Source organism: Lineus longissimus, chromosome 19 (genome assembly GCF_910592395.1).
Source record: "Lineus longissimus chromosome 19, tnLinLong1.2, whole genome shotgun sequence".
Lineage (NCBI taxonomy): Eukaryota > Metazoa > Nemertea > Pilidiophora > Heteronemertea > Lineidae > Lineus > Lineus longissimus.
Genome location: NC_088326.1, coordinates 3,499,678 through 3,643,856, shown reverse-complemented (window position 1 = coordinate 3,643,856; position 144,179 = coordinate 3,499,678). Strand labels below are relative to the sequence as shown.

Below are 144,179 nucleotides of genomic sequence, written 5' to 3'. Positions count from 1 at the left end.
CTTACATTAACCACATCCTGTACAATCAATCCCCCATCTTACCGAGAATCAGACTGACATTCCAACTTACATTAACCACATCCTGTACAATCAATCCCCCATCTTACCGAGAATCAGACTGACATTCCAACTTACATTAACCACATCCTGTACAATCAATCCCCCATCTTACCGAGAATCAGACTGACATTCCAACTTACATTAACCACATCCTGTACAATCAATCCCCCATCTTACCGAGAATCAAACTGACATTCCAACTTACATTAACCACATCCTGTACAATCAATCCCCCATCTTACCGAGAATCAGACTGACATTCCAACTTACATTAACCACATCCTGTACAATCAATCCCCCATCCTACCGAGAATCAGACTGACATTCCAACTTACATTAACCACATCCTGTACAATCAATCCCCTATCTTACCGAGAATCAAACTGACATTCCAACTTACATTAACCACATCCTGTACAATCAATCCCCCATCTTACCGAGAATCAGACTGACATTCCAACTCACCGAGCTGGTCTGTATCTCTGAGTCGACCTACCCAACCTGGAGAATCAATCCCCCAGCTTGCTGAGAATCAGAGTGGCATTCCATCTTGCCAAGATGGTCTGTCGTGGGAATGGAGAAAGTTTTTCAGTAAAAAAATCCTGTGTTGTTGGAGTCTTCCATCAAAGTAACGTCTGCCTACATGTGACCCGCAACTTGCGATTGTTTCTTACTCTTTCAGTGTGTGAGCGTGGCTTGTACCGATGTCCGGAGGGCAAGTGTATCATGACAGAATGGGTTTGTGACGGTGACTGGGATTGTATCAACGGCACAGATGAAAAGGGCTGCAGTAAGTATTGGCTTTTTAACGGAGCCTGGACTGTCAACAGCACAGATGAAAAGGGCTGCAGTAAGTATTGGCTTTTTAACGGAGCCTGGACTGTCAACAGCACAGATGAAAAGGGCTGCAGTAAGTATTGGCTTTTTAACGGAGCCTGGACTGTCAACAGCACAGATGAACACAGTCGTAATAATCTCAGAGATATAAACTTGACAGAGTTTCAGGCTGGAAAGTTTCACTATTTGAACATAAAAATTTGGCGAAAACGTGGTCACTGGGCAAATGAACCCAATTGGTGCCTAACCGAAGTGACACGTAAAATGCTATCATTTGTCAGAAAGCAGAAAAAACGTTTGATTACTTTTTGCATGATACTTGGAAATGTCTGTGTGCCGTTTATTTGTCTCATGCTTAACGTTACGTCACGTTATGTTTTACATTACGTTTTTAGGGCAGTGTAATGAAAGTGACTTCCAGTGTACAGACTATAGTTGTGTTCCAATGTTAGCGCGATGTGATGGTGTTCCACATTGTAATGACTCCTCAGACGAACACCATTGTGGTAAGTGTTTGGTCCATATTACCCCACCCACAGCCCAAATTACCCCACGCCCCGGTTCGGCATTCATGCCCCTATTCCGCACTCATGTGAAAGTTGTGTTCCCAATGTTCATAGCATGATGTGATGGTGTATCGCATCATATTGGTCCATATTACCCCATCCTAATGTGTTGGTGTATCACATCATATTGGTCCATATTACCCCACCCTAATGTGATGGTGTATCACATCATATTGGTCCATATTACCCCACTCTAATGTGATGGTGTATCACATCATATTGGTCCATATTACCCCACCCTGACATATTGCCCCACCTTTCCCTTGGGCCATGTAAGCTTATCCCTCAGATGAGTTCTAATGTTAGTGCAATGTGATTTTGTATCACATTGTGACGACTCCTCAGCTGAACACCATTGTGGTAAGCTTTGTCCATGTTACCCCGCTCTGCCCAAATTACCCCACCTCCCAGCTCCGCACTTATGAAGTAAAACTTTGTGTTCCAATGTTTATAGCAGTGGATTTTACCAATTTACCCTTAATTTTATAATATTTTTTGGCGTTTCAGTTCGTATCAACAATGTGACGTTTAATGTTGAGATGTTACACCAAGGCCAGTGGCTAGCGGTGTGTTCTGCTGGTATCAACTCATCTATAGCAGAGGATATCTGCACTAGCGTAGGAAGCGGGTAAGTAGCTCACAGTTTCCATCATTTACAGCGGAACCTCCCCAATAGTGGACACCTCTCTGTTATGGACAGTTTCTCTATTAGGATTTAGACTTTTTCTTTCTCCATCTTTTCAGGTATCTCCAGCAGCTTTCCTCAGTTACTCACACTTCTTCCAACTACCTCCAATACAATACAAGCCAGGGCGGCACCTCCCTACCAGGCTCGTTACAAAAAAGGTAAGCTCAGTTCTTAACAACTCTTCTCAGTCTATCAGATATCTTCCAATTATCTCCAATACTTACTAGACAAGCCAGGGCCGTAGGACCCTACCAGGCTTTAATACAAAAACAGGTAAGCTTTGTCCATGAAATATACCAGACAAGTTGGGATGGCACAACTCTAGTGAACTTGTAACTTGCCCCCCCCCCCCAGCCTGGGTATTGCTCATAGCAAAAGTGTGCTTTTAGTAGAGTTAATGTTTCCTGGGGAACTCTGTGTTACTAGCTGTATTTTTTCCTCTTTCAGCACAACATGTCCCGACAATAAAGTTGTAAGGGTAAAGTGTGCAGATTTAGGTGAGTTTTTTTCTCAAACTTCTTCAGAGATTTCACTGGACATTTGCAGTTTCGGGAGAATTTCCATTACAATTTGACAGCAGACATCAAAGATACGTGCTTCAGCTCTCTGCAGAACTTTGAATTTTCAAAATTGAGCAAAAAATATTTACCACTTTACGGACAAAGGAAATAATGGCTTAAGCTGAGATCTAACGGTCAACAAAAGCATGTTTAGGGTTGATGTTATAAATCGTCCCCCGCCCTTAAAACGGGGTTTTTAAATTTTAATAAATTGCGTAGTTCCACTTTCTTAGCTCAGATGGCAGCACCTGCCAGCTGGTGTCCTGTCATGTTTTGCGTGTTTTGCGATGTTGTCATTGTAGGACTTTGCAAGTGTCGCGAAATCTACCTACTGTTAACTCTATGGGTATACCCGGCCTTACGTGTTCAATAATTTTAAGAAATTGCATAGTTCCACTTTCTTAGCTCAGATAGCAGCCCCTGCCAGCTGGGGTCCTGGCATGTTTTGCATTGGCGTGATTTGTGATGTTGTCATTGTAGGACTTTGCAAGTGTCGCGAATTCTACCTACTGTTAACTTTGTGGGTATAACCGGCCTTACGTGTTCAATAATTTTAAGAAATTGCGTAGTTCCACTTTCTTAGCTCAGATGGCAGCCCCTGCCAGCTGGGGTCCTGGCATGTTTTGCATTGGCGTGATTTGTGATGTTGTCATTGTAGGACTTTGCAAGTGTCGCGAATTCTACCTACTGTTAACTTTGTGGGTATAACCGGCCTTACGTGTTCAATAATTTTAAGAAATTGCGTAGTTCCACTTTCTTAGCTCAGATGGCAGCACCTGCCAGCTGGGGGTCCTGTCATGTTCTGCATGTTTTGCATTGGCGTGTTTTGCGATGTTGTCATTGTAGGACTTTGCAAGTGTTGCGAAATCTACCTACTGTTAACTCTATGGGTATACCCGGCCTTAAGTGTTCAATAAAATTTCAATGTTCTCCATTCCAGTGTGCGGCACTCCAGCGTCCAGTATCTTGCGTCCATATGTGGTCCACGGCTACACGGCCCCGCAGGGCAAATGGCCCTGGCAGGTCTCGGTGCGAAAGCTGACCCAGCATATCTGTGGTGGAGTGGTGTTGACTGAGAGGCACATATTAACGGCGGCTCATTGTGTTGAGTAAGTAAGGACATCCTGGGACTGACAAGTGTTGCCTTAGTAGAGAGGTGTCCGGATTAGAGAGGTCAAATTGAATGGAAACAACCAATTTGGGACCAAAACTAGTGTCCTTAATAGAGAGGTTGTCCTGGATAGAGAGGTGTCTGCTAAGGGAGGTTCCACTGTACTTCTGCGTTTCCTTGAAGATTTGGCCGATCGGTCGGAATGCTCCTTGTTCCTCACACTAACCTGGGGGTATCGTAACCCCCTTCCCCACTGAGGGGGTCAGAATGTTTTGTTTAGGAAAAAATCCACACCAAACTATTCCTTTATGAAGTTAATACCTTTTTCAAATTAATCAGACAGTACTTGGCTGTTGAATCAATGTGAAAAATGTTTTATGGCGATGGGGGGGTCAAAAGTTAGAGATTTTGAAAAATTGGTGATTTTCATGTCAAGTTAGTTGTGGCCAACACACATTTGCTATTTCAGGGAGATGTACGATTCACCTCACATCTATGAAGTCGTGTTAGGAACGTCCAAACTCTACATGACGGAGAAAAACCGAGTGGTTGCCACCGTCCAGAAAATGTGGAAGCACCCAGAGTTCAGTAATTTCAAAGAGGGCCACGACGTCGCCGTTCTTATGTTAAAAAATCCGATCCAATTTTCCGACAAAATACGCCCAGTGTGCCTGCCGAGAAGTAGCAAGGATAAGTTCCCCGTGACGGCGCGATGTTATGTCACGGGCTGGGGATACACTGATTACTATCGTAAGTTGCGGTCGAGTTTCTTTGCTACTGGGTGTTGAAAAATAGTCTTGGTAGTTTTAAAGTTGAGTAACTGTTTAGTAACTAAATAGAGAGAGATGAAAAATATTTTTTCCCGATGACCAATTTCAACCAATTTTTTTTTGATCTCAGACTGAAATTTATACTAGACTTTGATGTTTTCACCCCAAATCTTGGTTCAGTACTCAGACTGAAATTGTCTTCCATGTCATCAAGAAAATTTTCAAAAATTGTTGATATTTTGAGAACATGTCCAAGTTGTCATTTCGTGATATTTGGAAGAATAAATGGTTAATCAGCATTGATATCGATATTTCGCTTTAGCATCAATCGATTATGTATCAATCATTATGTTCCAAAATTTTCAGCATTTTAGCGTCGCTCATGTTTGCCCTGAAAATCCCACATAGGTTTGGGATCTGAAGATTCGTAATCGACCTTATGAAAATAGTATAGTATGCAGACTTGTCAAAGTAAAACATTGTCCTTCCAGAGAAGAATGTCCCCGATGATTTACAAGAGGCCAAGATGCAACTGTGGAATACAACAAAATGTAATAGTACAGATTTCTACAATGGCACCCTCCCGTCCAGCGTCCTGTGTGCCGGCTATCTGTCAGGATATATCTCGATATGTCCCGTAAGTACTCACTAGTGCAGATATGCTGCTTAAAGGGGACTATAGGCTATAGACTATAGGCAGGAGCAGAGGTGCTAATTTGGCCATCTTCAGGTGACTATTATACACAGTATAGGGCACTGGGTCATGTCAGATTCAGCACTAAATATATTCCTCGTACAAGCGTGAATCATTTCGACCTACTGTGAGATGTGAGAGACCCCTATTGGCGACTTTGTGTAACATTTTCTTGCCTGCCTAGCTGCTGACTATATTTTCCCTTTAAAGGGGTAGGCTGGTGGTCAAGGAAAATAGAAATGCAGTTTTACACAATGCTGCAGAGAGAGGTTCTCATGGACTTAGTCGTCATTAGGGGAGTGTAATTCAACCTTTGGGAGGAATTTGGAGTGAGATTTGGACAGATGCTCAACCTCTCTTTTAAGTACAGCCGAACCTCTTATTAAGAACCCCCCCCTTGGCGTTGACCAGCTCTGTCCTTGATAGAGAGGTGTCCTGATAAGAGAGGTCAAATTGAATGGAAACAAGGTTTTACTATACAGTGGAACCTCCCTTAGCGGACACTAGTTTTGGTCCCAAATTGGTTGTTAACGACATTATTTGTCAGTTCGGATGGTGTCCTCAATAGGAAGGTTCTACTGTATCTGTTTTTTACTTCAGGGCGATAGCGGCGGTCCGTTGATGTGTCAAGATGAGCACGGCCGGTGGCGTGTGGTCGGTATCAGCAGCTTTATGTCGAGTGGATGTGACGTCCCATTCCGACCGTCTGTCTTCACCGATGTCCTACAAGAAATAGACTTCATACAAAATGTGACTTGTAAGTTTGAAACCAGTTGAATATATTTCTTCTCTAACATGTCTGTTTCAGCATGTCAGTTCCCTGAACCAGTAGCAAGTGCCTTTATGACAAGTGGCTCATCTCTAACATGTCTGTTTCAACGTGCCAGTTCCCTGTACCAATAAGAAGTGCCTTTATGACAAGTGGCTCATCTCTAACATGTCTGTTTCAGCGTGTCAGTTCTCTGTACCAATAAGAAGTGCCTTTATGACAACTGGCTCATCTCTAACATGTCTGTTTCAGCGTGTCAGTTCCCTGTACCAATAAGAAGTGCCTTTATGACAAGTCGCTCATCTCTAACATGTCTGTTTCAGCGTGTCAGTTCTCTGTACCAATAAGAAGTGCCTTTATGACAATTGGCTCATCTCTAACATGTCTGTTTCAGCGCGTCAGTTCTCTGTACCAATAAGAAGTGCCTTTATGACAAGTGGCTTATCTCTAACATGTCTGTTTCAGCGTGTCAGTTCCCTGTACCAATAAGAAGTGCCTTTATGACAACTGGCTCATCTCTAACATGTCTGTTTCAGCGTGTCAGTTTCCTGTACCAATAAGAAGAGCCTTTATGACAAGTGGCTCATCTCTAACATGTCTGTTTCAGCGTGCCAGTTTCCTGTACCAATAACAAGTGCCTTTATGACAAGTGGCTTATCTCTAACATGTCTGTTTCAGCGTGCCAGTTTCCTGTACCAGTAACAAGTGCCTTTATGACAAGTGGCTCATCTCTAACATGTCTGTTTCAGCGTGCCAGTTCCCTGTACCAATAAGAAGTGCCTTTATGACAAGTGGCTTATCTCTAACATGTCTGTTTCAGCATGTCAGTTCCCTGTACCAATAAGAAGTGCCTTTATGACAAGTGGCTCATCTCTAACATGTCTGTTTCAGCATGTCAGTTCCCTGTACCAATAAGAAGTGCCTTTATGACAACTGGCTCATCTCTAACATGTCTGTTTCAGCATGTCAGTTCCCTGTACCAGTAACAAGTGCCTTTATGACAAGTCGCTCATCTCTAACATGTCTGTTTCGGCGTGTCAGTTCCCTGTACCAATAAGAAGTGCCTTTATAACAAGTCGCTCATCTCTAACATGTCTGTTTCAGCGTGTCAGTTCCCTGTACCAATAAGAAGTGCCTTTATGACAAGTGGCTCATCTCTAACATGTCTGTTTCAGCATGTCAGTTCCCTGTACCAGTAAGAAGTGCCTTTATGACAAGTGGCTCATCTCTAACATGTCTGTTTCAGCGTGTCAGTTCCCTGTACCAGTAACAAGTGCCTTTATGACAAGTGGCTCATCTCTAACATGTCTGTTTCAGCGTGTCAGTTCTTTGTACCAATAAGAAGTGCCTTTATGACAACTGGCTCATCTCTAACATGTCTGTTTCAGCATGTCAGTTCCCTGTACCAATAAGAAGTGCCTTTATGACAACTGGCTCATCTCTAACATGTCTGTTTCAGCATGTCAGTTCCCTGTACCAGTAACAAGTGCCTTTATGACAAGTCGCTCATCTCTAACATGTCTGTTTCGGCGTGTCAGTTCCCTGTACCAATAAGAAGTGCCTTTATAACAAGTCGCTCATCTCTAACATGTCTGTTTCAGCGTGTCAGTTCCCTGTACCAATAAGAAGTGCCTTTATGACAAGTGGCTCATCTCTAACATGTCTGTTTCAGCATGTCAGTTCCCTGTACCAGTAAGAAGTGCCTTTATGACAAGTGGCTCATCTCTAACATGTCTGTTTCAGCGTGTCAGTTCCCTGTACCAGTAACAAGTGCCTTTATGACAAGTGGCTCATCTCTAACATGTCTGTTTCAGCGTGTCAGTTCTCTGTACCAATAAGAAGTGCCTTTATGACAACTGGCTCATCTCTAACATGTCTGTTTCAGCGTGTCAGTTCCCTGTACCAATAAGAAGTGCCTTTATGACAACTGGCTCATCTCTAACATGTCTGTTTCAGCATGTCAGTTCCCTGTACCAGTAACAAGTGCCTTTATGACAAGTGGCTCATCTCTAACATGTCTGTTTCAGCGTGTCAGTTCCCTGTACCAGTAACAAGTGCCTTTATGACAAGTCGCTCATCTCTAACATGTCTGTTTCAGCGTGTCAGTTCTCTGTACCAATAAGAAGTGCCTTTATGACAAGTCGCTCATCTCTAACATGTCTGTTTCAGCGTGTCAGTTCCCTGTACCAATAAGAAGTGCCTTTATGACAAGTGGCTCATCTCTAACATGTCTGTTTCAGCGTGTCAGTTCCCTGTACCAATAAGAAGTGCCTTTATAACAAGTGGCTCATCTCTAACATGTCTGTTTCAGCGTGTCAGTTCCCTGTACCAATAAGAAGTGCCTTTATGACAAGTGGCTCATCTCTAACATGTCTGTTTCAGCGTGTCAGTTCCCTGTACCAATAAGAAGTGCCTTTATGACAAGTGGCTCATCTCTAACATGTCTGTTTCAGCGTGTCAGTTCCCTGTACCAATAAGAAGTGCCTTTATGACAAGTGGCTCATCTCTAACATGTCTGTTTCAGCGTGTCAGTTCCCTGTACCAATAAGAAGTGCCTTTATGACAAGTCGCTCATCTCTAACATGTCTGTTTCGGCGTGTCAGTTCCCTGTACCAATAAGAAGTGCCTTTATAACAAGTCGCTCATCTCTAACATGTCTGTTTCAGCGTGTCAGTTCCCTGTACCAATAAGAAGTGCCTTTATCTATGACAAGTGGCTCATCTCTAACATGTCTGTTTCAGCGTGCCAGTTCCCTGTACCAATAAGAAGTGCCTTTATGACGAGTGGCTCATCTCTAACATGTCTGTTTCAGCATGTCAGTTCCCTGTTCCAGTAAAAAGTGCCTTTATGACAAGTGGCTCATCTCTAACATGTCTGTTTCAGCGTGTCAGTTCTCTGTACCAATAAGAAGTGCCTTTATGACAACTGGCTCATCTCTAACATGTCTGTTTCAGCGTGTCAGTTCCCTGTACCAATAAGAAGTGCCTTTATGACAAGTCGCTCATCTCTAACATGTCTGTTTCAGCGTGTCAGTTCTCTGTACCAATAAGAAGTGCCTTTATGACAATTGGCTCATCTCTAACATGTCTGTTTCAGCGCGTCAGTTCTCTGTACCAATAAGAAGTGCCTTTATGACAAGTGGCTTATCTCTAACATGTCTGTTTCAGCGTGTCAGTTCCCTGTACCAATAAGAAGTGCCTTTATGACAACTGGCTCATCTCTAACATGTCTGTTTCAGCGTGTCAGTTTCCTGTACCAATAAGAAGTGCCTTTATGACAAGTGGCTCATCTCTAACATGTCTGTTTCAGCGTGCCAGTTTCCTGTACCAATAACAAGTGCCTTTATGACAAGTGGCTTATCTCTAACATGTCTGTTTCAGCGTGCCAGTTTCCTGTACCAGTAACAAGTGCCTTTATGACAAGTGGCTCATCTCTAACATGTCTGTTTCAGCGTGCCAGTTCCCTGTACCAATAAGAAGTGCCTTTATGACAAGTGGCTTATCTCTAACATGTCTGTTTCAGCATGTCAGTTCCCTGTACCAATAAGAAGTGCCTTTATGACAAGTGGCTCATCTCTAACATGTCTGTTTCAGCATGTCAGTTCCCTGTACCAATAAGAAGTGCCTTTATGACAACTGGCTCATCTCTAACATGTCTGTTTCAGCATGTCAGTTCCCTGTACCAGTAACAAGTGCCTTTATGACAAGTGGCTCATCTCTAACATGTCTGTTTCAGCGTGTCAGTTCCCTGTACCAGTAACAAGTGCCTTTATGACAAGTCGCTCATCTCTAACATGTCTGTTTCAGCGTGTCAGTTCTCTGTACCAATAAGAAGTGCCTTTATGACAAGTCGCTCATCTCTAACATGTCTGTTTCAGCGTGTCAGTTCCCTGTACCAATAAGAAGTGCCTTTATGACAAGTGGCTCATCTCTAACATGTCTGTTTCAGCGTGTCAGTTCCCTGTACCAATAAGAAGTGCCTTTATAACAAGTGGCTCATCTCTAACATGTCTGTTTCAGCGTGTCAGTTCCCTGTACCAATAAGAAGTGCCTTTATGACAAGTGGCTCATCTCTAACATGTCTGTTTCAGCGTGTCAGTTCCCTGTACCAATAAGAAGTGCCTTTATGACAAGTGGCTCATCTCTAACATGTCTGTTTCAGCGTGTCAGTTCCCTGTACCAATAAGAAGTGCCTTTATGACAAGTGGCTCATCTCTAACATGTCTGTTTCAGCGTGTCAGTTCCCTGTACCAATAAGAAGTGCCTTTATGACAAGTCGCTCATCTCTAACATGTCTGTTTCGGCGTGTCAGTTCCCTGTACCAATAAGAAGTGCCTTTATAACAAGTCGCTCATCTCTAACATGTCTGTTTCAGCGTGTCAGTTCCCTGTACCAATAAGAAGTGCCTTTATGACAAGTGGCTCATCTCTAACATGTCTGTTTCAGCGTGCCAGTTCCCTGTACCAATAAGAAGTGCCTTTATGACAAGTGGCTCATCTCTAACATGTCTGTTTCAGCATGTCAGTTCCCTGTACCAGTAAGAAGTGCCTTTATGACAAGTGGCTCATCTCTAACATGTCTGTTTCAGCGTGTCAGTTCCCTGTACCAGTAACAAGTGCCTTTATGACAAGTGGCTCATCTCTAACATGTCTGTTTCAGCGTGTCAGTTCCCTGTACCAATAAGAAGTGCCTTTATGACAAGTGGCTCATCTCTAACATGTCTGTTTCAGCGTGCCAGTTCCGTTGTGCCAATAAGAAGTGCCTTTATGATGAATCCCTCATCTGTAACCGAGTTGACAACTGTGGTGATAACAGTGATGAAATAACGCTGTGTAGTAAGTACTATCAAATTAGGAGGATTTGCTTGACCCTTGTACAGTGCCTGCCCGTTGAGACAGCGTTGGATCCAGGCCTCTCAGTAATATACCGAATAGACACCGTTTTTAACGACGCAGAACCCTGATGTAGCGTTAGGAGTGATAAATGACTGATTATTTGATATGTCAGTCGTTAGCGATTATTGAGCTATAACTATGATCACTTTTCAGACTTTAACATCAACTGTACGTTTGAAGATGTGTTTATGTGTGGCTACACCGAGGACACACAAGGTACTCTGAACTGGACGCGACATTACAAGGACACACCTACAGTCGACACGGGGCCTGGGCAAGATCACACTGGAGCTAGTAAGTGTAGTAGTGAACCGTTGTGGCACTAGGTGGCATTCTAGGGTTGGCCTTAGATGCTCGGCAATTTGGTATCATAATCGCGCACCCCGCAAATGAGCAATTTTTGTCACCACAACCTGCGATCATGATCACCTGCGACAGAAATCTCTTGTGTGCGATGGTGGTCGCTGGTACCTGTGACAAGAACCAGCTATTGCTGTAACTAATTTTAAATGCAGTGATTACCAATTTTACCTGCAAACAAACAATCCTTTTGTCATGCATCATAGCGACAATTGTTACAGGTCACTGTGACAAAAATTGCTCGTCTTGTATATCAATTATCTTGTTTGGTCTTTCAGAATATTATATGTACTTGGAGGCCTCTACAGGGAAGCAAAGAGACTACGCCATCTTGTGGTCACCTTTGCACCAATCCAGCAAGAATTCATGCCTTCAGTTTTACTACCACATGCGGGGAGCGGACATCGGGAAATTCTCCGTTCTGCAGTTGGACAGGAGTAACCCTACTGCAGCGAAGACGATCTGGTCTGCTTCAGGCGACCAGGGCAACAAATGGCGGATGGGACAGGTGGACATTGAGCAGCAGAGGTTCAGAATCGGTTTCAGGGCAATTCGAGGAAATGGCGTGCTCGGAGACATCGCTATTGACGACATACGTTTGTTGGAAGGGAACTGTCCAGAGTTTAGTAAGTTTCCAGTTTGTCTAGTTGTTGATCAGCTGCTGAGCACTTTCTAATGGTACCATTCGTAAACCTATTGTCGTGACTATTTGCTGGAAAGCTCTTGCTGAGTACTCCTTAATGGTACCATTAGTTAACCTATTGTCGTGACCATTTGCTGGAAAGCTCTTGCTGAGCACTCCTTAATGGTACCATTAGTAAACCTATTGTCATGACCATTTGCCGGAAATCTCTTGCTGGGCACTCTTTAATGGTACCATTAGTAAACCTATTGTCATGACCATTTGCTGGAAAGCTCTTGCTGAGCACTCTTTAATGGTACCATTAGTAAACCTATTGTCGTGACCATTTGCTGGAAAGCTCTTGCTGAGCACTCCTTAATGGTACCATTAGTAAACCTATTGTCATGACCATTTGCCGGAAAGCTCTTGCTGGGCACTCTTTAATGGTACCATTAGTAAACCTATTGTCATGACCATTTGCTGGAAAGCTCTTGCTGAGCACTCTTTAATGGTACCATTAGTAAACCTATTGTCGTGACCATTCGCTGGAAAGTTCTTGCTGAGCACTCTTTAATGGTACCAGTAGTAAACCTATTGTCGTGACCATTTGCTGGAAAGCTCTTGCTGGGCACTCTTTAATGGTACCATTAGTAAACCTATTGTCGTGACCATTCGCTGGAAAGTTCTTGCTGAGCACTCTTTAATGGTACCAGTAGTAAACCTATTGTCGTGACCATTTGCTGGAAAGCTCTTGCTGAGCACTCCTTAATGGTATCATTAATAAACCTATTGTCGTGACCATTTGCTGGAAAGCTCTTGCTGAGCACTCCTTAATGGTACCTTTAGTTAACCTATTGTCGTGACCATTTGCTGGAAAGCTCTTGCTGAGCACTCCTTATTGGTACCATTAGTAAACCTATTTTCGTGACCATTTGCTGGAAAGCTCTAGGTGAGCACTCTCTGATGGTACCATTAAAAAACCTATTCTCATGACCATTCATTGGAAAGCTCTTACTTCTTAAGGGTACCATTTGTGTCATGACTGATTTTAAGTTATTTTGTACATAGTAAATTTCTCACACATTTTGCAGCATGTGCATCGGATGAGTACAAGTGCCGCGACCGGACCCAGTGCATCAACAAGAACCAGGAGTGTGACGTGATCATCCAGTGTTCAGATAACTCAGATGAAGACCATTGCAGTAAGTAGTCATCAGAGAGCTTTTGCAGAGAAAGGGTTAAAGGAATACTCCGTCTGTTAAAATATTTGAAATTTGAACTTGAATTTGAAAAGTTCCGATTGTGTAAATGCACACTGAATACAAAATGATGGTGTGTCTCTGGAAATGTACATTTCTGGACAGTTTTGTCTGTCTCGTCTCACTGGCTGACTTCATTTGTTTGTTTGTTGAGTAGAACCAACTTCCTTCAAAGCCTTCAAAGCCAGTGGAGCAACCGAGTTGTTAGGCCGTAAGTGCACCTGTCACATGTCAGTCCTCAAAAGTAGATTACACACCAATAGACCCCTGGCCCTGGGCTGGCGAGTGTGCGGGCACATCTCCTGGGGGCGGGGGGGGGGGGGGATTAGCCCAGGGGAGTGCTTCTCCAGGGAGGATCTCTCCCCATCCTACCACCCGCCCGCCTTGCTCCTACCTCTCTCATACTGAACGCTTTATCCTTCGACGTCTTGCTGACACCTGGTGTTGATTGGTGTCATTTCATTATTTCCGATGAGGAATTTGAAATATTATTGTGCAGGTACACAGAGTTTATCAATTTGAAAATGGTCAGTTGAATTGAAGTTTTTCATAGACGACTCTAATTCACTCTCAGAGTTGAAGTCACCCGAGTCGCCAACTGTGTGTCATTATGTGGCCTTATTTTCATGAATTTGCCTTTCCAGACTGGTCCGTGAGCTGTGATTTTGAAGAGTCGACCAAGTGTGGCTGGATCAACTATTATCCGCTGTTTCCTAACTATTTCTGGCGCTGGAATTCCGGGAGCACGCCCACCCCAAACACCGGACCGAAGTTCGATCACACGCTTAAGAATGCTAATGGTAGGTCTGATAATGATGCTACTCTTCTACAAATCCGAATTGAGTTGTCTATTATATATCCTCAGCAGATCGAGGATTGAGTGTTATTGTAAATAGTGGCCTGTGTTAAACTTTGCTCGTTTCACATTCAAAGATAGCCAGGCCGTTTGAATTGCATGGTTTTCACTCCCTTTAACTGTCTAAGAGGGTAGCACATGTCCCTTAATTAACGAAACAAATATTTTAAATATTTTTCCAAAAAAATCTTCAATTTTTTTCGGGGGGTAAATGACCACCCCTGAAGCATTTTCTGCACATCAAAATGCTCCTAAATCCAATAAATCAATGCCTGAACCCCAAACTGCCTCATTCTATTGGTGGAGTTAGCCATGTCAGCAGAGATGTACTCGATTTTGGCCACTGAAATTCCGAGTAACTTCTACAGCTTGCCATGACAAAATGTCCTCACATTGGGTTAAAAGAGAATAAAATTTGTACACAAAATAGGCTAATAATTACAAGATGTAATGCCCAGATTTAAGCAGCCGCTCCCAAGACTGGAAGAAGGTGGGTTTAGCTTAGTATTGGGCTAGCAACCCACCACTGGCGTCTGACTACGAAAAGACCATCGGGCCTACATCAAGTTGAAATATCTTATCATTTCAGGTCATTATATCTACCTGGATGCAAAAAGTGGCAGCAAAGGTCAATACAGCTTCTTCGTTTCGCATCCGTACAAGGCCCGATCTGCCTTCTGGTGCCTCGAGTTCTACTACCATATGCTCGGGCTGCCCGGCGAGGAACTATCGCAAGAAGTACAATTATACGTTCTCATCGACGGTCAGTGGAAGTTGCATTGGTCCGCAAAACAAAACACGGGCGACTCGTGGCGAATGATTCGTTTGGATTTGAAGGGGAATGGCACGTATCGTATCGGCTTTCAGGGCATAAAGAGGGAAAAACCCTTGAATAATATCAGCGACATCGCAATTGATGACATCAAGACGTACGAAGGGACGTGCCCAGCGTTTAGTAAGTTTTACAATTTGTCGTGCTTTGATTATTATTATTCTCTTCCTACTCCTTCTTCTTCCCCTTCCTCATACTCCTTCTACCTCCTCCTTCTACCTCCTCCCTCATACTCCTTCTACCTCCTCCTACTCCTTCTTCCCCTTCCTCCTACTCCTTCTACCTCCTCCTCCTTCTTCCCCTTCCTCATACTCCTTCTACATCCTCCTTCTTCCCCTTCCTCATACTCCTTCTACCTCCTCCTACTCCTTCTTCCCCTTCCTCATACTCCTTCTACCTCCTCCTTCTTTTCCTTCCACCTACTCCTTCTACCTCCTCCTACTCCTTCTTCCCCTTCCTCATACTCCTTCAACCTCCTCCTTCTTTTCCTTCCTCCTACTCCTTCTACCTCCTCCTACTCCTTCTTCCCCTTCCTCATACTCCTTCTACCTCCTCCTTCTTCCCCTTCCTCCTACTCCTTCTACCTCCTCCTACTCCTTCTTCCCCGTCCTCATACTCCTTCTACCTCCTCCTTCTTTTCCTTCCTCCTACTCCTTCTACCTCCTCCTACTCCTTCTTCCCCTTCCTCATACTCCTTCTACCTCCTTCTTTTCCTTCCTCCTACTCCTTCTACCTCCTCCTACTCTTTCTTCCCCTTCCTCCTACTCCGTCTACCTCCTCCTACTCCTTTTCCTTCCTCCTACTCCTTCTACCTCCTCCTACTCCTTCTTCCCCTTCCTCATACTCCTTCTACCTCCTCCTACTCCTTCTTTTCCTTCCTCCTACTCCTTCTACCTCCCCTTCCTCATACTCCCTCTACCTCCTCCTTCTTCCCTTTCCTCTTACTCCTTCTACCTCCTCCTACTCCTTCTTCTTCCCCTTCCTCATACTCCTTCTACCCCCTCCTACTCCTTCTACCTCCTCCTACTCCTTCTACATCCTCCTACTCCTTCCCCTTCTACCTACTCCTTCTACCTCCTCCTACTCCTTCTACCCCCTCCTACTCCTTCTACCTCCTCCTACTCTTTCTACCTCCTCCTACTCCTTCTTTCCCTTCCTCTACTAGGAACCCACCACTTCTTCTTCTCTTCCTCCTCCTTCCCCTTTTCACCGTTGGCTGTTGTTGCATGTGCATCGGGTTAGACTCCAGCAAGGCTGGTACGCTCCGTCTTAATTCAGAATTTAAAAGAATAAAATATGGCTAGGGACACAGTGGTCTTTCCTATTGACTGATTTTGAGAATCTATTGAAAAGTACATCTACGGCCATCTCTGATAGAGTTTTTCGTTGAGGTCCAAGAAGAGGGTGTTTGGAGAGAAAACCCAGGGGAGAAATTATTAAAATCATATTTTTTCCCATTCATTCCAGCGTGTCCCACAGGGCAAGTAAAATGCTCACAGAACCTAGAATGCATCGACAAGACTAAGATCTGTGACGGGTTCTCCGATTGTTGGGACAGTGAAGATGAGGTGAACTGCACCGCGTATTCCGCCATTGTTGATGATGCAGGGACGGGAAAACGTAGGTTGCGTATTTCTGTTTCAAAAATTGATTCTAGCTTCGATCGCGGAAATAGGGATTGTATGGAAAATTTAACTGCTGATTGCACAATAACTAATGCAGCTAATCAGGGCAAACAAACTGGGGGGGGGGAAAGTATTGATTTCGGCTACATGTGGTATAAGTTTGGTAAATATAAAATTTATATTTTGAGAGTTATCCAAGATCAAATGGATAAAGTCTTTTTGTGACACCCAGTACAAGACTTGAAAATTGCTTTTTATGAATTTTTTAAGCGGTCAACTTGGACTGTAACTTCGACCAGCAGACGATGTGCGCCTACACCCAACCTGGAGTGACACCTGGTGAGATGCAGTGGACACTATATCGGTTGACCACGCCAACGTTGTACACAGGGCCGTACTCCGACAACACAACCCCGAAAGGAATGGGTTACTATCTGTACCTGGAAGCATCATATAACACGAGAAAAGAGGCCAAGTTTCGGTCACCAGTTGTACGGATGTCGCAGCCACATTGCTTACGATTTCATTATCACATGTACGGAAAAGAGATGGGAACGCTCGGGGTAAGTTTTCTTAAAGGGGGACTATAGGCAGGAGGAGAGGGACTAGTTTGGCCATCTGAAGAAGTGTAAAACATTCGCAAAAAACTTTTCATCGTCGGATCTTTTGCAGGTGTACATCCTGGACCCAAGTGCTCCAAACATGCCGCTTGCAAACTGGTTTCTCCAAGGCAACCAGAAGAACAAATGGCGGTACGCGCAACTGACGATACCAGCGTCGGGGCCGAGTCGGCGACAGATTGTTTTCGATGGAACGATTGGGCGGAATCTTCATAGTGATATTGCTGTCGATGATATCCTGGTGCGCAAAGGGGCATGTCCACAATACAGTAAGTCAATTAGTCAATATAATTTCATGTGTAACCTTGGCCAAGAGGCTTCACTTGCCTTTCTTTTAATCAAAGGAGTAGAAATTGAAATTCGTAGTGCCCTGTGGATAGCGAATAGATAGCTAAGTATGCTTGAACTGATTTTGTGTTCTTACTACTGAGCAACCCTATAGTACCTAATAGTTAATTCAGTGCATGATGTCATATTGTCAAAGTTACCAAATAAACGCATGTTTTTTTCATAAATTTGCATATGAGCGCACACTTTGGCCGTTCTTAGATCATAAATTCAACAAATTACGGTCTTCACTGCCTTAAAACTCTCTTCTAAGTTTGATTCTTTTCACAGTTGCCATGGTAACCTGTTTGTTTTCTTTCAGAATGTCCTGACGGAGAATACACGTGTAAGAACAACTCCAAGTGTATCCCGCAGGCACAGGTCTGTGACTCGACCAATGACTGCTATGATTATGACGACGAAAAAACATGCAGTAAGTCTGGGCAGACGGATATCCGATGAAATCAGGAAAATTTGTAAACATGCCGTGCGCACGCACCCTAGTCAGTTCTTCTACTGACCACTAGGGGTAGCGGCCAGCAAGCTGTGGTATATGCGAGATTTGAAGCCGCCGCCATCTCTGTTTATGTTTTGCGTTCCCCTGTGGCTTGCAACTTGCGACCAGATTCGATATGATGGGTCACTTTTGTGTTTTCGTTGCAGTCTGCCGCAAGAATGAGTTCCAGTGCACCATGGGAATGTGCATCTTCGATTTTAAACGCTGCGATCAGAAGCAGGATTGTCCAGACAACAGCGATGAGAAAAACTGCAGTAAGTAGTACTTTTGATTCGATGTAAAAAAAATTTTAGGATCGAATTTTTTTTTGCTGAGCTAAATCGTTTTAGTTCCAGAATACCCATCTTACTGCTACTGAGTTAAAATACCCTTTGGGGCAGAAATTTTCTTTTTCTGAGAAAACGCTTAGAGATTTGACCGTTGATTTCAGTTTATTATTAGTCAACCAACCTTGTCTGATTTTAGCATAGGTGTAGCCTGGATTTCTATAGTAAGGAGGAATGACTATGACTAAGTGCCGAAACCCCACTATTATAATTTTCCCTCTTTATTATGCATTACTGGGGAACACCGAGAATCAGATTGCCTTTTTTCGTGAAGTGCTTCAATTACACCATTGTACAGTAGAACCTCCTTAAGTGGACACCTCTCTATAAGGGACACCCTATCTCTTAAGGACACTTGTTTTGGTCCTTTATTGGTTGTCTTCATTCATTCTGACCTCTCTTATCAGTATGCCTCCCTATTAAGGACAACATTTGTCAGCCCCGAGGGTGTCCTCAATAGAGAGGTTCTGCTCTAGTAACGCCGATGTCTCAGTCCCGTAGCCCTGTTTCAGTTTGCCGACACAATGAGTTCCAATGCAGGACGGGACGCTGCATCCCGCGCTATCAGCGCTGCGACAATAAAATCGACTGCCCCGATTACAGCGATGAGTTGTACTGCCGTAAGTCCGAGGCTACGTCGTCGATGAAAATTTCGGAACCTATTTTGTTGTTTTGTTTACGTGTTGTCTTTATTCCCTCGATTGTTGTTGTGTAATTTGTAATATCATACCTCAACTGTCATTCTCCGTGCGCATGACCGGAACTCTTTTTATTAATGATGTTGTTCCGACCCTGCCTGAATTGGCTGCCATTGCCTCCGAATGGCCCAAACCAGGCCATTTCTTTGTGATTAGACTTTTACTCCATAAGCCGAAACCTTCAAAAGTTGCCATATAGGGCAACGGTTGCCATATAGGGCAACTTTGTCTCTCGGCAACAATGCATAATTTGTCAAAATCACAAAATTAGCGTAAAAAATGTAAGTCGCAATGTCAACAATATATAAAGGTATTAAGTTGGTTGAGGTATGATTATTACATTATGAATTTTTGTATCTTTTTTGTTTATTTCCTGCACGTTTAGTTTTATTATTTGCATGTGTTTGTTTTTATTTCTCCAGCCTGCAAAGCGCGGGAAAGTCAATGTCACGACGGCAAGGAATGCGTCCTACGCGATTGGTTATGCGATCGCCAACCAGATTGTGCCGACGGATCCGATGAATGGAATTGTTGTACGTTTGTTTGTTGTTTATTCGAATTATGTTGTGTATTGTGTATTTTGCTTGCTTTTTGTGTTGTTGTGTTGTAAGAAGATGTAACACCTATGTCGTGTGTGTTATAGCCATTATCGTCATGGTGTTATTTCCGATGCAGTGTTTGCGATGATATGCATGATCCATAACAAAATGGTGATAATATTGTTTCGGCGCTATATGGTCAGTTTGTTTCACTTCGGCCCTTTACACATCACATAGGCCTTTATATAGATGACCCTTAAAGGCTGACGCCGTTCGTTAGAAATTTTGAATTTGTAATTGAATTGAAAAATGTCCAATTGCGAAAATACATACTAAATATGAATATCAACATTGCCGTTGTGTAGACTGATATACAAATACTATGAATACCAAGTTTAAACAAATTTGTATTCACAATAACTACAGCATTGTGTATTAGTGGATTTCTATTTAACTGGACCACAAGTAATTACAAACGGCGTACCCCTTTAACTGGCTAAGTAACGTCAACACAGTATGTCACCTGACATTAGTTGTCATAGTAATTGTGTGGTGTTTGCATAGTTCTCTTAAAGGCATTCTCCGTTAATTCGAAAGTTTGAAAATTTTATTTGAATTTGTAAATTTCTAATTGCGAAAATGTGTTTTGAATATAAATTTCAACAGTGCCGTTGTGCAGACTGATATGCAGATAGTTACATACCAAGTGTCAGCAAATTTGCTTGCATGATAACCTCAGTAAGAAAATTATATTTATAAATGATGTCCTATTTTCCAGCGACATGCACCAGTGACCAGTTTATCTGCAAAGACTACTCCTGTGTCTCGGCGACGGCACGTTGCAACGGGGCGCGTGAATGCCCGGATGGATCGGACGAACATGACTGTGGTGAGTGTCTTCTGTGCACCCTTCAAGGCCATGACGCTGCTCTCGAATTTCGTAAAGGGTTTCTATACGGCTGTCCTACCCTCAATTGCTGGCCAACCCGTTGTGCACTGGCGAAACCTCTTGAATATTGAGGGTACTACGCTACCTTGAGAGGGTACCACCCTACCTTGAGAGGGTACCGCCCTACCTTGAGTGGGTACCACCCTACATTGATAGGTTACCACCCTACCTTGAGTGGGTACCACCCTACCTTGAGAGGGTACCACCCTACCTTGAGAGGGTACCACCCTACCTTGAGTGGGTACCACCCTACCTAGAGAGAGTACCACCCTACCTTGAGAGGGTACCGCCCTACCTTGAGTGGGTACCACCCTACATTGATAGGTTACCACCCTACCTTGAGTGGGTACCACCCTACCTTGAGTGGGTACCACCCTACCTTGAGAGGGTACCACCCTACCTTGAGTGGGTACCACCCTACCTTGAGTGGGTACCACCCTACCTTGAGAGGGTACCACCCTACCTTGAGAGGGTACCACCCTACCTTGAGTGGGTACCTCCCTACATTGATAGGTTACCACCCTACCTTGATTGGGTACCACCCTACCTTGAGTGGATACCGCCCTACATTGATAGGTTACCACCCTACCTTGAGTGGGTACCACCCTACCTTGAGTGGGTACCACCCTACCTTGAGAGGGTACCACCCTACCTTGAGATGGTACCACCCTACCTTGAGTGGGTACCACCCTACCTTGAGAGGGTACCACCCTACCTTGAGTGGGTACCACCCTACCTTGAGAGGGTACCACCCTATCTTGAGAGGGTACCACCCTACCTTGAGAGGGTACCACCCTACCTTGAGAGGGTACCACCCTACCTTGAGAGGGTACCACCCTACCTTGAGTGGGTACCACCATACCTTGAGTGGGTACCACCCTACCTTGAGAGGGTACCACCCTACCTTGAGTGGGTACCACCCTACCTTGAGTGGATACCGCCCTACATTGATAGGTTACCACCATACCTAGAGTGGGTACCACCCTACCTTGAGTGGGTACCACCCTACATTGAGTGGGTACCACCCTACCTTGAGTGGGTACCATCCTACCTTGAGAGGGTACCACCCTACCTTGAGTGGGTACCACCCTACCTTGAGAAGATACCGCCCTACCTTGAGAAAACCCTTTGACTTACAAATATACGATTAAAAATTGGCTGTATACTGTAAAAATGGTGACGGATTTCATTTCATTGAGAGAGTAAAAATCCAGTGTATGAGGTGTCTACTGAATTGAAGCGAAAATACAAATGACAAATTTTTTTTAGAATATGCCAGCTAAGCAATTTCACCATGTCGATTTCTGTTACAGTAAAGATCAGTCAGAGTGACGAGATCGTGCGTGCGTACTACGGAGGACAATACCTGGCAATCTGCGCGGCTGATTGGAATCCTTCGCTTAACGATGAACTCTGCTGGATGCTAGGACAAAAGTAAGTTTGATTCCATCTTTTTTTACAATCATCATGCTCATGCGTTAGAGTGAGCAACTTTCCTCAAGAGCGTAGGTTTACTCCGGGGTCTCCGGTTTCCTCCTACTTCCATTAAAATTGCTCGATATGGCTTGTGGAGTTTATTGGGCTAATAATGCGCTGAAGTCTTTTCTTATCATTCTGGTCAAAGGTACTTCGTTGAACTCAGGAATGTGACCAGATCACATTTACCAAAAGATAGTGGTGTTGCACAACACTAGATTACCCTTTGAGTAGGCCTAACCAACGCTCTTTCACAGTGTCAACTAAAACCGGTCAACTATGACACCGGCCTTGCAGGGCTGCGTAACATTACTTTTTGTGACCCACCACGACAAAATGAGTCGCATGTCGCTCCGAGCTTGACAGGTTGAGACGGACTGGTTGTTGATTTCACTGTCGTCTGCCTTTTGTGAAATCTGAGAACATCAATTTCTTCCATTATTTCCTGGTGTGATTTTAGGCTCATCTTCTGTGCGACATGCGACTCATTTTGTCGTGGTGGGTCACATTTGTGATCACACTGTTACAGTTCAGTGACAAGAGGTCGGCCAAGTTCCTTCGGCCAGATCTATTTGATAAACACAATAGTGGAAGCTCAGCTCTCAAGTCAGTAGTTAGCAACTTTGTCCAAGAAGAATGATTGACTTTACCAGTTTCTGCACAACTTCCCTTAATCTTTAAAATTTGTTTTTCAGATCGAGTATAAGTTCGGGGAAAATAAAGATGGCCCTGGTGAAATATCTCTCTCTAAAGAACCCGTTGTCGTCCAATGGATTATTAGGCAGTATTATTTCAAAGTAAGTTGATTTTAGTGCAGTTGTGTCAATAGTGACAGGACTTGATTTGGATAATAAACCTTCCTTTATTTCAGACGAAAAATGTTGAACCATACTAATATCGTCCTTTTCTTTTCAGAAATACCTGTGATAACAAAGAAATATTGACCATATCTTGTATCAAGAAAGGTGAGAATGGTTTTATTTCAAAGATCAAAGGCCAAAATATATTGGGATATTCAAAATATCTCTTAAATTGGTACAATATCGTCCTGTTTTCTGTAGCATCTGAATTGTGGGGAAAAATACTGTTAACTGAAAAAATGTCACGATTTTCAATTTTCAACATTTTCAGAATGCGGCCAACCAAAAGATGTCCTCCTCACAACCTACATGACGAATGGCAAATCGACACCAGTGACGCGATGGCCATGGCAGGTCTCCATTAATGAAGATGGCAGCTTTCTCTGCGGCGGTACGCTGATTAATCATGAGGTAGTCTTGACTGCCGCGCATTGCTTTATTGACAAAGAAAGGTAGGATTTCAACAATTTCTATTTCATATCCGGTTGTCCAGTACAAATGTCCTACGGCACGGTATTCCAATTTTGACCGTTTCACTACCACACCCGGTGTTTACCGGGACCGTACAGTGCGTGCTTTTGACCAGCAGTAGTCCGTACCGTCAAATTATCCCCAAGTTCTATCATTTGCTAGAGTCCTGAGAAGTTTTGGGTTAGTTACACCTGAAAAAACGAGGTGGCAGCACTGTACTTGATTCATTGAAGACCTCATCCCTAAGATTGGGTAATGGTAGCTATTTTATAATGAAACTTTTCCTAAGTCATGCTGGGAACCAGGCTGCCCGGTGTATACCGGGTGAGGACCAGGGGGACTTTACATAGCCAAAACCCTCCTTTACACCACCAAAAAAGAGATAATTTGACTATTTCTTTAAGCTCAATTGGTAGGTTGCCTTGTGGTAAGTCTACAGTTTGAACCCAAATGAGCCATTGGTGATTTTCTTTCAAATTAATTCTCTAATTCTATTTTCAGGAATCCTGTCATTGTCTCGAAATATTCCGTGATCCTGGGCAGCAAATATTCCGCGCCTCGAGACGGTATCGAACCGCCCCAGGTGCGTCGTAACGCGCGCTACATTATCACGCATCACTCGTACGATACCTCGAGCCAGGCTAACGATATCGCGCTAATATTCCTGTCGGAACCGGTCGCTTATACCGACCACGTTAAGCCGGCGTGTTTACCCGAGGCAGGAGAGGAGTTCCCGACGTCTGCTTTGTGTTTCGTGACAGGATGGGGCAATATTGACCAGTCTGATGGTGAGAATTCGTTTTAATACGCCCTTTTATCTTATCACAAACCGATGTAAACAATGAACCCAATTTTCTCCTACATGCATTGCGAAAATCCTCACACAATTGTTCAACGCAATTGGGTGATATGAATAAAGACAAGCAAATGCTTTTACCCAAAACTCCATGTATATTTACACTAGGCTTTTCTGTACAAAATTGAAGTAAAAGCATTTGCTAGTCTTTATTCATATCACCCAATGTCACCTTCAGTTCATTGCCACCATTTTGCATCATCTTCGGAAACTTCCGAACATTTCCGAAAAGTCAGATGATAAAAAATTCAAGTCTGTAACAAAAAACTTTTGAAAAATCTCAATTGAAACTTTTCCCCTTCAGCATCTCCACCAGACCTCCAAGAAGCGAAAATGCAACTTTGGCCAAAAGACAAATGCAACTACGAGTCCTACTGGAATGGGCAAATCGGTAAGGACCAGATGTGTGCTGGTTACGTCAACGGACCCCATTCCATCTGTTCGGTAAGTGAATCCAGGGGATGGAGTCTGAATTCAGGGGAGGGGATCCAGTTATGTCATCTGCACGGGCCTCTAGAGCCTCAAAGCCTTGTGGTTAACACTGCTAGTTATGATCCTTTCTTGAAACTGACATGGCATTCAAGGAACTCAAATTCATGGCTATTTCACATTCTTTTTGAGTTGTTTTGCTTTGCACACCATAAAATCTTTGTGACTTTTCCTCCTAAAATCTATAAAAACCTACATTTATCTTTAATATCATTTAAAATTTTCAGATGAAAATATTTCGAGTTGTCTAGCTATGAGTCCCATAACAACCTTGTGACCTCTTCCCCTAACATTTGTAAAAATCCACATTCGATCGATATTAAAACATGTTCAAACTCCGTCATTCCAGGGTGATAGCGGTGGTCCGCTAGCCTGCTTAAACCAGTTTAAACACTGGACCATCGTGGGTATTTCTAGCTTCTTTGAGACGTCAGCGGGTTGTGCAACGGCCGGGCAGACGCCGAACGGCTTTCAACAAGTCTCGCTCAAGAAAGACTGGATTGAACAAAACTTGGGTAAGGGTGCTTGTTTGTGAGTGTATGCTCGTCATAAATTAATTCGACTTCGATTTTGAAGTGATTGGCCCTGTTGCTCAGTTATCATTAACAGTAGCATAGGTGTTAAAGGGACAATATAGGCAGCTGCTAGGCAGGCAAGATAAAGTTACACGAAGTCGCCAATAGGGGTCTCTCACAGTACGTCGAAATGATCACGCTTGTACGAGGAATATATTTAGTGTTGAATCTGACATGACCCAGGGCCCTTACTGTGTATATTAGTCACCTGAAAATGGCCAAATTAGCCCCTCTGCTCCTGCCTATAGTCCCCCTTTTAGGCCTTAGGCTACTATTGTGAATGAGGGCTCAAACAAATGCTAGCGTTATCCAAACTAAGCGTTATCTCCTTCAGTAAAATTCATCGCAATATCCGCGTAAGGACTTATTGCTATGGTTACTGCTAAGGTAACACTGATTGGGCAACCAGGCTGCGATTAGATGAATAATGCTGGCGTTCTTTACAAACACCCTGGGCCAGGAGCTACTGTGATGCCTCTGCGATGGTTAGAAGAATACTTTCTCACCTTCGAAGCTCAATCTATTTTCAGCGTCGCAATGCAAGTTCAACTGTTCCAATGGCCGCTGTCTCTACAACGCCGCGCTCAAATGTAACGGCAAGGACAACTGCGGAGACAACAGTGATGAAGGCGTCCATTGCACCGCCCCCGCCTCACGTGCAGGTATAAACACTGTCGGCTATATAGGTGGCGGGCTTGATACGCAATCTGCCGCGCTGAAAGGCAAGTCTAACAACCTAACGCTTACTGCACGCTTTGTAATTCTGTTTCACTTTACAGGGTGTACCGATTATGTTGCAGTCATTTACTCTTCTTCAACTCTGTGATCTCACTCTAACAGACATAACGCTTAACACTTTTGTAGCTGCAGTCGTTTCAGACCATACTAGAGAACCAGGCCTCATTAAACCTTGCTCTTGTCTCATGTTCCTTGCTTGATCCCCAGAGCTTTGTCTCCATTGATCACCCAATGTCTCCATTGTCTCTATTGATGACCAGTCTCTCAGTGTCCCAGAGTGGGCAGTTCAGAAGCACTGTTCAGGTCTGATCACGTGCGCTGCACTGGCACCTTACGGACTTGGCCATGGTCATCCTCTTGAGATGGGCTTTAAGTTTGCAATGGCCTGTCCTAAGATGTAAGATGGTGGTCATCTCCCCTCTGTCCCACTTTCATCCTGGCGCTGGATTCCACTTCTTTGGACCCGCAGGTGCAGTTTCAACTATGGATTGTATCTGGCAAGTCTAAGGACAGTTCTGGACAAGTCGTCTTTTGGAATAATTTCTAGATTCAGACGCTCTGAGAGTATGAACTCAGACTCGGTGTCCAAATAGCATCCCGCGAAGTTACTATTTATAGCTCACAAGGTCATTTGCATAAGATATTGATGACGTTTTAGTCACGTGACAGTCGGACATCGACACTTATTTCTACGCATTTGAGCTTATTTCAAAGTCAATTATCTTTGACCCTGCATTGTTTTTAGCATGAATGATACCATAGAGTCAGAGAGAGAAATATTCAGAACAATTATGTAGTATTTCCAACACTCGGACATGTGCCAGATTGAATCTAACTGCCCTAGTTAGAAAGCCTGAATCCATTACGAAACCGCATGTTTGTCCGACATTGCCTGTAATTCAGCGATGGGGAAATAGAGGGCAGCAGCTGCAGTGACGTCATCTTCGCGGAATGCTATTAAGAAAGCATTGACCGTGTGCGAATTCAGAATCCTACGCGTTTGTGCACCCGAGGTCAAAGAGTCATTTCAAATCATGTTCTGTTTGATTTTCAGTTTGTCAGTCGAACACGTTTGACTGCGGCAACGGGACGTGTATTCCGATGGATCAGTTCTGCGACGGTTTCCCGCAGTGCCAGGACGGCAGAGATGAACCTGTCAATTGCAGTAAGTTATTTGGCATTTCTAAGTTTTGTCAACGACATTTTTAAGGCGGGGGGGGGGTGGCTGGAAGCGATTTATAAAAGCATGAAGGTCAAGGTCATCTCAAATCCAGTTCATTTTCCAGTTGGAACTATTCCGCACTTTGACTCAGCTTTGACACCAACTCGAATGAATGGATTAAATACGTTGTTTTTATTTTCCAGATTGTACCAGTAGCCAGTTCTCCTGTAAAAATGGCCGCCAGTGTATTGCACAGAGCAGCGTCTGCAACCACCGCTTTGACTGCTGGGATAGATCAGACGAAACTGACTGCAGTAAGTTACTTGAGACCAGTATAGTACTATAAACCACCAAATTTTCAAGCTTCTTTTTTCAAGCCGCTTTTTCTTTCGATATTTTTTAAATTTTCAAATCTTTCCGTTCTCGACTTTTTTCAGAGTGTGAGGATAATGAGTTTAAGTGTGGAGACGGCCTCTGCATCCCTAAGAGCAGTTTGTGTGACGCCAAATTTGACTGCAATGACAACTCGGATGAACTCAATTGTAGTACGTATTTATTGCTTCGTCTAACCTGCTGCTGTCTCAAAATGAAACAGGTGATCTCGAGGACACGTGGTGGAGTGGCTCGGCCCACGTTTAACACTGGATAGTAACAGTATATCCATTCAGGACAAGCCTGTATTCGGATACGTTTCTTTATTCCATGACTCTGAAAGTCCGAATTTTGAATCATTCACGAAAAACACAAATCGGGTAGTGAAAACATGGGATCGGGAGGGTACCTCATGTTATTGATACATGTAGATCCATTCCAAAATGACGGCGTAGCATTTCAATCCCTGGCGTAATTTTTGAGAAATAAATCTTTCTGATATTTTGCAGTGCATTTTGCTGTACATTTATTTCTGCATGAGACGAAAATGAAGGAGTCTTAATTAAGACTCGGAGTAGGAATTCAGACTCGGAGTCAGAATTTGGCCTCATTTAGGGAGTCTTAATTCAGACTTGGAGTCAGAATAAAGACTCGTCCCGAACTGATATTGTGACAAAACACTCCGATTAAATCATGAAATCTGAGTTGAGGTCTTTGTGGTACCATATTTTGTCTTGTCAATTTCAGCGTGTAAATCGACCCAGTTCAAGTGTAACAACTCGATCTGCATTGCCTCGGAGGACAAATGTAACAGTATGGACGAGTGCGGCGACAACAGCGATGAAATTGGATGTCGTAAGTACTTTACCGGTACTCCAGTTTACGAAAAAACGGCGCTGTGATTTTTGGTGATTTTGCCCGAAAATGAAATATTTGAAGAAAATGTCATATTTGATCTAAAACTTCGAAATCAAAGTATTTAAAAATTCTTACTTTGCAAGAAAGTGACAGTTAGGCCATATAAGCAAAATCGACCCGGCACCGAAAAAGTGACCCGGACGCTGATGAGAATAAAGGTTTTTTTGTGGCCTTATGTTTAAGAACGAGCCATTTGAAGCAAAAAATCCCAGGATCATTTGCGTTCCTTATATTTGCAGCGATTGATATGTCATTTCACATTCCAGCCTGCCTTGATCGCCAGAAGAAATGTCCCGATGGCCGCTGTATTCAAGAGGAGTGGTTCTGCGACGGCTATAATGACTGTTCTGATGGATTCGATGAGAAGGGCTGTGGTAAGTGATCAGGCCTCTCAATTGCATGTTCCCCACGCCGGTAAACGTCGTATTGAAAGAGCAAAACGCCCAAATTAGACCCTTTAAAAATCCGCCCAAAATAGGCCCCTGCGCCAAAAATACGCTCAGCTGAACAGACACTGAACTGTACATATACAATAAAGTGTTTTAACCCTTAAAGCGCCAGAGGCGACGATCGTCGACATAAGGGGGAAAGCGCCAGAGGCGACGATCGTCGACAGCAGACATTTAGTTCCACCTGTCTGCTAAGAGATGGCAGTGAGTGTGCATGTACGCTCTTTGGTACTTCGACAGTGATGCTTAGCACAAAATGGCATCGAACAAATTTCAAGTTTCTATACAAGCTTTTGAGTATTTTATCAAAAACTTGAAGCCCCATTTTCGCGGGAATGACGTCATCAGGAGTAATTAGCGCTGCTACGACTAATTAGACGGATGCTTCGACCAGGAATCGGATGGAAACGATGTATTTAGACCCAGACTTCATATTAAAATACCAAGGGAGGTATAAAAAGCTGATGGAGGTATGTTCTGGCCATATTTTTGTTGATTATGGGTATTTGCACTAATTAACCCCTAATTAGTAAATTTTGGCGGGAAATGTCACAAAAATCGACGGGAATTACCATTTGTATAAAATCATCAGTACATTCCATGGTGTTTGTAACAAAAATAACGTTGTTATTAATCATTTTCAAAAATGCTCGGTTAATTCGGCGCTCAGGGGTAATATGATTTTGTTAATTCGGCGCTTTAAGGGTTAAAATGAAAAAATCATGCCAAAAGTTGAAAATAAAGCAGGATTTTTTATCATTCCCAACTTGATCGGCCGACGAACTTACTGTACACTGGCATGTTTACAATGGTTCCTGGTAGAGATTTCCTGGAAAACACATCATTGCGCAAGTCAAACATCATTCCATCACAGTTAGTCATGAATCCAAGAAGCCTGATATGCGTAAGACTAGCATGCCGACCTCGTCTCTAGTTTAAATGTTATGTGCATATGTACATGTTTGGCTCCCTATATTAGTAATTTGTGGACACGTTTTTTTTTTAAAAAGCGCCCAAAATAGGGTGAAAAAATACAGGGTGTATTGATCTCCATGCAATTGAAAGGCCTGGTGATGAATTGGACATTACTAGCAGTATGTTGAAGCAGCGTTCCAATGATGTCTCTAGAGGTGCGGTAACCAGATTTTCAGTGCGATTTTCAGTGCGTCTTATTTCGATTTCAGGAACGTGCAGTGCCGACCAGTTCCAATGTCGCGACTACAGTTGTCTTCCTTTGGAGTCCCGGTGTGATGGCGTTTCAGACTGTCTCGATCACTCAGACGAGGATGGCTGTTGTGAGTTCATCTTTTTATTCCAACCACTTAAGCTGGAATCATTGGAAGCATCTCTTTAATTTGAAATAGGAAAAATGTGTCATATTAGTCTTTTGTCTTTCTGAAATGTTTTTAGATTCGCTGAGATTAAATACACAGTGGACCTTCCCTTAGCGGACACCTCTCTATTAGGGACACTAGTGTTGGTCCCACCTCTTTATTCAGGACAGCACTTGCCAGTCCCGAGGGTGTCCTTGATAGAGAGGTTCTACTGTAATGTTATTGCCAGCATTAGGGACAAAGTTGTTTTGAACAACCGGCCCAGTCTCGAAATAAATAAACAAACAAACCTTTCTTTTGCAGTCCGTTTCTTCCCAGTAACAACTCAACGGTTTGGCATGGTCCAAAAGAACATGCAAGGACAGTGGAAGTTTGTGTGCGTGTTGAAATGGACGTCGGTCTACAGCGACTACATCTGCCAGGACCTTGGATTTGGGTATGTGTTGACGAGACTGGGCTGTTTCGACAGGCCTAGAAGAGCCTGAGGGGCCTCATAGCCTGCTGGCTACAACTGAATGGGGCCCTTGTTCGATCCCGGGGAGAACCCATGATTGTATTTCTGAATGGGCTGGGGTAGGTTTCAAGGAACTCAAATTCCTGGCTCTTTACTGCATGACGTATGAAATACTCGACGGTCTGTCAGATTAGACTAAAAGCTGTGGTCCCTTTTACCTGAGTGTCTATTCCAGGGCAAGTAAAAGATTCCAGAGAGGTTGACTGAAGCCCATATGGACATCATCTTGTAATTCGCCAAATAAAAAAAGTTTTCATTCCTGAAGTGGTTTTTAAACGGTGACGATTTGCCAATTCTGTCATTCATAATATCTCCCTTCACCATTAGCATATCAAGTGCGACGTCAAAGTCTACCCATAATGCAACAGAGGGTTACGTTCAAGTGAATGACACTGCCGCTGGCACCAAACTTACGCCGGGAACATTTGAGTCGAGCACCTGTCCTGCGAAGGACGTGGCTTGGACGAACTGCAAAGAAAAAGGTTTGTTTTCGTTTTGGCCACTTTATGCAGCTGTCAAGCAGTCATGGTAAACCCTGTACCCCCCCGCTGTCAATGTACGACCCAACAGAGCCTGACATCAGAAAGTAGCTCTTGTGTTAGACAGAATGACAGATTTTGCCAAAAATTTACAAACTTCTTATCATAGTTCTCAAAAGAACAATGCACCATCTCTCTCAGATAAATAGATTTGATACGTGTATCATTAATAAACAGGGGCATAGCTTGCTTTTTGGTGTTGGGTATCGGAGGGGGGCAAAAGGTTCTCAGGGTGGGGGTAATATGATACTTTTTGAAATTTTTCAATCAAAACAACATTTATCGGTGACTTCTTGGTGGGGGTATCTGCCCCTCTTCCCCCTGCTAGCCACGCCCTTAGTTTCGAATGTATACTTTTAAGTTTCTATTAATTATTGTGGTTATTTTCTTCTGAAAAGTTGTGCCATAGAAATGATTTGATTGATTTATTGACCACTTTTGATGAAAATGCCCTGGCAGACCAAAAGATAGGCTAATGGCAAACTCATTCTCTATCGTGACGTAACCTTGCGTCTTCGTCTTCCAGAATGCGGCAGCCGATCCGATGCCCTGGTCTTCCTGACAACGTACGTCATCGGTGGCCAGTTCGCCCAGGAGGGGGAGTGGCCCTGGATGGGTGCTGTTTATTATCTCGATCGCTTCCAATGTGGCGCTACGCTAATTAACGAGCAATGGCTAATTACTGCTGCGCATTGCTTTCATCCGTAAGTATACATCTACAATCCTTGTAAATGACGCACAGGGAGGTTGAGATTGGCCCCGGCTACCAAGAATAGGAATGAGGTGACTGCAGAGTCCGTCTTGGAAGTCGCGACGCGCATTGCCAGTTAAGAAATCTTTGCAACTTTGCAAGTACGAGAATTCAGTAAGTTGCAGAAAATATGTCAAACAGATATGTATACATCTGATAAAGTTAAAACCAAAATTTGTGACGAGTTTTCTAAATCTCATTTTACATTTCCAGGAACAAAAATTTGCTTCCGCACAAAGTGAACGTCACTCTTGGCACCATCAACTCTCAGGACCCTGGCCGCTATTCCAAGACGTTTGCTGTCCGGTCAATCATCTCGCATCCGAATTACCGCAACATGCCTGTACCTCTCCACGATATCGCGCTGATACGGTTGTCGACTCCACTCGCGCGGACGGATTACATTCGACCGGTGTGTCTTCCAAAGGACGGCCATGACTTTGGCGAGAAGTCTCATTGTTATGTGGCGGGATGGGGCATCGTCAACCAATATGGCAGTAAGTTTTAGAAAATATTTACAAAGTTTTCTTTTTGACAACAGTTTATGAATGGATTTTGATGTTTTTCTGATGAATTTCTTACAACAATCATCAGAAAGACGTTGAATCCTATAGACTAGGCTCGGAATCACAGGTCCAATGACCTCAATTGGTGCCTAACCGTAGTGGCACGCAAAAAATGCTCATCTCACCTCGGAGGAGGAACACTCCATGGAAATACTGATACTCCTCCACTAGAACACATGCTGGAGAAAAAGTGGACTGAACTTTAAGGTGGAGTCATTGTTTTTTAAAACAACGTTGTTCTCTCAAAATGTGATCATTTTTACACCCATGAACCCGTTACCTGACTTGTCTCTTATTCTGCCTCCAGAGAGCAGCACTGATCGCCTGCGCGAGGCCAAGATGAGGCTGTGGCAGCCGCAGAAATGCACCGAAGTGTTTACCTCCAACTTCAACAACAACACGATGGTCTGTGCCGGATACAACATGGGTTACATCACAGCTTGCTCAGTAAGTGATAAAAAAGTGTCGATGCTCTTTGGACTCGGAGAATAAACTTTGGATTGTCAGTGAAATATATTACGAATTCAGCCAGGGAGGTCCCCCAGATTGAACTCAACAACTTTCCCCTTCATAAATTGATGCCCAGGTGATGTCACTGCACTATTGGCTGTTGGTTGCTAAGTTTTAGGCAGAAGTTTACACAAATATTGTATCGGGATTGCTTTCTGTGTCGTATGAATTACCTCAGTGGGAATGTCAACTTGGTAGATGCTTGATTTATCACTTCATATAAACTCGGAAAATTTGTTATACAAATAGTGGATGTTTGGGAGTCCGATATGGAATTTTGATGGACGAAGAAATGTCATGGCGGACGAGGCTTTGCGAGTCCGCCATGACATTTCTTCGTCCAGCAAAATTCCATATTGGACGACCTTAAACATCCACTATTTGCTATATTATGCAACCAAATGTCTTGGCAAAGAAATCAATCCAAACGACCATCCAAGATCATTTGTAAACTTCATTTTGATTGGATTAAAACCTTTTAGGATCCGTTACGACATTTTTTTGGATCCGTTATTGCTTTTTGGATCCGATACGATGTGATGACTTGAAATCACATGATGTGAATCGAGTTACGCTATTGGCCAAGAACATTTGGTAGCATAATATTCTAACATGTCTGACCCTGTTTCTGTTCATCTTCAAATAAACTCGGAAAAGTCGTTCTAACATGTCTGAACCTGTTTCTGTTCATCTTCAAATAAACTCGGAAAAGTCGTTCTAACATGTCTAATCCTGTTTCCGTTTATTTTCAGGGCGACAGTGGCGGTCCACTGATGTGCCTGGACGCGAACCAGAACTGGATTCTAACCGGAACGCTGAGTTTCGGCATGGACTGCTCAACGCTTAAAAAAGGTCAAACGAAACCGGATGTTTACACGAAAATTGGATACTACTCGAGTTGGATACAGGAAGTTTTGGCGCAGTATCAGTAACTATGGTAATGATTATAGGTGTGGCGGGGATAGTAGTCCTAGGGCTGATAGTCCGTGTAACAATAGCCCGCATTGCTAAATGTTCTGGTTAGGGTTAGCGGTACAATAGATCATGCTGCTTAATTGGTCGAATACAATGCTACCGGACTATGACTCCAGGGGGACTATATCCGCTGTCACATAGGTTTAGGATAGGAATTCTCAGGTCAGTGCGGTTTGACGGTATAACAAACCGTAACGCAGTTGGGTGGTTTTCTTAATTGGAACCCAGTTTGGTGGTATTCTGAATGCAATTGGGTTTGTGGTTTATTGAACTGGTCATGCGGTCGCGGTAGGACGTCTGAAGTGGGCGGGAAACAGAAGTTGTTGGTCGCGTGATTTCCTAATGGATGCGTGTGCAAGGCTTGTGGTTGCGGAGTATTCGTATCGTGGAACGATTCGAAATGGAAGAGTGATGCTGTAGCTCTTATTTTGGGGGATTACAGTCATTCAAGAGGGATTGAACCGAGGGAAAAAACGGGATGCAAATTACGTGTTGGCTGTGATGCAAGAGCTGGACTCTACGACCGGCAGACGATGGCGTCTATATATATTATCATATTTCTGTGATGTTATGAATTTACGAGTTAAGTGTGAGTGGATGTACTTGAATAGAGCACCTTTAAAGGGATTCTATAAGCAGCAGCGAGGCAGGCAAGATAAAGTTACACAAAGTTGCCAATAGGGGTCTCTCCCATCTTACATTACGTGGAAATTATACACACTTGTACGAAGAATATATTTAGTTCTGAATCAAACATGACCCAGTGCATATCATTCACCTGAAGATGGCCACTTTGACCCCCTGCTTCTGCCTATAGTCCCCCTTTAAATAGACTATATTCCTCTGCAAGGGGGTAGCACTGGGCGGAATCGAGCAAATTGACACACATGACGTCGTGTACCCACACGTGGGATGTCTGATGTGAAAGTGACAAGCAATTCCGATTGTTTCATGACCCTGTGAGTTCATTTTTGACGTCATGCTCCATTGACCACTCAAAAAGTTTGATTTATTCTCATCGGTGTCACTTTCCTGAAACGTGGGTATGGGACATCATGTCTATTGACTTTGTCTGGTGCTGTACTCTTGACGTAGGAATACATTCTGTGTTAGTAGTACGGTTTGTATGATGCATCAGTGCACTGATCTAGTTTGGACTGTACATCAGTCAGTGCATTGGTGCCTTTTGGTGGTGCATGAATGCTATAGTTTGGCTCGTACATCAGTGCATTGGTGCACTGCATTTAGTGCACTCCAAACAATCAGTGCATTGGCTGTACAAGAATGCTATGGCCCGTACATCAGTGCATTGGTGCACTGCATTTAGTGCACTCCAAACAATCAGTGCATTGGTGGTGCTAGAATGCTAGTTTGGACTGTACATTAGTGCATTGGTGCACTACAGGCAATCAATGCTTTGGTGCACTTTTGGCAGTGCAAGAATGCACTAGTGCACTAGTCTTGTGATGATGCATTCATGCACTTAGGACGGAGCATTAACACTTTGATTGCCATGGGCAGAGTGCAAATAAATAAATGAACTTTGGGTAGGACATTGACCTACAAACAGGTTTTTAGGTCAGTGGGTGGAAACATGTTAGAGAGACACACGACCGTTCTAAAAATAAGCAAATCTATCTGTGAAGGTTACACTGCGGGTAAATTCATATTTCTAAGCGAATATCAAACTGTAAGTTCAATGTATAATTCGTTTTCTTGCTGAATCGTTCCAGGTTTACGTTAGTGGGCTTTGTCTTTGTGTACTGGACAATTCTAACCTGAACAAAATCATTTTATCGATTCACGGAATAATACTGAGGCATTGACGCAAAATGTTAGTGTATATATCAAGGCAAGATATTTTTAGACTTAGCGTGTTCTTTTTAGGTATAAGTGGCATCTTTGTGACTTATACTCAAAGTAAATGTTGAATGTTTCATAATCATGATTATATCTTGGACTTCCTGAAACAGTCTTCTGGGATTTTAAAATGTGGGTCTTTGCTGCGGTATTTGTCATCAGAAGTATTAGATGATGCCAGTTTTTCTTGTGAAATATAATTGTACAGTAGAAAAAACATAAATAGCATTGTATTATAACTGTAAATCAGTAAATTTGGAATGACAAACTACAGCTTAAGAGTAAGGAAATATTATGTCGGACTCTGTTTTGATAGTTGTAGGAGTGTCACATGTTTTTCTGTTGAATATCTCGGGGGTAGTACAGCTACCCCTATTGACAAGATACCAAGATTTATTATTTTTAATTTTCTTATTTTTATGTGCCAAATGTTACTGTTAAATGTATTTTATTGATCTCATGTTTGTCTTGTCTCTGTTCTGTTTCTTGAGGGGTTCGCAAACAAGCGATTTTTGTCTCTGCGACTTGGGATCAAGATCTCATGCAACAAAAATTGCGGTGGTATTTGCAGGTGAGACCTCTCGGCGACTTTGTCGAACTTCAGGTACCTAGCTCCTTCCTATAGTCCCCCTTTAAAAATGTGACGTCACTATATGTTTGTATCTATTTGTCAAATTGTTGTTTGTGTTGAAGAAATTGTAAGGTAGGGTGGTACAATTATTTCCCCAGGATGAAAATAGCCCTGACAGTGTTGAAAAGAGCTGCTTAGTACCTTTTAAGTGTACACTGAGTCTATAATTGTATATAGGGCCATAATTGTAACACCTTACCTTAACTGACAAACAAATTTTTGGGATGTTTTTGTTCGGGTACACCAGGGTTTTCGGTGAGGACCTGACCAAATGAAATTTGGTGGTAGCAAAAAAATAAGGAAATAGCACAGAAGTTGCGTTACAAGTGAGGTATGGGGAACATTTTGAAATTTGATGCTCTGAGATGCAATTTCAGGGCTATTCTGTCAAAGCAAAAGTGCTCCTGGAAACATATTTTCTTGTATTTACAAAATCATAAAATGTCGGGATGTTTGTGGGTATAGGTTTGGCTCTGTGGTTAATAAATCGCAAAAAATTTGTCTCGAATCCTACTCTTCTATAATCATCTTGTGATGTATTTATTGAAAAAAACTTTTGTAGGGTTTTCGACAGACGTTTTCAACCAGATTGTTAGCGACCACCCAGTATAAACATGGCATATTTATGATATCGTTAAATGTACATATCTCAGACTATATGTATATCAATGTACACATGTACATACACACTTATGTATATTGTAGTTGTTTATGTGGATTGTATATATGGCCAACTCTAATTTATCAAATGATTATCTATTAGAAAAAAATTAGTATAATTATGATATCTATAAAACTGTTGCAGGAATATTGATGTTCAGGTTAATTATGAAAAAACATTTTTCATTAAATTTGAAATGTGATTTTTAGCGACCCTGGTTCGTGAAACTTCTGACAAGGAGGGTAAGCATCATTATTTGCATGGACCTTTCTACCTGTAGCCCCTGTTGTGCAGAGTTATTTTTAGAATGGGAAACCCCTTTCAGTCTCCTCAATTAGGGGTTATCTCAAATGACGTGATGTTTGTTTACATGCTGGCAAGGGCGTTGCTATGGTTTCGACGGAAGCAAAGACTTACATATACTCCCCCTATTGGAAGCATCAGAAACCAACATGAAGTAGATCAGTCGGATAGTTTTATGCAGCAGTCAATGTGAACCCTGTACCCCCCTTCTCAAGGGAGCAACACTTTTTACTTAGTAAGAGTGACTATAAGTAACTTTCTGTTAGAAATGATGATGGGGTTAACAAGTAGGCTAAACTACCTCTCCTTATCGACAATAATTTGACAGTGTGGGGGGGGGATTGTTCACACATAATTCTGGACTAATTTGCCACTAAATTAGTGGCGACTCCTAAGTAGGGGGGGTACAGGATTTGCATTGACCATTGCATTATGTTCATAACATGACCGACATAAAAATCGCGATTGAATATCTTTCATTATAATTATCGCCTGAATCATGTAACTAGATGTAATACTCAGATGTTTCTACAGTACTGTGTCCACGTACCGCTAAGGTTGTAACTATCGTGTAATAAATACTCAATCAATATCTATAAAGGCATATCAGATAATATGTACAATGATGTAACACTATTTTGGTGTTTTGGTGTTACGAGTTTAGAGTAGATCGCCAGGACTGTTGACAATATAACACACGGATGTAATACTCGCGTGTTTTTTCAGTATCTTAATATAGTTATTTCAGAGTGGTCAATTTATTGGAGATTCCCAATACTTGAAAAATTAAGGTCATTGGGCCTTTATGTCTCTGCGCTGGATACGTGCAGCCGCTGAGGGAACTTACTTTTGATTCAGGGTGTGTTCTGTATGACATTGTAAATACAAGATGTAATATTCAGATGTTTCAGACGTTATATTATATTCGGATTCAATCTCCGTCACTGAGTTCTGAAGTCGCTTGTACCGACAATGATTGATGGCTGGTGTTGGCAGAGGTTGCTATAGCAACTGTAGTACTCCTGTGGCCGAGGTTGATTGTGATTCTCGAGACAAGTGAGCCGCAGTATGTTTGGGATGTAATCATTTCGAGAGGTAAAAACCTTTTGGGCGCTAAAATTGTGCAAAAGAAAGTTCTTTAAAATCTCTGATTTTGACTCGCGAGGGACCACTGATAAGGCCAAGTAACGGACTGTAGCAAAAGGATATGAAGCCGAAAAAGTCATAAATTTGGCCTCTCTCCAAACCTTCTCCCCTCCCAAAATGGTGCAGTTTGATGCAATGGAAACTACTTGTCATGCTAATAGCTTTAACTGCCCTTGGATAATTATTGAATGAAGCCGTTTTTTTGACAGCAGACAAAATGCCTCGCTGACCCTCGAACAATATTGTTAACTCTCTTTTCGCTTCAAAATACTTCTGCTTCAGTCTCTCAGGGAAGTCTGAAGAAATTGTGCATGTGTCTACATATTGTTGCCAATACATTTCACTTTCAAATGTCCTGAAATGTACACAGGCGTGTATCGGTTGATGGCCAGTCCCTAGATGAGGATATTCATAGTTTGTATCATTTTGACAAAAACTGACAGAAATTTTTTTAGAGTTTTACCTGCAGAGGGAGCTCCTTTTGTTGCAGATTGCAATGAATATCATCGCAGTGACAAAAATCGCTTGTCTGTTGAGAATTTAGGTGATGCACTGCAGCCGGTGAAGTATTGTGAGAACCTATGACACTTCGGATATCCGAGCTTGTTTGTTTTTTTGTCAGAAATGTTTTTGTGGAAATGATAAAAAATGGATGACTCCTGTTTTTCACTGCCAGTTTATTGTGTTTTATTCTCACTAAATGTAAATAGCGTGACACTCTCTATGTGCCAAAAACTGTCAAAGTCTGGAACTGACCATATGTACCAACATTACATGTTCTCCCTGTCCATAAGACACCTCGCTATAACGAACATTTTGCTTGGATCCTAAGGTGTTCGTTATAAAGGGGAACCTCTGTAGTCAGATGATATTCATATTGGGTGAAACTGATTTGTAGTTTTTGAGAAAATACTCCAAATCCTAGTAAAATACTACATGCACATTTTCTGGGGGTTGGTTTGGCTGGTCTTAACTCGGTGTAATTGTAAACTGTGGTCCCCATATCCAGAGTCCTGTACATTGTAATTATAAACAACTTGACAACTATAATACTTTGACTGGTATCATCTTCATAAGAACAGCAAACTTTTTAGCTTGTTGCGTAAAGAAGTTTTTGAGGGGAAGCTGCTTTGGAAAAATGTTGATCATCATCAAATTGCCATGGGTGCTCCTTCCTATTGGGGTCAATTTAAAATCTTGGTGCAAGCATAGGTAGTCGTGAAACTATTTAGTGGGGGGGGGGGCTCGGGGTAGCTCTTCCCCTGTTGACAATCCTGCAGAATATCCAAGAAAACTACATAGAAAAACGTTTTGTCAGCCAACGAGAAAGGTTTGAAGAATTGTTGACAGGGTCACTGCCTTCAAAACCAAATAGCAACTACGACACCCCTGTCAGAGAGGTTGTTCCAATGTTTGGCAGTTTTTGGTTAATGTATGTTAATATATACATAATTATAATGAGATTCTAACTTTATTATAATGTAAAATAAAATTAACGATGTATACAATCAGTGGTTCATTTGCTGTTTATGGGAAACAACTCTTGTACTTGTCTTGTCCTCATCTTGACGACAGGTACAACCGGTGTACAGGTACAATCTGGCCATAGATAGAGACAGCTCAAGTAGCCTCCTTGAAGTAGCTCATGTACCTGAGACAACATCAGGACCCTGCCTCTACCATTGGTAGAGCTTCTATCAGATTGTGCTCTTGAAGACAGGTACAACCTGGCCAAAGAGACAGCTCAAGTAGCCTACTTGAAGTAGCTCATGTACCTGGAACAACATCAGGACCCTGCCTCTGCCATTTGTAGAGCTTCTATCAGACTGTGCTCTTGAAGACAGGTACAACCTGGCCATGGAGACAGCTCAAGTAGCCCACTTGAAGTAGCTCATGTACCTGGGACAACATCAGGACCCTGCCTCTGTCTTTGGTAGAGCTTCTATCAGATTGTGCTCTTGAAGACAGGTACAACCCGGCCAAAGAGACAGCTCAAGTAGCCTACCTGCCATAACATATAATTGTAGCGTCTGTTTATTTTACCTTACTACACACAGGGTGTCTCAAAAAGAATCTATAAGCATTGAAAGCAAGTACCAGATATTCAGACATCGTCACAACCTATCATTGTAGGGTCTGTTTAACCTGCCTTGCTACACACAGTGTGTCTCAAGAAGGATCTATAAGCATTGAAAGCAAGGGCTGGACATTGAGACATCGTCACAACCTATCATTGTAGAGTCTGTTTAACCTGCCTTGCTACACACAGGGTGTCTCAAAAAGGATCTATAAGGCATTGAAAGCAAGGGCCGGACATTGAGACATCGTCACAACCTATCATTGTAGCGTCTGTTTAACCTGCCTTGCTACACACAGGGTGTCTCAGAAAGGAACTACATGTGTATAAAAGCCTTGCTAGCAAGGACCGGGCATTGAGACATTGTCACAACCTATCATTGTAGCGTCTGTTTAACCTGCCTTGCTACACACAGGGTGTCTCAAGAAGGATCTATAAGCATTGAAAGCAAGGGCTGGACATTGAGACATCGTCACAACCTATCATTGTAGCGTCTGTTTAATCTACCTTACCACACACAGGATGTCTCAAAAAGGCCCTATAAGCATTGAAAGCAAGGGCTGGACATTGAGACATCGTCACAACCTATCATTGTAGGGTCTGTTTAAATTGCCTTGCTACACACAGGGTGTCTCAAGAAGGATCTATAGGCATTGAAAGCAAGGGCCGGACATTGAGACATCGTCACAACCTATCATTGTAGAGTCTGTTTAACCTGCCTTGCTACACTCAGGGTGTCTCAAGAAGGATCTATAAGCATTGAAAGCAAGGTCCGGACATTGAGACATCGTCACAACCTATCATTGTAGAGTCTGTTTAACCTGCCTTGCTACACACAGGGTGTCTCAAGAAGGATCTATAAGCATTGAAAGCAAGGGCTGGACATTGAGACATCGTTACAACCTATCATTGTAGCGTCTGTTTAACTTGCCTTGCTACACACAGGGTGTCTCAAAAAGGAACTACGTGTATATTAACGACTTGTTAGCAATGGCCGGTGTAATGTTTTTGAGTGTTTCTGTTTTTGAGTGTTTCCCCTCATTGTTTGGGAACGCTCAAAAATAGATTGACGAGAGTTTTTCTGTGTATCCCCCCTATTGAAAAGTCATGGTCTCTCTAGCTGCCTATTGTTTGGAAACACTGAAACATGGGGAACAACCACAGATGTTACACCGGGCATTGAGACATCGTCAAAACCTATCATAGTAGCGTCTGTTTAACCTGCCTTGCTACACACAGGGTGTCTCAGAAAGGAACTACATGTATATAAAAGCCTTGTTAGCAAGGTCCGGACGCGAATGGTTTTTCCTGAACCTTTGGGGCACTATTGTGTACATTTGTACAGGAACTTTCAGCCCATCAGATTTCGACCAATACATAACGTCAGAAGTCTTAGAAACTTTAGAGCAGGTCATAGAGCGCTCGTCAGAAATGGCAGAATACGATGTTCGAGCCAAAGGTCGCGAGTTCGAATCCCGGTTGTGGACAACATTTTTATTTTTTATTTTTTATTCTTTATATTTATTTTTATAATGCGTTTCTTTTCTCTTGTTACTTAGATATTAGATATTTGAGTTATTTCTGCTGCCTGCAACATACCTACAGAAAGGACAATAACAATAGCCCATTTCCAAGATGTAAGGGATAGTCCTTCAGATATCATATTGAGTATGAATATACAATGAGACTTGTCTCATGTGAATGGTCTTCCTCCAGTATGAATATGTTTCTCCTCAATGAGACTTCTCTTTCGATATTGCCTCATGTGTATGGTCTTCCTCCAGTATATTTTGATACTTGAGTAACAAGCACAAAACAATACAAGCTTACTTCTAAGTTTCATCATGAAGCCCCGATGTCGACACAGTTTTATCGGATTCTGATTGGCTGAGAACCTGTGTACAAATGTGCACTGTACTGCCTGAAAGGTTCAGGAAAAAAAATTCGCGGTCCGGACATTGAGACATCGTCACAACCTATCATTGTAGCGTCTGTTTAACCTGCCTTGCTATACACAGGGTGTCTCAAGCAAGGGCTGGACATTGAGACATCGTCACAACCTATCATTGTAGCGTCTGTTTAACCTGCCTTGCTATACACAGGGTGTCTCAAGCAAGGGCTGGACATTGAGACATCGTCACAACCTATCATTGTTGCGTCTGTTTAACCTGCCTTGCTATACACAGGGTGTCTCAAGCAAGGGCCGGACATTGAGACATCGTCACAACCTATCATTGTAGGGTCTGTTTAAATTGCCTTGCTACACACAGGGTGTCTCAAGAAGGATCTATAAACATTGAAAGCAAGGGCTGGACATTGAGACATCGTCACAACCTATCATTGTAGAGTCTGTTTAACCTGCCTTGCTACAGACAGGGTGTCTCAAAAAGGATCTATAAGCATTGAAAGCAAGGGCTGGACATTGAGACATCGTCACAACCTATCATTGTAGCGTCTGTTTAACCTGCCTTGCTACACACAGGGTGTCTCAAAAAGGATCTATAAGCATTGAAAGCAAGGGCTGGACATTGAGACATCGTCACAACCTATTATTGTAGCGTCTGTTTAACTTGCCTTGCTTCACACAGGGTGTCTCAAAACGGATCTATAAGCATTGAAAGCAAGGGCTGGACATTGAGACATTGTCACAACCTATCATTGTAGCGTCTGTTTAACCTGCCTTGCTATACACAGGGTGTCTCAAGCAAGGGCCGGACATTGAGACATCGTCACAACCTATCATTGTAGGGTCTGTTTAAATTACCTTGCTACACACAGGGTGTCTCAAGAAGGATCTATAAGCATTGAAAGCAAGGGCTGGACATTGAGACATCGTCACAACCTATCATTGTAGCGTCTGTTTAACCTGCCTTGCTATACACAGGGTGTCTCAAGAAGGATCTATAAGCATTGAAAGCAAGGGCTGGACATTGAGACATTGTCACAACCTATCATTGTAGCGTCTGTTTAATCTACCTTGCTACACACAGGGTGTCTCAGATAGGAATTACATGCATATAAAAGCCTTGTTAGGAAGGTCCGGACATTGAGACATTGTCGCAACCTATTATTGTAGCATCTGTTTTATCTGCCTTAGCTTGCTACACACAGTGTGTCTCAGAAAGTATCTATAAGGCATTGTAAGCAAAGGCCTGACATTGAGACATCGCCACAACCGGTCTCTCTCACACCAGAGAGACAAACGTTTGCAGTGTTCCTGCTATATATACAGGATGTCACCGAAAAAGGATACATAGAGCCTAAAGGGTCCGGTTTTAAGATGTTGTCACATGCTATCTTTCACAACCTACATACAGCTCTTTTGATCTTGTTAGACATACTATCGCGATTTACCTTGCCCTATAAAGGATGTCACACAAAAATTCATTTAGCCCTTTGCTAATCAAGGGCTGGATATGAAGACATTGTCACAACCTATAAGTGTCCAACAAATGATGTCCTGAATGACATGGTTATAGCTCAATCTTCTTAATCCTCTCTTTCCTCTATATCCTCCATTTCCTCAAATGGAATAGTCTCAGATTGGTGAAGGTAGAGTATTTTGTACACTATGTAGTCAGAGTGTCCATTCAGGGAGAAGTTCAACTGGGCTTCAATTCTGGCCTAAACATAAAGGACGAGTACAGGCAGGAGTCAAATAGGCCAGGTTATATTTCAACAAGTGGCAAATAGGTGTTGCTATTACTATTACACAGTGCATCAGCACTGCACATACTGTCTTGCACATGCAACAAAGCCGACCTAGTTTCCTAAAATACACCGTTAAGCTGTGCATTTTTGTATTCTGCAGACCACCCAGGGATCCCAACCCCTTTAAAAGAAACTTAAAATTATCCTAAGGTTTCCACGCATCACAAAACACTTGTCCCAGTTGAAAAGGCAGAATAGGTCGAATAATACGACGGAGCGTTGACACCCTCTCGTCCTGCGCGAATTCGTTTGAAATATCGTCCGACGAAGGAACCGTCCTCGGTGTAACCCAAGATGTCCAAATCGTCCGGGTCATCCTCTGCATCAACATAGAATGAAACGGTCCTTACTTTGCGTCGACGGCCGGATCCGCTGAAAATTGAGGAGAGTCAGAAAGTGAGGAAGACAGAGATAGAGTTTGAAAGACCGAGGTGGAGACTGTGCGTCACATCACACAGGTATTTTCTGCTATGGGACGACACAGGCTGAGAAGTTCATCCGTACGTTTTTAAATACAGACTTTCTTTCTTTATTGGTCGCATCGAACGACCATCAGCACAATATTTAGCTTGTATAATTGAATATTCAGAACTTGTCTTAGATCGGTGAAACTAGAGTATTTTACAGTTTTTTAATAGACATGCTAAGGGATCAATACATGCAGAGGAGTGTTATACAGTTTAGAAGCTACATGTTATAGGAGTGAGGGAAGGACATTTCCAGTTTCAGACGTTGAAAAAGGTGTGACGGAACATTATTCACAGTTTATCGAAGCCAATACAGGAGTGAATCAGGAGCTGATACGTGTAGAAAAAGAGGACAACAGAATGAGTGAAAGACTGATGGAAGATAAATAACTTGTAAAATATTACCTGCGATTTACTTCTGGTGGGACTTGGATGATTAGGACAGGCTTGGTACAGAGTTTATCCATGCATGCATGTTCAGGAAATCGATTTCGCCTGTTCAGTAGATCGATTTCTCCTGTTCAGTAGATCGATTTCTCCTGTTCAGGAGTTCAATTTCTCCTGTTCAGTAGATCGATTTCTTCTGTTCAGGAGATCAATTTCTCCTGTTCAGTAGATCGATTTCTTCTGTTCACGAGCTAAAGGACAAATTTTGTAAAATTACAAAACCAAACTCATTTTTTAAAGCAGGCTTTTAATGTATGACTCATTTTACAAGTGGCAAATGACATATTGTGGTTCGATATAAAATATTATAAAATCCACAAGTTTTTCTGTAAAATTAGCTATATAAAAAAACAATGAACATCCTATTAGATAATTACAGACAAACAGAATTCCTAGCGGGCAATCGAACTCGGGTTTTTAAAGGAAGGCTCGAGAGTCTGGCTGGCACTAACATAGTTTCAGAGTCCCTTTATATATGGTGTAACAAGACACATGTCAACACTCTACCGTGCGAAGAAAATATTAAAATATTGTGTACATTTTCTGTTCTGTATCCGAGTAGCGCCCTCTTTACCCAGGTCGAAAGTCCAGATGAAGGATTCTTGTAAGACACTTAGTATGAATGGTAATATGACGGGGAGGGTTAACTGCCGCTTATTTCAATTTCCGCTAGAAATCTCTGAAAGTCTTAGAGACATGATAGATGCTGCAGGGTGAAGGTTCCACAGTAGTTCAAAAAGACCAAATAACTTCAAATTACAAATTTCAATTCAAAACTTTTGTGCCAATTATAATGCTTCTGGGTAGAAACCACAGTCTAATTACTAATCAAACATTGGAAATTGGTTTTATTTCTTCTTTCCAATAATTTTTCTCTCAAATTCTTTTTGCCATATGTTAATTTCAAAAAAAAATTTCTCAAATTCTTTAAAAATTTTTCTCAAATCCTTTTTGCCATATCTTAATTTTTACGTGTGAAAAGGCCTAGCACTGGTAAAAAAGGAACCATAAAGCTCTTTGTGAATGCTATAAACTTACAAACTTATGACCTTAATCGCCATGCAAACAAGCAATTTAAATCGCGATGACCTGCGACTATAATCGCTGCTCAGTATGACAAAATATCTCTCCTCTGTAAACGATGTATTAAACTATCTCAGCCTTTTACCTGGCGAAAATGTGCTCGCGAAATATAATTTGGATGTTTTTGAACCACAGACCCACACACACCTGAACCCTAAAGTAAGTCCTCATGATTGTAAATCTCAATTAAACTAACTAAAACGACAGAGCTGAAATAAACTGTGACACTTCGGCGAAAATGTTCCGGATGAAATCAGTAATTAGGAATTAATCAGGAACTGCATACGCAAAGGTTTTGTCATGAACACTGATGACACAGTTTTGCTGGGTTAAATGGAAATCTAACTACCACCCCTAAGTTATAGTAGACAATGGACTGGCCTAAGTTAATAAAATGCATGATTGGTCAAGTCCATTATGAAAAGGGGTGAGAGGGTGAATATCTGTGGCAGAATTTTTCATATAATTATTACAACGATTTAGCTTTGCTTTCTTACAGATCAAAACAACAAGTGCATGTTTAAAGCCGAGTATAGATAGCCAGCAGACGCACAGTGTAATACACATTTAGATTCCAGGTTAAATAAGTCGACTTTCCTTGTACATATTCACAGGACATTGCGATTTTAAGCACACAGATGAGTGCCAAATCAGGGTGAATCGAAAAAAAACAAGTCTATTGTGCACAACACATACAGTACCAGTAGACGGTATAGTGAAAATAGACCTTTGAAAAAGTTTTATGACAGAAATGCGGAATTGCGAGTATTTGGAATGAAAGATAGGCAGCGCTTTGCAAGACTCCCCATAACAAATGATCAAAATTCAGACTAGAATTGGTCGTCTCTGCAGCGCCACCCGAGAAAGATTCAGAAACTTGACAGAACACAAACAATACTCTGGAACAGACACTGTTACGAGGATTACGAGCTGTTATTTGCGAGGAATAGCCATCGTTTGTGAGGAATAGCCCTTATTTGTGAGGAATAGCCTTTATTTGTGAAGAATAGCCTTATTTATGAGGAATAGCCATCATTTGTGAGGAATAGCCCTTATTTGTTAGGAAAAGCTCTTATTTATTAGGAATAGCCATTATTTGTTAGGATAAGCCATTATTTGTGAGGAATAGCCATTATTTGTGAGGAATAGCCATTATTTGTGAGGAATAGCCATTATTTGTGAGGAATAGTCATTATTTGTGAGGAATAGCCTTATATATGAGGAATAGCCATATATATGAGGAGAATAGCCAATATTTGTGAGGAATAGCCATTACTTGTTAGGAATAGCCATTATTTGTTTATACGAATAGCCATTATTTGTAAGGAATAGCCATTATTCGTGAGGAATAGCCATCATTTGTGAGGAATAGCCCTTATTTTTGAGGAATAGCCATCATTTGTGAAGAATAGCCTTATTTGTGAGAAATATCCATTATTTGTGAGGAATAGTCTTCATTTGTGACGAATAGCCATTATTTGCGCGGAATAGCTTTTATCTGTGAGGGACTGACCTCACCTCAGGGCTGGCTTCATTTGTAAGAAATAGCCCTAATATGAAAGGGATTTACTTATAAGTGAGAGACAGGCTCAATGCCTGAAACAGCCAAGAGTTACGCCAGATGTGCGCTCCTTGCTTCGTACTACAGATAGGAAGGTTTCTGGGTTCTGCTGATGAGTAAATATAAAGCTCTTTGACAATGTTATCCATTACAAAACACTCTATCCGAACTTATTCACGTTTTATTCAGGCTATAACCAACACACATTCTGATTCGCTCGATACGAGGTTTCCGAAAATTCGAAACATTTTTCGCCAAAGTGCCACCAACACAAATAAACAGGTTACTTAGTTTTCCGCGTGAACAATTTCTCCGCTACAAGGAGGCATAAAATGAACATTGACCCAGGTGAGAAAAGAGGGTACTTATCAGGACCATCTTTTCCCGCCCGTTATTTTTCTGGCGCGTCCGGTTAACGCCTAGCGACGTGTACGGCGCCGACATCTTGTAATAAATATATCACATTATATACACGTAGGGCACTATTGTTAACCTGGACTTTTCATACAAAAATCGCTATGAGAATTAGACGTATATACTAAACAACTTGATTATACACATTGATAGAGCCCTTATGTACAAAGTGTGCAAAATACAGTCCAAGTCACATTTGACATCCCTTAAATCGCGTCAGTGGTGCGCCACGTAAGTAAACCTGCAACCTTTGTCAAACATATAGAGATAGGCCCTTCATTGGCGCACACAACTCGCGTGTAACTTATGTGTAGACGCTAAGCAGAAAGGATGTCAATTTTGACTTGGACTGTAGGCGGGAAAAGTCAAAACAGACATCAAGGTTGGCAGCAATATCTTGGAATATCATTATAGCACTCTATGCCAAACAGAGTATTATTCGAGTCAATTTCATCCAATTGTTCCCGCCCATCTACGAGAAATGCGACAAGCATGAATTCAGCTGAAATGTAGTTATGAAATGATGCAAATTCTTCGCCACATTTTCCCCGCGAGTAAAAAGTCGAAACAACCCACACAAAAAATGGGCAAAGTACCCGTTACTATGGTTACACATAATGTCTAAGCGAATGGTGCGTAGATATGAAATTTAACTTGCTGACGTCTATCAATGGCACTAAAAACTAACATGTTCCAACCCAAATTTGCCAAAATTTACACCGAATTTATATTCAAAGCTACATCAAGTACACATAGCTTATAATGGCAAATTTCGCTTGAATATCTATATATCTACTACGTTAGTCTAAATATTTTACGGTTAACACTATTGCCCCATAAAGTTTAGTAAGTCTAAAAATAGCGAAGTTGAAATCTGAGCGGTGTGCAGGCATGGGTTGGACAGGTTGAAAGACTAACACATATCGTTATCAACTTTGACTTTTGCCAGACGATTCCGTTTGTCTGTACCTAAACCGGTACTTTTGCGATTGCTTCTAATCCTGTGGAAACAGATGGATATCAATGTCTAAACTTGAAAGACCTTCATTGGTTGCCAGTGGCCTTGCGCATCGAGTATAAAATTATCAATCTGACACACAAGATCTTGCATGGAAGGGCACCCGTTTACCTAGAACAGCTTGTGAAACATCAGGATATTACTCGTCACACACGTTCTATGGATGTAAGTTCAAGAAACCTGGCCGTAAAAAGAACAAGAACAATCTTTGGTGATCGAAGTTTTTCAGTGTCCTCTGCGCGATTATGGAATAAACTTCCCAATGACATAAAGGCGATTGAGGATCAAGACACTTTTCGAATGCATTTGAAGACTTGGCTGTTCAATGGACATTATCGGTAAAAATCAGCTGTAAGCGCTTTAACAGCTGAAACGTTCTGGGAAGCGCTATATAAATGACACACTTATTTACTTATTATAAACCTGAATAAATCTGCGAATGAGGCTACATCTTCCTGTTTTTAGTCTTTGATGGGGGGTCAAAGAAAGGCCAGAAATTTCCTTCTTTCTGAGCTTAAACTGGAACCCAGGTCTCGAGAGTTCGCGCTTAAACCTACCGTATTTTGAGATGCTCTCTTATTTGATCTTGAGACTTCATGTATAGTACAAGTAAATCAACCCTTTCAAACCCATGCCTACACCAAGCAGATTAAATGCATAAAAATGTGATTATTTCGTCATAATTAAACTAATAAGCCTATGTATCTCCGCATTTACATTTGACAATGGTCATAAAGCGCCTTATACGAGGAAAGCGACATTGAAACTATATACAGTGCAGTGACATCTTGGTTTGTACACCTATTTAACACACGAACATGTAAAAAATATTCAAAGTATTGTCCTGTCAAGTTCATCAGAATAACTCTACATTACCGATTATAATGTAAATCATATTACATGATTATACATTACCGATGTAATGTAAAATACATTACTATAAAGAGTTCTGGCAATTCTAGTGCACTCTTAATTGAGATGAACTTTGAAATCTGGTCAAATGCAAATTTTGAAGTTTTTCATGTAAAATTTTGAGTCACCCTGATCAACTTGACATATATGCTCAAGTCAACGAAAATGAGGACAAATCCAGTATGTCTGGATTGAACTTGGCTTATAAGCGGAGTTTCCCACTTTCGGAGAACTGTCGACAAAAGCAAAAACTTGGTCTTGCTCACACGTATTCTATACAACAGCAGAGACACCTACAGGACACATCTTTAACTAGAGGAGCGGACATTGCTCCAGTTACGGTAACAACCAACAACTTCTACCAGCAGAAATTTCTTAGACAGCGACGCAAATCTTTAACCCCTTTGAAAACTACCCACACAAGACAAGCTTACGCGAAGTACCTCGTCTAAAATTGCTCACCTTTTTACTTAATTTCCCAAATTTTCAAAAAATAAATCTCGGAAATAACTTTTAACATGATTAATCATTGATCAGACAAGCAGTGGACCGTGTATAGATTGTACTAGGTGTTGAAAAAAAGTGTTTAAATGGGACATGTTTTGAGACACTTTGCATGGTAAAGCTCACGGAAAACAGAAAGTGAGCCATTAGCCAAGACACTGAGACAGCTAATTCACTAAGAATTCAAAATACAGTGTTTCCAAAAAAATCCCAAAAAGTGAAAATTCACATCAGTTCCATTATCTCAGTGCCTCTTAGCGCCACCTAGCTTTGCGTTAGTGAACTACATCATAATCTCATGAAGCTGGGGTCTACGATCTTTGCTGTGCCATACGCTAATTTTCAAAGTACCACCTGGTGGCATGTTATGCTACTAAAATATGTACACGAAATGACATGGGGGACTTTGTCCCCAAACTTTTAACCATTTTCCACAAACAGAACATGACGTTGGTCAGTTGGGTGTATTCTACGAAGACATGCATATGAAAGGGCGGAAGTGATATTTTCTCGCCTGATACAAGTTTTGATCTTATTTGTGCATAGATTTGACCAATTGTATGAAAGTGTTATTTCATAATTGATTTATTATTATTGACAAATATCAATAATCATAATCAAACATTTTTACTTAAAGTGCTCATTCACCTCAACCTAATGGGCAGTCGCCAAATTGTCTTAACATCATCTAGGAGTGAGGTTTTTCATATTTTCAATGCATGTTTCAGAAAATTCAATGCTTTTCTCTTAAATTATTTGAATCCGAATGATTGTCCAGAACTGACTAGTAAATTATGAGACGGGTCATCCTTTAACGACCGGGGCATCTTAAAGTACCAAAAGGCGCAAAACAACTAAACTCTTGGATTAAATTTTCTGCTTGTTGATCAAAGAAATTTTAGAACGCGTTTAACAAGACCCTTTGACCTTTCAAAATATAAACAAACACTCAAATAACAGGTTAGCTCGGATAGATAACGGTGATATATTTGCCCACCAGGTGCCACTAGCAGTCAGGTGACCATCCCTAACTAACAATCGCAAGTATAACCTAGCCTATCTGGTGTAAAATCTACAGCGCGTTCTTAGAGGCAGACGTCAGGCTAAACAACAACCAATGACGATCGCAGCATCATAGTCCCTTTAACACCATTCACAATCCCTCAGAATTAACAATGGTTACAACATAGTCCCTTTAACGCAGCATACATAGTCCCTTTAACAACAGCCTAGCACAAACCTGTTGAAACTTTTGACTTTGATTTCAGATTTTTTAAAACCAAAAGACTTCTTTCGAAATACAATCGAAATTTAAACTGACGAATATGGTGGTGGGGCTTCCTTCTTCTTCCTGTCAGTTCCATACTGGCCGATAAAAGATCCGTCCTCGTTAAATTTGCCGGTGTCGATGTCGCCATATTCCGCCATCGAGTCATTGTCATCATCACTGTCTATGGGTTTGATACTACTGTCCAACGATGCCCGGCTTCCACCAATTGGGTCCCTCTCTCTGGAAAAGATAGCGCAATTTGAATGCCAGGTGTATTGGGAGTGGAAGGGAGGTGTGGGGTGTTTGTTATGTCTATGTAGGCCAGCAACTCAGTCGGTCATACTCCCAGATTCAAACTGGCAATAGCCGAAAGTGTGGAATTGAATTCACCACTTCATAATGCTGTTTGCTTAAAATTTGATTGGCTGCTTGTGGTATATTAGAGTGGATGGGTATCCAATGCCAGCTGGATGGAGCCAAGTCCAAATTCAGACAGTATGGATATCCTTCCATCCAGATAGAAGTCTGTCCATGGAGATCAGTCTAAATTCAGACAGGATGGATATCCTTCCATCCAGATAGAAGTCTGTCCATGGAGATCAGTCTAAATTCAGACAGTATGGATATCCTTCCATCCAGATAGAAGTCTGTCCATGGAGATCAGTCTAAATTCAGACAGGATGGATATCCTTCCATCCAGATAGAAGTCTGTCCATGGAGATCAGTCTAAATTCAGACAGGATGGATATCCTTCCATCTGGATAGAAGTCTGTCCATGGAAATCAGTCCAAATTCAGACAGGATGGATATCCTTCCATCCAGATAGAAGTCTGTCCATGGAAATCAGTCCAAATTCAGACAGGATGGATATCCTTCCATCCAGATAGAAGTCTGTCCATGGAGATCAGTCCAAATTCAGACAGGATGGATATCCTTCCATCCAGATAGAAGTCTGTCCATGGAAATCAGTCCAAATTCAGACAGGATGGATATCCTTCCATCCAGATAGAAGTCTGTCCATGGAGATCAGTCTAAATTCAGACAGGATGGATATCCTTCCATCCAGATAGAAGTCTGTCCATGGAGATCAGTCCAAATTCAGACAGGATGGATATCCTTCCATCCAGATAGAAGTCTGTCCATGGAGATCAGTCCAAATTCAGACAGTATGGATATCCTTCCATCCAGATAGAAGTCTGTCCATGGAGATCAGTCCAAATTCAGACAGGATGGATATCCTTCCATCCAGATAGAAGTCTGTCCATGGAGATCAGTCTAAATTCAGACAGGATGGATATCCTTCCATCCAGATAGAAGTCTGTGCATGGAGATCAGTCTAAATTCAGACAGGATGGATATCCTTCCATTCAGATAGAAGTCTGTGCATGGAGATCAGTCTAAATTCAGACAGGATGGATATCCTTCCATCCAGATAGAAGTCTGTCCATGGAGATCAGTCTAAATTCAGACAGGATGGATATCCTTCCATCCAGATAGAAGTCTGTCCATGGAGATCAGTCTAAATTCAGACAGGATGGATATCCTTCCATCTGGATAGAAGTCTGTCCATGAAGATCAGTTCAAATTCAGATTTGATGGAAATCCATACATCTGGATGGAAATCAATTCAGAGTTACAAGACTCCATAAATCTCATTTAGTCAAAGCCACAATATCCATTGTTGATGCTCCGGCTTACAATTGCTGGGCTACACAGACATTATGCTAAAATAAGAACAAGTATTAAGAAAACATATTGACATGAAATAAACAATCAGCAATGTGTTAGTAATGATAACCAACTATTTAACTGCTATGTCAATCCATGTTAATCGTCAACTTGGTTAGTGAGAACAGGGTATAACAGGTTTCAATTCTGGAAGCAAATTGTTAAATGTAGCGACATGTTTAGTGGGCTGCATCCCTCACCCAAGCTTCTACTTTCTGTTAACTGAGACGGGTCAAAGTTCAGTCCTTTTCCAAACAGATGGAATCTTAGTTCTTTGTTTGGACAAAATCATGAGTACATCAGCCACCCCAGATAGAGAGATGAGATCTTCGTCTTGTAAACCGCGAAATGTTCGTGATGCATCATATTTTTGCAATTAAGGAGGCAAATGGTATACCTCTCTATTAAGGACACCCTCGGGACTGACAAGTGCTGTCCCTAATAGAGAGGTGTCCTGATTAGAGAGGTCAAATTGAATCGAAACAACCAATTTGGTACCAAAACTAGTGTCCTTAATAGAGAGGGTGTCCTTAATAGTGAGGTGTCCGCAAAGGGAGATCTACTGTAATTTAACTTTAGAAAATTTCTACTCTGATGCAACGACCATGACATTTCGGCACAAACTGCAGAATTTAGGCTACCACTTTTTACCACCAAAGAAAATAAGCACATAGGACAACTTTAAGGTTTGCGAACATTCCACAGTTTACGTTATCAGTCCAGATTAGACTGGTTCCTGACAAAGTGAAATCTGGAAAAAATCTAAGTTTATGCAATAGTCACTCTGTTTACCAAAAGGTGGCAGTAAGTAACAAAGGGCTGCCAACTTTTAGATCGGAAAAAACCTACAGAGAATGTTGGCTGAATCCCCGCCGAGCAGCAGGACATTGTGTAACAGGGACAATTCGTTTACGACAATTCAGGTTAACGTGTTTTTTTCTTTCAATTGACGTTGCTTTTTCAAATTTTCGGACCCACCCAGTGTCATTATCAACAAAATTCAAATCGCTGAAAACATGGCGAAAATTGTCATGATCTGGGAGTTTTTGAAGCCTTATGATATCAACAAAATAGCCCTGGTGGCACGATGGGAAACTAGCCTACATAAAACGACAGTTTGAAAGGCAAACTCTACAAAAATCATACAAAATGATAAGTTTCATTCCAAATTGAAGTTTGACACAACCAAAGCAAATATCGATCATGTCTACAAAAACAAGCCAGGAGAAGCAGAGCAGAGGTCACATGCGACAAGTTATCATCCCTAAGAAATAATGGAACGTCCTAGAATTGCACTGAATGAAACGTTGGAAGAGTCTAAGTGAGTATTTTGAGGGGTGTGATCTACAAGTACACGTGGTTCCGCTACTTTAGTGAAATAACAGGATATTCTTGCTACGTGGGGCAGGAGTACCGATTTTTACTTCTAGAGTGGCGGAAGAATAGAGAGGTTTAGAGAGATCAGAGGCTACCTACTCTCTTATCCCACCTCCAATGTTGTGCAAGGTTTTGCTCAATGATGCAAAAGTCATCATCATAAAAATTTGTAAAGGAAGAGTTGTGTTTTTGCTGTGGCGTTTTTTGTAGTGGTGGAAAATGTGTGCAATTCAAATACTATGTTTGACACTTGTTTATCACAGAGCAATTTCAGAAGATTGCTGACCATCTTAACTCCTTCGCTACGTTGCCCGGTATATACCGGGTTCGTACCCTACGGTACCCAGTATTTACCGGGTTCGTACGCTACAGTACCCAGTATTTACCGGGTTCATACGCTACGTTACCCAGTATTTACCAGGTTCATACGCTACCGTACCCGGTATTTACCGGGTTCGTACGCTACGGTACCCGGTATTTACCGGGTTCATACGCTATGGTACCCGGTTTTTACCGGGTCCGTACGCAACGATACCCAGCATTTACCGGGTGTGTACTCAAAGGGTTAATAGATTCGGTGGTCTCGAGTGCAGTTGTAATCGTAATGTCAGGATGTTTGGTGCATGTTTATAAATCGGTCTTGCGTGTTTTGTGATCGACATTTCGCTGACAGCATCGTTATAGCGAGGCGATGGGACTAGAACAGTTCCTACATGAGAGGGTGTCGGCCCTCGACAGGAGACGAGCCACAGGGTCTCACCGCTACAGGGCACTCCACTTTGAAGGGTCCGTGGCGCAGACTGATATAAACATTATAACGATCAATCAACGCAATCTGTCAATCAACTGTCATCATTTGCATATTGATAGGTACAACGCCACCAATGGAGAATCAGTAACCTTTCATCTGTCTTCTTTAAAAAAACCTCACCACGACAAAAAAAACACACCGGTAGAGTCAGTATTTCAAAACGAGAGAATATCCATACAACCTTTTTCCCTTTTCATGCGTCCCTTACTGAAATAATCATCCAGCCACATGAAAAACTGGCACCCTACTCTTTGACTGTAAAAGTTGAAAGTGCACGTCTGCAAGGATATGCACAGAGCAAAAAATAACAAAATATTTTCAATGTGAAAACGTCCTTAGAACTGCCCGTCTTCCATATTTCAGGAACCAGAGCCGACTGCTAGATGACCAAAATATCCGATCTTGGTTTGAGGCGGTCTTTTGGACAAAGAGTCAAGGTCACTGGTTCTCCACTTTGGCTATTCAAATATTCGTGTGCCTGATAAGAATCCTTCCCTAAAGTGCCCCGCAAACAGGCAATATTCGTCACCGCGACCTGTGAAAACTATCGCTGCGGCAAGCAATACAACAACTTATCTGCGGGTAAAGCCGGCAAGCGCTTGATTTGATAACGATTGTAGGTCATAGCAATCACAGATTCTTGTTGCAGGTACCAGCAATGACTCTTCTGACATTTGATCATGATTGTACGTTGCACGTTGCAGCAACGAAAATCGCTCATTTGCGGGGCGCTCAAATTCAAAATAATGCCTATCCTGTGATGCCTATGATATACGAACTATCCAAACCTATGGCCTAAACTAATTCTTCCCTATCATCGTCGCTGAAAAATCAGAGGCATTCGAATGAAAGTAGGATTATGCGTGCCAAATCCACCCCAAAAGACATTATGAATATGCAAATTACATTATGAATATGCAAATTACGTTATGAATATGCAAATTCATTTTCAAAACTAGGGACCTGTGTGCTCCTTGAAATCAAATGATAGTTGTGCAGTTGATACGAATCGATGCAAATTCGTCACTTTCAAACCTGGGTTGCTAAAAGAGACTGTCAGATGATATGATATGCAAAATGACATTATGAATATGCAAATTACATCATGAATGTGCAAATCATATGAACACAGGTCGAAGGTCAACTGAATACGATTATAACTGAATACACTATGTGATTTTATGAGATGTGTGAAGATTTACTACATTCGTTGTTACGAAGTGGCGCAAATTCCGGAGAGAAAAAACCAAGACCAAAATCATTTTCCTTTTTTTTCATTTCCCAAAGTTTTTTTTCTTAAGCCACCTCAAATTTAAACGAAGGTGCCCTATAAAATGAGGGAGGAAGAAAAACAAAGTTCCTCAGCAAAAGGTTTAATCAAAGGAAACTGCAAAGATCTTTCTGAATATTTTTGATAAAATTCAGTATCGGAAGACCATTTTTCTCTGATTTTCCACATTCTAGACTAATGGCCTAATTCAACTATAGCAGTTTAGTGTCATCATTTTGCTGCTTTCACAGGCCATTGAGGTCAGTTTGAATCATCAGGTCAATGACTTTCATTGGAATTAATCCATTGCCTGTGAAAATGCAGCTGTAGTTGAAACTGGTCTAACGTCTTCCCAAAACCAGTTTTCAGAAAGTGTCTGAGAATTTCAATCCAATTCATATTGACTGATTGATACACTATTTCGCAATATATTTTTTCATCTCTTTCACCAATGAACTTTGCACTACAAGAACGACAATTCAACACGTCACCACTGTCGGAATTTTACGGATTACAACTGCAGCGCCACCTAGTAACAAGAATGGGAATCATGCCGACAACGAATATTAAACGAATACATTAGACACTGCAGCGACAACCGAGATGGCCAGCTATAGATACCGCACGTTGTGGTCAGCTCCAATAAGCTTGCTGAAAAAAGACGCGGGGAAAAGCGGCAAAATATCAAAAAGTTTGCAAAAATTGCGAGAAATAATTTCGAGAGAATTTTACAGAATCGCTTCTTTCCTGAGACAAAATGGTATTAGATATTCATCAAAATCATAACGAACCAAAGCACTTTCACTTTTTTTTGTTCGAAATCAATATAAATATAGTACAAAAGAAAGACGACTAATGTTTCAATTTTTTTTTCACCATTTTTTTTTCAAAAGCTTTGTGATAATAAATGCTCAATCGGTCATTCCTTGAATCCAAAATGTTTCAATTTTTTTTTCACCATTTTTTTCTTCAAAAGCTTTGTGATAATAAATGCTCAATCGGTCATTCCTTGAATCCAAAATGTTTCAATTTTTTTTTCACCATTTTTTTTTTCACCATTTTTTTCTTCAAAAGCTTTGTGATAATAAATGCTCAATCGGTCATTCCTTGAATCCAAAATGTTTCAATTTTTTTTTCACCATTTTTTTCTTCAAAAGCTTTGTGATAATAAATGCTCAATTTTTTTTCACCATTTTTTTTTCAAAAGCTTTGTGATAATAATAAATGCTCAATCGGTCTTTCCATGAATCAAAAATAACCAGATTCATATAAAACTATTCAGAAAACAGTCAAATGAACTTTGAATAAACATCAGAGCTCAGAAATTAAACAAAACTAGCTCCTGTATTTTCAAACTGCTTGGATGACTGAAAGTATACACAAGTAATGGAATATGATAGGCAACTATAAAAATTTCAGCAGAAAATTTTTCAAACATGCTATGGCACAACCAAACTCTTCTTGAGATTCTTTCACTACATGCAAAAATCAGACCGGCCCATTTTGCAAGACGCAAAAACACATCAAAATAGTATTCACAAACAAATTCATGCCCAGTTATATTCAAATTTGATCAAATATTGACGGACAGAGTAGAAAAAGTCGCAAAAACAAGAAATTGGGTTGGACAGAAAATTAAATTTTGGCTCAAACATTCGAGAAAATGGCAAAAACAGTATCATGATCAAGTTTTTCAGCATGCTTATTGAAATCATCTAAAACGAGATCCATAACGGATGACCTCATTTTGAGAGCACAAAATGGACGACGAAATCGGCAAACGGACAGAAAGACGCAGAAATGTGCGGAAATGAGGACAACTCCGGTGCTGGAATCAGCAACCACCCCTACGAGGGTTTCCCACATCACCGAGTCCAGTGTAACAATGTCACCGAGTGCCTCTAGCCCCAAATCGAAGGCTGCATTTGGACAGGACCCCAGCTTGTATGGACAGTATTACTGGATACAGTGCGGTGTGTTACAAGTAACTGTGATTCAAGGGTCCTGTTTAGAGGCAGACCTCAATCTGGGCTGGACTCACTCGGCGAGTTTGTTAGCTTTGACTCGACGAGGTGGACAACCCTCAAAGAGATGGTTGACAATTCACGGGTGCATATGCTTCCAACCTTGTAGGCTTAAAAGTGCCAGGCTTCTCTTTGACAGATCAGAATGACATAAACAGTCTACCTAAACAGCTACTAGAAGCGTCTAGTAAGGTCCATTAAGTTTTATGGACACTGGTAATTTAGAAAACAACTCACTTTGCCAATCAAATGTCAGGAAATTAGTCAAATGGCCAGCTTATTTCGTTCATGACCAGAAAAGTTCATTTTGATGATCTTAAATCTTACTGGACGCTACTTGATGCTGTTTAGGCAGACCTCTTCTAAAGCCACTATAGAGTTTTTGCACACGGGTTGTCCGCCATTCACAGAGCATGAAAAGACTTCACTTATAGCAATTCGGGAAGAGAAACACAACAAAAAACGAAAAGCGGAAAAAATATCCAATGATATTTATAACCATGCTCATCCGTCCTGATTGTATTATTACCTCTGCGTAGGTTTTTTGTCACTAGAATATGGAAAAGAGTAAAATGAAAAAAAATGTCGAAATTTGCTACGAAACACGTAGACAGAGCCCCCTACGGGCACTTTAACGAACTATTACAAAGGACAGGACAGACAGAGGGACATATTTCATGTTGGGTCCCAACACCACGGCTGGATTAGTGAGGTCCATTCGATCGCCAACCATGTGGTAACATCATCGCAACACTTGCTCAGTCGCCATGTTACTCGCATCTTGATATTCAAAATAGCAGCCTTTATAAACATCACTTGCAATCCAACTGTGGCATTCGGTATAAACAACATCGAAAAATGTTGAGGCAAGAAACTAGGTAGAACTGGACACAATCTGACATCGAAGTGAGTGAGAGAATGAGTGATGACGAAGAAACCATGATTAGCATGGAAATGTTTATAATTCCGTAAAAGACTTCATTAATTAATCATTGTCTGTTTAGTATATTTCTTAGCGCCCCCTGACCCTAATGATACGCAAGCTGATTTATCTCTTGCTAGGACATTGCAAACATTTATTAGAAATTATGAGTTTGAATGCAAAGGCCGATAAGTCACATAACGGTACTGGACGCCATCTAGTGGGCCATACATTTGTCAATTTCTACTCCTACTCCACAAAGACACACCCTCCGTTCAGAAAACAAACTTCCTGACCAAACGACAATAGGGAGTTTAAGAGAGTTTATGAGAACCAGAACACGTTAACTTGAACGTCAGATGGGTTAAGGGTGAATTTGTTGATTAATATTCGAAAATTTTATTACGAACGGCCCGCTAAAGGGAAAGTATGAAAACATGTTCCAAGTCGTGAAAACCAGCCATGGCTCCAAATAGGACATCGTATATATCCTGCTGGTACTTTATCACCGATTCAAGTTCTTAACTTCATGGACAGATATGAGTTTTTTCTTAATCTGGACATTTTCACCAATCAACCTTTAAAGAATCTGTCCTCCTCTGTCACCAATTGGCCTTCAAGTCGTTTTGGCCCTCATTGTGAAGTCCCTTAACCTCCCTTCTGAATGATATACGCAATACAGCCACTGGTTCGATAAACTCCATTTTGCAAATCTGGACAAAAAACACACCGACTATAGCGAAAATGTTAGTGAAGTGATTACAAGCAGCAACGTGTTGTGTCGACAGCTTAGGCCACTGTGCAATAGGGGGCAGCACACTCAAAAAGTGGTTCGTTAGTAGTTTTCAATTATTTTATACCTTGACGTATATACCAACAGATTATATCATAAGGTAAACTGATACATTTATAGCCCCAGTACAATTATAGACTCCGTGTGCATTTATGTGTACTGACAACTGTTTTTTAAACTGTAGAGGCTATAATTGTAAATGAGCTGTAATTGTACCACATTACCTTATATTATACTCTGTACTTGACAAATAAGGGTCACATACCACAGTACTTGATCAATATGATTTGTCACTTTCACCCCAAAAATCCTTTTCAGGTGATATTTCCCCGAAACAAGTTTGTAAGACAAGGACTTCTAAATTGTGTGGTCAACTTTTTGTTTTGGTTTTTTCTGGATAACTGCATGAACAAGACATCAGAGAATATGTTTTTGATCTACAAAACTTGTCACTTTTACACAAGGAAATCTTTTCAGATGTTATTTCCCAAATAACAAGTCGATTGACCAAGAATGAGTCCCATACAGACTTCTAACTTGTTGTCAACATTTTGTTTTGTTTTCCCCCCCCCCCCCGAGTGATTCTAAGCAAATTGAAAGCACTACACAACTACGCCACTCCACTTACAGAGGTTGAGTAGGAGGTTTAGTAAACCAGAGGTTAATATGAAAAGCGCATTTCAGCCAGAAAATGAAGAAGATGTCAGGAAACTCTGCCCCAGGTGATGTCAGCAAGATACACTTCGGTGCCACATCTTCAGCACTGCCGCCTGGGCACATTTCAACTTTATGGCGGCTGCCCCCGAGACAGCCACACGACACAAATCACCAGAATGCATAGCCAATAGTAAACAAGAGCTGTAATATACACAACCAGGGTGGCGCAGCTCAGTAAGTTGGCGCGCTGGCCTGATGCTCAGCAAGTTGGAAAACGAATTCTTCGAGGTGATATCTGCCGAAAACAGCCTGATGCAACTTCAATGTTGGTTCCTTACAAGTTGTAACATCGGTTGTGTTCTATTGTTCAGAACCAATTCAGAACTTGTCAATTTCGTACGACGCCGGACCGAAATTCATGCCCAAATATAGCTTTTGTGACAGAGTGCCTCAGTTTAGTGCTATTTGTACAAGTTCGAACCATCCAATCTCAGGGTTTTTGTCGTTTTTTGCAAAGGGTACAAAGCGGTTTCTGGCTGAAACACTTTAAACTTCACTAACATAACGGTAACATGCCCTTCAAAAGGATGTTACCTACCTCGCGATTAGAAAGCCATCACTGAGGCAAGACGTTAAAGTTCGGCCGGCGGTGGTTCTAGCGGCGCCTTCTTTGCTGGCCGGAGCGTACTAACACGCATCGTGTAGGTCACTCTGTGGAGCAGCGGCATATAGGAAACGAAACAGTGTCGTTATCGTAACCACGGTAACACTTAGTTTATGGCGTTTGAGCGTAGTGAATTTCGAGTATTCGAGACAGTAGGGCGACGTCCATCAGGGAACAAGACTAACGAGACAGAATTCTCAGGTGCAACCAGATGGACAAGGGGTTTAGTACATGTAGATGAAGCCACTTTAACTTTACCATAACTTGGGTAAGTTTGGACCAGTTTGGACAAGTTTGGACCAGTTTGGACAAGTTTGGACAAGTTTGGACAAGTTTGGACAAGTTTTAGACATTGGACTCCTCAGGTAAAACAAACAGTGTGCATGAAATGACAGGTGATGAAACACACTAATAATAATCTGAGCACAAGCGAGATCCATGGTACACGGCATGTTTTGGACAAAGAGAATACTGAGGCGTCCAAGAATAATGTTGTGGTTAGATAAGCAAAGCCAAGTTCGAGCAGTTTCCCCCATAGGAATACTTGTGTCCCCTTTGGTTTTCACTTCACTGGTGAGCTTATTTTCTAATGTTAGTAGAAAACTTAAAAGATTGCAAAGTCGTACTGCCAGTGGCCTAAAACGTATTTCAAAGAGCTGACACTTAATACCCCAACGCAGCTCATAGATATTGTTGGCACCAACTTTGCAATGAAATTATTGGCTCTACATAGCTGCAGAACTTGGAAAACGATATCTCGGCTGATGTACTGCAAACAAGGGCAGAAGCAACGCAAGAGTTGGAACCAAATAAGCAAAATTGGCAATTTTGACACAAAACTGTGCACAAACTGACTTGGACATTTGAAAACAATTGAACCACAAAGGACTTGGGAGGGTAAACAACATGAACAAATATGTGATGGACCAATTGTGGGGATCTTTTCATGGTGATGTTACCACATGTTGAAGCAAAACAACATTTGATGGGAATAAACTGGCCGAGAGAAACTGAGTTTTTGCGATTTTGCCGTGGTGAGCGGCAGAGTTGGACGTTTTTTGAGAATCAATGTTGTGAAAAACTGACGGATTGGAGACAAGATATGAGTTTGTGCGCAACATAGATGGGGACTGGTTCTGTTGAAATGTACAAGGAATAGTTGTTACACGTACGTATTCATAATGTATGAAGTCTAAACGTCAGTGTAGAGCAAAACGTTCTGATGTAAGGTAGAATGGGGTAATTGTAGCCCCTGCCTATGATATCGATTGATATCCCCATGCATCAACAATGCAGGGGCCTGCAAATAAACCGGGGTTACAATTACCCCATTCCACCTTACTAAAATGGAATTTGTGAGGAATGGTTGCGACCAGAAGGTGAATGTTCATAACAAATGGAAGGAACTGCGTATGATTTCTATGATGCACGTTGTTAAAGCGACAATTAGAACCAACTTTGATTTTGATAAGACACAGGGTTCTTAAACATACTTGGCCAGGATGTTCAAGACAAGTTTCGTCGCTAACGTTCGCGCTAACTAAACTTAGCGTTATCAGCTTCAGACTAAACGCCGAGTTAAGTTGACGTCTGTGTTAGTGAGAAAAGTTGCTTTGAACAACCGGGCCGTGGTTACGAGGACAGGAACAACATGCATGGTACTATTCATCACAGGAACGAACGGAGGGCGTGGAGTAGGTTTAAAAGTCTAGCAGAACAACAGCGGAATTTGGTCGGCTTATCATCAACTTTTTTTTTGCGAACAAATCTTTTGGAGATTCATCAAAATCTTACACCAACTCAAACATTTCAGGACCTCGCTGAGCCATCTGCATGCTCCACCTCTTGCTCGTGAGGAGGTGATTTCAGATCATCAGAAAATGGCCTGAAGCCCAGGATGGTTTTGAACAAACCAATTTTTCTACTGTCAAGATCGGACAACAAATTGAAGTCAAAATGTAACATGCATATAAAATTCACTTCTTTCTATTGTTGGCAAGACTGGCACTTTGCCATCCCCAAAAGTCAGATGTCCTAGGCAAGGAGACGAGACCAAAAACCACTAAATAGTGAAAATCCATTAGTATGTCCAAAATTTGAATCGGTAGTCAAAACAAAATTGTAAAAATAAATAACTGAAGAATCAAGCAAGCCCACCTAGAGCAGAAATGAGGCTAAATAATCAATTTAATAACATGGAATTGAAATAAAGAGAAGGTTGATAAAAGTGGACAATAATGGCATAACCTCCCTATTATGGACACCTCTACATTACGGACACCAACGCCCAGTCCCATGGGTGTCCCCAATAGAGAGGTTGTACTGTATGCCTTAAAAATGGTTTGTGAACAATGGCACAATACATAATAGGACCTATGCGTTTTATTGGCAGTGTAATCATCGGATTTACAAATCCTTATAATTATTTCAATGCAGATTAAATACTGCACTCGATGTATGCAACAACAAGTGCTGATTATACACATTCTGGGCACCAGATTTGGAGAAATAACGCTACTTTTGGCCCAAAAATTGGAATTCTGAGAAAAAGTATGATTTCAAAACCAATTAAACGCACTGTTACAGTACAACATGGCTTAGGAAGTTTGGATGACACAAACAACTTTGGCACTTTGCCAGAAACTGAAAAAGAACTTTTGATTAATACATGTTGAAGCCGGGTAGGATCGAGGATTGGACGCCAAAAATGCAGTCCACTTTCACCGAGAATGGCAAAATGAGTAAACACTGAGCAGAAACGATTTTTTTTAACCTTTACACCCCCACTTATATTTATGGACTGGTCTAATGCACAAACTGGATGAGTCTAAACAGGGAACGTGGGGGTGAAAAGGTGAAATGTTTGCTTCAAAGTTACAGGGGGAACGAAAAAAATTAGTTTCGGTATGATCGACAAAATCACCTCACCCACTGTTGGTCTTCTGCTGTCCAAGTTACACAAACTCTCGGAATCCTACACCGAAGAAACAGCGTTCAAATGACATAAATTGCTTCATAAGGAGTTTATTTTGAAGGAATTTGATTGGTTGACTCATTTTGCCATAATTGGGCGCAAACTTGGTCGCGGACAAGATCGAAATAGGGAAAATCTGCGCATCTTTTCCCCTATGGTTAAACCACTCCTAGACATTTCATGCAACCGCTAATAATGTTGAAGACCCTAAACGTGGGGAAAACATTGACGAGATGTTTGGGGGGAAAAAATCTCCTTGGAACAATCTACGCTCCATCTCATGCGAAAATACCTAAGACGGAAATCAAAACACCTCGAATGTACTCCTTTGCGGGGAAGTCTTATATGAAATAATACACCGATGCCAAAAACTACCAGAGGGACGGCTTCGATTAACATGCAAAATCGACGCCGGTCCGTTGGGGGAGGTTTACACGGAGTGCGATTGTGACCGCACAGTGCCTTGTCACTTCACAACGCATTGCTCATACAAAGATCGCATGCGTTGTGAACTAAGCAAAATCGCATCGAATTGCACTCGGTGAAATCCTACCCTCAGCGAGGTATTTGTTTAAATTATTCTAACATAAAGCTTTTTTACCTCGTGGAGTAGATATAAACGCTTGCCCACATACAGGACTTGATCATGCAATCTGATTCCACAACATTGCCTTGCCGAATTTGTGAAAGTTTAAGTGATGGTCGCATAAAGTCAGAAAAAATCAGATGTGATGAATTTCGTTCTTAAAAATGTGTACAAAGTACAAAAGCATACTGAGTTATTGCATCTAAAAAGCTGCGTGTTTTTTTTTGTTCCAAACCCACAATGGATATTTTTTTCAATCACCAAGTCCAGCTTATCTTTAAAAGTAGTCTTAATCATATAGGCAGTCAGCGTTGTTATGAGCTAGGACCAAGTGATTACAATTTGAAATTAGGACTTTTCTAAGACTGATTGTTTCAAATATACACGCCAACATGCAACTGTGGTGCAGTGGTTGGGACTCTCGACTAGCAGTCAAGAAGTCTGTAGGCCGGTCTCTTTGTCTTACTTGCCTCTCTACACCGAGGTGTATAAACGGGTACCAGTCAGAAATGCTCAGATTGTAGCGCTGGTTTAGCAGCTCATCTGAGGCCTACAGAAAGGTTTCAGGACAGGACTGGTTTCAAATTAAAGTGTAAAGTTGACTGATAACCTATAACATCGTTGAAATCAGACTATTAACCCTAAACCCTCAGATTTAACTTTTTTAACCTCAATCTTGGAGTCAAAACTATGGTTTAAAAAGTGAGAACTACATGAGTTGCAAAAACGTTTCACCGCTACCAAATTCACCCTACAGCGTGGTGTGCTGAGCAATTTTACGGACAGTCGTGATATTTGAGGATATTTCCGTCATGCAGAATTTGAAACTAACATGATATTGATACCTTATTTATTTGACAGGTTGTAAAATTCAATTCAACACAGAGTCAAATTGGAAATTTTAGGTGGTCAACCAAGCCCTGAATGCGGCCAACTGTCTGGTGGTCAGCAGGGTAATGCACTGGAGCAGGCTATGCTGAATACAGTGGGTAAGTAGGCCATGTTGGCATTCTGAGCTTGATTGAGGTATTCTTTGTACAACATAGCAAAGTAGTTATGATTAGATATTTTTCTACGGACAAATAATTTTTGAGAAAATGTGGGAAGAATAATTCGTCTGCTCATGTCCTCGGGCAATTCAAAGGTTGCAGAAATAAGATATCACTTTAAAAATGCCAAATTCTGCCAACACGGAAATTCCCGTCCTAACACACAGACTGCGCCGTGACAAGAGTACGGCTATATCCGTCCAACTCTTCCAAAGCAGACCACAGAAAGCATGAATACCTTAACAAAGCTTGAACATCATCAGCGCTGAAGAAACGGAAAATGAAATCATGAAATGTCGAAAAATGGCCAAGAAACCTAGCGCAAAGTCTAGGCCTATCTCCTGAAAAGAGTTTCTCGATTTCTTTGCAATTTAACACTCTATTTCCACAGACAATGGATTTTAGCCAATGACTGAACAGTTTCAGAGTTGTTGGCTAAACAAAAATACAATCCCTGTGATAAGCGTGTAAATTGCAGTGTTAAACTCTTAATGTGGAGATGGGCCCTTAAAATGCAAAACATTGGACGCAAAAAAGGTTACACTTATTCGTTCTCTTTCGTTTCTCAGAATTTGTAACTGAAGTAACATTATGCATGTCTTGCACCCCCCTCCCCCTCTCCCAGACGAATATCACAATGCCGCAGCAAAAGTGTTGAGGCATTGCAGAATCGTTGGAGAAGACACAGATGCCGTTGCAATCGACAAGGGTGATCACTTGCCCACTGTGTGTGTCTTCAACTGTCGTGATCTGATTTCATACATTCTCCTTAACACTCTCACGGCCGAACCAGCTATCTCCAATGGAACTTTTTATCTGGGGATCTGAACAGCGGCGCTGGTCTGTCCGCAAAGGTAAAGACCCTGAGTTAAGGGGACGTCGTACTCTTGACAAGGGGGTTAACAAGACCTGCATTGACAGTTGCATAAGCAACCCACCAATAAAATCCACAAAGTCAGACAAATCCACAACTCCATTAAAATTTTGAAAACTTTAAGAAACTCATTGAATCAACGAAGACAAAACAATTATTTTGGTCAGTATTAGTGTGAACAAAAATACATTCAGGGTTACGCAATTTTAGACAAAACATATAGGTGGCGACACTTACGGTCTCTGGTAGTCATGGAAACCACTGTCCTGTAGATCCTTCTCGGGATCGTTACCCATTTTACGTTCGACTTCGTCAACTGGAAAATAATTCGGGTTACATTATGATCTCATTGTAGAAGGATTTCACTCGGATTGGCAATCTATGTCTGAATACAGCATGATGGAGCAGCTCTCCCCGACCCCCGGCCCGATCCAACTACTCTGTCCCTTTTTCTTTTCTCCCCCACCTCATCAAATCTCCCCTCTACCTTCTCCCTCCCCCTACCCATCTATCCCCCTCTACTATGGTACGACACTCCCCTGTTCCTCTTGATAGGTAGAAGGATGATGATGGTGACTGTGACAGCTATCAACCCTCCCTTCCACCCCTTCTCACCTCTCCCTCTTCCCCTTCCACCTTTCCCATCCCCTACCCATCTATCCCCCTCCACTACTTCGTATGACCTTCCCTTGTTCCTTGATACAGCAGAGGCGGAGCAGAAGGACGATAACGGACACCATGACAGCCATCCATCCTCCCTTCTACCCCTTCTCACCTCCCCCTCTTCCCCCTCCACCTTTCCCATCCCCTACCCATCTATCCCCCTGCACTGACTGGGTATGACCTTCCCTTGTTCCTTGATACAGCAGAGGCAGAGCAGAAGGACGATAACGGCCACCATGACAGCCATCCACCCTCCCTTCCACCCCTTCTCACCTCTCCCTCTTCCCCCTCCACGTTTCCCACCCCCTACCCATCTATCCCCCTCCACTACTTCGTATGACCTTCCCTTGTTCCTTGATACAGCAGAGGCGGAGCAGAAGGACGATAACGGACACCATGACAGCCATCCATCCTCCCTTCTACCCCTTCTCACCTCCCCCTCTTCCCCCTCCACCTTTCCCATCCCCTACCCATCTATCCCCCTGCACTGACTGGGTATGACCTTCCCTTGTTCCTTGATACAGCAGAGGCGGAGCAGAAGGACGATAACGGACACCATGACAGCCATCCATCCTCCCTTCCACCCCTTCTCACCTCTACCTCTTCCCCCTCTACCTCTCCCACCCCCTACCCATCTATCCCCCTCTACTATGGTGTGACTCTCCCCTGTTCCTCTTGATAGGTAGAAGGATGATTATGGTGACTGTGAGAGCTATCCACCCTCCCTTCCACCCCTTCTCACCTCTCCCTCTTCCCCCTCCACGTTTCCCACCCCCTACCCATCTATCCCCCTCAACTAACTGCGTATGACCTTCCCTTGTTCCTTGATACAGCAGAGGCGGAGCAGAAGGACGATAACGGACACCATGACAGCCATCCATCCTCCCTTCCACCCCTTCTCACCTCTACCTCTACCCCCTCCACCTTTCCCATCCCCTACCCATCTATCCCCCTCCACTACTGCGTATGACCTTCCCTTGTTCCTTGATACAGCAGAGGCAGAGCAGAAGGACGATAACGGCCACCATGACAGCCATCCACCCTCCCTTCCACCCCTTCTCACCTCTCCCTCTTCCCCCTCCACGTTTCCCACCCCCTACCCATCTATCCCCCTCCACTACTTCGTATGACCTTCCCTTGTTCCTTGATACAGCAGAGGCGGAGCAGAAGGACGATAACGGACACCATGACAGCCATCCATCCTCCCTTCTACCCCTTCTCACCTCCCCCTCTTCCCCCTCCACCTTTCCCATCCCCTACCCATCTATCCCCCTGCACTGACTGGGTATGACCTTCCCTTGTTCCTTGATACAGCAGAGGCGGAGCAGAAGGACGATAACGGACACCATGACAGCCATCCATCCTCCCTTCCACCCCTTCTCACCTCTACCTCTTCCCCCTCTACCTCTCCCACCCCCTACCCATCTATCCCCCTCTACTATGGTGTGACTCTCCCCTGTTCCTCTTGATAGGTAGAAGGATGATTATGGTGACTGTGAGAGCTATCCACCCTCCCTTCCACCCTTTCTCACCTCTCCCTCTTCCCCCTCCACGTTCCACCCCCTACCCATCTATCCCCCTCAACTAACTGCGTATGACCTTCCCTTGTTCCTTGATACAGCAGAGGCGGAGCAGAAGGACGATAACGGACACCATGACAGCCATCCATCCTCCCTTCCACCCCTTCTCACCTCTACCTCTACCCCCTCCACCTTTCCCATCCCCTACCCATCTATCCCCCTCCACTACTGCGTATGACCTTCCCTTGTTCCTTGATACAGCAGAGGCAGAGCAGAAGGACGATAACGGCCACCATGACAGCCATCCACCCTCCCTTCCACCCCTTCTCACCTCTCCCTCTTCCCCCTCCACGTTTCCCACCCCCTACCCATCTATCCCCCTCCACTACTGGGTATGACCTTCCCTTGTTCCTTGATACAGCAGAGGCAGAGCAGAAGGACGATAACGGACACCATGACAGCCATCCATCCTCCCTTCCACCCCTTCTCACCTCTCCCTCTTCCCCCTCCACCTTTCCCACCCCCTACCCATCTATCCCCCTCCACTACTGGGTATGACCTTCCCTTGTTCCTTGATACAGCAGAGGCGGAGCAGAAGGACGATAACGGCCATCATGACAGCCATCCACCCTCCCTTCCACCCCTTCTCACCTCTCCCTCTTCCCCCTCTACCACTCCCACCCCCTACCCATCTATCCCCCTCCACTAACTGGGTATGACCTTCCCTTGTTCCTTGATACAGCAGAGGCGGAGCAGAAGGACGATAACGGCCATCATGACAGCCATCCACCCTCCCTTCCACCCCTTCTCACCTCTCCCTCTTCCCCCTCTACCACTCCCACCCCCTACCCATCTATCCCCCTCCACTAACTGGGTATGACCTTCCCTTGTTCCTTGATACAGCAGAGGCGGAGCAGAAGGACGATTACAGCCATCATGACAGCCATCTACCCTCCCTTCCTCACCTCTCCCTCTTCCCCATCTACCTTCCCCATCCCCTACCCATCTATCCTCCTCTACTAACTGGGCACGACTCTCCTTATACCTCTTGATACACCAGCAGAGGAGAAGTAGGATGATAATGGCCACCACAACATCTACCCACCCTCCCATCTGCCCCTTCCCGACCCTCCTCTACCCCTCTACCCTCCCCTACATTCTCCCTCCCTCTCCTTGTCTATCCCCTCTACTTACCTGGGTACGATTCTCCCCGGTTCCTCTTGATACAGCAGCAGATCAGAATGATGATGATTAAGATCAGAAGGATGACAATGATAATGGCAATCCACCACAAACTGATCGCAGCAGTCGTGACAGGAGCAACGACACCACCTGGTAGGACAAACAAAAACTGTGCGTTAGTTCACTTTCACAAGTATCAACACGTCATGCATTTCCCCTCCTGAAACTAATGACACAACGGCATCGCAAAAAAAATCAAAGCTTGACAGTCACTTGTGGATATCACCACAAAATGTTTGTGATGAGACGTTAATGTCTAAGAAGTTCCACAACTTGCGCTGTATCGCAAAGATGACAACAGTTGGCACTTTGATTGCAAAAGCATGCGACGCAATAGTCAACTTTGATGCTAAATTTGGTGGTTTCAGAGGCCATCCTGGCCGAGAGCTCTACTGGTGTATAGTGATGCAGGCATGTCGTCTGCTACCCACCAACTTGAACTAAGTCGTATAGATGGCGCTGCGGTGGCGGCGAAGACAGAGGTTTTGCCAGATGCACGTGGCTGCACAATACTAGCAAAAAGGCCATGGTATGGAACGGTTCAAACGGCCTGGTAGTCAAGAGGTTAAAAGAATCGATCGACTGCTGTTAATACATGACAAGCTGGTCACCGTGGTGCTCAACTGTAGTAGCATACAAATCTTACCTGCGTCAGCTGTCACATTGCACGCGACCTGAACCATCTGTGCTGGAGCCTGGGTCGTCGCCTGGCACATGTACTCGCCAGTGATGTCACCGACGCGCTCGAATTCACTCGCGATGATCTTTAGAGAGTTGTCTTCTTGGTAGATGAGGACATCGACGATTGGGTTGAGTTTGATACCGTCACGGAACCACGTGATCTTCGGGGGTTTACTGGCGTCACTCTTCGTGACACATTTTAGGACGATCTGGTCGTTCATGCTCTTGATGGTGTAGTCATCAGGGCCGGAGACCATTGCAAGGGGTACTGAAAATGTTTGGAAGGTGATTAAAGAAAGAAGTTAAAACAAATGGCAAATGGGACTGCAAAGGGTACTGAAAAGGTTCGAAAAGCAATTAGAGAATGGTAATTAAAACAAAGGGCAAATGGAAGGGGACAAAGGAGCAGGATAGTTTTCGCCTCACCGTAGCAGAAATAAGGATAGGGGAGGAAGGACCGGGAAAGTTTTGGCATCCTCTTGGCAGAAGTAAGGATAAGGGAGGAAGAAGCGGGCAAGTTTTGGCATCATCTTGGCAGAAGTAAGGATGGGGGAGGAAGGACCGGGGAGGTTTTGGCATCATCTTGGCAGAAGTAAGGATAGGGGAGGAAGGACCTGGAAGGTTTCGGCATCATCTTGGCAGAAGTAAGGATAGGGGATGGCAGGTCGGGAAAGTTTTGGCATCACCTTGATAGCAGAAGTACTTGGTGACAGTTTTGGTAACCTCATTAATCGACTACTTACAGACAACGTTGATATAACCAGATGAAAACCTTGTGCCTATTTCTGTTTTGCCGTCCATGTTTGTTGCTTGGCACGTCACCACCTGGAGATCGGAATGCGAGTTATCGTTTCCTTTCTGGAGGTTACTCATCTTGAATCGGTTGCCGGAGACTGTCCTTCTTGGTTCCGATTTGTCTGAAATAAACAATCAATTTCTCAAATGCTTTCCTTGGGAGTATTTGGATCCACCCACTATAGCACCAATGTATTGTAAAACGCTCTGCGACAAGTCAGAGAATTTCGTCAGAGAATTCCTGGCTTCAGTTCTGAGTTCTGTCCATTCGACATATTTCAAACTTAATGGACGTTTCAGTACCCTGAGCTACTGCTCAGCACCCAAATACTGTACAATTCAAAAGCCACCAAATCCACTTCAGGTCTTTTTGCGCAAATGAAACTTTCCTGCCATGATTCCAAGGTTCTTTGCTTCAAAAGTGACATCTTATTACTGAAAAGTTTCATAGGATTTTGCAAGTTTGTGATGAAACGCGTCGGTATTCAGATACCGGTACCGTCTGCCTCATTTTACCATACAGGTAGTTATCGAAATCATTTTCGAAATAGCCTTCACCAGCTTTTGCATTTGAACGTTTCGAATAACATAACTGTAGTTGACTGACAGATCTGTGCCAACTGACGCTATCTTTTCAAACACCCGACAGCCAAAATGGCAATCATACCTCCATCAGGGACTTCTATGTTGTTGACTCTCCACTTGATTGTGGCATCTGGTTTAGCAACGACATCACAGATGAATTCCACATCGCCACCCTCGGTCACATTCGTGTTCTTCACCATATTGGGTCCTTCCACAAACTTGGGTTTCACTGGAATGAAGAACGAATGTCTTAGGGCATTGTCGTTTCTTTCACCAGTCTTCTCCATTCACTCACGACAGAGATTTGTACTTGACGGCAATTCACTCGTCATGAACTCGATTTCGGGGTGTAAGCTTCCGGTGTCCAGTCACATGTTTTTCTGTAGGACGGGCAACCTCGATATAAATAAGCTTTTTTCACAGGCTTTCAAATTAACTTACTCAGCACTTCCACATCATAGTTCTGCTCAGTGGTGCCCTCACTGTTAGTGCCTTTGCAGGTATAAATGCCATTGTACATGTTGTTATGCTTGACATGTTCCATCAACATTCTCGTGTTGCCGTTCGACTGAACACTCACGGGCAGACCGCCAGCTTTGGACCAAGTAATGGAGGGGGTGGGACTGGAAAAGAGAATGACATCATTAACACAAGGAATGAATGGAACAGACTTTCCTTTTCTTTTCAGTGTGCAGTGATACCTCAAAGTTTTAGTTCCGTGGTTGTGACAGATAGGGGCATAAAGTAAGGGGCTGTAGCAAAATTTAAGTGAACCGCTTTTCCAAGTTTCCCTACTCAAAGTGCTTTGGGATACCACATAATTACACCGGTCTCCACAGAGATCAATCTGGGGTTTTAAAGAGCAGCTACGAAGCGGTCGTGCCACAGGAGAACCAAGAAGCGACTTGGCCGGGAGACCAACCCCGGATCTCTCAATCATGGGGCCGGCACTCCACCACTGGGATATCGCAGTCCCATACTTACTATCCCTTGAAGATACAGTACAAGTTTAGCAGTTCGCCTTCAACGACCTTGACCTTGTTCGTACCCAAATCGGCGTTCGTATAGCTGATCTCCGGTGCCGTCTTGGGTGCATTTGGTCCTGAAAACGATTCAGTGGAAGTGACAGCAAAGCTGGGCAAAGAACTGAGAAAGCTCGTCAAGAAATCACGAAAATGAACAATCGAATATTTTTGTTATGATTATACGTAGAGTGATTGTGATATATTATATACAGTCCAAGTCACAAATGACATCCATCCTGACGCCTAACATACGCAGGAGTTGCACACCGACTTGCGCGTCATTGTCACCAGTGACGTACTTTTCTGTCTATGTTTCATGCGCGACTGACGCGCTGGGTAGTGCAAATGACGCGATTCACAGGATGTCAATTGTGATTCACACTGTACAAAATCTTAAGTTGTTTAAAATTGTAGTCTTTTTGCACAAATTACATCGATACTCGAAAAAAACTCTGATATAGCATCAGGGGGAATTAGATTACTTCACCCCTGATTGGGAAAAACGATTCGATGCATTGTCGCACTGATGTTTTAATCGAAATATTCTTCTTGCAATGTGAACCATATTGTGAACAAAGTTTTGCGGGTGTTTTTATCCGAGAATCGCGAAGAATCTAAATTCGTGGAAATCAAGACAAGTTGCTAAAAGGAAGGGAAAAAAGAAATCTCATATCACTGAGGATAAGTTGTTTGATAGTTGATATTCTACATTATAAAGGTCAACCAAATATTTTGGCGTTAAAAAAGTGCTATGTGACAGTTTATGAACATTTTTTTGTTTCCAATTTCAGGGGATCACGCCTTTCTTTTAAAGAAAATACTGACCTACCAACCAAAAGTGTAAAGGGGAATGCCCTGGTAAAGTGTTCTGAGACCCAGACTGGTCACCATGATGTTGAGAACTCAACACTTCGAAGTTTAGGAGAGGTTACACCCGATTCCACGGAATGAAGGTCAAACGATGTAAACAACATTCTTAATTCATGCCATAACACATAAAACATGGTTTGCCTGTTGTTATTTGCTTTACGCTGAAAAGGCTCCCATACATTTCGTCAATCTAGAAGTAGCCTCTACAGGGCTTTTAGGTTAAACTGAAAAAATGTCCCGAGAGGTTAATTTGATCTAACTAATGGTTGATAGGTCAAGTAGGAGTGGACATGCCAGAGGACGGGAGTTCTAAAGTTCTGCCCTAGAGCAACACAGGCCAAGATTCTGTTGAACTTTGTCTAAGTTAATGCCCATGATGCACAGGATGCTGGTGACGAAAATGTACTTCGTCAGATCAAAGATGGAAATGATGGGACGCAGTTTCTCATCACTGACACAGAGTGGGATTCATAATGCACAGAAAGGCTTAACCAGATGTCTGGAGAGGGGCCATCCAAAATCTTATATTTTGGCAAACGTATGAATTTTATTAGGAAATTTAGCACAAGGCGCAATTTATGATTGGGTTAGGCTCGACGATATCACCAGGCAAGGGAATGAAATTTCAGATCAGCACTCAGGTACCGAAGTGAACAATTAACGCAAAGCGTATGACACGATGCTGCCATGATTTGAATGAAGGCGGCCGACTGTGGATATCTATGACGTTAGAATTTGACGAGGGATGATTTTGAAGACATGCTTGCGAAGTGACAAGCCAAACGTTTCAAATAAACTGATGTGAAACCAGTTCTTGCAGGTTCATTTGGACTTAGCGGAACCTGTACCTGTATGCTTATTGAAATGGGCTGTTTTGAATGCCCCTGGAAAAACTTAAACCTGAAGTGAAACGCTAAACAGATGGGGTGTTTTTAGTGGCCCAAAAAAACCTTAAAGTTTACATCCCATGAATAGCATAGCCATTTAGCACGAATTTTATCGAACAAGCTAAATTAGACCATTAACCAAGATCCCATGTGGCGTCAAACATGCTGTAGTATTTGTTATATATTTCATTTACAGCCCTGGTTACATCCATGTTCCTTTGTCTGTCGCAGGACCGCTTTAATGCCTGTCTGGATTGACGGCAAAAGCCGATGGTCATTCAATTATAACGGTCAGTTTTAACATCTGTAGCGCAAAACGCTGTATCAAAACGAATATTACGTGTTCATGCATGAATGTGTTTGTAGGTGAATGTGCATGTGTTAAATCTGATCACAGCTTGGCGTGTTTATGCGAGTGTCATTCTAAATTTTCTATGGCTTACAAGACAGTGGCCAATAAGCTAAAATTCTAGTGACAAATATATATACGCTTTAACATGAATGCATTTCGTCTCCAAGCGTGAAAAAAATCTTACACATATAGATATTCAAATGAATGAAAAAATGTCTTACTTACAATTGTTGTGAAAACTTTGGGAGAAGTATTTTAGGCAAAAAATACCATTGAAAGAAAAGCTTTTGGGACTTTTGAAATTTTCATTAACTAAACTTTCAAGCTTTCTATATTCAAAGTACAGGTAGAGTGCAAAGGGCACGACACTATAGGGCAACGTATGATGATAGTGCATAGGGGGCGCTACGACAGGTGCTCGAGTTATTGCGCACAGCTAAAACTGCAAAATACATGCACACTATGATAGAAAATACATATGAAGTGCAGAATGAAAAAAATTGTGAGAGGGACACCAAATGGTGAAAAAATTGGAAGAATGCCCAAATCTGCTACTGTTTTGTTAATGTTTCAGCAATAATGGTTCAAAAGACCAGGTCAGCCAAAGAACTAGCCCAAATCATCTCGTAACTGATGTCAATTTCGTTTTTGAACCATCAATATCACTTTTCGAACTTGGTGAAGATATGATTTTAGAGTCATTACCTCCCAGGGACGATGGGGCCACCGGCAACCACATTTCAGATCAAGTTCTGACCCCAGGACCCAAACAATTCAACTCTTACACAGCCTCGGAGCTGTCTTGGATTCATCGTGTCCTGAAGCACATGAGTAATCAATAACCAACAGCACTCCAGCACCAACAAACCACACTTGAAGTCAAGTTGGCAACCTGCTGTTCTTTTTGTAACCAATATTGCCAAAACACAAACCGACTCTGGCCACGTTTTCTGTTCAGCTGACTCAGTGGAGAAGAGCTGAATGAGAATAGATAGAAACAGTTCACACAAGAAAAGTTCAATGTAGTTTTATAGCTCCTAGGTCTCACACAACACTGCACTTGCAACACTGGTCTTGCACGTGAAACACTGGTGTTGCCTTTGGTACTACAACATCCATCTGCCAGTGTTACGCAGCAATATTCCTACTGTAACACTAGAGTTACCCTCCAACATTCGTAGCGCAACACTAGAGTTACCCTCCAATATTCGTACTGCAACACAAGAGTTACCCTGCAACTTTTGTACTGCAACACTAGAGTTACCCTCAAACGTTCGTGGTGCAACACTAGAGTTACCCTCCAATGTTCGTACTGCAACACTAGAGTTACCCTGCAACTTTTGGACTGCATTATTGTACTGCAACACTAGTGTTATCCGGCAACACTTGTACTGCAATGCTAGTATTAACCAGCAACATTTGTATTACAACATTAGTGTTGCAAGCTTTGTACTGCAATGCTAGTGTTACCCTGCAATATTTTTACTACAACACCAGTGTTCTTGCTGCAACACCAGTGCTTACTCTGCCAGATTCATACTACAATACAAGTGTTACCCTGCAACATTTGTACTGCAACACTAGTGCCACATTCAGTCAACACGGCGCTCACACAGACATAGCTTTGTTTGAAAGTCATATAAAACGTATTTCAGGTAGTGAAAATATGTTTAAAAAGCCCCTAAAAAAAGCATTTGGCCACAACCAAATTCGCATTAAAAAAAATTTCCGATACAAAATAAATTAGAAAATTTCATATCCCAATATCATTTGATAAGAAATATGAAATTAACCCTACTGTCCGACACCAAGTTCCATTCCTAGTATATACCACCACCATACCCATAGCAAAATTTGACATTGCCAATTTAAGCCCCATCACCGTATGCAGCTAAACCCCAGCCACCTAAGCTTCAGCAGGCAACTATATCAGGTACTTGGAATGATTTATGAATGGGAGAGATTACCGGATTTCTACTCAGACCCAATCACAACTAAAACCCTATTTACTGCCTCCTTAACACCTGAACAGATCAGGCTCTTTATTGCTTCCTTATCCACAGAATACATCCCTTTTCTTACACCCAAAAATTCACAGGTTCAACAAAACTCAATTTCCCTTTGGTTAAACTAAACCATCATGACTCACATGGTTCGAAACAACCCCCCCCCCCACAGTACAGATCATTCAAATGCGTATAGATTCTCCCACAATTGGTAATCAACTCAACCAAATTCTTTACTGCTTTCATGAAAGGTTGTGAAAACTGCCAGAGGTATTACCTAAAAGCAGGTAGCACACATTGGCAAACATCTGCAACATCAAGTCGCAGAGGTCTATGAAAGCCTATACCAAACAGAAAACGAATGTTTTGATTTGTTTCTTCAGTGGCATTGTGTTCCCCTAGTTCACAAATGCCACAAAAAGATTTTCTATCAAGAAAGGATTTGAAGACCTCTGCTTCACTATCTCGCAGACATATACCTCTGCGTGTTCCAAGCTTTGAGACCGACCAATTTTAATTTTTACAGATTACCAACTGCCACCGGCCTGATTTAAGGAAGGTATGGGAGGCATTCAAATTTATGCACGTTACCATTCCAATCGAATCTTACGATTCTCATTCGAGTGCAGCTGTGGAGAAAATCTGTATCAATATCTTGCTGAAAGTCAACATCATCCATCCCAGTAAAGAAAGAGAAGTCAGTGAGTGGGGGGTGGGCAGAGTTCGCACAAATATCACATCCATATTTTCTTTTTCTGGTTCTTATCTTTTTTTTCCCGGCGGACCACATTATCTGAGAACGTAGGGCCCTTTTGTACAGGCTCAATGACATCAGTTAATCCTTATTTGTCTCTTGGGAGATATTTTCATAAGTTCGACTTTCAAATTTTTTTTCCAAAAAGCTTTCATTCGTGGGAGAAAAATCGAACCTGCGGATTATTTTTTATTTTCCGAGGGTCCAATAGGTTACAGTCGAACACGAGGATGTGACATTTGTAAGAGCCCCGAGGAACATAACGTGTTAGTGGGGACAGTTTCGACCAGATCCACCGCACAATCAACCACACACACTCCAGCATTTGACTCGGATTAAAATATCTGAAAGGTTTCTACACCAAATCATGTGGTAACTTTTCGCCAGCAGCCGAAATCTCCCTCAACAAGCAAGGGCAACCGTAGGCATTGGAACTTCAAAATGAAACCAGTTTGGAATGATCACTAAACCATCAAGCATCCCTTGTTGTTGGCAACCAAAAGCACTTCTCCCAGCATACGCAACAATTCATGCGTTGACATAATTGTTCCATATGGCACCAAAAATCACGAATCAAATGCCAGACCAACTCGTACCACGCACAAGGGTCCTACATAGGATCAGGTCAAGAGACTGCATTCAGACTTTTATTGATGCCCCTTGTCATCATTTCAGGCCAAATCAAATCAGAGTAAACACATTTACCCCAATTTAAGGCTGAACTGTCCCCTATTCAGGTAACCATAGCGACTGAAAGAAGCGTAACTGAAGTGATCTTGTATCAAAGTGTATAGGTGTCATAAAGGTGAAGAGTCCCTTTTCTCCCAAAGGTCCCTTTTACAAAGTCCCAAGCAATCTTCGAGTGTGTAGGTGAGAGTCTGAAAGTTGAACTGTCCCTTATTCCCCAAAGGTCCCGTCTACAAAGTACAAAGCATCTCATATCTCAAGCACTTCAAATGTATAGGATCTCTTGGTGTATGGAGGTAACATCCACATTTTAAACAACAAGCAAATGGTAACAAATTTTACGTTTAAACACCCCCACAGAATCGCAAGCTTTCTCTTTCGATGGAATTTGGTACAACCTCAAAATAACCTACATGTAGATTTGGCAATCAAAGCCAGTTAATACATCAAGTAACCTTTCCGTATACATGGTCTTTCATACAACATACTTCGACCAATTTCATAACCTAATTCATATCTATTAAATTCCATTTAACTCGACCCAATTACCTGAATCCGAACAATCGAGATAAACCATATTTTCCCACCAAATTCTACAACAGTTTTATGACAATTTTATCAAGCATTTTATTGGCTTATCAACAAGAGGGCTCTATTGATAGATTTTCTCAAATAACGTTAGCCCAAAGGGCAATGACGGTTTGCCAGGAACCACATGGCAGTGCTTGGACGTGTGCCACAACATCCCCAAGTGCCTCAAATACTTTCCGGATTTGCTTATCTTCTCGAAATTTACAGAGACAAATGCTTTGGTGCCCTCCCTATTGCCTTTATGCCCTCTCTCAATCTTCGTCAAACTTTTACCATGATACCTTGTCAGTCTCCTCCCCCCCAACTCCTGATTGTGAGAAGGGACCCAAAAGTCTGAATGCAGCCAAGGAAATAGTCAGGTGTCGAAAGTAGGGGATGTAGTCGATCAATTTCCTCATAGGGGGCATGACTTACGTGCTTGAACATTTATCCTTGCTGGCGACCCCACTTTCATGAAATTAAGAGCAGCGTTCCACGAGTGGCACATGTAGTACCACCCTGCCGCACTGTCTTCTGCCACCACGTGAGCAAAAAGCAAGTTCCCTATACAAATTTGAATGCACGGATAGGTATTATAGACATGAGCAACATATGGTACATTACGGGTGATGACGTAAAAGCATGGTACGATACTGAGTCTTATCCCGAGACGCGCAACAAATCCGCAAAATTCTGATTCGACATTTTTACAGAAGAGGGAGTACCTGATAGAACACGACATCCCGACACTGCCATTCAGAATATTTTGCCCAATCGGGCTTCACATTCCGATTTTGTGGTCCTTAACTTGAGATTTCAAAATTCGTAGTCAGAATCATATTTCACTTGCAGATGTGTTGACACATCTGTGGGATAAGACATATGGCTGTGAGAACCAAAGCAAAGCTAAAAAGCAAGGCGACATGCTTTAAGCTGCAGTTGCATCAAGAAATAGGGGGAGCCACCATCACTGTCAAGTGAAGCAGACGATCGAGTTTGAAATTCAGACTTTGTTTTTGAACTGTTGTTTTTCAATGTATTGTTCTTGGGTTCCATAGTGTGCTCTGAAAACGAGTGAGTTTCGTCATTGCGATTTGCAACAATAATCGATAAAAAAGATCGCTTGTCTGCATGTAAAACAGATGTTAGAAAGGTCTGAGATTGATTGCAGGTTATAGCGATCTCAAATTCTTGTCAGCAGTACTTTCGATGACCCCGGCAAATGAGTTTTTGTCTTCATGATCGTAGGTTGCTGCCGAAAAAAGTGCACGATTGCGGAGCGCTTCAAAGACAAGTGGTAGAATCAATGATAATGCTGCCACTAGGGGAGCTACAGTGCATCCTTGTGCGCGTGCATCCCAGAAATCTATAAAAAAACAAACGGCTCAAGTTCGAAATTTTCAATTAAATTTCCAAACACATGACCAATCTCACCATTTTTCATCTTCTTCAACTCGATCAATGCTGACAGCGCCCCCTATCATAAAGCAAACAAAGCGACCAAGCACTACTTTCACAAAACCTATAGCTTCGTCGACATCCATTACTCACTTGGCTGAACGTTTATTTTGTTCGGGCTACCCAACTTTTTATAATTCAAGTTGCTGTTCCACGCCTCGCATAAGTAGAACCACCCATCCTGATGGTCGGTTTCAGTGACGTATGCGAACTTTAGATTACCTAACGAAACCGTTTCAAGAAAACAATTAAGACAGGTACAAACATAGATAGAGTGTGCTCAGGGAACCAACCCTTGTGGTAAAGTGACTGAATCGTAGCCCCCCCAAATGATAATTTTTGAAATGTTCAAACATGTACAGATGGGGGCTTAGAAAGCCACCCTGTCTAACCCCATATCAAAATTACTTAACTCTATAGCCCTTAGAAATGTGCCTACCAAAAGGGGCAGATATGGGTAAAGGGCTTCATCCAGACATTTCCAAATGTTGATGACTATTCTAGATTTATTCTTTAAAGTTGTGGGAACCCTGTCTATCGGGGGTCAGAAATTGGCACAGAGAGTAACCCACGTATAAAACGACCGTCAAGGATCAAAGTAGGGGCAGACTAGGGCTCAGAAAGTCACCCTGTGGGACACCAAAATGACCAAAGTGTTGCCAACTTCAATCTGAATTCAGTGGCGTGGCTCGGTTGTATCCCAGTGACAGTTGCAACAGTGAAGCTTCCAATAAGCAAATTTATCAAATTGTTTGTGTAATAAATATTTTTAACTTCAACATGTTTAACAAGAGAGGCACAATTTGTGATTCGACATTGACTTTATTTCATTTGGGTTAGCCAAGACAAAAAATATTCACTCTGACTCTGTCGACAGAGTTAGATTTTTGGATTATAGCGGTATTTCATCATTTAGCAATAACTTTGATACCAAAGTAGATCCTCTCTTTTACGACAACCTTGGGACTGACAAACGCTGTCCTTGATAGGGAGGTGTCTTTACTGCATAGGTCACAACGAACAGAGGTGTACACTATTAAAGGGACGTTCCTCTGCTATTGCTGTGGCTTCCATCTCATCCAAGTTTCATACAGCAATTGAAAACTACATAAAGAAGGCAACAAACTGAACAAGAACATTTTGAAACGGAAACGAAATTAAACCAGAAAATCTCGAAACAAACTTCAAAACTAACTGGAAAAAGAAATCACGATTATAGATATGTACAATATTGTAATTGGGTCAAATCAAGGGGATTGGGGGAAGTTTCTTTAAATTGGTGTTTCAGTTCCGACAAACATGTTGATATCAAGGCTCACCCTCAGAAAAGGCAATAAAGGCAATGCCGATTGGGTAAGGCTCAAGGCTCACCCTCAGAAAAGGCAATAAAGGCAATACCATATAGTTGCCATCCAATATTTCAAGACAGGACGGAATTACCAAGTACGACATGCACAGTGTTTCGAAAAGAACTGTCACCAAAACATATTTTGCTGCAATGTTTTGTAGCTATGCTAGACTGGACAAACATGCAGGAAAAAAATTGAAAATAGGTTTTCTGGCCTAAAAGTCTGTTGGCACAGTTGTTGCTTAGACAGTTGTCATGCTGTATTATGATACATTTTACAGGAGGGGGGGTTAAATTGAAGGAACAGCCAAGATATGAAAGTAACAGAGAAGTCGTCAAGAAGGTGACAGGTTTAAGATTCAACAGCGTGTAGACCTTAGTGACGATTTTTGTTCCGTTTTTATGTTTAAAGCAATTTTTAGATAAAATCTGGTAATAAAGGACAGTTTGAATCAAGAAGGAAAGAGAAAATGAGTGAATGAGAAACAGGGTTTCAAATAGAAAGCTTGGACAACTTCTTTGGTCTAGTAGTAGTTTAAGTATCATTATTTTAAAGTATTTATTTTGGAACAATTTCAAAGTTATGCCACATGTTTTTCCAAACAACCATGTTTCCAAATTGGTTGCGCCAGTTCACACATTTTCGACGGCACATACAAAAATTATCGGCATGCTTAATACTAGACTACTGCACTCACTATGCCATCTGGTGGCAAAATCATGAAACGATTAGCGAGCACACTCGTCGCAGCCACGCGAATTCTCGCCGATAGCCAGGAGAATTATGGGAAGCTCTGTATCATGCAGGCTAAAATGTACGAAAACCTTTGAGAGAAATTTTTTTCAGCTCGAATTTTCATTTCGAACACAAAATAGGTATCGTTATTCATTTGCAAAAGGTTTTTACATGAAATAAAGATAAATTTGACTATGTACATCAAAAGACAATTATTGATTTGTTAGTAAGGGAATGGCCAATTTGAAACTTTAAGAAGCTGACGTAAATTGCTGTTTAATTCAGTTAGTTATTATCATAGTGTAGGATAAGGGTACCAAATGGCTTGGCAGTGACGTCGATAGGACAGTCGTTTTGGACGTCAATCCACACCCTTACCCCTGATAACGTCACTAGGAGTGTGGATGATGTCACGGCAGACGTCACCACACGATGACAAAGTGTCGCACATTGATCTATGACACAAATTTGACATCCAAAACAGCATTTATGTTACAACATCATCTGCGAGGCCTCTTCAGAAGGTATGACTAAGTATCGTAACGTAATTTCTCTAACATTTAAGTTACAGTTTAATCCAGAAAGCGTTTGAGAAGTGCAGCCAACAATGGTGCCAAATCATCGAATTCAGCATAGCCGAAATTTTAGATCTAATTGAGTTCTACTCGTAAAGAAAACAAGAAAAGAGATTTTCCAAAAAAACGTTTTACATCTAACGACAGATTTTCCAACAAGTACTAAAATCATGATACTATCAGGTATGAACTTAAATTTTGACGTGAAAAGGACGCCTAATATCAATTTTCTGGCGAAAGTGGTTCTTTTTTAGAGGTGAGACAGAGACAGACTGGAGAGAGTGAAAATATAATGGTTTTATTCTGAGAAGTTTGTCGACCAACCATCATTAAAAGCGGAAGGGGTTAAGGAAAGGTTCCTGAAACTAATGCTAGATAAGGTACGAAATTGATGCATTCAAATTAATCCCGAGACTGCTAAGCCAGTCAGTTTTATACGATTACACCCCCCCCCTTACCCCCAGTTATCAGGCATTCAAATTCAAGTTCAATTTTTAATTTTTTTAACAAATGGAGCAGGCTGGATCAATGTACATGTTCCTCAGGCCTGCTGAAGCCCAACACATGAAAATTTCACCAATCTTCTGAAAATGCCCTCAATTTATCACTTTTCAGATGAGGGCCACTCGGGGTGGAGCGGCCAAAATTTGCCACGTTATGGGGTCAGGCTCTGTTGATTGTGATGTCGTGGCCGTCATGATGTCGCAAACAACACAGGCTGCCCTATAAGTCAGCCATTTTCTTGCCCCACAACAGAGCTCCACCACTTAAGAGACGCTGATCAGAAAAGAGGCGAATTCCCCCACAAGTGTTAACGACTCACCGTCTTTATCGACAGAAACACGCGAATCAAGATTGACCCGTTTCTGCTGCGGATTAGTTGGCTCTAACGTGTCCTGTGTGACCCAGGTCCAGACCGGATCTGGCACGCTGAAAACCATGCCTGCCGCGGTACGGCAGGGTAGAGTCAGGGCGGCACCCTCGACAACTGTCATCGGCGTCACATCTTGGATTTCTTGGAAATTTCCCAGGACTGAAAAAGACGCAAAGCGCACAATTTAAAAACTTCTCAGGACTGATCATTTTCAAATCACCAATTTTCAATCAGAGAGTAACTCATCAACATACTTACCATTTATAAACTCAACCAATACAGTAGAGCCTCTCTATCAAGGATACCCTTGGCTCTGACAAATGGTGTCCTTAATAGAGAGGGGTCCTGATTACAGAGGTGACATTGAATAGAAATGACCAATACCATCTAAGGGAGGCTCCATAATGCCTCCAGTTCTGTATCAATTCCCACAACCAGTAACACAAAGTAAGTAATATGAATAATAAGCACTCCAAAAACTTACATGCATATTTCAGATAAACATAATTGGACGCAACTGTTCCATAGCCACTGCTTGCCTTGCACTGGTATTTGCCAACCTGTTTGCGTCCGAAACCATCGAACACTAGGACACCATTCTCGTTCCTATCGGCGAGCAATGTTCCATCCAATTTTATCCACTCCACACTGAAAATAGAGGGCGTTCCAGAATAAAACATATTAAGCAGTGAATCATTTCAGAAAGGCGTACATGTAGTGGCAGCGAGATAAAATTTGACAGGGGAGGAGCACTTGTTTGACATTCGTATCTAAGTACAGTAGAACCTCTCTATTAAGGACACCCTCGGGACCGACGTGTGCTGTCCTTAATAGAGAGGTGTCCTGTTTAGAGAGGTAAAATTTAATGGAAACAACTAATTTGGGACCAAAACTAGTGTCCTTAATAGAGAGGCTGTCCTTTATAGAGAGGGTGTCCTTAATAGAGAGGTTGTCCTTTATAGAGAGGTTGTCCTTGATAGAGAGGCTGTCCTTTATAGAGGTGTCCGCTAAGGGAGGTTTCACTGTACATACTTTCGTCTAGGCATGCCTGTACAGACACATTTCAACGAAAACTCACTATATCCTCTAATGATCACAAAATCTGGTTCAGTCACAGTTGCGTATTGCGGAATGACATGCAAGAGGAGGAGCATGAATATGATCTTGAAGACACTTACCGTGGACTCGGCACACCCGTGCCGACACATTTCAATGAAAATGTGGTATCTCCCTTAATGATGACCTCTGGTTCGTTCATCACTATATGAGGAGGCAGCAACACTGAAATAACAAGCCAAACGGAAGCGATGAATTTCTGAAATCTTTTGTGTGATCCTAAACCAAAGACGTTGAAAGGTTTCTAAACGTAAACCTAGAAAAAAATTGGTGAAATAACAAGACGAATCAAAGTTTACACAACAAGGGAAAAAAATTATCAATGGAGAAGCTATTTTTGTTTCCAAAAAGGGTTTACTTTTTTGCCTAAAAAAACCGCGTAAAAATATGGTTTACGGTCACTTTAAGTTGTGGCAGCTTTTAAATTTCTACTCCTGCATTGTTAGGGAAATTGCACTTGCCGCAAAACTTCTTGCGTGGACACCAAATTTTAGAAGGGAAAGTTGTAATGAAAGAACTTGCATCTGAGGCAAAGTTTCATAATGTCCAATTTCGTTGGAAAATGCTAGAAAATATTTTGAAAACAAAAACTCAAATAAACTAAACTAAAGTTACCAAATATATATTCAATGAATCTACCCAAACCACCTGTGCGAAGTTAAAAATCAAAGTATTTGGTTTAATCTAAAAGGAATATATGAATTTCATATGTAAATTTGAAGGAGATGATGGGCGGGGATATTTCTATTTCTTCTTGTAACGCATTTGCAGGTTTTTAAAAACTCTTTATCAAAGGAAAAGAAAGAGGAAGGAAGATTTATCTTGAGAGTTCACCGAAACTGATAACGGGAAGACCGATCTTGTGGTCTTATAAGAAGTGATCCCGGAAGCTTGTCGTTCCGTTACATGACTAGGGCGAATGAGGTCGTCGGATAATTATGAAATATTTTCATCCTGAATTCTGCAATTAAATTCCATTTCTAACACAGTAAAAACACAGGAACAGATACTGTCAATTTTAATTTCAATATATTTTTTAACTTTAACTTCTAGTAATTCCATTCTTAACAGAACTGGTCGACTTTAAAAAAAAAATCTACCACTTTGAAAATAAACCGGGACAGACAAAACGACGCAAACTCCATTTCAGGAGTGTTTTTTCTGAGACAATTGACAGGACAGGTTCCCCATTTTGTGTCACTCAGACTGGGGTTGTGACGACACGAAAATGAACTCCCCATAGTTACCTTAATAACAGGGAGCAAAAATGTACAAAATCTATTTACTAATCTAAGGATAGACATTCAGCCCTTGAAATTCACTCAGATTCGGGTGCTACAACACTACTTTATACCAATTTGTAAAGTTTCTCATCACCTGACAAAAATGGAGGTGATCCACCGGCTTTCCAGAGACATTCTTGTAGCGCGTTGCTCCTGCAACCTTCCCCCAAAACATCTACACTCCCCATAGAAAAGGTAACTGGGATCCCGCTGGGAATCCCAGCAGGACATGACTGGGATCCCAGTCTTGTCCCGATGGGAATTATGGTCGGGACTTTGCTGGGATATGACCCGGGACCCCAAGTGGGATACCACTGATGAACCGGCTTTGCAGGTGGGATCCCACTGATATCCAGTTGGGATCCATGGTCAGGATTTCTTGGGATCCCGGTGGGATATTAACCGGGATCCCAATGATATCCCAGTGGGAACTATGGTCGGGATTTTGATGGGCTATGACAGGATCCCAAGTGGGAGCTGGTGGGTCCCATGAAGTCCTTCATTCCCGACATGTTCCCACACGCATACCAGAATGTGTCAAGAGCCGCTGATGGATCACCAATACTCTGCACGACATGCAGTCCAAATCACAAATAACAAACCTTAAATCGCGTCATTGGTGCGTCAGTGACACGCTAGCAAGCGCGTAGGTAGAGCGTCATATACGCTTATTAAAACAACTGTTTTAATTTTAGTTAATAAAAGATCAAACATGCTACTAAGAAAATCTTTTAAATGTTAGGAAAAGAAGTTTAATTTTCAATTTTACTAGTTTAAGCCTGATTTAGCTTTGATTTTAGTTCAGCCATTTTCGGTTCAGAGAGTAAAAGGTCAACATCTTTATTAAGCCTGGATTCGAATTGATGACAGTGACCTTGACCTTGGTCGTGACCATGACCTCAGTCAATAACTTATGTCCTTGACCCCTGTCAATTAATAATGACCTTGAAATTTCAGCAAGATAAAACAAAGATTGATAGTCCCCTGTTATCCGTGCAATACAACATATAATGTGCTCTGAAGTTATTTTTCAGGAGAACCGCATTCAACCAGACGTGACACAAGAGCATGACCTTGAACAGTGGGGTCAAAGGCAACACAATACAACCTTGACCCCATCCAACCGTGCACTCCAGGTTTAAGGTCACAAAATATGACCTTCACCTTGGTCATGATGAAGAACATAAACGTTGGAATATTATAATTATAATATTATGTCAAAAAAAATTTGTGAAGACATAAAAACTAACATGTGCATCATTTATGCAAAATGATATGAAAATTCATGTTATGTTAAATGCAGTCTGTTTAATGCATCTTCATTTAGAGTTGAGCCAACATCCAGGAAGAAATTCGACTCCAATCTTAAAATTTGTCATAATTTCTCTCACGAATACAAATTTTGAAACGGGTTGGCTCAAATCCAGGAGAACAAAGGTCAAGAAAGTTCCTTCCCGAGAAAGAAAATGTAGCATTCAAGATCATTATCATCAACTCCTCTACATTGAGAATGAGACTGATTTTTGTTCGGGGAGGGGAGGGAGGGGGGCCACAGCAGTTAAAGTAATCTAAGGGACTTTACTGCCAAAAGGTGGCAGTATAGTTAATGGTCCAACGCAATACAGAACCTTTCGAGGATGAAATTGACATGGGATTTGAAATCCCCTTTTGCGTTTTGGTCTTCATGGGTGGATCGGACGGGGAGGGATGAATCTTTTGAAAGCTACACTCTCCTCTCATTCGCAACTTTCTTGGGTGACATGTTGATGGGACGGTACACGGCAAGCAACTTACCAGAATCAAAGAATAGCAGCAAATCCTCAAATTTCCCGCCTTTTTCTTTGATTCTGACACTGTAAACACCAAAATTTTACGGCGGTCTTATTTTCGTGGATTTGAGAAGAAATAATCTTTGAAGGAGGAGATATTTTTCATATGAAAAATCGATCGAAATTTGAAAAAAATGCAAACATTTTTTTTAAAGTTATAATTTTTTTTCAGCAAATCGCAAAAATGGAAAACAGCGCCAAATTTTGCCAGTTATACAGTAACATGTCAGTAACACAAAACTCTACGAATAAACAGGAAAACATAAATCGATAACGAAATTGCGTTTTTTACAAACTTACCAGCACTGACGCCGCCTATAGGAAAAACATTCAAACGGATGATAGGTTAAGCAGAGGCAACTACGGGGTCGCAAGACAACCACATGAACAGCAAGAAAAAACGATAGACAAATTGCCGAAAAAAACTGCAAAGTGGTTGTTGATGAATTTGTGGCAGTCATATAGTCGATAATTTCACGCTGCGTGAATTGTTTGAAGCTTGGTCACCTTTAGGCTCAAAGTCGACCAAAACATTTTCATTTCCTCGATCCCCATGAATTTCTATAATATAGTCAAATTAGCCTTTTCAGTCAAGATCCCAAACCAAGGAAATATTTGCAAGCACTTTATAGACATACCGTTCTGCAATGTGCGGGAAAACATTGCTTCTTTTCGAGTTCCGAGATTTCTCAAACACTTCCAAGTTCTTAGTGCCAAATCCAGGTGGCGCACTGTGTGTCGTCTCACCAGCTAAGACACAAATAGTTCCTTTGCAGACATTTTCAGCTTGGCTTATCCTCTGAATGGGTTAATTGTAACAATTTTGGCGTTATCTACGGGTTGAGTTGCAAATATTTCCAAGTTTTTCAAATCTAACGTTAGCAATAATTCATCAACAACCATTTTGAAAGCTTGAAGCAGATTGTCAGCTACAGTGCAATGAACACCATATCACTACTCGTAACATTTATAGCAAAACGAAGATTCAAATCATCTATGAGACCATCTTTGAGAACATCTATAGGATCATCTATGGGATACCGGGATCAACTGTTAGAAAAACTATTTACTCTCACAACAGTAAACCCAAACGATGATTTGGTCAGAGCATTTTGACTTTTGCTAGAGTTCCGTCTTATTTGACCGAAAACCTGCATGAAATTCATTCATTATTAGTTCCAGCATCAAAACGACTTCCTCATCATCAAATTTTCATGCAAGCCTGAAAATGAGAACTCGGTTTTATCAAATAGCGTTTTCAGGCAACTAATACGACAGAGGACAGATCATAGTAGTAGAACTGTCACACTGGTTTGCCTAACATGACTGATGATAAATTCGAGAAGGAGAGTTGCAAAAGCACAGAAAAGTTTTACTGAGGAGGAACATTAGATCAACGAACTACCAAACGACAGATTTGTTTTTGGTACAAAGCTCTCCCCCCTAAAAAAGCAGACTCGGGCATCCAAAAGTAAGAGCCAACAGGAAAGGACAAGTCTTTTTCCCAATGAGAATGGTGCCTGATTTTGGCTAGATCTGTCCAATGGGATAGGCAAATAAGGTATTCTGAAATTCGCTGGGTGGATTGAGCAGGAAACTTAAAGATTTGGTTGGGGCACCGTTGTGTTGTCAACAAAGTCACAAGCGGAAAAACCCTGGAAGTATCATCTGCATAAACTCAGAATCTAATTAATCAAAATATCAGAATCCCAGTGCCTATCAATTTGTCCGGCAATGAAATTACATCGCTATGGCAACGTACTTTCAATGTAATGAAATCGCAGATTGATCGAATTTTTATGGTCTTACATACATAATTAGTCTGGTACGGTGCAGAATGTATGTGGCATTGGTGCTTTGAGCAAATATCATGATCATGGCTGCAAGAACTGCAAAAGTGTCTGTGATAAACTCACATTAGGGTGTTTGGCCTACTTATTTTCAGTAAGTCCAGTAAGCCCTGTTGGATTATACCAGTGGAGTACACAGTTATCATACATTCCGATCATACCATGCCTGATATTTTTTCATGATAAGTCAGCCGGGGACAGCTGTCACTAGGAAAACATACTGAATCGTGAATGCCAACTATGCTTTGCATCATGCATCTCGGTCCTTTTCCATATTATTTTAATTCATGAATGAGTATCTATTTTGAATTGAAATAATGGAAAACAATGCCAAGGGCTCAGGAAAATGAGCCAATGGATTCACTAGCACTTGGGTGTCAGCCATAACATCTAGTTTTCAAGGTCGACAAGAAATTTTTGATTTAGGATGCAGGCTCGTAGTGAGTATTTTGGTCTTGGAAGGGCAGAGGTGACACTGGGGGACACTAACTGCTCCCCCACCCTGCCAATGGCCTTGACAGGAATGGCAAAACTTCCAAGACACGCCCCAATGCGCACTGAAGCCCTAACACATAAACTATCATATTGATACATGTACAGTAGAACCCCATTATTAAGGACACCCTCAGGACTGAGAACTGATGTCCTTGATGAAGAGTTGTCCACATAGATTGACATCTGATTGAATGGAAACAACCACTTTGTGACCAAAACCAGTGTCCTCATTAGCAAGGGTGTCCTTTATAGAGAGGTGTCTGTTAAGGCAGGTTCTACTGTACATAACATTGTGAAAAGCAGAACAACAATTTCAAGCACAATGCCCATTTCCTTCAAACATGGGATTGGAAACCTGCAGACCACAGACGCAATGGCTGCAAATTCTTTGTTTCAGGCAATAAGGCCTCCGTAAATAACTACCAATCACTGCCTACTACCAAGAAGGTCTCTGGCATTGCAATGCTTGTAGTACAACTACAACATCGTGAAAATACAAAACAAAGATTTCGAGCAAATGTGCCCATTAAAAGCTTCGAATCACTGAAGCAAGGGTCACGCTGATGCAAAACTTGGAAGCGATGAATGGATATTGGGTGTCCTAAAAATACGTTTCATATTTTTAGTGCAGGCCCAACATACGACTATGAAAAGCTGTAAGCATGATGATTCTGCAATGGGAATAATATTCAGGAGGAAGTGAAATGTATATCGGGGGTGGATGTGATGACCTAATTACAATAATATATTCATCAACACTAAATATTGTACAAAATTGGTGAGAAAAAAATACAAAAATGACCATGTTACTGCTAACATCTCATGATAATATGGTAATAAAGTACATGTGAGTGACACAGCAACCTACTTTGGTGAAAATTACCAATCGAGAATGGGTTACGGACTATTATAATGAACAGGGTGTTGGGTCACATCGCCAACCTGGGTTGATGAAGCTTTCTGGGTCCGCTGAAGCGAAATGATGGGGAAGCATAGAACTACAAATGATTTTCTTACACAGTACAAGTCGAGAAAATCATCGCGGTTCAAAATCAAATATCAGCAAAAATCGGCCTTGGGTTACCTAAGCTTTTGATTGGTACATCTATTACATCCAGAAATGTGAAAAATTCACGATGAAGTTTTAACCTGGGACCAAGCGATCGTCTGCCTTGGTACGCGACATCTTTTTTTGCAGCGGGAGTATTGTCTGACAATGGAATGGCAGTGAATGTATTTCTACAACATGCATTCAGCCACTATAGGGGCTGTTCCATCAATTAAATTCTGTCCAACAACCTATGTTCCCTTCAGAGTGGGAGTGGGTTTTTAAAACGGAACAGCAGGCACATACATGCTACACTTGTTGCATGTCCACAGGCTGTTCAATGTAACAAACACCACCCCTTGGAAAACCCGATTCAAAAGCTATAAAAGTCTCATCAATCTGAAAATGAAATCAAGGCAGATGGAAACTGGATCCCAGGTTCAAACCATTTATACTTAATCTATAAATAGATAACCTACCATCCTCTTTTGTTAATAAGTTCATGAAATTGAAATTCGACAGTGTGTCAATTGAAATGGTGAAAATAGATATCTCGAATCACCAATTTCTAAAATAAATCTGCAAAAAAATTATTTATCTATGGACTGCCTTCGGAAGATGAGTCAATTCATATCCTAATAAATTTTTTTGTCTGTTCAAATACAACACATTTTTGGACGACTACAGCCCAACCAAATCTATGTTAAATCAATACTTTCAGAAATAGGTATCTTGTGGCTCAGACATCTCATTTCATGCCGAGACAGGCAATGATAGTTCCCAAGTACATGCAAATATGGTAAAATCAAAGCGAAAATCAACAATACATTTTTTGTGGTCCAATATTGTCAGTGCTTTTAGAGACCACGGTGACAGTACCACAGCAGACTAACTTTCAAATAAAACAGATATGCTTTGCTTAACCAACAGAACACTTTGTTGAATGAGTTCAAATGGGCGATGGATGCCGCAATGCATTGTGATCACAGCACACAACATGTAGGCGACAGAAAGTTTGTCAATATTTACATGGATGATCAGTAAATATCCCAGACAAATCAAACATGGTACGTCCAATTTAGACGTGATTTCATATTCTATGTTCTTGAAACAAAACTATGTACTTTTCTCCTTTTTTTGTACACTACAATAAGGTCTGCTTTGGGTGGAAAACAATTCTTTTTTGTCCAATGCGAACAGACTTGGAATGTGATGCACACAAAATCAGATGTTTCTTTTAACATTCAAGGGTAGGTGTTGTATTGATCGAACAGCATCTTTATGAAGATTGAATATGATGGATGCTTGTTTGACAGCTGTTCCATCAACCAATACAACCCCCACTGCAGCTGCAAGGGCAACAGCTCGTATGCTTCTCTCTCGCATAAACTGCAGACAACCAGCTCATTTATCATGTTTATCACCAGTTCCCATGTGGATGCAGTTCTTTCATGATGGATCGGAACAGAAGTTTACCGATAACTTACTCAATGGCAGTGCAATTTCCTGTTTGAAACCAGACAAACAGCCAGAAAAGCATTTTCATTATTCATATAAAAACATCTGATATCGCACTAAAAATGAATGTTTTTCATCGAGTTGTTGCTAGAAGTTAATTCTAGCAAATAAAACCCACACTCCCATGACACATCTCTTGTGTCCAAGTAAATATTCGTAGACGAGTTGAACCACACTAATCAATTTCCTTTTTTAACATGCACTCTCTATGACTATTAGACATATAATCGAGAAGACAAATAATGACGATTCAGAGTCATAATCATTCCCCAATGTTGAGAAATATGAAACAGTTCAATACTTGCAATATGAGACATATTGACTCAGTCAAACTCACAGACATTGCATTGGGACACTGCGGATAATCTAATGTAATTTCGTCGTCTCCGGCAATCTACCCCAAGTCAATATTTGACTGGACATGACGACCATTTATGGCCCACACAGATATTTGCAGAGATTACACTGCAGATCCTCCATGCTATACAGTTGACTCGCAGGGTAATCTATCAAAATTATGCATGGACACTGCCAACTACGTTATCCGTACACACGACATGTAGGCTCTGTCCTTGCTCGGCATGACTCCATATATCCCTGGCCTCGTACAATCAGGATATTTAGTCAATTTTGACTTCCTACTGCTTGGAAAGCCACCAACTACAGATACAGATGTAGAGTAAATGTACATGTTCTGTCTTCTTTGCATTTTGCTGGTTTAACTTTTACACTGTTCGTCCTCAAGAATGTGGCAGAGTGACGTAAATCTGCCTCTTTTCCCCCCAAGCTTCTCTTGGAGAGATGTGGAGTCCAGCCAGGCCTCTCCCCAGTTGGTAATCAGAGGACATCCTCCAGTACGTGTTACAGCGTCTGTTCGGAGAAACCCTGGAGGTACCCTGCTCAGCCAAATGTCTACGAATTACCATACGTGGCAAGACATCCGTGTCAAGTGCTCTCAGAATAATTCAAGGACCTTGTACATCTCAGACCAAATTACCAAAAAGAATTCCCCCCAACTTCCTTTGTTCAAATAGAGCCGTCTGCCCGGGGTATCAGTATTCAATATTTCAGAAAGTGTTCTGAGGGTGCCGGCATTATTGAAAGAAACTACGTACACACCATTCCAGAAGTGTAAGGTGACACTTTCATGGTGTAGTTTTTCATGTTTTCACTATTTGCATTGGTAGAGGTATGCAACTTTGAGGTCTAAGGTGACAGCCCCATTGAATACAACATGTCAAAAGAGCGTCAGGTGACCCGTACTCTTTTTCTGCATAGAAAATTGATATCATTTCGATTATTCTGACTTGGAGAGCCGCAGGGGAGAGACTAGAATGTTCCCACCCCGAGGACACCTAACTGATGACAGCAAGCAGCACATGCTGTACACTGAAGAGGATGATCTTTGAGAACAAATACTTCCACCACAAGGTTTCTCGCTTCTCTTCAAAAGGTTTTCCCGAGGCAACATAGAGTGCGCGAAAAAGAAAACCGTGTCCTTTTTAGCGAGATTCTCATTTTGCGCCATTGTGTTCGTAAGCTGATTATAGCCTTAAAGGTTAATGAGGATAATCCATTGTGACGTGTCGATCCGTTTCTCACCTCAGCGGGACAAGACACCCCGGAGCGACTTCCATCGATTCTGTGCAATACTCAGACAAGGATTATGAAAATAGCTCGCCAATATGCACTGAGCAGACAAAGGCGAGAATATTTCACTCCTATGTTTAGAAACTGATGGGCATAGAGGTTTTTTATTTTGTAGTCTAGAATAAAACTGCATCTGAAACTACTCTGTTCGGTGTCCAAAGTTTCTAAAGTTACCAACTTCGCCAGAATCTGACAAAGTGTGCCCAAGAACTAGCTGTTGAGAAAAAATTCAAGATTTCCCAGCCATGTAAGGATTTTTTGGGTGCCGTGCCATCTTTTCTTGAAATTGAGTCTAGTTGAGGTTAACTGTTCATATTTGCAACACAATGACTTTTTCAAATGACCTTTTGCTTCTGTTGCCAGAGCCACAATAAGGTAGCATCACAGATGGGATATTGTCACCGTCTAGCAGCCTGTCGCCTTCTCATGGCCATCTTAATGGCATACTTCCAAGTTTACAATGTCCCACAGCCGAAAATGAACGACTCTTCACTCCACAGTGGCGGTAGAGTACTGGAACGACTGAACACACCCACGTTTCGTATTTTGCAAGCAAATCAATTTTACCGCAAATTCTACTCAGGTGAGGCAGTGCCATAGAGCTCACCTCCTAGGGACACGCCAATATCGATTTTAGCTCCCGTCTGTTGCAGACAATGGCACGACATTCCCAGGCCAGAGGACTGCGTATGTGTATAACACAGTCTAGATAGAGCTACTGCACTGACAATATACGTCTAATGACAGTTGAGTTTTCACTTTCAGTAATTCTGACAGCAAATTCTTGCACATGATGTTTCCAATTTTCTTGATTTTCTTATTCAAATAATCAATCAAGGGTTTGATGAATCTTTTGCTCACACTTTTTCGAAGCAGATTGCGTGGTCTTTTTATGAAATTACAAATGTACCACTACCATTTTAACCCTTGACCGTTCAAGATAACAAATATATGAAATAAGAATTGATATTAGGCAAAAGTTGGCAAAGTTAGTTCAAACATCAGGGTCGTAGCTGGCTTTTTTATCATGGTGGGGGCAAAGTACCTCTTTTGGCCTTTACGAGTCAAACATTGGCTGAAAATGAAGAAACACATTTTCGGTGACTCTTCGGGAGACTTTGTCCCACCATGCAATCACTTCACCTCTATAGCTACGGCCCTGAACATGCATAACATTGTGAATCTGAAAATTTGGCAATTTACAAAAGCCACCAATTATTGTTTACACGTTTCAGATTCACTGTTAGTGTTGACTATACAGGTTTTAAAAGTCTAATTTATAAATGAGCCAAAATGCTGTTTTGATTGTCCTATTGGAAGGGGATTTAAGCAAGGAATGTTTTTAATATAAGATAGTAAAAGCGGACAGACCTTTTGCTGTGCCTGTGTAAAGTCAAGAATGGAAAGATTACTGGAGATTTCAATGTTCAGAGCACGGCCACGGGTCACACAGGCGACCAAGTCGAGATCGCCTGTGTGTGCCCTGTGACGTCAGACAACATATTAGTAATCAGAATGTTGTACGTATAATCACATTTTTAGGAAGTCGTCAAGCCATGGCGTAAATATGCCCCGACGTGGTGATAATATATTGTCTGATGTCACTCGAATGACGACAGGAATAAAGTGATGTGGAAGCAAGAAATGACTCGGTACCACCCCTAACTTGAACAACATTCAAAATTCGATGTTAAACATCCGTCGTGTTTAAGTTAGGGTGGGAAGCCGTCAGACAGATGAGTTGACAAAGAGGACGGCCATATTTATCAAAATATTCTCAGTCTCGCATGATCAAATTTTGCACACTTCAGTTTCAGATCAAGTCAAGCCTTAAGAAGACCATGCCAGAAATTAGAAGCGTGCTCTTTCGATTCACGGAGGACAGTTTTGATAAAATGGCCACCCCTACCTCACTTGGACTAAAAACTGTGTACACCCTGCATACACAATGTATGTAATTGTAAATGTACACAGATTTTGGTCCTAGTGTGGTGAAATATACAATGCGATCCTGCACGAAATGAGACTCGATTAAGCATAGATTTCATGTCGGATGACATCCACCAGAATGTGTACATTCCTACAGACAGAATGTGGATACATTCACGAAGTTTTAAACTTATAAGGGTCCAGGGTGATACGGAATATCTTCTGCGATTTAATTGTAAAGTGGGGCAATTATATAGCCAGAGTACAATTATAGTCCTGACAGTATTGAAAAGAGTTATAGAAGTATACATCAATGTACACTGAGGCTATAATTGCACTGGAGTTATAATTGTACCATATTACCTTACCATTTTTATACCATTCTGTAAATTATTTTTTATAACTTTTTCGATGCGTTTTCGATGATCACCCTCAGTCCTTATAAGGTAAAACCTACCCCGTCTTCTAATTTACATACCAGGGTAAATCATTACAACGCCATTAACCTGTCGTTCAGAGGTTGTCTGGGCAAAAGCTGAAAAATACGCTATTTATTCAAAACTGCGCAAAAAATGATAAAAATGTTTAGACATCGGTAAAAAAGTGAGGTTACCTTCAGAATTGAGAAAAAGATACAACACCCAACCTCCAACCCAAGAATGGTATAAAAGTTAGAGAGAAAAAATTCAAAAATTCACTAAATAGGATTTTTGAATCATAAGCATACTATGATGAATATAAATTGCAAAGAGTTTCCATGGTAATGTTGTAACGCCACCTTTTAATGTCAATACATACCTCGGTCCGAGACGACAAGAGCCAGCGTCACGCTAAAAAATATTCCAGATAAAAGTCCCATATTGGCAGTCTACAGATCTGAAAGTAGAGAGAAGAGGCAAAATATGAGATTTTCGTATTACTATTAGATTAGAATTTATAAACAGAAATGTCAGGTTTAAAAAGTTATACAACTTATAGCTAGCACCCAACACAATGTCGCACAATTCAGGCCGGAATTATCATCATCATGATCACGGTCATATAACTTCTTGGATTTAGGCCCTACTAGACCAACTCGAATTACATGACATTTTATGTCAAGTGGGCCTCTAAACTTTCCTGATGAGCTTGACACATCATGTCAAGTTGGACAAGGTGAACTGGTCAAGGGTCTTACTATTTCTTCAACTTTCTTAATCTCTATGAAAGCACCCCTCCTCTCCATTTTACACAGCATACTGACCAGATGGTGTAAAATGTAAGTAAATCCTATAAGTCTCCTCCTTTCAAAGGTTGAAGGATGGATCTGCGCACAATACTAGTAGATTGGCATGCTTGAAGGTACTTCATTTCTTCCAAATGTCTTTGAAAGCACATTTCGGATGATTTATTCAGAAAAGGTATATAGGAGGGATATATCCGAAATGTGCTTTCAAAGACCTATAGGCCTAAACGCGTTTTTTTCTGTTTATCTGTTCCTTTTATTTCGAGCACTGCTAATGCCGCAAGTACCACGGCGCGAGATAAAACAAGATTGCAAGAAACGTTGTCCCTTAGATTCGTAAGTCAGGCAAAAAGAAGCTGGGTGCTGTTTGTCTAGTGTGATGGCAAAAAGGGTGCTTATTGTCCAGTCGATCTCGAACCTGGGTACCATTTGTCGGCACCCAGGACGACATCCACCCTTTCAGCGACAGTTACTGTGAAGGCAAAACTTCCCCCAGGAATGGATAGGCTTCTTGGGACTAATAATCTTTGTTGACTGGTGTGCGCTGGCCGATGTACGCTTGTACAACAGTCAAGAAGTCTATTTTCAAAGGCCAATCTGTAAACCCATGAAAATAGTCAATGTACTGGCACTATGCATGCAGACTTCAGCTGTCCACCAAACCTACTGCTGTCTCAATACATAATAAAGCAACGAGCTGTTTCAGTGCGTCTGCTTAACATACCAGCCAGACAACAAAATAGAAGTGGGTTCCTATTGGCAGCCTCGCAAATCCAATCAAATTGATCAATACACAGGGTCCTCTAAACCTCTGATATCCTATTCTCAGAGCAAACGCAGGCCATGGAACAACCTCTAAAACAATGTGTGGCATTGTGTAGACGCTATTTAGCCTCCCTTGGTGCATCGGATGTATAAACAAATGTACATGCGAGGGCCTTTTGTACAGGCACTTAACCGGCTAAATAGCGCCTATACCCAGTATTTACCGATAGAGCATGACAACTTACCGATGACAATCTGTTCAAAACGAATATAAATAATCCAAGATAAAATGAAATCAAAACTACACAAAATATCCAAATTTCAACTGAAGACACTTAAATTAAAACGAAAACCACCAAAAAGCCTCCGGTATTCACAATGGCTGATAACCTTCTGCCTATCAGTGACCCAGCATTGATCGACATTTCCCACTACAATGTTTACATAACACTATGATTCACTGACCACATTAAGACACAGCCAAATCCTGGTCGCCAAATATAGGCAACGGTTTTGATTGTTCAACCCCACTCCTGTGGCTTTCCAGGTGGGGGCGGTCGTGATGTCATCAGTTTGTGTGTACCCAGTAGTTAATTTTCTAATCCACTTTCGAGTAGTTTGGCCAACAGCGTGAATGCCATACAATATTGTTATTAGAACAGTGCATGTCTGTTATTATACAGTGTATACATGTATGGAGAGTAGCTTAACCCTTGCAAACCACCCCGAAAAGCCTGCAACAAAATTTATCACTGCAAGTTCAGGAATGATTCGTCGGAATCCAGCCATGGCAAGGGGTAGCACAGCCATCAGATTTAACCATTTTGAAGGACTTCAGACTACCCTTGAAATTGGCAATCTTTTCATTTTGAAGGAATTCCTATTGCTTCATGATTTCAACTTTTGGCCTAAGTGGTGGAGCCTTCGGTCGACCCTTAAAACACACTCAGACATGTAGCATATCAGGATGTACAGTGCAGAACAGACAAATGGGCCTAGTATGCTCTGCATGTAGGCCTATCACTGGATCATAATACATCATCGCCTACTCACACCACACCGAGTGACTCCTTGGAGAATATTTCCTGACCCGACTTCCCTTTCCGCTTCTTCAGATCATCGCTCACTCTAACAGTCAAGGAAAATCGAATGGTGCCAGGGGCAATGCACTTTGAACTTCCTGGAGGATATCATAAGTAAGAGGCTATGCAGAAACTATGAATCAGGATTGGAGTAAATATTGTGGTCAAACATCATCATTGCTTCATGACGGCAGCTCATGGCCAAGTGATGGGGGGGGGGGGCTTCTGACCCCAACACACACGAATGACATCGAGTGCTCTCCAATCAGTTCCGAACTTCCCACAAACCCCCTGAAGGTAATCTGATATCAATCATATATGATTTTGGGATTTTTACCCCCAGAATTGGCTTGCCTGCCACATTTACAAGAACATTTACCGTACACAACATTGCACTTCCTAATTAACAACCACGCTAATCACATGTAACCTCCCGTCAGGTTTACTGCTGAAGTACCCCTAAAATCGCTCGCCAGTACAATGTACATGCAATAAGGCGATCTAATCGTTTTTTCTCGCCAGAACACTTGACAACATACACCATGAATAACACACTTTATCAAGGGTAAACCATTTTCCAATGAAATTGCCACTTAGCGATGCTCTCTGTATGCGAAATTACTCTGTGCGCGGAAAGTATTTGTAAACTGTACAAGAGGCAGTAATTTTCTGCGAGACTTGTTGGCAGCGGGAATTATTCATAATGTATCCGCTGTGTGCAATGATAGCTCATCAGAAAGGATCATAGCCAAGCTTCTGCAGCATCAACTGACGAAGGAATAGGGGCAGAACTTTCCTTCATGTGTGAACATGACGCTTGTCCATCCCAGGCAAACCTGGTTCCCATTAACATAAATTTATACTCCTGGGTGGTGAGAAGCACCATTAGGTGTCTTGCCCAAGGACTTGGAGATGAAACGGCGATATTTCCCAGAGTCAAACCAACAACATCCTAATTCTGAGCGCAGTATACACGTTTCTAGAAATGGGGCGCTGAGTGTCCGAAATAGTGATGTCATAAGGGGAAACTAGGCCTTATGGTGGAGGGACAAAGGAGATAGTCATGGTTGACCAACACACTTGAATGCCTTTGATGACGGACAAGGGGGAAAAAGTTAGTTCCAATGCAAGCCACCAACTTCAGGAAACATTTATACTAACCACTATGCAGCTGAGAAAGATTGATAAGCCCAAATGTGCATGGACCCCTCTTACGAACTCAACAGTTCCACAAACACTGAAAACAGTTGAAATTCAATTTGTATCTAAGACTGATGATAGTCAGATGAGACAAGATGTTGCTGAGTCAGTTCAACAAATATACCACTGTTTATTTGAATAGACAATAGAGCTACATTAGTTGAAATTCGATTTGTATTGAACTGGAAGGAAGCTATGTATTTGTACGGAAAACTGTAATCTGTGCAATGTTTATATAAACTAAACGGTTGCTCGTGGGAGATAAAATACCTCAGTTCAACTCCTCAAATGAAATCAGCAACCAACATGTAGCCATTGTTTTATCTAGTCCAGTGCGTGTAGACCATACACTTCCCATACACATCCACCAACAGTTAGTCATCGTTGGTTACTGGCATACTGGTGTGGGAGGCAAAATTGGATGATTGCCCACTTCCGATCGCAGAACGAGACATCACAGTACCACAGAACTCGTAACTCTATGTCTCGAGCTCTCGTTTATCATGTATTCATACACGGCAATGGGCTGTTACCGTGAAAGAGGTGATCTGAGAGCGAGAAAAGCTTGGCTTAGAGGAGCCTACATGAAGTTCTGACTGTCACCAGTAATACTGTTCACCACATAGGGACCACCATTTTGGCTGGAACCTGAACTTAAAATCCTCAAGCAATTGGAACTCCAACAAAATAGAGTGAATGTTGATTTTATTTCTAAAGGTGGGAGTCTGTTCTCTTGAAAACAAAGAACGGATTCCAACCTTCCAGTAACCAGCCTAAAGCCTACAGCCTAAAGCTGGTTACAACCAGTGAAATTGACATCCACGCTGTTCTGAAAGAGTTCTAAATGCTTCAGGATTTCAAGTTCGGGCCAAATTAGTGGTGCCTCTGCTCAACCCTTGACAGCACCCTACGTCTTATACAATCTATAGCCTCTGTACTCTGACTGCCATCCATCTCACTCATGATTGCAATCCCACACTCATGATTGCACAAACCCGCAAGATTTCGGAAACAACATGGCTTCCTAACATATCAGGTCCTCTGACTAACAACATCAAACGAAACGATTTCCCCTTAAACGAAACATGATCCAACTCGATGGAGGGAGTTTATTTCGACAGGCCGATTCATCAAATAAAACGTCCTTGACAATACACAGCGTTTTATGAGTCACATTCCATCATGAAATTGCGACATCGCACGAGATTGTGATCTCAAAAGCTCTCATTGGAGGGGTGGACGGTGAGGGTCAGGTTAGGACTGTTCCCTCGGGCCCACACTTGTTCGTGGCTGGACGGGCCCTATCCATTGATGTAAATTTGTGATATCATGCACAAGTTTGAGTGTACGCTACTTGATTATCAGTAATTATGCCTGCAATCTCGACGAGCATTGAGGAGAGCCAGAGAGCCCTTTGAATAGACTAAGCGATTCAACTGTGGTCTTGAAAGGCAGGGATTGAAATCAAGGCTTTCCAACGACATATTTGTAAGCAGCCAGTAGGGCAGAGTTCTTCACAGGGTTTTCTCAAGGCTGGGTGGTACCCTTGATATTCAAGAAGCTCCTAGCCAGTGAGAAACAGAAGGTAGGGTGGCCAGCAATTTCGTCTGGCCCAGTTTACTAAATTCTAGAGCAAGGTGGGTTTTCTCTTCCAAGGCAGGGTGGGATGCCCTGACAAATGGTCTTGTGGTGAACGCTGGTTGGGATGCCTAGGTGATCCAGGGGGAACCAGAAAAGCGATAGGCCGTGAGGTCCAAGCAGCTCAACATATGCACATGAATGAATAAAAGGACAGGCTCCCATGAAGTCCCTGACACAGATACTCACTAATATCTATTGTCATAGTCTCCCAGTCAATTACATGTACTCGAAGTTAGCCAATCCGAGATTGCATGATTATCATGATAATATGAACACATCAATTCGTCACATCTCGGTCCATTCTAATGTTATAATGATATTATATTGCCAGATAATAACATGGGAATTCACTTTTGAACCATCATCAATTTCCATTTTCAGCCAATTTTGTACTTCACTCGGGCTCTCATAATAAGTACATAGAGCACATATTGAAATGTATAAGGATGTACATTATGTACATACAGCAGATTCAGGTGGTGAGTCCAAGACTGGATGAGCTTTTTCACATGCCACTACAGTGAGGCACCAATTGGGTTTATTGGCCTGGTGACTCCGTCTTCTGCCAGGCCATGTTGACCAAAAGCTGACTTGACCTCCTGACCAGGTCATCACATGGTCAGATTGAATGATGTTCTTAAGTTTGAACAATGACTTCTGCAAACAAGGAATGTTCCCCATAAAGCGTTGAGTATTAAAAATGGGTCTCCGTGCACATTTGTACACTGCCAGTGCACTGACTATATCATGTACATGTCACAGCAGGTCAGTGTTTTATGTCCATTATTTCTTATCAAGCCGATAAAACCTGGTCAATCAACATAAATCACCGACAGCCCACACTGGATCGATAACAGAGCCGGTCTCAGGCGGGGGAGTCCAATCAGAATTCTACATGTACATGTAAAACATTGCACAACATGTAATTCATATGACATGTAGGGCCTATTCGATAGGACTTTGTTTTAAAACTAAATTTCAATATCCTATTCCTACTTTCGGAAATTCATGAAATTATTGACGAATTATCTGAAAATATTTTTAAGATGACTAATGTGGCGTGTTTTTTTCAGGAAATTGATCCAGAAATTATCAGATTATGAGTCTCTGTACAGTTGTACATGCAATGAGTCACTGAACCCAACTGTCTAAAATGAAAGCTCAATACGCCAGATTGTGAAACCTGGTCTCAGTTCATTGTGGGAACGAGCTACAGCTGAGTCTGCACTTAGTTATCAGATTTCAGTGGAGAATGAAAAAATTACGATAAATCAACGGATTCTACCATAATACATTTAGTAGTGGTAACCCATGGAAACAAGGAAACCTCTCAATGTGATATGAGCAAATGGGCTGTGGAGATAGAGGGGACTGTAGTGACAGTTCATAGAACAGAATCAAGACTTGGACATGGCGTGAAAACATTGTACAGATCATGTTAGCATTTTTGGCACAGTTCAAAGTTACACAAAGTCGCCAATAGGGGTCTCTCACATCTCACAGTACGTCGAAATGATTCACGCTTGTACGAGGAATGTATTTAGTGCTGAATCTGACATGATCTAGGGCCCTTACTGTGTACATATTAGTTACCTCAAAATAGCCAAATTAGCCCCTCTGTTCCAGGCTATAGTCCCCCTTTAATAATGTATCCATACTCCATATAAGTGAACTAGGGCGTCGGATATTTTTTGCAGCATTATTGATTCATTAGTGAGCTGCAGCAACTACCTATGACCCAGGCTTAGTCACCCATGTTCAAGGTGACCAGATGGACTTCTCTGAAAGGATGCAGTCCCCAGTGAGAAGCATTCATCATCTCACATGGACTAGCTGGAATACACCTCACAGAATATTGACAGTACAGTGGAACCTCCCTTAGCGGACACCTCTCTCTTAAGGACACCCTCTCTGTTATGGACACTGCATTTGGTACCATCCCCAGTAGTCATTTCCATTGCAATTGACCTCTATAATCAGGATACCTCTAATAAACAACACGTAAGAACAGCATATTCCCCATGGTGTCCTTAAAAGAGAGGTTCTGGTACTGTAACCCAGTAGACGTACTATTTAAAGCATCCTTATCAAGTCCTCATCCCTACCTGAGGAGACAATGCATGCTAAAACCTTGAGCAAATAAACCCAACCAGGTTATGAGTTTAGGTCAAGTGAAACGGAATTCAAAGGAATTTGAAATTTGAATTTGAAATTTGTTTGCATAGCATAAAAGTTGTTCAACGGGAAATATATAAAATTTCATGTCAAATCACCAATCCAATGAAAAAACGAGACATTTCACAGACTATTCACAATACCTGGGGTGTTTGTCATTGGACTAAAAAACAACAGTTTTACAACTCTTTTCACAGAATGTAAAAAGTGGGCTGGGGTGAGTCATGGAGGTGATCACACTCTCAAACAAAAGAGCTGTTCATTTTGAAGACTAAGCTGACCAAAGGTTCTGAACACGGACTGATCTGGAGTACATACTCTAGCTTCACCAATCTAAGACCGGTTGATAAACTACTAGGAAATCAAATGGAACATGTTGTCTGTATTGTACGCGCCAGTAACCGATCCAAAGGTTGACCGCGCTCAACGTTACTTAACTTCCACTCTGGGGCCAACGCATCAACCACTGGGCCATAAAGGAATTCCCTCATGGCCGGCGGGTTAAGCCGTGCCATATACCTGGTCCTGGGGGTACTATACAATGTCATGACCACCAGACAACTTGTGAGACCAACTAATTGTCTATACAAAATAAACATGTTGAATGGCATTGCATGACCATGTGCCTAATATCATTATAACCGGTCTTGGATTTGTGAATCTCGAGTATATGTTGGCTGAACTTATTCTCAGAAAGAGCCAAAGGCAGGATGGATGGCCAGTTTGCTCGGAACTCACAAATGGAGTGTCGAAACGAGACATTGTTTTCGCACATCTAAGGCCACAAATGGAATGACCGGGAACATATTGGCGGCAAATATTCTCAGAAATAGTCAGGCTGGCTGGTCCATTTGCCTTTATAAATCAAATCTTATCTTTGCCACTTCTGACAGGCTCTCAATTCAGGAATGTTCAACGGGCTAGGCTGGCATGGTACATTAGTATACACCTTTTGCCTGTACATGTAGTAGTACAGAAGTCTACCTGAGCAAATTACTGCAGAATGAGTTACTCAGTTAGTGAGAAACCCATGCCCCGAACATGGGTTGAAATGAAAGAGACAAGTACTTATATTAATATCAATCCAGGAGGACGGTGCATGCTGGACGTTTTGACATCATAATGCGTAGCGCTGTCTTGGATTCCAACGACAACGTCGTACACAAAGTTACGTCATAAATGTCATGCAGGCCTAGGCCTATGGCTATGGGCTTTTAAGCCTGGTGTGCCAGAAATTTGGGGATTCAATTCGACAGCCACAATCATGACACTGTGTCAGTGTCAAAGAACGATGAAATTATCATATATAAATGAATGATTTAATGATTGCATACCGATGGGGTAAAAAGCAGATCAACACGATCTGATTCCATCAGTGATCTAATATCAGCAGGATCATGATTTATGTGCGAGTAGTACATTTTTTAGTGTGTACAAATGCATTCGCGTACAAAAATACGAAAACAATACAAGCACAATGCATTTGCCTGCAGAATGTACACACGTTTGAAAGACGATTACAATAAAACACGCGCATACAAAATATCAAAATCACTCGCCCATGAAAGGACACGTTATCTACGCTCTAAATCATCAATAAATACCCACCAAAATGTAAGCTTTCCAATAAAATCGAGTCCAAAAGAAGCCAGTACGCGCCAGCTTTAGAAAATTTTACATTAGCATCCGGGCACCTGCTACACGTAAATCGATGACGTTTTACGTGGGCGTTGTCGGGGTTGAGATAAAAACCGGAATGAATGTAAAACGCTGATTATTTTGAGATTAGAGCGATGAAAAAGCGCTCAGGATTGAGTTATCGTGTTTATCTTATAAAAAGAAAGGAAAACGCTTGCTTAAGTATTTCCTGCCATGACACATCTGAGGAAAACCTCCTGCACGAGTCCACTGAATGACAAAATGCGTTTATGTTTTTACAGTCAATATTTAGATGACCTTTTTAGAGTGGCAGAAAGTTGTTTCCGATTAGCCAACGGTTGCTAATTGGCACCATGGCAGGAAAATTAGCTCAGTTGCTACTCTTTATGTTTTAACTGTGAAGTCATAAAAGAAAGATGCAATAACCTTCATTTTTTCATTACATATATAGCAGCTGAAAATATTTACTGAAGGACCGCCTACCACCGGCCATGTGGGGGTCGTGGGTATCTGATTTTGGCGCAAACATGTAATCTGAGCCCCAGATCACCACAGGCATTTTGACTCCGACAGAAAATACGTTGAAGACAGGGTACACATAAAAAAGCTCATAAACTCTAAGCTTAAGATGATTGTAAATCAAAGGAAAGGCCTGGTCTTGTTAGATGCTGCAAAGTCGAACAGTAGCCGCCTCGGCCGCTTTTAGTGTCCATAGAGTCGTTGCTGTGTGTCTTTACGGAGTTGAACAAGACCGTGTCAAAGTTAGGAGAATGACAAGAGACGACTATTGACCTCCTTGCTGCGACCCCCAGGCTATGCGGATATACCCCTGTTAAGCAGAACACCTTCTCTATTAAGGACACTGATTTTAGTGTAGAAGTGGTCATTCTATTTCAATCTGACAGGCTCTTTAATCAGGACACCTCTCTATTAAGGACCTCATTTGACAGTCCCAAGGGTGTCCTGAATAATGAGGTTCTACTCTGTGGAGGGAAATATCGATCTAATCTTGAGGACACTACACTCCGGACAGAGTGGTTTCGGCCTCATCCTCCCCTGATGTCCCCTCACAGGAAGAAGGGAAATTGGGCCGCATCAGGAAGTCTAAAAGTCCAGAATATCTGGTCCTCGGTCGCGGTGGTTGTGACCGAGACAGGACGGCATCGCTTCGTACACTCCTAAAGCATTGGTGTTGACATACAAACGCAAGTCTTTCTTCAGTCACGTCCGCATCTCATAAATCTCTTTCAACCATGCGTATGAGTGTTACGCTCCGGACGCAGTGGACCGGCCCGGTACCTCCTAACGAGATCCAATTAGGATGACGCAATGGACTGCCATGGGAGTCTAAGTAGTGTACGCATCATTACCTTCACAAGCTTTATGTTTCTAGACTCCCGGGGCAGTCCATTTCGTAATCATGATCGTCTCTTCTTCTGGCGACCGGACGACGCCGATCCACTGTGTCCGGAGTGTATATTTTTCTTTCAAAAAAACTTTGAAATTTCACCAATTCTTTTTGGCGCCACATATGCAGGAGTCTTCCAGGTGGTTGTCTTTGTCCGAAGGAATAAAATAAACATCAGTTGTAGGATCGTAATCGAAGGTCTATGTCTCTCTAGTCATAAATCCCTGAACAATATGGTAGGACGTTATCTGTTACACTATCATACATATCTAACAGCTTATTATGTCGTCTGCTCGAGTTACCATTTTCCACAATCCTATTGAAATGGCTAACCTGGGGACATGGATGGATAAGTGATACCAATTAAGTAGCAATTTGAAAAACCCGGATAACTGAGATATAGGTCATCCATGTCGGCCGAATGCGAATTCGCCTTTGCCATTTCAGCCAACTATCTCTTTTTGGTGAATGGGATATATTTATGCTCTGAAGTAGAGATTGTTTGTTTGCTTATACAACTTGTTGGCAAATAACGATGCTCTCTATCTAAGCTCTAAGCCCCGCTGTAAGCCAACGTATAGGACAACACGTGTGACGGCAATTTCATGACCTAGTTTTCTCGCGCCTTTTGTGTCTGGAATAGCGGAACCCGGCAACAATATAATTGGTAGGTATCAAATTACGATTATTATTAATGACAAAATTATAGGCCTCGATAGGCTTTGTTGAGAAAGTCTGGATTAGGGGATGAAACTTTAGTGAGCTTTACTGAAGTGGGATGCAAAAGGACCCTTCACTCATCTACTTATATATAGAGGTTCATTAAATGTCACAGGGATTTGAGGCCAAAAGTGCTAATAGGGCAAGAGAAAATAATTTTTTGCCAGACGTACTATCCTAGTTCTGGCCCCAAAAAAATAATTTCTTGCCTTAAAAGGGACTCCTAGGCATCACCTAGGTTGGCGAGATTAAGGTACATGAAGTCGCCAATAGGAGTCTCTCCCACCTAACAGTAGGCCTACGTCGAAACTATTCACGCTTCTGGCTTCCACGTGTATATATTTAATGTTGAATCAAACATTACCCAGTGCCTGGATATTAGAAGATAGCCAATTTAACCCCCTACCCCTACATACAGTTTCCATTTAATATGAAGCAATAACAATCAAGTCGGCTTATCTGTGAGCTACCATAGTACCTCAATGGTCTTCTTTACTCCAGGATTAAGAGATGGGAAGTTCACCAGTTGTTATATTTTTCAGTCAACCATCCACCACTTCATGGCTTCCTTGCAATCGCTGCCACCATCTTGGAATTATAAATGGCCACATTACCGTCGAATATTAATTTTTTCTTTGACAGATTCGAACCAGATCCGGAGCCTGCTAATCCGAGAAATCTGTGCAACAGAGGTTTCCATGGTAACCAAGGATGTCAGAGGCAAAAAGTTACAGATGGGTATTTAGTGCTCGTGATTAACGCTTGATTAAGGTAATCTGTCTTGAGATGTCATTAAGTGATGCTGCTCACTACAGTTCTGGTCATCAGTAACATGTCAGGTCGACGCAGAGCTTCATTTTTGAATGGAGTCATAAATAAGTAAATAAAAAATAAAAATAAGTAAATCCAAGTTTTACCTGTTATATATGATGTATAATCTTTTAGCCCAAGACTTTGAACAGCAGTAAAAGAATCTCTGGCCTGCTCTAGTCTCTGGTCGTAACGTCTTGTCCGTCTTCCGTCGTCTGTCTTGCCGTCCGTCTTCCGTCGTCTGTCTTGCCATCCGTCATCCATCGTCGTCAACAGAGGTTGCACTTTTGCTCACTGTTGAGTGAGACTCAGAGTCTCAAAAGTTGAGACTTGGTGTGTGGATGTCTTATGACAACATGCCTTGACACACAAAAATCATTGCCATTTGACCTACTTTCTGGGCTCCGGGCGGCCATCTTTGAAAACTTTATTTTGTCAGTATCTCATGAACGTTAAAAGCTAGAACCATGTCATTTTTACTGTCAGTACTTCTTATGAGACTACATGACATAATACCCGGGTTTTTGATTTGACCTACTTTTTAAGGTCACAGAGGTCAAACTCTAGGGTCCAACTCCACCACCTTTAAATGACCCCCATGATTATAAATTATGTGAAGGTCAGTTTCTGTAAAAACATAGCTCGTTTAGTCCCTCACTTGGTCTATCAAAAGTCCTGCAAACTATCGATGATAGCAAACTATCCATGATAACAGTGACTAGTCAACTAGATGCCCAATGGCCTGGCACTCAGCTGAAATACATAAGTCAATGAAATGGCCATGTGCTCTCCTTTCTCTGTCTTGTGCACCTAAAAAAATAAGAACAGGGCAATTTGGGATTTTAAAAAGTAGGTAAAGGTCAAGATAATTCTTGTGGAATTAAAACTAGTTTAATTTTAACAGTTATCGGCCTACAAAGAGTTGAACACACCTCAAATCGTCACATCCATTAGCCTAGTGGGGTCTATTTGGTAGAAATGGAAAGAAACTTCATAAGTCGTGAAAAACCTTATTTTTTAAAATTTATTTTTGCGAATTACAAAGATTAAAAGCCACAAAAATCTGTTTACACTGAAATAATGTGGTTAAAAAAACAGGACAGTTTTACAAGGTTTCTAAAAGCATTCAACGTGACCTCAATTTACAAAGGTCTTCACTCTTTCTTTGCTTTTAGGTTTTTCAAATATCGCAGGAAATACTTCACAGCAAAATACAAAACCCACACAGCAACATGAACAATTACCAGATAATAGATTACATAATATGCCACAATATCAAGCATCAACACCTCGTACAGCGGCATATCCAAACTCGGTGGGCGCAAATGGGCACCGCCAAACTTCAAAACATGATTCACCCAAAACACAAACTTCTCCTGAGCCGATGGCAAACTTCTAATAATTGCAGAACATTTTTTGATGTTCTTAGAATACGTTTGATTGTTAATGATTTCAGACATAATTTCGTAAAGTTCAGATGAACTGACTGCTTCTTTGTCCTTCACAAATTTACCATAGTTGTGCACTTCTACGCGTTTTCCGTTGTAAATTTGGTCGAAGAAAGTCGGAATGACCAACATAGGTACGCCGTGATAAACGGCTTCATTCTGTCCATTGTTTCCACCGTGCATTACAAATAACTTCATGTTTTTGTGACCGAGGATATCGTTTTGTGGTAGCCATTTCATTAGCTTGACATTTCCGGGAACTTTGCCGTAGACCTCATCTAGCCTGTATTGGACAATGACACGCTGCTTAAGACGTCCGAATGCCTCAAAGATTTTCTCGCCGATAATCCTCCAGACATTGTGCGACCCTTTTAACGAACCTAAGCTCATCAGGACCACGCCATGTTCTGCGCCTGCGAGATATTCCTCCAAATCAGTCGGTAAAGGTTTTGCTGGCGTTGCGGAACCAGTGCCCAAATATTGCATATTTGGTGCCGAAACGCGTGGATAATCCATGCACATCACCTCAAAATTCATCAAAAACATTTCTGCTGACTCTGCGACTTTTTTAAGTGGGATTTTCGGTTTGTTTGCTGGACAGTAACTGTTCATGTGGTGGTCACTGTACAAGTCATAATAGAAATTATCCACGCGTTTCAGCCATAATTTCAAGTTTTCTAATCTTTGCCAGAAGTCCATGCGGTTTGAAAATCCGAGGCCTGCCTCTGGTTCAATCGACGGCATTCCGGTTACGCCTGAAACCCACGAAGCCTTCTGTAAACCGTGCATTGTCACAAACGGGATGTCAAACCTGTACGGGATCATCAAATGACATAACACCTCGCGAGAACCATCGTGTATAACCAGGTCAAACTTCTGCTCAGATATTGTGGCTGTTATCGTATCGTTTTGCATGATTTGATCACAGATGCGTGAATGTGACATAACCCACCACTTGTCCGATAACCATGTTTTTGTCAACTCTTCACCGGTCGGATTCTCCTCGGTCCATTTGTCAAATTTTGTCCATAAATCGTCTTCTGGTTTCAGCGGAAACGTTAACGGAATTAATCCCCGCTTTTTCATTTCGTCTTCATGCATGTCGAACCCAAGCATCCAAACCTCATGCCCATCCTTAACGAGTGCTTGCCCGAGTTTGGCGTTGAGGTTGGTATGACTGTAGGTACCATACGGGAGCATCAGGATTTTAGATGATTCGACTCCAAAATCGACGATAGCAAAAAGGACCACAAGTAGTATTCCGGCCATTGTTGTACCTCAGGTCCTGAAAATGAAACTAAATGACTTATAGTTGCCAAAACACCATTTTTCATTTTATTTTTTCAGAAATGTTTGCAAATCACAATAATTGAGAGACACGAAAATTTTGTGGTTTAAAGTTGTGCGTATAAAAACAATAGGACAGCTTCATAATGGAAGAAGTATTCAACATGTCCTCACTCTTTCTTTGTTTTCAAGTTTTTCAAATATTGCAGGAAATGCTTCACAGCAAAATACAAAACAAAAACTGCAACATGAACGATAACCAGGTAATAGATTACATAATATGCCACAATATCAAGCATCAAAACCTCGTACAGCGGCATATCCAAACTCGGTGGGCGCAAATGGGCACCGCCAAACTTCAAAACATGATTCACCCAAAACACAAACTTCTCCTGAGCCGATGGCAAACTTCTAATAATCGCGGAACATTTCTTGATGTTCTTAGAATACGTTTCATTGTTGATGATTTCAGACATAATTTCGTAAAGTTCAGATGAACTGACTGCTTCTTTGTCCTTCACAAATTTACCATAGTTGTGCACTTCTACGCGTTTTCCGTTGTAAATTTGGTCGAAGAAAGTCGGAATGACCAACATAGGTACGCCGTGATAAACGGCTTCATTCTGTCCATTGTTACCACCGTGCATTACAAATAACTTCATGTTTTTGTGACCGAGGATATCGTTTTGTGGTAGCCATTTCATTAGCTTGACATTTCCAGGAACCTTGCCGTAGACTTCATCTAGCCTGTATTGGACAATGACGCGCTGCTTAAGACGTCCGAACGCCTCAAAGATTTTCTCGCCGATAATCCTCCAGACATTGTGCGAGCATTTTATCGAACCTAAGCTCATCAGGACCACGCCATGTTCTGCGCCTGCGAGATATTCCTCCAAATCAGTCGGTAAAGGTTTTACTGGCGTTGCGGAACCAGTGCCCAAATATTGCATATTTGGTGCCGAAACGCGTGGATAATCCATGCACATCACCTCAAAATTCATCAAAAACATTTCTGCTGACTCGGCGACTTTTTTAAGTGGGATTTTCGGTTTGTTTGTTGGACAGTAACTGTTCATGTGGTGGTCACTGTACAAGTCATAATAGAAATTATCCACGTATTTCAGCCATAATTTCAAGTTTTCTAATCTTTGCCAGAAGTCCATGCGGTTTGAAAATCCGAGGCCTACCTCTGGTTCAATCGACGGCATTCCGGTTACACCGAAACTCCACGACGCCACCTGAAAACCGTGCATCGTCACAAACGGGATGTCAAACCTGTACGGGATCATCAAAAGACATAACACCTCATCAATACCATCATGTATAACCAAGTCGAACTTCTGCTCAGATATTGTGGCTGTTATCGTATCGTTTTGCATGATTTGATCACAGATGCGTGAATGTGACATAAGCCACCACTTGTCCGATAACCATGTTTCCATCACTCCTTCACCGGTTGGGCTTTCCTCAGTCCATTTGTCAAATTTTGTCCATAAATCGTCTTCTGGTTTCAGCGGAAACGTCAACGGAATTAATCCCCGCTTTTTCATTTCGTCTTCATGCATGTCGAACCCAAGCATCCAAACCTCGTGCCCATCCTTAACGAGTGCTTGCCCGAGTTTGGCGTTGAGGTTGGTATGACTGTAGGTACCATACGGGAGCATCAGGATTTTAGATGATTTGACTCCCAAATCGACGATAGCAAAAAGGACCACAAGTAGTAATCCGGCCATTGTTGTACCTCGGGTTCTGAAAATGAAACTTAATGGCTTATAGTCGCCAAGAAATACAGGGTGAAATTTGACAGTAGTCACTTTATTGAAGACCTACATGTACACGGTTTGCTTGCAACTCATTGGATCTTTATTATGCAGCTCACCGGATCTCTGTTATGTTCTGCATCACTGGATATCTATTTGACAACACATCGGATATCTATAGGGCAACACACTGGATCTCTGTTGTGTAACACACTGGATCTCTGTTGCTGTTGTGCTACACACTGGATCCACCTAAAAGAGCACCAAGATCGGAGCATTCCTATGCCTGCTGCCAGATAGGGCCAACCCTGGCCACCAGTCTGCCACAAAAACTTATCAAAATACCTAAAATTTCTCGTACCTTTGGAAGAATTGGGGAGATTTCTGTGGCAGCTTGTGGAATCCAACAGCATTATCTATTCTTCAAAGATATTCAAATAGGTCAACTACACTATTTTATGTAAAGTCTCCATGCTCTATCTAGTTTGACACTGACATTGAAAAGTATTTCCAATGTCAAATACAATGCCCTCTTTTTACCTCAGTAGGTATGAAAGCATCATCAAGTCATATGCAAATTACAGAATGAAACCCTATTGTCCGCATGAACAGGAGGCCAAATCTAGCTAACTGATCTGTGACAGACTTATGAATAGGTAATGAGACGGTTCATATTCCCCGCTCGAGAAAATGTAATAAGTAGGCTGAAATGTGTTTGCTAGCGAGCTTTGACAAGTTACTTAATGCGTTGCAAAATTTGACCCCTTCACGGATATAAGCCGGACACCGATCAGCTGTGTGCCCCCCCCCAAGGGATCAACCCATAGATTTGCATAATTTCTTGATTGAAAACACCATTTTTTATTTTATTTTTTCAGAAATGTTTGCGAATCACAATAATTGAGAGGCTAGAAAATTTTGTTGTTTAAAGTTGTGCGTATAAAAACAACAGGACAGCTTCTTAAAGGAAGAAGTATTCAACTTGTCCTCACTCTTTCTTTGCTTTTAGGTTTTTCAAATATCGCAGGAAATACTTCACAGCAAAATACAAAACCCACACAGCAACATGAACAATAACCAGATAATAGATCACATAATATGCCACAATATCAAGCATCAACACCTCGTACAGCGGCATATCCAAACTCGGTGGGCGCAAATGGGTACCGCCAAACTTCAAAACATGATTCACCCAAAACACAAACTTCTCCTGAGCCGATGGCAAACTTCTAATAATCGCGGAACATTTTTTGATGTTCTTAGAATACGTTTGATTGTTGATGATTTCAGACATAATTTCGTAAAGTTCCGATGAACTGACTGCTTCTTTGTCCTTCACAAATTTACCATAGTTGTGTACTTCTACGCGTTTTCCGTTGTAAATTTGGTCGAAGAAAATCGGAATGACCAACATAGGTACGCCGTGATAAACGGCTTCATTCTGTCCATTGTTTCCACCGTGCATTACAAATAACTTCATGTTTTTGTGACCGAGGATATCGTTTTGTGGTAGCCATTTCATTAGCTTGACATTTCCGGGAACTTTGCCGTAGACTTCATCTAGCCTGTATTGGACAATGACGCGCTGCTTAAGACGTCCGAACGCCTCAAAGATTTTCTCGCCGATTATTTTCCAGACAAATTGCGACCCTTTTAACGAACCTAAACTCATCAGGACCACGCCATGTTTTGCGCCTGCTACATATTCCTCCAAATCAGTCGGTAAAGGTTTCGCAGATGTAGCTGAACTAGCGCCCAAATATTGCATATTCGGCGCTGAAACGCGTGGATAATCCATGCACATGACCTCGTAATTCATCAAAAACATTTCTGCTGACTCTGCAACTTTTTTAAGTGGGATTTTGGGTTTGTCTGTTGGACAGTAACTGTTCATGTGGTGATCATTATACAATTCGTAGTAGAAACTATCCACGTGTTGCAGCCATGATTTCAAGTTTTCTAATCTTTGCCAGAAGTCCATGCGGTTTGAAAATCCGAGGCCTACCTCTGGTTCAATCGACGGCATTCCGGTCACGCCGGAAACCCACGATGTCACCTGAAAACCGTGCACCGTCACAAATGGGATGTCAAACCTGTACGGGATCATCAAATGACATAACACCTCATCCACACCATCGTGTATAACCAAGTCAAACTTCTGCTCAGATATTGTTGCTGTTATCGTATCGTTTTGCATGATTTGATCACAGATGCGTGAATGTGACATAACCCACCACTTGTCCGAGAACATTTTTTCCACCACCCCTTCACCGGTTGGGCTTTCCTCGGTCCATTCGTCAAATTTTGTCCATAAATCGTCTTCTGGCTTCACGGGAAACGTCAACGGAATTAATCCCCGCTTTTTCATTGCGTCTTCATATATGTCGAACCCAAGCATCCAAACCTCGTGCCCATCCTTAACGAGTGCTTGCCCGAGTTTGGTGTGGAGGTTGATATGGCTATACATGCCATATGGGAGCATCAAGATTTTAGACGACTCAGCTCTCAAAGCGATGGAAGCGGTAAGGGCCACAAAGAGCAGCAATACCTTCATTGTTGATACCTCACCTTAGACAAGTCCTGAAAATGAAACTTAGTGGCTAAAGTGACTAAGAAATAGAAGGCATAAGATCTGAATTGACAAGTGTGTTATCGATGATGATAGTCACTTTATTAAAGGTTTACACCTTTTGGACAACACACTGAAGTTCTATTGGGCAACACACTGAAGTTCTATTGGACAACACACTGAAGTTCTATTGGACAACACACTGAAGTTCTATTGGGCAACACACTGAAGTTCTATTGGGCAACACACTGAAGTTCTATTGGGCAACACACTGAAGTTCTATTGGGCAACACACTGAAGTTCTATTGGGCAACACACTGAAGTTCTATTGGGCAACACACTGGATCTCCATTGAGCAATGCACAAGATCTGAATTGGGCAATGCACAAGGACTGTATTGATCAACACATTGGGCCTCTGGGTAACACCCTAGATACCTTTTTGACAACACCATTCCATCTCTATTGGGTAACACATTGGATCTCTATTGGATAACACATTGGATCTCTAATGGGCAAAACATACTTGATCTCTAATTGGCAACAACATTCTATCTATGGGTAAAACATTTGATCTTGGCACACACATTCAGCCTAATCACATATGATAAATGGGTTGCAGACCAAGATCCATAGCAACCCTGCTTCCAGAGTAGCGGAGCACGGCAGAATAGAACTCCTGGCTACAGACTAGAGATGATTGAGCTTAAAGGGACAACTTGGGCGTGGGATAGACCTGGCCAGGAGGATAATGCCTTTGCTTGCCATCATGCAACGCCACTTGAAGTATCCCACTGGTGCTTTAGCGGATTCTGCGGAATCTGGTCTGCAGCGTATTTTCTATGTTATGGGTATCCGGTCGTTTCGCTCCCTGACGTTTTCGCCCCCAGCCTTTTCGCCCCCAAACTTAGCCTAATACCATTAGGCCCCACGTGGTGGCGCTGAAGGTGGCCGCTGCGGTGATGTAATGTAATCAAGCTAAATCAAGAGAGTGTCTGAGAGTCACTCTACCCAAAAATTAGTCGTTTCGCCCATAATAAGCTCTCAAGACCTGATCATAGGCCTACATTAATTTCTTACTAAGGCCTTACATCTTAAATAACGAATGAGCGAAAATGACGTGTGTTTTTCGGGTGCATAACCACTTACACGATTACGGGCCAACTCGGCCTATTACCAACTCGGCCTACCAACTCGGCCTGGGTTATAGATCACGGCCAATGTGGAAATCGTCCGATAATAGAATGCAGACATTTTTTTCGTGCATGTTGGGGTTTTTCCGAAATGCTTGATAATCTTAGCGGTTTAGACAATTTAACAGTTATGGAATATTACAAGTATTTATTATAAGGATAATTTATCATAATATCGACATTCTCGTGCTGTTTTTATGCTGATTCGCCCAGATTCCGAAGAATCCGCAGGATCCGCTAAATCGCCATCGCTGCAGTTTTGGACATGAATTTCAGGCTGGCCTATGGTTACACGAATATTGTTAGTGCATTGTTTATTCTTCAAACCTCCTGTTTGAGGAAATCACGGTCCTGCTGGAAGCCATTTTGTATGAAAAACCAACATATCTCATGCTCAAGTTGTCCCTTTAAGTGAAAAACACCAGGCACCTCTGTGACCTTGGTTCACCTTGAGAACACCAAGCTGGAAGCATATTTTGCCTGCTGCGGTATAGGGCCTACTTTGGCACTCAGTATGCCTAAAAACGTTATCAAAATAATTGTCTTACCTTTGGAAATATTGAAAATATTTCTGCTGCAGCTTGCAGAATCTAACCGCAGTATTCAGTTGTTCCTCTTGGTCACCTGTATGCTTTGTAGTGCGAACGTCTCCTGCACACTTATATTATACAAGGTCTCCTGCACACCTGTATTATACCAGGGAGTCCTCTAGTTTTGACTAAATATATGTCAATTACTCCAGTGCCAATGCCCACTGATAAAATCCAAGGCGGTGGAGCTATCTCAGTAATGCTCTAGTTTTTGAAGGGGTACGCCATTCGTAATTACTGGTTGTCCAGGAAAAAGGAAGTGCAGTTGTACACAATGCCGTAGTGCAATTATTATGCTTACTAATTTGCTGAAAATTGGTATTTGTATGTAGGTCTACACAAAAGGTAATAAAAAAGGTGTATGTTGAGAGTGGAACCTTCCTTAGTGGACACCTCTCTATTAAGGACACCCTCTCTAATTAAGACTCTAAGTTTTGTCCCGAGTTGGTTGTTTCCATTCAGTTTGACCTCTATAATCAGGAAACCTCTCTTTTAAGGACAGCACTTGTCAGTCCCGAGGGTGTCCTTGATAGTGAGGTTCTACTGTATATATTAAGTAAACAAATATCTGGGCCAATGCACTAGATTTTAAAGTGATTATTGAATTAATATCATCAATTTGTCAACACTGGGCAATCTGGGGATATGTTTGCTGTAGGCCTTTGGCAAGTCTCTTTATATTCCATTGCAAAGTCTAGTTCATAAATTTACTAATAATAGATGTTTTCAAGAAAATGCGGGGAAATTATTCAAAAGAACAACAACCATTCTGTAACTGAATACAGACATTGGGTGATATGAATAAAGACCAGCAAATGCTTTTACTTCAATTTTGTACAAAAAGGCCTAGTGTAAATGTACATGGAGTTTTAGATAAAAGCATTTGCTAGTCTTTATTCATATCACCCAGTGTCTTGACCATCAAGTTTCGATAAGAACATTGGTATTTCCCTGTCCTGATTCAGAACACGTCTGTTCCAACCACTCCACGATGTTGGCAGACTATAGATTTGTCAAGTGAAGCGTATTCTTTGGCATAGTACTAGCGATTGCGGTGCTACACTTTATCATATACGCTTAAAGTGAATTGATCCGGCAGACAAGACCACGAAAACCTCCCAAAAATGCCCCCAAAATCCATTCAAATTCATCCAAAATTACGGACAGTGCACACAAAATAAACTTAAGGCCGAAGTTACATAGGCCTCATTCGTTCATTTACCACGAGTCACTTTCCGGGTTTTTCTTTCATTCCTCGGTGAATGCACGCCACAAGGCCGTGCTTTTACAGGGGAACGAAAGCAAAAGGGGAAAATGAGTCCTGGGAAATGAACGAATGAGGTCTATGTAACTTCGGCCTAAGGCATCCCCCTTTAATGTGGTTAGGCCCATTCACAAATCTATCTTCATCAGAAGACAGAGAACCATTCGTGATGATTTATGGCAGCATTTTCTGATATTAGGTGAGGTTCTTAATGTTTCCTATAACTCATGCATGCTTCGAATCCACTCTTACACCTCAGTATCCAAGAAATGCTGACCTCATCGATCTGCGGTTAGTGGCAGGAGGCCCACTCAAAAAGCATGCATCATCATCATCAGCACATCTTCCTTTATCATCAGGAAGAGGAGAGGAATTCCTGGTGAACTATGGTAGAATGTTTGCTGATTCAGACAAGATTAACCTGGTCAGGTTCCAGCTGTGGATGTCCAGTGTTTCCAAACACTACCCATGCTGCAGATACACACTCAGTTAATTTCTTTTGGATGGGGAGGAGTTGCCCATTCCTTTAGGTAGAATTTTTTTCCATGGCTTGGTTACAGAGTATTCAGTTTGCCACCAAGGTAATGGGAAGAGAAGGAAATAAAATCAAAATCAAATTCTATATTTTCCCTGTTTCCTTCTCTGAGATATTTAAAGAAAAAAATGTCTGTTGTTGATTATAACTTTGAGATTCTATGGCACGAATTATAACATTGGGTACCAATGCCACAATTGTTGATTATAACATTGGGTACCAATGCCATATTTGTTGATTATAACATTGGGTACCAATGCCAAATTATTGATTATAGCATTGGGAACGAATGCCACAATGGTTTATTATAACATTGGGAACCAATCCCAAATTATTGATTATAGCATTGGGGAGCAATGACACAATTGTCGATCATAAAGCTGGGAACCAATGCCACAACGGTTGATTATAACATTGGGAACCAAGTTTTAATTACAACACTAGGAAACAATAAACAATAACTACAACAAGTTATAACACTGGGAAGCCATATCAACAACAATTGTTTTCACACTGGAATTTTAACACAATTATAACACAAGGGATAGGAATCAATAATAACAATTTCGAGTCATCGCTTTATCCGCAATGAAAAACCTAAAACTGGAGTAAAACAGCATCAGACACAACAAAAATAAAAAACCTTTGAGACAAAGACCAAAGGAACAAAGGAATCGGTCCTACCTGGTCCTGGCACGAGGTCCAATGCTTGTATCCGCTATGAATATTATCCTGAAAATATGGCAAACAGTCTTCTAGTGTAGAAAGCAGATACGCAATGACAATAGGTTATCTCTTATCGCAAAAACTAGGCTATCATTTGTTAGAGTCTCTCAGTATCCCGGCCTACTCTGTACAGTCATATAAACAGTATGATGGTACTGCAGGATGCTTGGTTTCACTAGCGGTAAATAGTTGAGTTCTGAATCACCTGCTTGACTGTACGGATGCTGAATCTTCATCTCCGGCTATGCATCAAAGATACCGCCTAGTCTTGTCAATTACTTGAAATGCATGGCCGGCAGTATGGGGATTATTGGATATAGTGACTTTAGGTCCAGCTGTGACTAGCTGGTGACCTTTATTAGGGGATTAACTGATGCAGTCATGACTATTGAGTTGAAACTGAAAAAAAGGGGAAATAATCTCAAAATTAAAAAAGTTCTCCAATGATATGAATGAATTCTTTATGCAACTCAGGATTTGTCTTTTTCATATTTTCTTATGCAGTGTCCAATATACCCCCCGCCCCCCCCCCCCCCCCCCCCGCTTCCTGCCCCCACCCCTCGTTAGGTCCTTGACACTTAACATTTCTTTCTATAGTCAGGATTTTATTGTTAAGTTCACCCAGGACTTGACATGAAATCGTGAGCTGTTCACAGCATTTTCCTTACATTTACTTTTTTCAGTTTTTAAAAAAAGATGTAGGGTCGATAGGTATTTGAGGCAGAGCCTTATTTTTCATCTCAACAGGGAGTTGACAATTGGAAAAACGTGGGTGTTGACCCGAGTGAGTGGAGGGGGTAAAGGGTTTACATTGCCTGGTGCACTATACTATCAGAGGAGACACACACCATAGAACTATCTTCCCAAAAGATTATCCTGGGATTCAGGTTTTTGATACTCCTATAACATATACGAAATCAAGAGGCGGAGTATATTGAAAACCACTGGTGTCAGGATGATAAAGATGAATTATATCCTCGGGGTATGTTGTTCGGGCGTCAGTCGAGATGATTTATGGTGATTGGTCCATTGAAAGTAGCATCTTGGGGCATGTTTGGGCATGTTGGTGCATCAACGCGAAAGCCACGGCCGTGATGGTGTGCAGTAGATTCCTTATACTGTAAACTGCTATATTTTCACAAAAGTTTTATTTTGCAAAATCCGATATTCTTGAAAGTGAAAGTCACAAAAGAAATGTTGATTGGAAAAACTGGAGTGAATTTACAATCCGTCAAAAAAAATTGTGAAAATTTTGTATTAAAGAAATTTTCGTGATCGTTAAAATGAAACAGTGTGAAAAATCGTACAGTTTACTGCATTGCACAAAGGGAAATTCAGCAGAACCTCCCGTAATGGACACTTCTTTCACCAGGACACCATCTCGGTTGAGGAGGTTGAAATTCCTTTAAAGGTCTACGCTGTTCGTTAAAAAGTTTGAATTTGTAATTGAATTTAAAAACGACCAATTGCAGAAATGCCTCCTAAATATAAATTTCAACATTGCCGTTGTGTAGACTGATATACAAATACTATGAATACCAAGTTGAAACAAATTTGTATTCTTAATAACTGCCCAACGGCATTGTGTATTAGTGGATTTCTATTCAACTGGACCACAAGTAATTACGAACGGCGTACCCCTTTAATTACTGCGCTATGGCCGTGTTGTCAATTTCCTGCGGGCCACATGAAACAACACTCGGCATTAGACCATGACTGACTAATGTTTTTTCCATCCCGCAAACACATTGGGCGACCATTGTCAACGGTAAAACCACACTTGTTATTCTTTAAGGCTGAATTTAGTATCACCCTGGTCTTTAATACACATGTTGCTATGGTAACGTATGGCAACATGTCCCGATATGGGTCCCAAGATCCTGACAAATTATTTGAACTGAATACGGAAACAATGAACCAACAGATAATATCTTTTGCAAGTAAGCTCAACATGTTTACAAACATATTCCATACTGCTACATCTACTGTTTACTTTTCTTTCTGGATACTATTGTGTTTATGTCTTCATGCCTTGGTAATTAGCTTTCAAAATATACATGGTTTATTGGGTACAGCAATGATAATGATAATAATATTAAAGGGTAACTCGTGTCAAATTTCACCATATAATGTTTTAGCTGTTTTTGACAAATGACTACGTCACTTTCTCATAAATCGGTAAGGTTTTCGAATCGAAATGCACATTTTCTAGAAATTGATGGTTTAATCCCGCCCGGACGGCTCGCTTCTATGCCGTTTTCGTTGATGACGTCACAACAGGAACCTTTTTCGCGGTCGCGGTGGTTCACATTCAGCGATTTCATAATAAATCTAATCAAAAATGGAAAATTTGAGCTTTACATTTGTGATCAACAATTAAAAACGGACGTATTTCCGCAAAGTTGTAAATCACAGCATAGTATCACTTTAAGTTCTTATATGGCACTTTTCCATGTTTCCCTGAAAGCGCTTTTGGGATACCATATTATTGGGTAGCAAGCAGTGAACTCCGGCAGTGAACCCCGATCTCCACAGAAATCAATCAGGGGTTTCAAGCAGCAACCAGAAGGCACCCACTTGAACTATACCAGTAGGGGAACCAAGCAGTGACTCAGCTGGGAGTCGAACCCACGACCTCTTCATCATGAGGCCGACTCTCTTCCACTGTGCTACTGCTGCCCCATGATATATCTCAAATAATTTTACAAAAGAAGCAAAAAAATGAAGAACCATTAAAATCCCTGGTAAATGGGAAATATAAGTTCTCTGCAGCAAGAAGGAAACTACACCTTTCAAATGTTTCGGGTTGATGCTTCATCAGACGTCCATGTTTACGAAATAAACACTCTCACCGCATCCTACCCAATTCAAATATCGTCTGCATTCCCCGGCGCATGCTTATGCAAAAGAAAAACATGTATCATGACCCATATTGTATCACATTAAAGGGACAATATAGGCAGCAGCTAGGCAGGCAAGATAAAGTTACACGAAGGCACCAATATGGGTCTCACATCTCACAGTACGTCGAAATGATTCACGAGGAATATATTTAGTGCCGAGTCTTGACATGACCAAGGGCCCTTAATGTGTATTCTAGTCACTTGAAAATGGCCAAATTAGCCCCTCTGCTTCTGCCTATAATCCCCCTTTAATATGATAAGGGGTATTATTTACTAGTGCCCGCTATCACGGCTAGTTTTAATAGAACAGTGAGTAGCACCGTTTGTTTTCTCTTGCAACACTTGGTGTTTGCAGAATAAACATTGGGAGTACATAAAACTCGTAATAAGCCATTCTATCCGCTATCATTTAATTCTCAAGTTGGAGCAGGGGAGGTCAGACGTTCGATGATAAAGGTGGCAGCAGAGGCATAGCCAAGGCAGCGGGCGGTGTAAACAAACTCCCTCTTGAGAAAAAATATTTGAATTTGATCATGAAAACCCTGAGTGAACCGCATCTTTAAAATTGACTGCTAAAATCCCTTTTGGGAAATACTCTTTCCTTGGGCATATGACCTCTCCTCTAGAAATTCTGGCAACACCCATCTACAACACCCTTCTTCACCCATTTTCGGTTAGTACCCCTTAGAAGTGTATGATTACCGAGGGTAGGGGAGTGTATTGCCTTGCAGCTAGCCTCAGGAAGCCCCCTGGTGTGTTTGCCTCCATGGAGGATTGAGGCAGGGCGATAGCAGATGGTTGCACCCAACTAACAATAGATGGCAGGGTGGTATTGGCCCCGGTCGTCGAAGACAAACTTGTCTGGCAATGAGTGGATTTATAAACACATGACACACTTCACGTAGACAGACCCAGTCATAATTAGAGTGTAGAATTTCACCGGCATCACTATTCTGTACGAGTCTCAAGAAGGAAATAATAAAAGACTTTAACATAATTCTTTGTAATTCTGTATCTTCTTTGCGACATCAATATCTTGTTATTCTTCTTCTTCAGCGTTTCTCTGCACTTGGAAGTGTAACAGAGGAAAAACATCAAGGTCCAACCGGGGATTGAACCCGGGACCTCTCGCTTATAAGGCCATCACTCTACCAACTGAGCTAAAGGGAATTTCCCTCTAGCCCGGGCTAGTAGGAATGATGCCACCACTACATACTCCCCCTGTTCGGGAAAGTTGTGTCCTCACAACCGGGTTCTTCCGTGATACAAAGGGTTAATTCATATTCCAAAGACACACCAGCATCTAAACAAATTATTAGTACCCTTTTACCACGTTGGGCGCCAAATGTAACAGAGGAAAAACATTGAACCCGGGACCTCTCACTTATAAGGCCATCACTCTACCGACTGAGCTAAAGGGAATTTCCCCCTAGCCTGGGCTAGTAGGAATGATGCCACTACTACAGAAGGGTAATATTCTCCAGGAAGTATTCCTCATCCAAGGCAAGGCAAACGTCTATATGTGCCAGTCTTGTTGGGCACAAGTTAGTTTATTTGCCGAGTGACTCTGTCTTTGGCCAAAGGTAGAGTTTTTCTACTGCTACTGATGGTTCTCACTTGGTGGGTCTTGTGCTTTGCCTGGCACAGACACTAGACACAAGGATCATGGGTAATGTCTCATTTGAAGGACTTATCTGTGAAGAGCCAGGAAGTTCCTTGAAAGCTGAGCCGGTGTTCATGCACAAATACAATCTTGGGTCCCCGCCGGATCGAACCCTGGCCCTATTGCCTGGTAGCCAGTGGTAGCCAGATACTAGTTTTGGTTTGGCATCACTAGGTGATGCACCCTCGAATATCAGAGTCAGTTGTATGCTCCACCCCTTGCACACACTACATAAGCTCAGTCATCAGCGCCAAGTGTTGCACTGAAGTTCAGGATGTACGCAATGAGTCTCCTTGTAATATAAAGCAATTGATTTTGCATCCTCCATCTAATAATGAGCAGATGATGTTTGTCACTTGACTTTTCAATTATCTTCAGTGTTGAGTAAATATTGACGTGTTAATTTCTTGACTGCGGAGATGAACAAAAACTATTGTAATATTGAATGAATTTACGTTGTTGAAATGACTACAGTAGCCAAAATGTTACACAAACTTTTAGTGGTAGAGATACAGTATTCAATTTGTGAGCATCACTTTAGTTACCATCTCAACCAACAGAAGGAGACAGTGGTAGCCTAACCAGAACCTCAAAGGACTATTTTATAAGGTCACCGTGCACTTCAGTGCGATGAGTTTCAAAGCTATAAACTTTGGGGCAGCTTTCAAAACGGCTTTAACACCAAACACTTAAATGCTGATTTTGAAGACATGTATTCAAAAATATTTTCTAATAATAATGAATAGAAACTAAAACCATACATTTTTAAAATCAAATTTGTTCATCAGAGAAAAATGGTGCATTTCTCTTGTGAGAAATCTGAAAACAGCTTTTTAAGTGTTCAGTTGAATCTCTCGACACGGAGTCTTGTTTTTGTTGTCGGTCTCTAGTGGGTTAAAATGTTGATGTCTGTTCCATTATAATTTACTATTCAGTACCATACCAGATGCAATTTGATGTCTGCTCTATGATAATGTACTATTCAATTCTATGTGCAGATGCAGTTTTTAATGACTTTAGTTTAAATGTTTTTTTACAGTTATCAATGGAATATCTTAGTTCAGGCAGAATTTGAATTTCATTTTTTGAAACGCACCTGTGAAAGTACTACAGTAAAAATTCCCTTATAATGACACCCTGGGACTGACGAATGGTGTCCCTAACAGGGAGGTTCCTGATTACAGAGTGGCCAAATTGAATGGAAACAGCAAATTTGGGACAAAAGCAAGTGTCCTTGATAGAGAGGGGTCTGCTTAGGGAGGTTCCACTGAACTCGACAAGGTAAGAATTTATACAGTAGAACGTCTCGGTTGAGGACACCCTTGGGACTGACAAGTGCAGTCCTTAATAGAGAGGTCGAATTGAATGGAAACAACCAATTTGGGACCAAAACTAGTGTCCTTAATAGAGAGGGTGTCGTTAACCGAAAGGTGTCTGCTAAGGGAGGTTTCACTGTACTAGAACTCACCCAGGTCAGAATTTGCATACAGCATCCCAAGCAGGATGTCCACCATGGATGCCTATTCAGATTCATGAGGTGTAAATCATATTCATTGTGTCCTTTGATGAGTCAGCTGTACTGCCCTGAACCTCAAACCTGTATATTTTGTTCCACATAACCCTTTTGAAACCTCATTTGAAGATCTGAGCTTTCAGATGTCGTGCAACAATGCCTAAAATGAACTCTCTCTAGGTGAGCACAGTGGCCCTTGCACACAACATTCTGATCATATAAAGTTTACCTTTTGAAACCTCGTTCTAAAATCTGAACTTTCAAATTTCATGCAATAGTGCTTCAAAGGAACTTGTACAATGTGTATCAGTATATGAAAGGTTGTCCAGCAGGATGCTTGAAGAAGTGGGTGGACTGGCAGTGAATATATGATCAGTTCTTTGTTGTGTATATTGTGTTTTTTAGGTCACTCTGACTTTTGGCAGGAAGATTGTATGAAAACACTTTTCAAACTCAAAAATGAAATTGTGAGCATTTTGACATAAATATGTCGTCTTTTGTTGCAGGTTGTGGCAGGTTGTAAAATTGGGACAGGGCCTCGGTTTCTATGCCAACAATCACAGCTTAACATTGCACACGAACAGAATCTCGACACCACAGCAAAAGTTTCCATCATAAAATATTGATGGGCCCATGTATGGATGGATCTACGATGATCATGACAAACCAAGTTTTACACTGGGATTCTATCATAGAGTCTATGATGGGCCATTATGGATTCTATCATGGTCCATGGTACATCCATGATGTTGATTCCATCAAAGATAAAAAAACGGTAAATGCACATAAGCAGTGAAGTACAAACTCTTTTGAGTATCAGTCTTTAGATTTTTTGAAAATAAAAGAATTCGCCAATTCTAAAATAAATGATGACCTGCCAAATCTTCGATAACCAAGTCCATTATAAATCTATCCATGGTTCTATGGTAGATACGACCATGAGTTTCCATCCATGATCTACTGATGGAGATTCCCATCACAGATCAATCCATGGATGGTCCATGGTAGAATCACTAGGTCAGCCACTTTCAAGACCCTTCAGGTCAAGCGGACCAGATCGAGGTACGGTGACCGCAGCTTTTCAAGGTGCGGCCCGTACCTCTGGAATAAACTTTCACTTGAACTGAGGTCCCAGCCAGAGACAATGTTCAAAAAACAATTAAAAACTTTGCTTTTTAATCAATTCTTCGGGGAGGTGGCGCTTTGAGCGTGGTGCTACCACGGAAAGGCGCCCTATAAGTGTAGAATTCATTCATTCAATCATTGATGATCATTCCTTGTCATAGCTCCATGAATGGGGGCTTTGCCTGCCTACCCAATGAAGAGAAGTTCAGACCCGACTCGCTATCATTTTCAGAATCCTGACCCGATCTGGACAGTTCACCTGGCCAGGCCAGGCCATGCCATCCCCAACCCCTCACGGTAACAACAGAACTTGCAAAATACCATGGATCTGTGTCAGTCATAGATACTCGCACATTAGAGTACTTGTAATGAATTCAGCCTTACTTCTAAATTGTTTTCTTACACGAGTCCTTGACATTAAAACCCATTATTGAATGTAAATTTGAATCCATTTGTTGTAGTTGGCAACCGGAAACATGAATGATATCAATAGTGATATCAAGTTCCGAAGAGAGATGTAATTATTCTTTACCAAATGTTTTCAGTAAGAAAAAAGGTAGAGTCAGAATGTCCAACTGTTTTTCTTCAAACAATGATTTTTTTGGCAATTTTTGAATTTCTGTAGCACATTCCTTTGTTTCGTGGCTTACCTGAACTCTTCCGACCATAACTGATTTGACATTTTTAGGTCATGAAAAATCCGGCTACACCAGTTTAAGAGGTGTATACACGGTCTGTTTGCTTGCACTCGAATGCGTCGAGGGTCGAAAAAGACACCATAATCGATGTCAAGGAGATGGACAGCAAACAAGAAAAGGAGAGAGTGGACACTCATAGGGATGTGGAGGAGGTGTAAGGAAGAATTTACAACTTGTTGGCCACGCGCAGCCAAAATATCAAATACCGATATCATTTTTGTGAACCTGCAAAAAAGTGTGGTTAACTCCTGGCCTGAGGCTTGTTTAAGCGGAAGTTCCGAATTCTGCAAGCCATTAGATATACAGCTAGTGAGCTAATGGGAAGGCTCATTTGGGGCAAGTCTTTATTCAGATTTGCTTCAGATTTCAATTTTTCAGTCCGAGTTAAGCTGCGATTTGTGCTTTTAATGAAAGATTTCAAATTCAGGGTCTCTCATAGGTATCTTAATTTGGATTCAGAGTTTGAATTTTGAAATGCTATAAAGGCAAAGTTAAGAAGTATATGAGTCCATAATAACTGTGACTAACTCTTTTTCTATTTACCTGAGCCACAAAAATATACAATGAACATAAGGGGCATGCCTTTAATTGTACATTATTCACAGATTTATTATTTTAGTTTAGGGCATTTGAAATTTAAAATGAACTTATATAAAATGTGAATAATATGATTGCAGTAAACTGTAAATTTTCATGTCGTTTTGTGAATGAACTAAATTCAAGAAAAAAATACAACTTTTTTTCCACAAAAAACCAAGAGGAATTTCATAATCTGCCAAAGTCGACAAGAAGAACTTTTTAATTTCTCAGAAATTATCACCAAATAGAAAAAAAAATTGGTTAAAAACTTTGACAGTTTAAAATACTGTGAACAACGGTAATTTATTTGTCTGTTATCCTCATAACCAGGATTTAGTAGAAAGGAACTTGAAATTCAAAGTGAAATTTAACATGGAAAATATTTATGAGTGACAGGAAATGATTGTACTTAGTGTCAATATGAGAGTACTCTATTGAAATGATTTAATTCTGCATTCATACTCATTTGAATATGCTCTAGTTTCACCGATATACATGTAAGACCAGTTTGATTAATTGCTATGAAATCATCGCAGGGGCCAAGGAGAATATTATGAAGTTATGATTATTGGACAGCTTGGTGTCACCAACCCAATGTCTATCCACATCTAACAAGTTGAATTACATCAAACGCCCGTGCACTCATTTTGGGGCCTGATTTGAATATTCCGTACCGGTCTTAGAACGGTGAAACTAGAGTATCATGGGCTGTGTATGGTATCAGCTGGTGCAGCCATGGCCTGATGAGACAGATGGCAAATGAAATATACAAGCGGTAAAATGAAATGTACTGTCATGCATTTGAATGAAATGTACTGTCATGCATTTGAATGAAATGTACAATGTTTTAAGCATTTGATATTAAAGTGGCATGCCGACCGTAGGTAGGCCTGGGTGTTCCTGGCCAACTTGTTGACGATTATCAGCTTATTGGTACTTTCAATTGCAGGTTCTGTAATGGGCTGTTTTTAACCCTTTTATTGTGATAGTCCCTATCTCTTGTTAGTACCTCCCCTTAATCCTTTCACTACTCTACCCGGTATTCACAGGCACTTTAAATTTCATACTATTAGCCCGCATTAATCCATAATGCTACTTTTTCCTCAAGCTTTATTGTTCACCACAGTCCCTGAAATCCCTGAAAATCATTCAACTGCAATAAACAATGCACTATAGAACTCGATATTACCATAGGCCTGCCTGAAATTTAAAAGCCATGTCCAAAACTGCCTCGGCAACATTGGCAAAAATCATTATTAGAGATCAGCATTGGTGTGATACTACCAGTGGCGGCTCATAGTGGCAAGCAGGGGAATTATCCTCCTGTTCAATCCCATGCCCAAGTTGTCCCTTTGAAGGATTCGAAACTTTTTCTGCAGTTGCAAATTCGTAACTGGTCAACAAAGGCCACCTTCTGCTCTCAAGTATTGTTGATTTAAGTCATAATGGCTTGTAAAATGGGCACAGAAGGACAATATTTGGACTAATTTTCATTAGATTTTGACTACTCAACCAAGTGAAACAGCTTTGTGCAAAATTCGAGATTTGCAAAATGGGCATGAGGTCAGAGTGGGGTCGTTTCTGTGGGAGCATTGTCCAGTTATGAATGGGTAGCTTTAAGCAGATAGTTGACTCATCTTCGTGGTCACTTGAGTGGATAGACAAATACTGGGTGGGTGCCATATTTAACCCTCTTGGACTGGAGCTTCTTTGGCTCATCTTGTGCGCTATAGCCGTCCCAGAGCGCCCGCCGTCGTCCATTGTTGTTGGCTGTCGTCATTTGTCGTCATCATCTGTCATCCGTTAGCGGGGCACCTATTCCTAAGAACCGCAAGGGCTATGGATTTGAAACTTCCCACATGTTTAACACTAGGCAAAATCTCCTTCCAGACCAAATTTTGGTTTGATCTGATTCTTAGTTTGGCCACCAGGGGGCAAAGTATGAAAACACAAAAACTGCTAAAACTCCTTAAACAGTGGTCAAATTATCATGAAATTTTTATCATGTGTCCATCTCATGATGATACATTGTATATCATACAGGTCATATATTTGACCTACATTCAAGGTCACAAAGGTCCAAGCTTCAGAAATTATTTCAGGCGTACGAGTTTAGCAGCCTTCAATGCAGTGACTGGTATTGCACAGGGATGTTACTTTTGATCAGTATAATAAAGAGAATCGGTCTGACAATGAAAGCACTTGATTTGAGAGGATCTGTGGCAACACTGCTAGGGGCCGGGTCAATGATTCTCGTTCTAGAATGATATTTTCGCATTATTTCACATAATTGTCAGTCCCGGCACCCAGTTTTAAACGGGTATCTTTGTATTATTCTATCAAATTGACCGAACCATGACTGATAATGGATACTCTTATCCCTTTACATGATCATCCTTTGATGCTAAATTCTAAAAACAGCTCTTCAGTATTATTTCATTAAATTGGCCAATTCTGGTGCTTTTCCCTGTGGTGGCCAACTTTGTGATACTGCAGGGAGTCATATGCGAACCATGTTGGTCCTAAATTTGGCACTTTTATTTCATCAATACGATTAGTTTATTGCTACGCATGAAAGAGGACAACTGTCGAACAGTTGATGTTTGGGTGGTCCAGTATCGAGACGAAATATTGGAAATAGATTGTATTGTTGGAGAGCATGATATTGGTGGGTCATGAACTAGCCTTAATCGTGAAAACTACAGTGGAACCTCCCTTAGCAGACACCTCTCTATTAAGGACAACCTCTCTATTAAGGACACTAGTTTTGGTACCAAATTGGTTGTTTCCATTCAATTTGACCTCTCTAATCAGGACACCTCTCTATTAAGGACATCACTTTGTCAGTCCCCAGGGTGTCCGTAATAGAGAGGTTCAACTGTATTTCACAAAAGTGTGACATATACATGCTGATTAAAGGGAGTCCCTGTTTTATGCCACAAATATTGGCAGCAATGAAGGATACGAAAATTTGGGAACCACCCAGAGAACATCAAAGGTGCAATCTTGAAGAAATCGGATTCCAAAGTCTCTTTCAGTAGAAAATGATGTTTGGATTGTTGGTGATTTTACACAGAAGACCTGGGTACAAGGTATTTTTTAAGTGGTCTGCATTCGCTAACTGTGCGTGATATGACGCTGAAAATGCGAGATATTGATGATGGATACAAAATCTGATAGATGTTAAAGCGAAATTTTTATATCAATGCTGGTTTGGCAGTAATTCTTCAAAATATCACGAAAACGATATTCCCTCTCAATCAACTAGACTTCGATGTTTTCACCCCAAATCTTGGTTCAGTGCTTGGATGACATTGTCTTTCATGTCATAAAGAAAATTTTCCAAAAATGTTGATATTTTGAGAACATATTCAAAATGTATTTTCATGATATTTGGAAGAATAAATGGTTAATTAGCATTGATATCGATATTTCGCTTTAGCGTCAATCAGATTATGTATCTATCATTACGTTCCCAAATTTTCAGCATCTTAGTGTTGCTCGTGTTTGCCCTGAAAATCTATCCAAAAATTACCCAAAATGATATATTGTTATAATTGATATCCAGAGATGTCAGAACCAATAAAACACTGCCAATGTAGTTTTTGATGTCGTACAGATGCTGCATGCAAAAATCAGCTCAAAATTCCAACCGCTTCATGGTTTTTCAAACATTTGGTTAATTTTTGCAAAATTCTGCCATTAAACTCAAAAAGGGGCCTTGGATCCAGGGCCCATATGACCATCCATGAGCGTGAATGTATAGGACTAAAAAGCCTGTAAGACCTGGGTACAAGGTATTTTTAAAGTGGTCTGTATCCGCACGATGCAGACCACTTTAAAATTTATGCGGGATATTGATGATAGTTACAAAATCTGATAGATGTTAAAGCGAAATTTGTTTTTTAAAAAAGGTGCTTTGAAAAATCATTTCTCTCCAATGAAAAGGGCCTGTGTACCTCACCCCCCTTCCAAAATCCACCGCTCGACAGAAATACAATCTTGACCACTTCTATCATAACACCAGAATCTCAAGAGCGCAATTGAAATAAAACAACCACAGCAGACGTGATAGATCCGGAGTTGAAATTAATTGATCATGTCTCGTTACGAATTTCACAAAATGTGACTGTCTGGAAAAAAGTTATTCACATGACTAATGACTATGGAATGTCATGAAGATTTCATGAAGATTTCCTTGTCACGAGATGTATCTTCCACAAAAGGAAAACGTGAAGGATGTGGGCCAAGTTTTTCGAAAACAGTTTTGTCACTAAACGCTGGCATTAACTTAACTTGCTGAAGTCTAATCCTTGTCACAAGATGTATCTCCCACAAAAGGAAAACGTGAAGGATGTGGGCCAAGTTTTTCAAAACCAGTTTTGTCACTAAACGCTGGCATTAACCTTAACTTGTGCTGAAGTCTTAAGGCCTAACTGATGGAGAAAATGCCAAGTTTAGTTTGTGTCGTTAGGATTTCTCTGAGGCGTACTACCGATGCTTTAAGAAAGATGCTGTAACGACGGATAAAGTTGGTCGGAAAATGATATCGATCTCTTCGCCGAGGCCAAAATGTCGGTTGGTTTGTAACCAAAACAATCCATAACTTCGCACATTTTGGAGGGCAAATAATACAGCGGCAAACTTTTTACCATAAATAATCTGATATCTGGCATTCAGTGCAACATCCTGGTTGTCACCATGCAACATTTTGTCACAAACTCGATTCACCCTAATTTGTCCTATTGGGTTCAGCAAAGTATGCTTTTAGGAAGAGTGACTTCTTCAGAATATATATATATGTAGTTTATTTATCGTACTCTTGTACATTTTACAGTATTGTGCAATGTGCGCTTACAAGAAAAGGTGCATTGAACAAGACAAGAACGTAAAAACAAAATACATGTATCAAAGTCTATTTATGAAAGAAAAATTCTCATGGATCCTCTGCCGCGGGGGGGGGGCAAAGGTCAACTTATCATTCGCATGCTAGATGCGTAATAGCATCTGACAGCTCATCTCTATCAAAGAGGTGATAGTCACCCCTGTCTCTCATCAGTATAAGATCCCTGATCACGCTGCCTATGTCATTCGTTTCGATATCACCAACTTTGTTACCCCTTCTAATAAAAAGGTCCAAGCTCAGTGATGCTGACACTGTGTGGGACGTGAACCAATCAACCTTTACTAAGACATAAAAGAAGCTGGAGGTGGTGCAAAGTAAGGGAGCATGTTTCGTCAAAAATTTGAAAGTGTCCAATCTAAATCTAAATTTCAACATTGTTTTTGGGTAGACAGATATACAAATACAGTAGAACCTCTCTATTAAGGACACCCTTGGGACTGACTAGTGTTGTCCTTAATAGAGAGGTGTCCTGATTAGAGAGGTCAAATTGAATGGAAACAACCAATTTGGGACCAAAACTAGTGTCCTTAATAGAGAGGTTGTCCCTAATAGAGAGATGTCCGCTAAGGCAGGTTCTTCTGTACTATAAATTTCTGCAAATTTGCATATGTGATAACTTCACTATGGCATTGTGTATAACTGCATTTCTATTTTCCTGAGGGGCCAGTGAATACGAACGGTGCACCCCTTTAACACCAGACACAGGAGGGGCCTCGGGCAAAACAACAAGTCGCCAACTAAAATGACGAGGTAACTGGAATCACCGCCTCTGAGGAAAAGTAAAAGCCAAGCTGACATATCACTAAAAATCCACCGCAGGATACAGCTAGCAACCACCATACGCCCAGAGGCCAAGACCAGGGACGAGGGGACATTCCATGCCGAGAAACATCCTGGCACTGAAAGGGTTAATGCTCTCCATCGGAAATTTTCATGGATATTTGATATTTCTATTTCTATGACTACCACGCCAAAATATACACCCTGAAAGTCGTTTTCAGATGGTCACAGAAAACATTCACATGTCCTGAAAGAATATGGCTACATGTACAGATTCATTTGGGAGTTCTTTGCTTGAAGTGCCCAACAGCAATCCATCATGTTAATATGTTACTAAATCGCTTGATGATCTTGCGGGATGTTTTCAGATTAGGCGGCATCACACACCATCCCAATAACTCGCATCGCACATTACCAGCAGTATCACTTCCCGATCATTTGGCCTCAAGTCCCTCGACGACGCATCATTTCCGATGCATAACTCATTATTCCATGCTTCATCCCGCATTTCATCGTGGGGCTAATTCAGTTATGATTGATGACCGGTCTCATCTTGCTGCTCTAGGGTCAACAGCAGCAACATGCTGTCTCTCATCTCCAGGGGCCGATTTGGATGCAATCAGCGATTTTAGTTGAGCATTTCTGTGGTTTCCTCTTTTTCTTTATTTTTAAGAGTGCAACACGACATCGACAGCAATTTGGCATTTTGTTTCATTTTCGATGAGTCATCACTTGCCACGCTTCCATCGGACCATACTGACCATACATGTTCCAAAGGGTTAATTCTATAAATCCTAATGAGTCAATGCGAGAATTATGCATGGACTTCCTGTGTTAATTAATTCTACCTGGACATGCATAAATAATGCATGTCTCGAAAAAAAGGCTCATGTCTCGGGTTCCGGTCTCCTTGGCCGTCATATTGCATAAAGTATGGTATTGATTGCCGAACAACTGGATTTCAGTGATAAAATAAGGCAGAATTATCCATGTTTGATTATTTCCCTTGGGCAATATTCGTCAAATTAACCTCTGAAGTCTTAAATTTGGATATCGAATGACTAAAAAAACTAGTATTATCAGGTCGCGGTCTGTTTCATGGCCATATTGCATCAAAATGCTCAACGATACAAATTTTTCAAAGGGAAAAGAGGTCATGCCCGCCACTTTTAATTACTTCCTTCTGGCGATATGCATGAAAACCACCTATTAAAGCGAGAATTTTCATTTGAATTGTCCTTCCTTTGAATTGTCCTGGTCTGTCGCACTTTTCATATATCACAAAACACCGCGTTCGCTAAAACAGGGGCTGACTCAGCTGTATGCGGGCTCCACCCCGTTAAGTCTTTCTTTTATACCCACCCACCCGTTCCACAGCGACTAATGAAACTATCGAATGAAAAACGATAATGCTGCTTAAAACACAAAAATGATTGGGCGCATGTTCTACATTTTATTATTGAGCGTGTAACGCGACAGGAAACCCTCATAGTAGTTTCGCTTCAACGATTCCACGCTAGTTAACGCGGACGCCCATGCATGCCGGAGTGAATCAGTCTGAATCATATACTAGAATATGGTTCTCTGTAACACCTGGTTGCATTTTGAGAGCGATATTACACTGTCGCACATCGCGTTGTGAAGAGGTCGTTAAATATTTCTTGTTGTGTTTTACATCCTGGGAGTACAATTCTCGTAACGTTTCAATCGATTCATTCGAAATTTTCAAACGTAGAACAGGATACTATTTTTTGTGACACGATTATCAGAAACTTCGGCGGACTCTCATTGGATTACGCTTACAAGCAAGATAAATTACGCTGTTGCGTTGCAGGTTGTGAGGTATGTACATTACACGTTGTCATTCGTATATAATTATCATGTCAAATGGCTTGTTAGTTGACAATTTCTAGGTATAACATTTGAGTCAATGTTTTCAAAAACCTGGAAATTTTCAGATATCGGTTTTGAAATTTTGTGGTATGAATTTTTGCTTGTCTAATTTACTATAGCAACAAAATGATTTTACACAGTTGCAATGCATTGTTTCCCTTTTGGCATATCATGATGATATTCCAGTATGTTTGACCCAGTTCTTCCAGTATGATGTCAAACCTTTCAGAACTTCCAATTTCAAGTGGGTTGTCAAAAAGCTTTCTCGGTGAACACAACTCTATTAAGGACCCTCCCTTATTAGGGCACTGGTTTTGGTACCAAAGTGGTTATTTCCATTAAATTTGACCTCTCTGATCAAAAGATACCTCTCTATTAAGGGCAACAATTGTCAGTCCTGAGGGTGTCCTTAATAGAAAGGTACCACTATAATGACAAGCATTGAGGGAGGAGGGTTATCACATGAAGATATGAACTGTAAAATCTCAAAGTTAGGCCTGCCACTGGATATCGCCAGATGAAATAAATAACCTTGTGTTTCACCTACGATAATGTATTGAAACGATGATTATACATATTATTGATTGAAATCGACATGGTAGAAGTCAAACATGTAGGTTGGATTTACACACACATGGTTGAATACGCTTGATGGTTGTTTTTTTTTGCTTCAATTCGTGTTTAGACTTGTGTTATTTTGAAATTTTAGAAGCACAAAACACATTGATTTAGAAAATATAAAAGAGTGATTGAACTTTTCACCTTGAATGAAAGCTGTTACAGGGTGGAGATACTAAGTACAGTAGAACCTCTCTACTAAGGACACCCTCAGGACTGACAAGTGCTGTCCTTAAAAGTAGAGAGGTGTCTGCTAAGGGAGGTTCCACTGTAGTTTCAAGACAGGGCCAGATTCAATACATTCTTCTTTTGGGTGGGGGAGGGGAGCCGCCTTCGGCACAGCCACCTCCGACCACCAAATTCCATGCCAGCCATATATAATATCAGATTATTCAGAGCCATATTAAACTTTTAGTCTTACATTTAGGCTCTGCGCTGGGTGGGGGAAGGGCAAGTCACTTCACCACTTTTCGTCTTAAATCTGTGTGAAAAATGAGTTTTTCAGAGACGCCACATGGGGGAGAAGGGATCAACCTTTTGCACGAGCCTGGGATTTCAGAATAAAGAATGGCAAATCTAGATCTATTTGAAGACGATTGTGTAAAGTGGCTTGTCTTCAAAATGAGCATTTTTGGTGTTGGCCATATCTTGGTGATGACTACTTTAAAAAAAGAACCCCCATTGCCTACCACTCTCATCTTCTCCAAACTTTGATGCAGATGGCAAAACTTGACTTTTCTGACATCAAAGCTTATAATATCAAAACCAATCTGATTCCTGTAAGGCCACTTTGACGCATAAAGTGACACCTCAGCCTATGGTGGGTTAAATTGGTTGTCAAACTTGACATAAATACTAATCATAAATGACACGAAAATTGTGAACGATACGAATCGTATTTTCATAATCTGTAAAATGGTGAATTTGACAGTTGTTTAGGGGATAGACAACCATGCCTTATGAGCCAATAAAAATAGCATCATCAAAAACAAAAAAGTTAATTTGCTATTTTCAGTGGGCAGATGAGACTGATAATTAAGCGCTGTAATTATGTTTAAAATGGCCTTGAGTTTGAAGGACGTTACTGTAAACCCATGAAGATTCGTGTGCCTTTTATTTTCACATTTACAGATAATCGCAAAAATATGCCGCCACCAAAAAGATAATCTTATTGATATAACTGTTGCATGGAAAAAATATGATTTAACAAAACCGTGAAATAAATGGTCGTGAATCTTTCCAGGTTTACAGTCAGTCATGAAAAATGGTTAACCCATAAAGTTCTGATTCAATTACAGTTTTTTCCAGTTCTGGTTGCCATACTGCATTTGCCTCCCAAATCTTCTGTGCCAAGCACTTTTTTGCCACAGAGATGAGCATGATCTATGGCATGTTAAGCCATTTCATGGCCAAGCATATATCGCATTGCAAACACAGGCTCTAAAATGAATTAGTATTTGTTTCGAAAATAGTTCACATTTCTCTCCAAAAATAACTGTTGATGAGAAAAGAGGGATGGTGATTCCAAAGTGTGGATTACTAACCCGTTTCACAGCTATATACCATCATAAAACTTTTTTGTAAAAAACTGACATTTTGAAAGCTGCTCATTGACAGGTTAATGAGTTAATGAGCCAAACGCTAACTTAAAGTTTCTAATTTTGCTCCAAGGTTGAGTTCATTAGGTACAGGTATCAGGTTAATTTCATTCTAGGAAAAAATCTTCGTCAGTGGAAGTGAAATGCGCTGCGTGGGAAGTAATTAAATTGCCTCTTGGGATTAGTAACTGGGTTTTGTGAAATTTGAGATTTTGCTGAAATTGTGTGAGGCATTCTCATTTGAGAATGTTGCAGTGTTCTGTTACAATACCTTCAGACTGTGTCACTGAATCATTTCTCTTTACAAGCTCGTGAAAATGTAGACCATTTTTCACCTGTTGTTGTTCGTGAAGTTGTCCCTTTAAGTGATCAGTTTCTAAGAGGGAAACTTGATGTGGGAGCATGTGTGGTCATTTAACCTTAAGCCTGAACTGAACTGAATGCGAAAACAACGTTTTCATGACTCTGCCTTCGACACTTCAAGCCAGCTCAACCATTTTATGACCTGCTGTACTCAAAGGCCACACAGACCAATCTATTCCTTAAGACGGTGTAGTTCTTTCATCTTGCTCGACCTGTGATGTTAATAAAATGCTGGTTTTGTTCTTGGACACAACTATTTTATCACCTGCGATACGTTCCCCGGGCGGGTCATAACTGAGCCTGTTACTATTGCAGGGGACAGCATCCTACTTCACTCTTAAAAATTGGGGAAAGATTGTTAGAATTTGCACTTTAAACTTAACCCAGATGGTCAGGCATAGCAGGTATGAGAGTTGTGCGGGGGGGGGGGCAGGGGGCAGCGGTAGCGCAGTGGAAGAGAATCGGCCTCATGATCAGGAGGTCGTGGGTTCGACTCCCGGCCGAGTCACTGCTTAGTTCCCCTGCTGGTCGAGTTCAAGTGAGCACCTTCTGGTTGCTCCTTCAAACCCCCGATTGATTTCTGTGGAGACCAGGGTAAGCGCTTGAGCAGTCTTTACTGATTAGCGCTATATAAATATAAACATTACATTACATTACTGTCATCCTCTTGCTTCACCGCAATCATGGCATGAGGAAATGATAGCTAAAATGCTCAATCTGTATAGCCTATGGCCATCGTTGTGGAGAGGGTGGTATCTTTAGCTTCACCACGCTCATCTGCAATTGCTAAAATTAAAACCACTCCAGCCATTTTATCACCACCATTCCCCCAAAGGGTTGGTCATAACCCATGGCTATCGCTGCAGCAAATCTACCAATAAAACAGCTGTAGGCAGGTAGCACAGATATCAAAGTTCCGTTTTAAACCTTCCAAGCCGGCAGCTATTTGAAGTGAAGTTGTCAAAACAAAACGAAAACGACTTGGAAAGTGTTTGAACATGTTTGAAATCTTTATCAATCGTGATGGGTGGTGAATCACTTGCTCAGTGGATGATGTGGGTTTTAATCCATTCTGCAGACTATTGTTGGCTGGTTTTCATTTAATTCGAGTGGCTGTTATCCATTTGTGAACAAGACGCTATTAATCTAGTACGAGATCACCAGAAAAGACTTTTTAACCAAAGTGGTGGCGGAAACTTATAAGCTATTTCTGTAAAACTCCCTGATCTTGATACACTGTGGTACCTCCATGGAATATTCGAACCGGGCGTTTCGAGGGGGTTCTTGCCCAAATTCATGACAAAGTGCCGTGCGGCATTCTTGCTTGACTGGTGATATTTGTCTCTCCCTGGTCACTAGTTGGACATCCTATTCTGGCTAACGATCAATGGATTGACTGAGTCAGGTATTTTCGTTTCAGTTTCATTCATGGGGAAGGAATTGATGGTGCTTTTGTAGGTACCTTCGTGGACAGACTCAGTGGCAGAATTGGTCTTTCTTGTCACATACTTGGGACATAATATGATCATGGATTTGACGTACATCTGAGTCAGATATTTGCATTCCTGATTGTGTGACAAATGGTTTGACCACAGGGGATTACCTTGACCTCTGACTGTATGTTCATTCTTGGAACAGCCGCTGTCATCAGTCTCCCTAATGTAACTTTCTAATGACATTCAGAGGCTTAAGAACTTGTAAGAACTTCGCTAACTGGTGAACCAGTCCTTCGCGTGTGCTCTGCAGTTGGAGGTGTTCTCCAGAGAGTATTCCTCCTCCATGAGCATTTTCTGTGCCACTATGGTTAGGTGCCAATTGGGTTTATTGGCCTAGGGACTCTGTTTTCACCAGAGGTAGAGTCCACGCAAGCTACTCATGTTTTTCACTTGGTGGGGACTTTTGATTGCCCAGGCATTGACAGAAGATACAAGGAACCTCAGTTTTGTCTCTCATTTGAAGGATTGTGAAGAGCCAGGAATTTTATTTCCTTGAAAGCCACGCCAGTTCATCCAGAAATACAACCCTGGGTTCTCTCAGGGATCAAACCAGGGTAATTGCATGGTAGCCAGCAGTGTCAACCACTAGGCTATGAGGATCTTGTGGTGTTCCAGTAAATGAGGTGCAGCCATCAGTCGATATAGTCTGCTAAAGACAATAATTACTGGGGTTTTCATTCAAGGAAGATTACTTAGCATGACATGCCCAAGGGAAATGATAAATTTTATTGTTCCCTGGTTGCTGCACTCACCGAGACGCATTATGTCTGCCCCTAAGTAGATAATGTCCCTTGTCTTTACCTGCCTTTCGATCGATTATAGACAATTATAGAGTAGATATCTTATGGGCTGATGATCAGACAATCTGAGTCGAATGGATAGATTCCGGTCGAAATGAGACAGACGTATTGACCATTAACGTAATTTTATCGTAGAATATAAGATTGTCGTGAGTGCACCACAGAGGACATACAGAAGAACCTTCCATTAAGGAAACACAAAGGACTGGCAAGTACTGTCCTTATTAGAGAGGTGTCCTGATTATATAGGTCAAATTGATGGTTCGACAACCAATTATGGACTGGTGTCTTTAATAAAGAGGGTGTCTTTGTTAGAGAGGTGTCTGCTATGGGAGGTTCCACTGTAGTTTCATTCTAAAGAAAAGACCATGAGAAATGAGACTGTCGTGAGCGTCCTTAATCTTACAGGCTAACTACCAATTATTTCAATACTGAGTCAGGTAGGAAGCGATAATCGACCGCCCATGGATTTCCCCATTCATGCAAATTGGCAATGAATAACTGTCTAAAAATAGTGATCAGTGACAAGTGAAAAACGTTGAGAGAATATCAATTGTTAGGAGGTCTTCTTTTTCTTCCTTCTCTGATCGGTAACAAAGTCAGCTCTCCTAGAGAGTTTCACCACAGAGCCCCAGAGCTTTGTGGTCAGAGTGGGCCCTTTGGCCAGTATTCCTCTCTATTCTTCATTAGGGAGCAGGTACAGAGCCCCCAGAGCTTTGTGGTCAGGGTGATGCCCTTTGGCCAGTATTCCTCTCTATTCTTCATAAGGGGGCATGTCTGAAGCACGTGAGGAGGTCTGAAGCAGTCTATACTTCGAGTGTGCACACTTTTAGGGTGTAGTACTGTATAAAATTTCAAGACTTGACCTATATGATTTGAAATTGTGACCTTTTTAGCTCACCTCTTAGCAGAGGTGAGCTTATCCCATACCGTGGCGTCCGTCGTCCGTCGTCGTCGTCGTCGTCGTCGTCGTCGTCGTCGTCGTCGTCGTCGTCGTCGTCGTCGTCGTCGTCG

At 41.6% G+C, this 144,179-nt stretch overlaps 4 protein-coding genes across 26 annotated transcripts in view; 1 reads left to right on the top strand and 3 right to left on the bottom strand.

Moving 5' to 3' along the window:
- Nucleotides 1-40,129, top strand: part of LOC135503121 (uncharacterized) — a 78,253-nt gene extending 38,124 nt beyond the window's left edge. For 4 of the 5 annotated variants that reach the window (XM_064796481.1, XM_064796483.1, XM_064796480.1 and 1 more), the window contains 42 exons: nucleotides 743-850; nucleotides 1,293-1,403; nucleotides 1,971-2,091; nucleotides 2,208-2,309; nucleotides 2,599-2,648; nucleotides 3,652-3,820; nucleotides 4,292-4,572; nucleotides 5,084-5,229; nucleotides 5,887-6,043; nucleotides 10,785-10,889; nucleotides 11,103-11,243; nucleotides 11,588-11,935; nucleotides 13,023-13,133; nucleotides 13,835-13,990; nucleotides 14,636-15,001; nucleotides 16,346-16,498; nucleotides 16,774-17,066; nucleotides 17,176-17,392; nucleotides 17,773-17,883; nucleotides 18,114-18,221; nucleotides 19,414-19,524; nucleotides 20,309-20,419; nucleotides 21,793-21,913; nucleotides 22,651-22,752; nucleotides 22,871-22,920; nucleotides 23,087-23,267; nucleotides 23,788-24,074; nucleotides 24,447-24,586; nucleotides 24,981-25,146; nucleotides 25,737-25,928; nucleotides 26,999-27,109; nucleotides 27,310-27,420; nucleotides 27,544-27,651; nucleotides 28,226-28,333; nucleotides 28,663-28,770; nucleotides 30,030-30,140; nucleotides 30,483-30,615; nucleotides 31,021-31,175; nucleotides 31,759-31,936; nucleotides 32,197-32,480; nucleotides 32,857-32,996; nucleotides 33,812-40,129. In XM_064796481.1, coding sequence (XP_064652551.1) covers nucleotides 743-850; nucleotides 1,293-1,403; nucleotides 1,971-2,091; nucleotides 2,208-2,309; nucleotides 2,599-2,648; nucleotides 3,652-3,820; nucleotides 4,292-4,572; nucleotides 5,084-5,229; nucleotides 5,887-6,043; nucleotides 10,785-10,889; nucleotides 11,103-11,243; nucleotides 11,588-11,935; nucleotides 13,023-13,133; nucleotides 13,835-13,990; nucleotides 14,636-15,001; nucleotides 16,346-16,498; nucleotides 16,774-17,066; nucleotides 17,176-17,392; nucleotides 17,773-17,883; nucleotides 18,114-18,221; nucleotides 19,414-19,524; nucleotides 20,309-20,419; nucleotides 21,793-21,913; nucleotides 22,651-22,752; nucleotides 22,871-22,920; nucleotides 23,087-23,267; nucleotides 23,788-24,074; nucleotides 24,447-24,586; nucleotides 24,981-25,146; nucleotides 25,737-25,928; nucleotides 26,999-27,109; nucleotides 27,310-27,420; nucleotides 27,544-27,651; nucleotides 28,226-28,333; nucleotides 28,663-28,770; nucleotides 30,030-30,140; nucleotides 30,483-30,615; nucleotides 31,021-31,175; nucleotides 31,759-31,936; nucleotides 32,197-32,480; nucleotides 32,857-32,996; nucleotides 33,812-33,991 — 6,542 coding nt within the window. In that variant the 3' untranslated portion in view covers nucleotides 33,992-40,129. The remainder of the gene's footprint in view (nucleotides 1-742; nucleotides 851-1,292; nucleotides 1,404-1,970; nucleotides 2,092-2,207; nucleotides 2,310-2,598; nucleotides 2,649-3,651; nucleotides 3,821-4,291; nucleotides 4,573-5,083; nucleotides 5,230-5,886; nucleotides 6,044-10,784; nucleotides 10,890-11,102; nucleotides 11,244-11,587; nucleotides 11,936-13,022; nucleotides 13,134-13,834; nucleotides 13,991-14,635; nucleotides 15,002-16,345; nucleotides 16,499-16,773; nucleotides 17,067-17,175; nucleotides 17,393-17,772; nucleotides 17,884-18,113; nucleotides 18,222-19,413; nucleotides 19,525-20,308; nucleotides 20,420-21,792; nucleotides 21,914-22,650; nucleotides 22,753-22,870; nucleotides 22,921-23,086; nucleotides 23,268-23,787; nucleotides 24,075-24,446; nucleotides 24,587-24,980; nucleotides 25,147-25,736; nucleotides 25,929-26,998; nucleotides 27,110-27,309; nucleotides 27,421-27,543; nucleotides 27,652-28,225; nucleotides 28,334-28,662; nucleotides 28,771-30,029; nucleotides 30,141-30,482; nucleotides 30,616-31,020; nucleotides 31,176-31,758; nucleotides 31,937-32,196; nucleotides 32,481-32,856; nucleotides 32,997-33,811) is intronic. The other variant, XM_064796482.1, reaches the window with a different exon arrangement.
- A 6,596-nt stretch (nucleotides 40,130-46,725) lies between these two features.
- On the bottom strand, nucleotides 46,726-122,332 carry LOC135502762 (neuroglian-like). 17 transcript variants are annotated; one of them, XR_010449831.1, is made up of 18 exons: nucleotides 107,871-107,987; nucleotides 98,973-99,050; nucleotides 98,653-98,709; nucleotides 86,635-86,737; nucleotides 85,941-86,104; nucleotides 85,406-85,615; nucleotides 82,017-82,145; nucleotides 74,299-74,416; nucleotides 73,756-73,937; nucleotides 73,397-73,543; nucleotides 72,678-72,851; nucleotides 71,900-72,202; nucleotides 71,206-71,343; nucleotides 68,066-68,144; nucleotides 67,193-67,219; nucleotides 59,839-59,859; nucleotides 47,834-52,339; nucleotides 46,726-47,794 (listed from the first exon to the last, which is right to left on the bottom strand). XR_010449831.1 is itself a non-coding variant. In XM_064795834.1 (17 exons), exons 2-17 carry the CDS (start codon nucleotides 99,031-99,033, stop codon nucleotides 52,141-52,143), a joined length of 2,112 nt encoding a protein of 703 aa, XP_064651904.1. In that variant the 5' UTR covers nucleotides 99,034-99,050; nucleotides 122,189-122,332; the 3' UTR covers nucleotides 46,726-52,140. The 17 variants fall into 17 exon arrangements, 15 of the variants coding, with proteins under 15 accessions (XP_064651904.1, XP_064651911.1, XP_064651903.1 ...); XM_064795834.1 differs by lacking the exon at nucleotides 107,871-107,987 and adding an exon at nucleotides 122,189-122,332 and having other exon boundaries at nucleotides 46,726-52,339; XM_064795841.1 differs by lacking the exons at nucleotides 98,653-98,709; nucleotides 107,871-107,987 and adding exons at nucleotides 97,617-97,628; nucleotides 122,189-122,331 and having other exon boundaries at nucleotides 46,726-52,339.
- Nucleotides 111,870-116,053, bottom strand: LOC135502892 (UDP-glucuronosyltransferase 3A1-like). 3 transcript variants are annotated; one of them, XM_064796077.1, is made up of 2 exons: nucleotides 114,782-116,053; nucleotides 111,870-113,592 (listed from the first exon to the last, which is right to left on the bottom strand). In XM_064796077.1, exon 2 carries the CDS (start codon nucleotides 113,574-113,576, stop codon nucleotides 112,014-112,016), a length of 1,563 nt encoding a protein of 520 aa, XP_064652147.1. In that variant the 5' UTR covers nucleotides 113,577-113,592; nucleotides 114,782-116,053; the 3' UTR covers nucleotides 111,870-112,013. The 3 variants fall into 3 exon arrangements, with proteins under 3 accessions (XP_064652147.1, XP_064652148.1, XP_064652146.1); XM_064796078.1 differs by having other exon boundaries at nucleotides 115,716-116,053; XM_064796076.1 differs by having other exon boundaries at nucleotides 113,574-115,343; nucleotides 115,716-116,053.
- LOC135502891 (UDP-glucuronosyltransferase 3A1-like) lies at nucleotides 116,200-120,015 on the bottom strand. The gene is made up of 2 exons (XM_064796075.1): nucleotides 119,664-120,015; nucleotides 116,200-117,934 (listed from the first exon to the last, which is right to left on the bottom strand). Exon 2 carries the CDS (start codon nucleotides 117,906-117,908, stop codon nucleotides 116,343-116,345), a length of 1,566 nt encoding a protein of 521 aa, XP_064652145.1. The 5' UTR covers nucleotides 117,909-117,934; nucleotides 119,664-120,015; the 3' UTR covers nucleotides 116,200-116,342.
- Nucleotides 122,333-144,179: the final 21,847 nt, after the last annotated feature.

What these genes read in the sequence shown, in the direction of transcription:
- LOC135502892 (XM_064796077.1), bottom strand. Translation starts at nt 113,576, where the DNA reads ATGGCCGGAATACTACTTGTGGTCCTTTTTGCTATCGTCGATTTTGGA.
- LOC135502891 (XM_064796075.1), bottom strand. Translation starts at nt 117,908, where the DNA reads ATGAAGGTATTGCTGCTCTTTGTGGCCCTTACCGCTTCCATCGCTTTG.
- LOC135502762 (XM_064795834.1), bottom strand. Translation starts at nt 99,033, where the DNA reads ATGGGACTTTTATCTGGAATATTTTTTAGCGTGACGCTGGCTCTTGTC. An exon ending in TCTTGTCGTCTCGGACCGAG is followed by an intron (nt 98,710 to 98,972) that starts GTATGTATTGAC and finishes CGTATTTTTCAG; the next exon opens with CTTTTGCCCAGACAACCTCT. An exon ending in CCGGGGAGAATCGTACCCAG is followed by an intron (nt 68,145 to 71,205) that starts GTAAGTAGAGGG and finishes ATTATTTTCCAG; the next exon opens with TTGACGAAGTCGAACGTAAA.